Genomic DNA, 113,052 nt, shown 5'->3' with positions numbered 1-113,052 from the left:
CCCCTTTTCTGCTATAACAGTCTCTACTCTTCTGGGAAGGCTTTCCACTAGATGTTGGAACATTTCTGTGGGGACTTCATCCATTAATTCATCCACAAGAGCATTAGTGAGGTTGGGCACTGACGTTGGGCGATTAGGCCTGGCTCGCAGTCGGCATTCCAAATCATCCCAAAGGTTTTCGATGTGTTTGAGGTCAGGGCTCTGTGCAGGTAAGCCAAGTTCTTCCCCACCGATCCTGGCAAACCATTTCTGTATGGATCTTGCTTTGTGCACAGGGGCATTGTCATGCTGAAATAGGAAAGGGCCTTCCCCAAACTGTTGCCACAAAGTTGGAAGCACAGAATCGTCTAGAAAATCATTGCAAGGGGCCTAGCCCGAACCATAAACTGCCCCAGATCATTATTCCTCCTCCACCAAACTTTACAGTTGGCACTATGCATTCGGGCAGGTAGTGTTCTCCTGGCATCCGCCAAACCCAGATTAGTCTGTAGGACTGCCAGATTGTGAAGAGTGATTCATCACTCCAGAGAACATGTTTCCACTGCTCCAGAGTCCAATGGCGGTGAGCTTTACACCACTCCAGCCAACGCTTCATATTGTGCATGGTGATCTTGGGTTTTTTGTGTGCAGCTGCTCGGCCATGGAAACCCACTTCATGAAGTTCCCCATGAACAGTTATTGTGCTGACGTTGCTTCCAGAGGCAGTTTGTAACTCAATAGTGAGTGTTGCAAACGAGGACTGACAATTTTTACACGCTACGTGCTTGTCACGCCCTGACCTTAGAGATCCTTTTAAATCTCTATTTGGTTAGGTCAGGGTGTGACTAGGGTGGGAAATCTATGTTTTCTATTTCTTTGTTGGCCTGGTATGGTTCCCAATCCTAGGCAGGTGTCCATCGTTGTCTCTGATTGGGGATCATATTTAGGCAGCCATTTTTGTGGGATCTTGTTTTTGTGTAGCTGCCTGTGAGAAGGCCAGAACGTCATGTTTCGTTTCCTTCTGTATTGTTTTTGGTGAGTTGCATATTTATTAAACATGTGGAACTCTAAGTACACTGCGCCTTGGTCCATTCATTCCAACGATCGTGACAGTGCTTCAGCACTCGGCGGTCCCGTTCTGTAAGATTGTGTGGCCTACAACTTCGCATCTGAGGAGTTGTTTCTCCTAGATGTTTCCACTTCACAACAACAGCACTTACAGTTGACCGGGGCAGCTCTAGCAGGGCAGAAATGTTATGAACGGACTAGTTGGAAAGGTGGCATCCTATGACGTAGCCATGTTGAAAGTCACTGACCGCTTCAGTAAGGCCATTCTACTGCCGATATTTGTCTGTGGAGATTGCATGGCTTTGTGTTCGATTTAAAACACCCGTCAGCAACAGGTGTGGCTGAAATAGCCACACCTGTTGAAAAAATGAAAAAGCCCACTAATTTGAAGGGGTGTCCAGATACATTTGGCCAAAAGTATCTAATGGTAATATGTAACAATAAATTGAGACTTTATTAACACAAGCTGATCTTAATTTTATCACAAATAACTAATTGCACTATTTTATATAAGGAAAATAATATAATTTTTTTGTGCCATGAAGGTGTAGGCTATGTAGATGTTCCAAAGGTCTGCATCAGTGGCTTGTAGGCTATATGTGGAAGGAAGGAGCTGCTAAATGTTTTTATGTTAATTAACGTTCAATTACCGTGAGACCTACAGTTGTTTGCTTGCTGATGAAATTTCGTGACCACCACAGCCCTAGGTGTGTGCCTTTCCAAATCATGCCCAATCAATTGCATTTACCACAGGTGGAATTACAATCAAGTTGTGGAAACATCTCAAGGATGATCAATGGAAACAGGATGCACCTGAGCTCAATTTCGAGTCTCATAGCAAAGGGTCTGAATACTGTTATATTTCTATGTGTTTGGCCTAGTATGTTTCTCAATCAGAGGCAGGTGTCAGTCGTTGACTCTGGTTGGGAGCCATATTTAGGTAGCCAGTTTTCTGTTGTGTTTTGTGGGTGGTTATACCCTGTCTTAGTGTTTTCACCATACGGGACTGTTTCGGTTGTTTGTTTGTACTTTTTGTTATTTTGTTCAGTGTTCTGTTGATTTATTAAATATATAATTATGGACACTTATCACGCTACACATTGGTCTGATCCTTGCTACTCCTCCTCTGAAGAAGAGGAATTTCATTACAGCTACCCAAGAACAGTAAAGCCCCCTTTACTGGCTCAAATAGCCAACCAATCAGCCTGTTACCAACCCTTATTAAACATTTGGAAAAATTGTGTATGACCAGACACAATGCTATTTTGCAGTAAACAAATCGACAACAGACTTTCAGCACGCTTATATGGAAGGACATTCAACAAGCACAACACTTAAACAAATGACTGATGATTGGTTGAGAGAAATTGATGATAAAAAGATTGTGGGAGCTGTCTTGTTAGTCTTCAGTGTGGCTTTTAACATTATCGATCATCGATCATAAAACGTATGTGTTATGGCTTTACACCCCCTACTATAATGTGGATAAAGACTTACCTGTTTAACAGAACGGAGGGTTTCTTTAATGAAAGCCTCTCCAACATAATCCAGGTAGAATCAGGAATTCCCCAGGGAAGCTGTCTTTGAGCAAAGCCAATGTGTCTATGTATGCGGATGACTGAACACTATACACGTCAGCTACTACAGCGACTGAAATAACTGCAAAACGTAACAGCTGCAGAGCTGCAGTTAGTTTCAGAATGGGTGGCAAAGAATAAGATAGTCCTAAATATTTCCAAAACTAAAAGCATTGTGTTTGGGACAAATCATTCACTAAACCCTAAACCTCAACTAAATCAAATCAAATCAAATCAAATCTTATTTGTCACATACACATGGTTAGCAGATGTTAATGCGAGTGTAGCGAAATGCTTGTGCTTCTAGTTCCGAATCTTGTAATGAATAATGTGGAAATTGAGCAAGCTGAGGTGACTAACCCTGGATTGTGAGCTGTCATGGTCCAAACGTGTTGATACAACAGTAGCAAAGGTGGGGAGAAGTCTGCCCATAATAAAGTGCTGTTCTATATTCTTAACAACACTATCAACAAGGCAGGTCCTACAGGCCCTAGTTTTGTCGCACCTGGACTACTGTTCAGTTGTGTGGTCAGGTGCCACAGAGAGACACTTAGGAAAATTACAATTGGTTCAGAACAGGGCAACATGGCTGGCCCTTAAATGTACACAGAGAGCTAACATTAATAATATGCATATCAATCTCTCATGGCTCAAAGTGTAGGAGAGATTGACTTCATCACTACTTGTTTTTGTAAGCAGTGTTGAAAAGCTGAATGCACTGAGCAGTCTGTTTAAACTACTAGCACACAGCTCAGACACCTATGCATACACCACAAGACATGTCACCGGTCTCTTCACAATCCCCAAGTCCAAAACAGATTAAGGGAGGCGCACAGTACTACATAGAGCCATGACTACTTGGAACTTTATTCCATATCAGGTACCCGATGCAGGAGTAGAATCAGATAAAAAAATACACCTCATGGAACAGCCGGTACTGTGAAGAGAAACACACACAGGTACAGACAAACGCAATACGCACACACGCTAGCACACTCACTCTAAACACGCTTACGCTGTGGTATGGTGGTATTATACATTTTGTATTGTAGATACACTACCGGTCAAAACTTTTAGAACACCTACTCATTCAAGGGTTTTTCTTTATTTTTTAAAACTATTTTCTAAATTGTAGAATAATAGTGAAAACATTAGAACTATGAAATAACATACATGGAAATATGTAGTAACCAAAAAAGTGTTAAACAAATCAAAATATATTTTACATTTAACATTCTTCAAATAGTTACACTTTGCCTTGATGACAGCTTTGCACACTCTTGGCATTATCTCAACCAACTTCACCTGGAATGCTTTTCCAACAGTCTTGGAGGAGTTCCCACATATGCTGAGCACTTGTTGGCTGCTTTTCCTTCACTCTGCAGTCCGACTCATCCCAAACCATCTCAATTTGGTTGAGGACAGGGGATTGTGGAGGCCAGTTCATCTGATGCAGCACTCCGTCACTGTCCTTCTTGGTAAAATAGCCCTTATACAGCCTGGAGGTAGGTTGGGTCATTGTCCTGTTGAAAAACAAATGATAGTCCCACTAAGCCCAAACCAGATGGGATGGCGTATCGCTGCAGAATGCTGTGGTAGCCATGCTGGTCAAGTGTGCCTTGAATTCAAAATAAATCACAGACAGTGTCACCAGCAAGCACCCCCACACCATAACACCTCCTCCTCCATGCTTTATGGTGGGAAATACACATGCGGAGATCATCCGTTCACCCACACAGCGTCTCACAAAGACACAGCGGTTGGAACCAGAAATCTCAAATTTGGACTCCAAACCAAAGGACAAATTTCCACCAGTCTAATGTCCATTGCTCGTGTTTCTTGGCCCAAGCAAGTCTCTTCTTCTTATTGGTGTCCTTTAGTTGTGATTTCTTTGCATCAAATCGACCATGAAGGCCTGAGTCTTCTCTGAACAGTTGATGTTGAGATGTGTCTGTTACTTGGTCCTCATGAGAGCCAGCTTCATCATTGCGCTTTATGGTTTTTGCAACTGCACTTGAAGAAACTTTCAATGTTCTTGATATGTTCCATATTGACTGACCTTCATGTCTTAAAGTAATGATGGACTGTTGTTTCTCTTTGATTATTTGCGCTGTTCTTGTCATAATGTAGACTTGTCGTTTTTTTACCAAATAGGGATATCTTCTGTATACCCCTTACATTGTCACAACACAACTGATTGGCTCAAAAGCATTAAGGAAATACATTCTACAAATGAACTTTTATGAAGGCACACCTGTTAATTGAAATGCACACCAGGTGACTACCTCGTGAAGCTGGTTGAGAGAATGCCAAGAATGTGCAAAGCTGTCATCAAGGCAAAGGGTGCCTATTTGAAGAATCTCAAATATAAAATATATTTGGATTTGTTTAACACTTTTTTGGTTACTACATGATTCCATATGTGTTATTTCATAGTTATCTTATTTCACAGTCAATCTTATTTTACAATGTAGAAAATAATAAAAATAAAGAAAACCCTTGAATGAGTAGGTGTTTCTAAAACTTTTGACTGGTAGTGTATGTAGTGGAATAATAATGTTATATGATGTACTGTTTTATCTTTTGTTTTATGTGTGATGTAATTGCCTTAATGTGTTTGGACCCCAGGAGGAGAGGGAGAGAAAACTAACAACAGTGTATTTTCTCTGGGAATGATGGGCTGCAAAGACTGTGACACATACTGTCTATATGATGATGGTTAGACGTTGTTGTGTAAGGATGCCCACAGGAAAAGCTGGTTTTCTGTGGAGTCACACCTGGAATGAAACTTTGAGAACTTTGAACCAGAGCTGATTCATCTCAATGCAGATTCCCTGTCTCCTGCCCTTGATTCAATGACCACTGTATCTGCTGTACCAGATATACAGATCAGAATGAGACAGACAATACATCTCAACCAAAAGCTTCCTGTTGCACTCCTACTGCCCCACCTACGCATCACATCGTTGATGGTAATGACAGCCATTTCCATAATTCATAAGGGTTGCCTATCTTTCAAACACAGAAGTAGCTGTGAAGTAGTGTGCAACATGGGCCTGGTTTCGTATGCTTAAATAGAAGAACAGAATGAATATATAATATAAAAGTCACAGTCACAAACAACACAGTTTTATGACGAGCAGAGGTAGTTAGTTAGGGTGTTCTCATATTGAGGAATGAATAAAACAGAAGGGCTGAAATGAGACAAGCATGCTGATTCATATCTTAGCCATGGGGAAGATTGGCACCTTTTTGGCACGTTTTGATGCTTTTTAAAAGGCTGATTAAGTGGTGGTGTAGGGTGTATTATTATCTTCCATGAGTGCACAGTTGCTTGATGAAGTGCAAGCTGTCATGCCACCCACCAACCTCTCTGTAACCAGTTGTGACCTGTCATTCAGGGCAGGTGGGCCCCACATTTTTTTGCATTTTTTTTTTTGGGGGGGGGGGTTGCCTGTTTTGCATGTTATTTTGGCATTAATACGTGTCACATATCAGTTTGAAAACAATGTCGACAAATATAATACTAATTGAATTTAAAAAGCTGCATACAAATTGCTTTCTTGAGTAAGGCAGCTCCAAAATGCAGATGTTTCAGCCTACCTAGCTCAGTGCTTTCTGTGGTGTTGAGGCAGCCAGCAGAATATACGGAGCGTAGGGGTTGGTTATGTTCTCTAGTTGCGCTGTGATTGTCTCAGTGTTCTGTCACTTGTGGGGACACTACGTCACAACCAAATCTAAGAATAGACATCGAAAAACCAAGCCCCTTGGGTGTTGCCATAAATTTACATTAGAACTTCCCATCCAAGACGTCTTAATGTCATTGGCTACAGATAGAATTACGTCAAATCTCGTAATATCTACAGTAGCTTTGATTGGACTGACATGGCAACATCATACTAAATCTTAGCTATCAGTCAACATGATGAAACAAGTCGACAATCTACTGGCAAATACTTTTAAAATCCTTGTCATATGAAGAGCAATAATGAAGAGAAATTATAGATAAAACATATCGGTGCTCATCGGCCATTGGACATAAACACTACACAACAAGTTAGAAATAGCAAGTTTAACAATGAGTGGTTTGGAAGGAATCAGTGGCTAATTGCAAGCATTGTAAAGCAATCACTAGCCTGGCATTCAATGAAGTGGGTGTGTGGTCCCAAGTCGGCGTTTAAGGGTCTCTTTTTAGGCTCCTGAGCGGCGCGGTGGTCTAAGACACTGCATTTTAGTGCAAGAGGTGTCACTGCAGTACCTGGTTCAAATTCAGGCTGCATCACATCTGGCCATGATTGGGAGTCCCATAGGGTGGCGCACAATTGGTCCAGCGTTGTCTTAACTTAACTGTTCTTAACTGACTTGCCTAGTAAAATTTAAAAAACATTAAACATTGGCCATGCTGTCAATCCAGCATAATTTCTGCCACGCTCAAAACATCTGTTAACTCAGAACTGGGAAATCTGACTTCAGTGAGTTCAAGGCAACTGGGAACTTGGGCAAAAACGAGCTCTGACTGGGAAAACACTTCTTGAAAGGTCATCCAACTCAGTATTGTAAGTTGGGAACTCGGGCCTTTTTCTAGAGCTCCGGCCTGAAGGTCACTGACGTCATCATGATTCGACCTTGTTATTTTCCAAGTTCCCAGTTGTCTTGAAAGCACCATAAATCCAGAGAGTGCCAGACTTTGATGACAAAATTTGCGCACAAAGGTCCGCCGCACCACCTTCCTGTTCAAGTGAGCTCAGCACAACAAGGTGAGTCCAAAAATGTATTGTATGCTGATGCATAAATTATGTAATATGCCAGGGCTCCTGGCTGTAGCTAAGAAAGTACTACTAAGTGTATGTTGTGTAGTAAGCTGTTAGTAGCCTATGTGCCTCAACCTAATAATTTGGTTTATTTTCCCCTCTTAATTTCACCTACTGTTCTGACTTGGTGGTGCACATGTAGCCTATAACCTGTTTTTGAGAAATGTAATCATTGAATATTGTAAGAGCTTTCATTGTCTGTTTATTATGCCTCCTTTATTTATACTACGATTCTGACTTGGTGTACAGGGAGAACACTGTAAGAACGGCCCATGTTCTGAATTCTGTTGCTGTACATTTCAAAAGTTCTGAATAAATAGTTATATTGACTTCGTCCGTCCTAGCTCGCTCATTAATGTCTTAATCGAAATTACGGATTGCCTCTTATCCTCTTGTCGTCCCCTTTTGCCATAGTTTGTACATCTCAATTGTCAGTAGAAACCATGTTTTTTAAACAAGTCAGCCATATCAGCTCAGTTTTTTTAAAGGCAGTAAACGAGGCTGAATGAACTGTTTTATTGCCAGGCAAGGCTCCGCTTATAGCCAGGTGTAGCAGTGGTAAGGTGTTGGGACTGCTGTTGGGACTCTGCTGTTAGGACAGCTATGTATCCCCCTAACAGTTTGTGGACACCGTCTGTCACCGTTATAGTGAAATTAATGTATTGTTCAGTGATGTGTTCTGTGGTGGACTTGCCAGCATTTTTTGGTTTGCCCCACAAAGATTGACATGCTAAAATCGCCACTGCCTGTAACGTACACCAAAGGAGATCACATCAATCCACCTCATCCGCCGATGTCGCAATTCCACTCAATGGAAGGGAACACGATGGTGGTCTCCGTTTTGCTCTACAACCCCCGCTAGTATCACAGGACTCGTCTGAACGTAACCCATACAAACAAATGGAGGAAAGGAGGTACTGTAATTTTGTGCCCAAAGAAAGAAGTTACATTTGTGAAATATATATATATATATATATATATATATATATATATATATATATATATATATATATATATAATTCCTGAGCTTTTTACATCTCCTAGATATAGGACAGACGCTTCAAAACCTTGTTTCTTATGATCTATTTTTTGACCGTCCTTTTTTTGTGTTATTTAATGCGTTTCTATGGGCTTTAGTAGTAAAGGCCAAAAACGTAATATCTTTTTCAAATTCTTTCTTGAAATGTTTTTTTTTTTTTTATATACCTAAGGGGGTACTAAAATTCTAAACCAAATGGCTAAATGATGCATGGTATGAGCATCTTAAAACAATTCCATGTCAGTTTACTTATTTATTAACGTTTCGACCCTTAGGTCTTCACCGGGCATCCATAGACCTAAGGGTCAAAACGTTGTTAATAAATATCATCTGGGAGCAGCAGTGTGCAGCTTTTTCCTTTCTGTTTTCCATGAGTTTGCATACAACTCCAGCACCTACGGAAAGTACCTGGATGTGTGTATGTTCTTCAGCCTTTGTACACAGGTTACTTATTTAGCCATACTTTGTAACTATTTGAAGCTATAAATAAATAGATAAACAGTGTCAAAGTGAATAAATAAATAGATCAACAGTGTTGATGCGATGGGTCAAGCTTAGCCTCCACATAGCCTATATTATAATATATAAACCACCTACGTCTATAAAGTGATAAACACTGTTAAATCGCCTCTAAACTTACCTTTAACTTAATGTATATGAGGGGTCGTGTTTACCTTGACTTTGCCCAACAATCCACTGGAACATCCGTCACCTGTTTGTTCATTGATCTACCCGGTCCCTCAGCATCATCTCAAAGGTTTTTGTTCCTGCCTTCCAGGTCCGCTCTGCACCCAGGTAAGTCCGATGACACGCCCCAATTACCACCCGCTCATCCAATTGGTGGCTGACTTCGACCTTACTCCCTGACGAGTGGTGTCTCATTTTATTGTCTCTAGTCCTTCCTCCGCAATCACGCCCCCTTGAACAGCCGCTCTCTCGATGCTCTGAAAACAGCCCGGGTACCTGTGCTTGGCATCAGCCGCTGTTCTGTGTTCTTCTCCTTTTGCCCATGCAGTGTGTGTTACTGTAATTTAATTATACCAATATGTATTCATTAATTGAATTCCCTTAATCTATTTTATGAGAATTTGTAAGATTCTTGTTTGCATAAAATAGACGGAGACCAGTCTTTTCAATAATAGGTAACAGAATTTATTCTCAGAGCGCGCTGCCACGTTACCACGAGCAACAGTTTATATACAATAACATGATGTCATTTCATTGCTTAACAGAATCCCCTCCTCTCGACCGGGACAAAGGGAACTTTAAAAGTTCATTCTGACCCCCCTAGCACATACACAGGACACACAACACAACTGAATTAACTTTTGAACCCTCAACATTATCGATCACCACTTAGCTGACAGTTCTTTAAAAGTTAATTCTGACCCCCCTAGCACATACACAGGACACACAACACAACTGAATTAACTTTTGAACCCTCAACATTATCGATCACCACTTAGCTGACAGTTCTAATTAACAGAAAACCTAGGAATGCACTCACTGTCTTATCTAAAACACCCCAGAGCTAAGTTTCGTCGGTTCAACCATAGGTTAACTACCTTATCTGTTTACTTAATCCACAACCCATTTCTTTCTTCCTAGTTGGAATGGTGTTCATGAACTTTAATTACTCCTTGTCCGTGTCACACAATCCCTTCTTATGAACTCATATTGTTAATCAGATATAATAAAACAGAGTATAAGTTTACTTAGTTACAGTTCCATTTAAAATGATTTGTTCAGTCATTTAATCATAATTTTCCTCACAGTGTGTAAATCAAATTAATAGGCTGCCAAGCGTAGGCTATTAGCAGTGGTGGAAAAAGTACCCAATTGCCATACTTGAGTAAAAGTAAAGATTCCTCAATAGAAAATTACTCAAATAAAAGTGAAAGTCACCCAGTAAAATACCTCGAGTAAAAGTCTAAAAGTATTTGGTTTTAGATATACTTAAGTATGAAAAGTATAAAATTAAAATCATTTCAAATTGCTTATATTAGGCAAACCAGACGTTTGTTTTTGTTATTTATGGATAGCCAGCGGCACACTCCAACACGCAGATATAATTTACAAACAAAGTGTTTTTGTTTAGGGAGTCCACCAGATCAGAGACAGTAGGGATGACCAGGAATGTTCTCTTGATAAGTGCGTGAATTGGACCATTTTCCTGTCCTGCTAGCCATGCAAAATGTAATGAGTACTTTTGGGTGTCAGGGAAAATGTATGGAGTAAAGAGTACATTATTTTCATTAGGAATGTAGTGAAGAAAAAGTAAGTTGCCAAAATTATAAATAGTAAAATACAGATACCCCCAAAATCGACTTAAGTAGTACTTTAAAGTATTTTTTACTTCAGTACTTTCCACCACTGGCTATTAGTCAGCAGAGGTGGATGTTAAAAGAGGTGCTGATGAATAACTGAATAACAATCAACTTTATTAATGAATTGGTTTGTAAAAGTCTGTGAAATTTCTACAGTAACACAAAAATATTAGTTATTTACAAACACATGAGAGAACATTTCTTAAATGAGCAAAAGCAGAACATAGAAACTGTAATAAATGAGATAGCTGCAAGTATTAGGTAATATTGCCCTCTTTATTGAGCACTAGAATGTATATATTACATTACATAGCAGTGTGGAATGTGTGACCAAAGGTGTGTTGCCAGATAAAAGGAAAACAAAAAACGTTCAAATATTTGGACTGTAGAAAGGTAGTAAAGTAAATGTGTGCTTTCCTGGTGTTTCTGCAATGCTGCTATCTAGTGATAAATTGAATGAACATTCATGACAATGATGTATGAACATCTGTCAAACAATAATAACAATGGTAATATAAAATAAAAATCTTAAAATGGAGAGAGATTAATGAAGGCTTTTTGTAGGCTTTCCTTGATGTTTTATGAGTACATGGTCAACTGAAGCCACTGTGGAGAAAGCAGAACACAGAAAGATGTGTGGTTATTTAGGTCTAATTTCAGTTCCTATATCCAGTCATTCATCTTAAAAATGGTCCCTAACCCTAAACACATTGTTCAAATGCAAAGAGAAAATAGTGAAACCTAATTTACCTCCTGGATGTTGACTTTGATAGTTCCATTATCATCTTTGTCCAGAGTCTTGAAAGCTCCTGAAAATGCACAAAACACTATTACTGAAGGGTAATGAAAAGGAAATAGTCTGAAATCAAGAACATAATCGGACTGAACAGGAGAGCATTGAGGATCAGTCACTTACGACACATAGCGTCCAGTCTGACCAGGCACCCAATGAAGTTGTCAAAGTCCATGTTGCCCTGTTCATCACTGTACCTGCGTACCATCAACTGGAAGAGCTGGTCGTTGAGAGGGAAGCCTGCACACGGACATAACAGGAGAGAGACACCAATGAGAACAAACACCTTAATGCAGGGACAAGCTGGCTTTCATCAGTTGTCATGGCTGTTTGTTGTCACTGTTATAAAGGGCCTTATAGTATGATGTCAAAGATATGCAATTCCATGTTCCGTTTCTCCTGGTCTCTGAGCTCACCTGCAGCTTTGAAGGTAGCAGGAAGCTCTTGTGAGGAGATGAGCCCGGAGCGGTCCGCGTCATTTGATATGTAGATGCACTGAATCATAGCGGAAATAAAGATACACCGAGAGGTCAAAGTTCATCAAATCAAACTTTATTTGTCACCTGCGCCGAATGCAACAGGTGTAGACCTTACCGTGAAATGCTTACTTACAAGCCCGTAACCAACAGTGCAGTTCAAGAAGAGTTAAGAAAATATTTACAAAAAATAAAGTTAATTATAAAAAGTAACAACGAGGCTATATACAGGGGATATCGGTACCAAGGCAGTGTGCGGGTGGTTCAGGTTAGTCAAGGTCATTTGTACATGTAGGTAGGGGTGAAGTGACTATGCATAGATAATAAACAGTGAGTAACAGTAGTGTACAAAACAAATGGAAGGGGGGGGTCAATGTAATAGTCCGGTGGCCACAGCACCTTTTATAAAGAGTGTATTAACATGACATTTATAAAACAACAATTCTTACATTAATGGAGTAAGAGGACTGTTGGAAGTTGTATGGGGTGTTATAGGAATTTCTTGCAAATACATGTAAATCATTTCTAGTTCAAGGCAAACGTTTCACAGAAATGTCCATCATTTCACACAATTGTTCATACAGTGCCGATTGTCAAAAATGTAACAAGAGGACTGAACTCACCTGCCATTTCTTGATGTTGTTCCATAAAAACTTGAACTCATGGAAACCTAGCTTTCCTGTGCTGTCACTCTGTGTGCTCAGGGTTAAGGTAAAACTTAATATCAACTACTCTGATAGTATAGTATGGAATAGAATAGTGTAGTATAGTCCTCCATCCTAATACAGACACTGATGTGGAAGGATACATCCATGACAGCCACCATGCTCCTGCATGACTCGATGCTAAAGCCATCAGTCTTCAGGTCACTACCTGAAATGAAAACAGACAGACCACTCCTTCACTACAATACAGAAAACCATTCCTTGGAACCAGTCTTGCGCTTCGACTCCATTATGTGTGCAAGAGGTGTACAAAGACAAATATAGACACAAGCATGGTGTTTGTGCAAGAATAGGACTCACGTTTGCCAATGATCCTGTTGAGGATGTTCATCAATTCCGTGGGGCTCACCTCCATGTCCTATAATGCACAGAGAGATACAGTAAATCCTCATACGCTCTATATGCCTACATGTACTTGGGTCACAAGTCAGCTCACAAAAGGATAAGGACACCGAGACTACTTTAATGAACATATGTTTTAGGAGTACAATCATGGACCCAATGCATCTCTCTCTCTGGATTTGTGCGTGACATATTAGAACAACCTAAGTCATTGTATCAACTTTCAGCAGACACATTTGCGGCAGGTATATCTTCAGGTTTCATTCCATATGAATCTTGTGTTCCCCCCCTTATGAGTAAGGCCTCAATGAGTTCGGGCTAGTCATCAGTTTAAAGTCGATCGTTGCCAACTGAGCCTACCAGTAGAACATGTATCCACCCCTATCTATGACTCACACAATCTACAACCCCACCCCCACAAAACTTAACCAGGCAAGAGAGCCGCCCTGTCAGACAATGGTAGGAAGCACATAGAGGAGGAACCAGTCCCTCTTCTTGTCAGTGGAATAAACCAGGGTTGGGTTCTCAGCAAACCACATCCCCGGTCTCTTACTCCACCACTGCCTGATCCAACATCAGGGAATCATTGTGAGCAACCAGGCGCCCAATGAAGTTGTCAAAGTCCATGATGCAGTGTTCGTCACAGGAAGGAAATGTCTGTGGAGCCCTGGGCATTAGTGACTATAACCAATCAATGATTTAAGCCAACCGGAGCTCTTCACGGTACTCTTCCAAAAGGCTTCTATTAGTTGGCAGCAGTGCATGACAGACAGCACATTTGAAGCTTCAAATTCACCATGTCTGTGTAGATAGTTGAACCACATTCTGAAGACTGGCTCCAGATTAAGCAGGGTGAATGGCTGGAGGGGAGGGGTTTGGAATGCAAACAAGACTTAACTGGGATACAAGAGGCAACAACAGGGTTACACTGATTGTGCCAGTGTATCATCAGCCCAAAAATGAAATACCATCCATGCCATGGATAGTTGGCTGCACCTACAAAAGATAATACACCACAAACAATACTGGAACTTAATTAACACACTGGTCATTGGTCTGCACTATATTACAATAAACCACTAACAGTGGGTTAATGTAAATAATTTTACCAACTGTGTGTTGTCCTTGTGGAAACCCACATAACGAAACAGCCTCTTTAAAACATTCAACAACAGACCTGATTATACAATGGCACACTTATGGAAACTGAATTTGATAGCCGAAAGCCTTAGGTGAACGTCTCTCAATGACTCATAGCTGGAATCCCTCGGAGGTGAGGGCCCTCGGAGTGTGGTGTCAGGAAAATAACCTCACACTCAACGTCAACAAAACTAAGGAGATGATTGTGGACTTCAGGAAACAGCAGAGGGAACACCCCCATCCACATCGATGGAACAGTAGTGGAGAGGGTAGCAAGTTTTAAGTTCCTCGGCATACACATCACAGACAAACTGAATTGGTCCACTCTCACAGACAGCATCGTGAGGAAGGCGCAGCAGCGCCTCTTCAACCTCAGGAGGCTGAAGAAATTCTTGTCACCAAAACCACTCACAAACTTCTACAGATGCACAATCGAGAGCATCCTGGCGGGCTGTATCACCGCCTGGTATGGCAACTGCACCGCCCTCAACCGTAAGGCTCTCCAGAGGGTAGTGAGGTCTGCACAACGCATCACCGGGGGCAAACTACCTGCCCTCCAGGACACCTACACCACCCGATGCTACAGGAAGGCCATAAAGATCATCAAGGACATCAACCACCCGAGCCACTGCCTGTTCACCCCGCTGCCATCCAGAAGGCGAGGTCAGTACAGGTGCATCAAAGCTGGGACCGAGAGACTGAAAAACAGCTTCTATCTCAAGGCCATCAGACTGTTAAACAGCCACCACTAACATTGAGTGGCTACTGCCAACACACTGTCAATGTCACTGACTCTACTCCAGCCACTTTAATCATGGGAATCGATGGGAAATGATGTAAATATATCACTAGCCACTTTAAACAATGCTACCTTATATAATGTTACTTACCCTACATTGTTCATCTCATATGCATACGTTGATACTGTACTCTATATCATCGACTGCATCCTTATGTAATACATGTATCACTAGCCACTTTAACTATGCCACTTGGTTTACATACTTATCTCATATGTATATACTGTACCCGATATCATCTACTGTATCTTGCCTATGCTGCTCTGTACCATCACTCATTCATATATCCTTATGTACATATTCTTTATCCCCTTACACTGTGTATGACAGTAGTTTTTTTTTTGAATTGTTAGTTAGATTACTTGCTCGTTATTACTGCATTGTCGGAACTAGAAGCACAAGCATTTCGCTACACTCGCATTAACATCTGCTAACCATGTGTATGTGACAAATAAAATTTGATTTGATTTGATTTGATTTGATTTGAATCAAGAGAATCAAGAGGCACTCTTGACTTATCTGGGCTCTTTACTTCTCTGAATAGGATAGGAAAGGACAGTAGGTTTGGAGGTGAATAGGATCAGATATGATAGTAGTAGGAGTGCATAAGTTGAAAAACAATAACTACTTACATCCCCAGCAAGTTGCTGGAACACCTTGCGGAACTGTCTCTCCTCGTCGTTCTCATTCTGCTCCGCGTAGGCCAGAGGTCTGCGTGGTGGGGGCTAGGACACAAACACAGACCAGGTTCTGTTAACACTAACACTCACAGCCCTCTTCACTACGATCTAGCATGCAGGACAGCAATAGTTGTGGCTCCTTTGCTCAAAAGAGTAGTGTTAACTTCTAAAACTTTCCAGTCGGCAGTGAGTGCACTATCATAAGACAACCCCTTGGGTTGTGCCGTGGCGGAGATCTTTGTGGGCTATACTCGGCCTTGTCTCAGGGTGGTAATTTGGTGGTTGAAGATATCTCTCTAGTGGTGTGGGGGCTGTGCTTCGGCAAAGTGGGTGGGGTTTATCCTGCCTGTTTGGCCCTGTCCGGGTGTATCGTCAGATGGGGCCACAGTATCTCCCGACCCCTCCTGTCTCAGCCTCCAGTATTTATGCTGCAGTAGTTTGTGTCGGGGGGCTAGGGTCAGTCTGTTATATCTGGAGTATTTATCCTGTCTTATCCGGTGTCCTGTGTGAATTTAAGTATGCTCTCTATAATTCGCTCTCTCTTTCTCTCTTTTTTAAAAATCTTTCTTTCTTTCTCAGAGGACCTGACCTGAGCCTCAGGACTACCTGGCCTGATGACTCCTTGCTGTCCCCAGTCCACCTGGCCGTGCTGCTGCTCCAGTTTGAACTGTTCTGCCTGCAGCTATGGAACCCTGACCTGTTCACCGGACGTGCTACCTGTCCCAGACCTGCTGTTTTCAACTCTCTAGAGACAGCAGGAGCAGTAGAGATACTCTGAATGATCGGCTATGAAAAGCCAACTGACATTTACTCCTGAGGTGCTGACCTGTTGCACCCTCGACAACTACTGTGATTATTATTATTTGACCCTGCTGGTCATCTATGAACATTTGAACATCTTGGCCATGTTTTGTTATAATCTCCACCCGGCACAGCCAGAAGAGAACTGGCCACCCCTCATAACCTGGTTCCTCTCTAGGTTTCTTCCTAGGTTCTGGCCTTTTTAGGGAGTTTTTCCTAGCCACCGTGCTTCTACACCTGCATTGCTTGCTGTTTGGGGTTTTAGGCTGGGTGTCTGTACAGCACTTTGTGACATCAGCTGATGTAAGAAGGGCTATATAAATACATTTGATTGATTGATTGATGATGTTCTGAAGGAAAATTGGTGCTAAAGGGTTTACTCACAGGATCTGATGGCACAAATTGACCAGGGTCGATGTTGCTGTTGGAGAAAACAAGAAAGACCTATTACTATTTAATAAATGTTAGAAATGTCATGAATGAAGTCAGTATACTGATGTAACCTTATAACTTTAGACCATCCCCTCCCCTCGCCCATACCCGGACACGAACCAGGGACCCTCTGCACACATCAACAACAGTCACCCCTCGAAGGATCGTTACCCATCGCTCCACAAAAGCCACGGCCCTTGCTGAGCAAGGGGAACTACTACTTCAAGGTCTCAGAGCAAGTGACGTCACCGATTGAAGCGCTATTTAGCGCGCACCGCTAACTAAACTAGCCGTTTCACATCCGTTTCACTGACAGTGTTTGTGCGTGTGCGTGTGCGTGTGTGTGTGTGTGTGTGTGTGTGTGTGTGTGTGTATGTGTGTGTAAAGGAGCCAGGCCTACCTCACAACATCCAGGATGCCACCAATGAGTCTTTTGGCCAGAAACATCTTGTGAAGGGACAGAGGCGAAAATCTACAAAAGGAGTCAAGAGAGAAACATCTGACATCAAACATCTGATCGATTAAACAAAAAGGCGACAACAGAGAGAGAAAACGAGCCATAATACAGTATGTCCGGCTGTAATAAATGTGTTATTGGTGTTGGGGCTCCCTCTGAAAACTTTTTCTCCCTGGCCTGTATTGGTAAGTATCACAAACAGTATAACCTCTGCAGCAGATGTCAAAAGTGACGAAGAAGACAAAACAAATCAACGTTAAACAGTCTGATAAACTTGTGAAGGCAATCTGATTCCCTTAAATTGATAATAATACTTACAGGGAACAAATGCGTTGCTGAATTCGGCAGATACTGACGTGACGGCACTCCTTCTTGGTACAAACCCAATTCCGCAAGGAGTTATTTTTCAATGCATCAGAGCTCCACACCCCTGCCCAATAGAGAAGTGCGCACCATAGGGAGAGACAGGTCGAAATGACTCTGGGTCCTACAACCCGTAAGGTTATGTCAAGAATAACTAGCATTTCCCTATTGATGATATTAGGGATGATGAGACTAATTCAGACGACACTTTTACAACACTTGTATTATGTTTGAGTCACATAGATTTAAAATAATGATCAATTGAGGGTACAAGGCCTAATGTTCATTGCATTAACTGATGCTGTTTTACAAAACAATGGCATAAGATTTCATGTCGTAATAAAAACATTTTTAGAATGGCATTTTTCCTTTCGAAATATAGACCTATTTGCATAACCTACATCTTGCATGCAATGTAGATGTCTGAAACGGGGGGAAACATTTGAAAACGAAGAAGCTACGCTGTGTGAACTTGTCCAATAAGAAAGTACATTCTCCTTCCCAAGTTGAAAACGTTTTCTCCGGTTTGTTGTCCACGGAAGACCGCCTACATTGTGATGTCAGACAAAGGACCCAGGCAGGATGCAGGAGCGCTCGGGAAGTTGTCGCTGTGGATTCGTCCTGGTACAAATGGCGAGCGACATGAAAACAGTGTTATTGACCACGCACAAGACAAGACAACGTACACTGTTCACGTGTACGGTCCGTTTACCCGGCTCTGACACTGCATTTAACGGGCGTGTAAAGTGAATACAAGTTAATAAAAATGTCACTTTTATTACGCTATCAAAACATCATAGGTAGCATAGATAGGCTATGATATCTTGTTAAGAACATTGTTTAGTTCATCCAGATTAATCTATTTCAACAGTTGATATACTGTCGCAATCTACAGAAGGAGGCATTGAGACAACACTTGCCTTCGTTTTACGCACCGTGCACGATTCTGGCGACAATGTAACATTGTAACCGCTTCAAATCAAATCAAAATCAAATCAAATTTTATTTGTCACATACACATGGTTAGCAGATGTTAATGCGAGTGTAGCGAAATGCTTGTGCTTCTAGTTCCGACAATGCAGTAATAACGAACAAGTAATCTAACTAACAATTCCAAAAAACTACTGTCTTATACACAGTGTAAGGGGATAAAGAATATGTACACAAGGATATATGAATGAGTGATGGTACAGAGCAGCATAGGCAAGATACAGTAGATGATATCGAGTACAGTATATACATATGAGATGAGTATGTAAACCAAGTGGCATAGTTAAAGTGGCTAGTGATACATGTATTACATAAGGATGCAGTCGATGATATAGAGTACAGTATATACGTATGCATATGAGATGAATAATGTAGGGTAAGTAACATTATATAAGGTAGCATTGTTTAAAGTGGCTAGTGATATATTTACATCATTTCCCATCAATTCCCATTATTAAAGTGGCTGGAGTTGAGTCAGTGTCAGTGTCAGTGTGTTGGCAGCAGCCACTCAATGTTAGTGGTGGCTGTTTAACAGTCTGATGGCCTTGAGATAGAAGCTGTTTTTCAGTCTCTCGGTCCCAGCTTTGATGCACCTGTACTGACCTCGCCTTCTGGATGACAGCGGGGTGAACAGGCAGTGGCTCGGGTGGTTGATGTCCTTGATGATCTTTATGGCCTTCCTGTAGCATCGGGTGGTGTAGGTGTCCTGGAGGGCAGGTAGTTTGCCCCTGGTGATGCGTTGTGCAGACCTCACTACCCTCTGGAGAGCCTTACGGTTGAGGGCGGTGCAGTTGCCGTACCAGGCGGTGATACAGCCCGCCAGGATGCTCTCGATTGTGCATCTGTAGAAGTTTGTGAGTGCTTTTGGTGACAAGCCGAATTTCTTCAGCCTCCTGAGGTTGAAGAGGCGCTGCTGCGCCCTCTTCACGATGCTGTCTGTGTGAGTGGACCAATTCAGTTTGTCTGTGATGTGTATGCCGAGGAACTTAAAACTTGCTACCCTCTCCACTACTGTTCCATCGATGTGGATGGGGGGTGTTCCCTCTGCTGTTTCCTGAAGTCCACAATCATCTCCTTAGTTTTGTTGACGTTGAGTGTGAGGTTATTTTCCTGACACCACACTCCGAGGGCCCTCACCTCCTCCCTGTAGGCCGTCTCGTCGTTGTTGGTAATCAAGCCTACCACTGTTGTGTCGTCCGCAAACTTGATGATTGAGTTGGAGGCGTGCGTGGCCACGCAGTCGTGGGTGAACAGGGAGTACAGGAGAGGGCTCAGAACGCACCCTTGTGGGGCCCCAGTGTTGAGGATCAGCGGGGAGGAGATGTTGTTGCCTACCCTCACCACCAGGGGGCGGCCCGTCAGGAAGTCCAGTACCCAGTTGCACAGGGCAGGGTCGAGACCCAGGGTCTCGAGCTTGATGACGAGCTTGGAGGGTACTATGGTGTTGAATGCCGTGCTGTAGTCGATGAACAGCATTCTCACATAGGTATTCCTCTTGTCCAGATGGGTTAGGGCACTGCTTCCACTGTATTATACGCAATGTAACACTATCATTCTCCCTTGATTAGGCCGGCCAAATGATCCTTTATTTTACTCTATCAGTGTTAGTCAATATGGGTTTGTTTCACGACTAGTCAATCAATACAAGTAATAAATAGTAAGTGATCCGATCCATTCATTCATAGACATCCTGCCCCTGGGCAAATATTGAATCTTGGCTCACCATCATGCCTACCTACGTTCCAACTATTCAGCTATTTTGTTCAGATCATTTAAAACCCAACAGGTTTTTAATCTAAATGTTGTCCAAATCTATTTGCAGTACTCATATGTTTGACATTTTTTCACAGCTTGTGTTACAGGAAACTTTGAAAAAGCAGAGCTTTTTCTTCACCAAGACAATGTTTAACAATACAGTTCAGCTGAAATGTAAGTAGGCGATAACCTTGCTTATGTTCCTGAAAGTTAGGATAAAACTCAGTTATTTACTGAACCTTGTAGAATATCATATAGCAAGAACATGATTGCCCCTTCTTCTAACTAGTATTGTAGGATGGTGTACTGTCAATGCAGGATATTTGTATGATATCATTACTGTACACAATACGCTACTTTATTGTGTCTACAGTAAGAGCATGGGGAGGTTGGGGGAGGAAGTTGTTGGGGGAGGAAGTAGTAGCCTCTAGCCCTGACTCTGGCCCTCAGACAGGAACAGATCTGGAGAGAGCTCTGTGACTAAGTTGTTTTCATAAGATGTCTGCTGTTTCAGGGTTGACGGAACACTGTGAACCTCCGGTAAAACTCAACATCTCCTGGTGCCTAAGGAGCTCCCGCTGCTTCGAAGAGGTATTCGGTCTCCACGTAAGTTCCTCTCTCTCATTTAGAAACTCACTGCACTCTGAATGGGCTCATTCAGGCTGTTGTATTCCATAAACTCTCCAGCTTTTCCTTTTTTTCAGCTAGTTCCAATTGTTCTCAATTTAACAACAGGCAATGCAAGATTTAGGGTCTCGATATGGAGAGCAGTGTCATTCATGTTTTATGACTGTATAGACACTGTGGTTTGTGCAAATACTTATTAACCTACTTATTAACTTCATCATACCTGTTTGATTTGCAGCCTCTGAAGGCAGGGAGCTACTTCAGAACGACAACTGTGAAGCAGGAAGGATGCAGTGGGTTCTATGTGTTTTATCAGTACCCTGCCATTGAGTGCAAACAGCACATGACACACAGTGAGGTACAGTATATGGCAATGGAGGGTCTCATAAGAAAGTATGGTGGCACTTTATTTTATGGTACCTCAGAAATATCCCTGCATTTACATGATCAAATATTAATTACACAGTAATGTTGTGTGCCAGACTCTACAGCTATGCCATATAATGCAATATTCAGAGATACACATCTGTCACGCCCTAACCTTAGAGATCCTTATTTATTATATATGTTTGGTTAGGTCAGGGTTTGACTCGGGTGGGAGAATCTATGTTTTCTATTTCTTTTTTGTTTTTGCCTAGTGATGTTCCCAATCAGAGGCAGCTGTCTATCGTTGTCTCTGATTTGGGATCATATATAAGTTGTGATTTTCCATTTGGGCTTTGTGGGAGGGGGGGGGGTTATTTTCTGTTTAGCTGTTTTGTTGCATGACAGAGCTGTGCGCGTTTGTTTTTTCTACTTTGTTATTTTGTTGCGGTGTTCAGTTAATTAAAAATCATGAACGCTTGCCACGCTGCACCTTGGTCTCCTTCCTCAACCCACGAGAGCCGTTACAACATCTGGTTTTGTGAGATTAATAACACAGCAATGACCTTCTTTGGTTCTAAATAAGATAGCTACTAGCGAAGTTAACTTCCTATTAAATGGCAAGTAGAACTAGTGGGATCAGTATAGTGAAATAAAGTGAGGGAAAAAGCATACTACAAACAGCACAACGGTGAAACAAATACCACAACCTCATATGTTCCACCTCGCTCTTTCATGTCGTCTTCCTGAGTTTGTTTGTTCACAAAAGTGTGACCTAAATATAGCAGCTCGTAACTGATCATTAGGAATTGCTTGTAATTCTGAATAAGTGTTTTCATACATTACAGCTCATGGCGAGGCTATGTTATGGAGTTCACAGCGTATCCTTGTCTAATGGTTGCTACTCTGCTTTGTTTTCAGTAACAGGTCTTTCTCAACAGATTTGAGGAGCCGACTAGGCTTACTGTAAACTAAAGCTTTTTTTTCTAATTCTGTAAACTAAAGCTTTGGTTGTTTTCCTCTCAGGCTGCCATGTCTTCTCCCTTGACCTCCTCAATGTCCACCTCTGGAACATCAGACTCTTAGGCCTCATCTTCACTGTCACTTTCCAACCTTGTTGAGGATGGCTTGTTGTCAGGATCAAAAAGCCTCAAATTGGTGGCCATCTGGGCAAATTTTTCTTCCCTTGTATTGGTCAGCCTGTTGCGTGCTTTGGAGTGTGTGTTCCCAAACAAGGACCAGTTTCGCTCTGAGGTGGCTGATGTTGGTGGGATTTGGAGTATGATGGAGGCAACAGGGGAAAGAGCCTCTGATCCACAAAGTCCCTTCCACCAGGTGGTGGATGAGATGTTGGATGAGACTGCCATATTGCATCTCCATCCCAAAGCCCTTGCTTGGAAGTGCACTTCGCCAGACTGCAAAGAACCTTGCCCTCATCCAGGCCAAGGTGGCGAGACACGGTAGTGATGACACCATAGGCCTTGTTGATCTCTGCGCCAGACAGGATGCTCTTGCCGGCATACTTGGGGTCCAACATGTACGCTGCGCTATGTATGGGCTTCAGAGCTGACGTTTTCACGCTTTCTGATGTATTTCAGAACTGCAGTTTTCTCTGCTTGGAACAACAGTGAAGTGGGCAGGGCAGTACGGATTTCTTCTCTTACATCTGCAAGCAGAGTTTGAACATCAGACAGGATGGCATTGTCTCCCTCAATCCGTGCAATGTCTAGTTTTGAGTTTCAGGCTGCTTACCACTCTCTCCCAAAATACATCATCCAGGAGGATCCTCTTGATGGGGCTGTCCATATCGGCAGACTGTGATATGGGGATTTCATGGAGAGACACCTTCCCCTCCAGGAGACTGTAAAACATGATGACAACACCACCCCAATGGGTGTGGGTGGGCAGCTTCAATGTAATGCTCTTATTCTTCTCACTTTGCTTTATGAGGTAGATTGCAGCTATAACTTGATGACCCTTCACATACCTAACCATTTCCTTGGCTCTCTTGTAGAGTGTATCCACTGTTTTCAGTGCCATGACGTCCTTGGGGAGCAGATTCAATGCATGAGCAGCACAGCCAATGGGTATGATGTGAGGGTAGGACTCCACTTTACACAAAGCAGCCTTCATGTTTGCAGCATTGCCTGTCACCAATACCTTCTGTGGTCCAAGGTCATTGATGACTGCCTTCAGCTCATCTGCAATGTAGAGACCGGTGTGTCTGTTGTCCCTTGTGTCTGTGCTCTTGTAAAATACTGGTTGAGGGGTGGAGATGATGTAGTTAATAATTCCTTGCACGCGAACATTTGACCGCCCATCAGAGAGGATTTCAATACAGTCTGCTTTCTCTATGATTTACTTGAACTCTGTTGAACTCTGCATCTAGCAAATGAGTAGATAAAGCATATCTGGTTGGAAGGGTGTATGCTGGGCGACGAACATTCAGAAATCTCTTCCAATACACATTGCCTGTGAATATCAGAGGTGAACCAGTTGCATACCCAGCTCGAGCAAGACATTCATCAGCATTTCTCTGACCACGTTCCTCCATTGAGTAAAAAAAACAACGTATAATTCCAGGAGGAACATGAGCTGTTGCTATCAATAAAGGTGTCTGATTCATCATTTTTACCTCGAATATAAGTAGAGGGACTTTTGTCAGAGGTTGCTTGTGAGCGCTGAGGGAACTTTATGCACTTGGCCAGATTGTTGCATTCTTCACATATGATTTGGCACAGTATTTTCAAATATACACAGCTTTTCCTTCTACATTAGCTGCGTGAATTTCTCCTCACATCAGATAGTGCCCGTGGCATTTTCCTGTAAAGATTAGAAACAAATTAGTAAAAAAAACACAAATGCAATTCCATGTACAGATAAATAGTTAAGCAGTTAGATTAAACAACTCCTTTGTAAGATAAATGTTTTAAAATAAAACATATGGAAACAGGCAAATTAACACTCCTCAGTTACCAGGCTCAAGTAAGCTAAAACCCACATGCTAGCAAAAACTAACTACCAGAAATTGTAAACAAGTTAGAAATGATAGAAACACTTTGCAGTAGGCTACTATTTGCTAGTTAACAAAAAATAAAGTATGTCATATGAAATATATTCACCCCACCCAGTATTGTAATCAAAACTTTCCAGAATGCATGTAGCCCTTGGGCCAGACAGTGTGGGCTCAATAGCATCTCATAAGTGTGTAAGATCTTGAGAATCAGCTGTACATGTGATGGAAGAATGCACTGTGCATGCAGAGGATTGAGATTCCATTGAATTGGGGATAGTTTAACCAAAATATGCCACAATACCTATCATTGCCTTGTGTATCCCACTGTTATAAGCTAACTTGTTTGAAAAATTTAAGCAAAGTACTCCAAATTCCCGGGCTTGACTTCCCATGGAAAATCTTCTGAAAAATTCCTGAAATTCACCGGAAAGTTTCCGACCCTTTGCAACCCTAATAGTAACACAGTAATTCACCTAGGTGTCATTGGAATGACTGTCTTTATCCCCCTGTTTTAGCCTGTCACTGTCAAGCACAAAGAGATGAGGAAAAGGAGCGCTGAGAATCCAAAGGAGGTAAATCAACTCAAACACCCTCTGATATCATAATCAAATATATGCTAAGTGGATGTAGATGTATGTGAATAAGGCGATTTGGGTCCTGTGATTCCCAGCCTAGCAACAGGCCTCCATATCAGGGAAATCAGCTTAATCATATTTTCTCTCTTTTAGACGGTTGCTGTCAAAGCAGAGGCAGCTGTGGCCACAGGCAAAGCCCCAGCCCCCTCTGCAAAGAAACAAGTGGTGAGTGTTTACATGCCAGAATGAAGACACAGTTGAAGTCAGAAGTTTGCATACACCTTAGCCAAATACATTTAAACTCAATTTTTCACAATTCCTGACATTTAATCCTAGTAAAAAAAATCCCTGTTTTAGGTCAGTTAGGATCACCACTTTGTGATGGCCACTCCAATACCTTGACTTTGTTGTCCTTAAGCCATTTTGCCACAACTTTGGAAGTATGTTTGGGGTCATTGTCCATTTGGAAGACCCATTTGCGACCGAGCTTTAACTTCCTGACTAATCTCTTGAGACGTTACTTCAATATATCCACCTGCTTTCCTTTCCTTGTGATGCCATCTATTTTGTGAAGTGCACCAGTCCCTCCTGCGGCAAAGCACCCCCACAACATGATGCTGCCACGGGTTTTAATGACTCCAACCTGAGTGTATGTAAACCTCCGACTTCAACTGTATGTATGGTGTACATACACATTGGCTAAACAAACAGTGTGATTTAGATACACCAGCACACTATTTCTTTAATTGCCGTTCTTCATTTCTTGTACCGCAGGGAAAACATTTGTTCAGCTAGCTATTTCCTAATGCCTGGCTGTCTTAGACGTAGAGATCCTATAATGTAGCTCTATGCTCCTAGACTCCCCAGCATCACTTTGATGCAATGGCTCAGACCTGGGAGGATGGCCTTACATGTTCATCATCCCACATCAAAGAGATCAAGGAGAAGAGCAGCGCCGCCACTGACTCTGTCCCACCACAGAACTGGGACATCCAACATAACGAGGTCCACCGATCACATGAAACCTGTGTCCAATACATTAAAACTGCATTAACGAATAGGCTAATATTATTATGTCCTTCACCCCCTGCAGTGGAAGTCAGTAGGAACGGGAACCCTTTGACTACATCTGTTTCAGAATGACTTATGATCGTATGTCAATTCTGCCGTGGTAAGTTGTCTACATGGAAAACACTCTACGCTACAGCTTCATTACATGTAGTATAATGAACACAAGTAGCTTCTAAGGTGTGGTCCTATAGGACATACTCTCTATCTTACCGGACAATACAGACTCTCTAGTTCCTTGCCAGCTCACCTAACTGTCCCTTTTGCAGTTCTACATGGTGATGTGTGTCATCTATGTGTTGCTGGGCCTGCGCTGTGGCCTTGGCTGTCAGCCTGCTACTGGAGAGAGCTGCTCGGGATCCAGTTCTGGATCGGCGGGGTTATCTTCCTGGGCATGCTGGGGAAGGCCGTGTACTATGCCGAGTTCCAGAGCATCCGCTATAACGGCCTCTCCGGTCAGGAGGGGGAGAGACAAGAACCTTACAGAAAAGCCACTTGATTTCACTTATGAAATTTCACTTGAAATTCACGTGATCACTTGAGAAACACGTTTTTGTCGGTAATTGGTCTTTTAAGAAAATCAACATGGGGTTTAAGTGGTCATTTTTGGTGGACACCCCTAAACACACATTTTCAGCCAATTTTGTTTTTCTACCGAAATCTTCCTGGTGGGCAAGGTTGGAATTGGGTAAAATATAGTTGCTCCTAGTGTGGTGCTAAATGTGCTGTTGTACTCCATTTCAATAAGCTTTATTTGTGTGCTGTGTCCTCCAACAGTCCACGGGGCAGTAGTGTTTGTGGAGATCCTTTCAGCAGTGCGGACCCTGGCCCGTCTGCTCGTCATCATCGCTAGTCTTGGTTATGGAATTGTCAAGGGAGTCAGTCCCTTCATAAGAGGTCACATTGTTAAGACAGTGGAGAGTGTTAAACTCTATTTCCAATTCTGTCTCTCTCTGTCTCTGTCTCTCTCACTCTGTCTGTCGCTCTCTCTCACTCTGTCTGTCGCTCTCTCTCACTCTGTCTCTCTCTCTCTCTCTCTCTCTCTCTCTCTCTCTCTCTCTCTCTCTCTCTCTCTCTCTCTCTCTCTCTCTCTGTGTGTAGGCCAAGGCTCAGTGCATTGATACACAGGGTGGTTGGGGTGGGACTGCTCATTTCATTTTTACCTTATATTCTCCGTTGTCGAGGGAATCCTGAGGGTCAATTCGGGTAAGTCTGGTCTCTGTCCTCTCCTTTCTGATCAATATACTACCTCGCTATTCCCCCCAAATATATTGTCCACCTAACTAGACTATTAAAACATGTTGATGCGTTTTTGATACGGAACTAAACTAAACAATGCCATGATGCTCTTTGTTGAATATCTTCATCTTTGGCCAAAGGATGCCAGGAATCTTGTGTGTGTAGTAGTACCGTCATTCCACTGTCAGTGTTTGCCTGTCTTTCTCACAGGGTCAGGGGGGCAGTAGCAGACTACTGTGTGACATTATTCTGGCGTTCACTGACTCGTGCGTTGTGTGGTGGATATCCTTTTGGAGCGGTCAGACATTAGAGGCCATCGGTCTGCCTGTCTGTCAGTCAGCGTGTTAATCTAGTTGTCACTGTATGCAGTTAGTCTGTCAGTATTAAGACTTCTTTTATTTGTCTCCCTCCTGGGCATGTTTGTCTTGAGCTGTGTTTCCAAAGCTTACTCAGATCTCCTCATCCCTTTTACCAGTGTCTCTCATAACTTCTCCAACAAGTTTGAGTCCAACCCTCTTTGAGTGGCAGTTTGGTTCTACACGGGTCCTCTTGGTGTGTATCTGTCTATCTGCATGGCTGCCTGAAGAGTATGTGATAATGTCCCCTCGCTCCCTCTGTCGATCCCTCCCTTTCACCTGCCCCTCTGTGCTTGTATCCGTTCCCCTCTCTGTCCCTTTCAGGCTGAAGCTGATCTGGTGCCGCTTGCTGCCATTCCGTTGGCTGTGCTCGACTCTACCCTCTGCTGGTGGATATCGTGTACTGTACTTCCCTTCACCTTTCACTTTCCCTCCCTCTCACCCCCCCACCCCTTCCCCCCTCCCCTCCGACTTCATCTTCCAACGCTCTCACTTCCTGAAATCCCTGTGTGCGACAGTACCTTGGTGGTGGTTGGTGTTGGCAGTTCTCCCTCTATTTCCGCTTGCCTTTGTCTCAGAGAAGGGAATAACCCAGAAGGGAATATTTCCAGAAAATATTCTCCGTAGACATCAGCCATAGTCACATGGATTAATGACATGTTTAATTACAGGGCCACTTATAGCAAGGCTATCAATAACTTTATTTAGAAGAGCTCGTAGGAACTGCTGACTTTTGACAAATGCATTATTTTATTCTCACGGATGGCCACATTCTTTTTCTCCTGCAGTTTGACAGGACAGTATTTTAGTGGATTCAGTTAGTTAACCAATTAGCCAGAAAACCAGTTAGTATAGCGATGACTAAAACCATACCAGGTTTTCCAGCCGTGCTTAACCTGGCCATGGGGGGCAGAAGGGAGCTCAACTCCTCCTGAGTGATGAGAAAATGGCTGAAAACCTACAGACACTTACACCCTGATTAGCTTGGGTTTACGTTCAGGTATATCAGCTCAGTTGACAAGGTGGGCAAACTCTTCGGTGTTGGTTATGTTGAAAGTCAATGGAAGAAGACTGGTATTATAGGGTTAACTGTTTTTGTTGAGAATTGTATTTCAAAGGTTGGCTGTTTGTTATCTGGGTGTGTCCTGGGATTATGTTGGGAGTCCTTGACAGCCAATCACATCTTTATCAGCCTGGCCCAGACCATGAAGCTCCTTCGCCTCCAAAGAAACGTGGTCAAGCTCTCCCTGTATCGCCACTTTACCAACACCCTCATATTCACCGTTATTGGTGAGGAGCTGTCTGCGGCTGTGCTACTGCAACCACTTAACAGAGACATTTCATACATAGTGTACTATACACCTTGGTGTGCCCATGATTACAAGCATTCACTAATCTAATATATTTGGCCTGTCACTGTTCTACTCTGCAGCCTCAGCAATTTTCATTATCTGGATGATGAAGACCTTCAAGGTTTCAAAGTGCCAGTCGGTGAATAGTGTTTGTTTACTACGTTACGTAACTTTTTAAGCCACGGGTGTCCAAACACGTGCGTGTGGTTTGAGTAAAAATAATAATAATCGAACTCAATATACTTTAAAATGTCTAAAACCAAATCGAAACTGTAGAAATGATAATGAACCCACATTCATAGTTTCTTGACTGTTTCCAGCGTGCTAACAAATGAAAAGCTAGACAGTCAGAGAGCATCGGAAATAACATTTTCTTGACAATTTTGACGTCACAGTTGACCTCTAGTGAACTGGTATTTAGCATTATATATATTATCTTTCACATTCTCTTCCATCTCTCTTATTCACTCTCTTTGTATCTCTCCAGGACTGGAGGGAACTGTGGATAGACTGCTTCCTGGCGGTTCCTCTTCTCCACCATCCTTCTGGTCATCATGTTTCTGTGGAGGCCGTCTGCCAACAACCAGAGGTAAGAGGTCACGGCTAAACAGTTCAACACAAGGCCAAAACCCTCTCAACCAAAGTCATGTTTGTTTTTTAATCTAGGGATTGGGTTACTGGCTAGGATCTTTCAGTATGTCAACAGAGACATCTGTGGCAAAGTTAGGGTCAATTCAGGACATAAAATTGCACTTGTATGGAGAAATCCCATGTCCAAGTCAACTCAAATTGAATTGAGATGGCACTGAGATGGCTCAGAGAAGTTGTCTTGGTGATAGGATTATTATTTTTTTTTTCCAGGATGAGGATCTGAAATGGGTGGAAGAGAATATCCCATCTTCAATGGCAGATGTGTAAGTGCGAACAAATTGAAGTTGTGGAAACGTTAGAAACATTAACCATGATTGACAGTGATAATATAATCACTTTGACTAAAAGTGTATTACAGGGTGGTTATTACATAGTAAGACCATTGAAACTCTCAACTTAATTAAATCAGTTTACAGTCTGTGATGATGTGTGAAACAAGCACAGAAAGGATAGTTGATTTTTTCTGACTAAAACAACCATAATCCAGTTCAGCTGTAAATCAAGCCAACATGTTTTCCTTTCTGTCCCAGTGCACTGCCCCCTCTACTGGACTGACGAGTTAAGACAAGGTGTTATTCCTGGTGTGAACAGCAGGCGGTGCCAGCTCCATGCTTATTAAAGAGCAGTAGCTCGTCGGGTTTACATCAGCTTGTTTATCCCTCCCTGTTTTCTTGCTGGCTTGAACAATGAGAGGGTGTGGAAGGGTGGTGTAGCTTTTTCATTTTAACCCCCCCGCATATCAAATAAAGCCATTAGGATTGTCCCAAGGGATATCTTTAAGATATATTTTTTACTTCAAAATGTGAATATACTTGTATGGAAAGGGTCGTCGGTAGATCAGATCGCATGTATCTTTTCTATTAAAGCTTTTGTGAAGATCGATTGACTTCAATGTCCATCTTTGTTTTTCAGTCCACCATGTCGCCTTTGGAAAGTCATTCCAACTATGCTTTTATTTACCCACAGGAGACCATGACAACCAATTTTGAGATGTCTAAAATGGAATAGATCGAGGGAGACGATGTGCACTGCAGACAGAGACCGTGCGTTGGACAACCCTATGTCTGTATATGAAGGATATTATCCCGTATGAGCTTTGTAAGCAGCAGTTGTAAATACGATGGGATAAACTATGACGTAATGAGCTCACTATTTTAATTTTATTTTTGAATGCCTGCTTATTTATATTTTTGTGGATATCTGGTTTATTTATTTTTTAGATTCTTTACTACAAATTGTATCTTGCCTTTCACTGTTTACACAGGTAAATTGCGGGAATGTGATTAAATGTGTTTTTTTGTCCAGTATGCAGTCTTGCACTTGGCCCAGCACAATCATACACACTCCCCTACAAATCTCCCCACACACAGAATCGTTATTTTTCTTCTGATCACTGACTGTCCCTCTATCGCTTTCTCTCACTCACTGTTACACACACACACACACACACACACACTGCACTACAGTCCCAGGTTCACCCTTTTCTTTAATTTTTCTACATTAGTGACATTCCACTGATCTGTGTATCATACAATAGCCTTTTTAAAGAGTGACTGTTTATCTAAGCGGGTGAAATGCTCCAGACATTATAGTCAATACACAGTGATCTGCCTGAGGGCAGAGCACCATCACTGCGTGGGTCAGAATTGATTTATTGTGTCTGTTCCCACTGATAACCACCAACTATCTGGTCAACACATCCAACAACGAGACCCCTGGGGGGTGTTTAGCTTACAGCTTCCACTTAGTATTTCCAACAATATTGTATTACAGTTGTGCGATATTGCAAAAAAACAAATACCTTTTAAGTCCGATTGTGAGCTTCTGTTTGTTCCTAAAAATGAACTGCTGACACACATACGAAAACAACGCCGCCTTTATTTGTCCTAATTGATTTGTCATTTGGCAGAACAACAGGAATGTAATGACTATGTAATGATCGTGTCATGAACACCTTTAGATGGTTGAAGTCCACATTCCTGGGATGGCTGTGGCTTGTGGGTAACATCCCATTTCAGTGATGCCAACCCTGTATTTGCCTGTCACTGCAGGTTATCACTTCATGCCCATTTTGTGTCCTATTTTTTAGCTAGCCTATAACGTTACATAACACGTATCTATTATGTTGGGTTAATATCTGTTATAATATGCTCTTACTGTCTGTCATCTCTATAATAACTTAATCCCAGAGATTTAGTTTTAACAGACAACAGTATGGTGGTGATTTCATGTATCGTGCTGTATCAAGCGTATTTACCAGAACGGTAACAGACATGTCCCTCAACTGCCAGGGCAGTGACACTGACTATAGCAGACATGTTTATCTGCAACAGGATGTCATTTACTCTGAAGGAGCTCACCTGTTGACGCAATTCATTGTGAAATGGAAGTACTCCAGCTAATGCATACTGCACAAATCTGCCATTATGTAAAAGGATGTAGGATTATCAAAATAGAGATTAATGACCAATAGCATTTCCATAATGCCTTCCTACACACAGTACGTCAACATTTTATGCATAAATAGCCTCCACAATTACGTTTTTTTTTAGTTGTTCGATTTGAATCTTTATTGTTCTAGTTTTTGACAATTTCCTAGCGAACACGTGACACCATTGATCAACAAAACATATCAATGGCAGATCAATCTGCGTTACAGTGAGAAGATGTGTTTAGAAAAAAAAACACATTTTGACTTCATATTTTATGGTGGTTTATTCATGTACACAACAGTCTAAAAACAACACAGAAAGAGATTAAAACACATTACTTCATTAAGGAATCCACATTGGGGGTGGGGGGGGGGCAGTCTTTAGGGCAATCATTTCAAATGTGCACTTTGAAATATCTATTGACAAAACTACAAACAAAAAATGGCAATTGATATAAAACTAAGTATTTTTGATCCTGGAATGAGAGATCATAGAGATTAACATTTGACAAGGATGGGATGTCTTCCCTTCTGCTGACAATATAAAATCTCACTAGTAGAGGACAAGCAAAACATTTACATTGATCATGGAATGGTAAGCAAGAACTGCGCTGATTGATGACTGATTTATTGCTTTTGAGTATTTTTTTCATCTATATGGATTGCATCGCTCTCACCATGAAGAATCGTGGCGAAAAACATGTGATTACTCCGTTGGGGGGGGTCAAAGCTCCTCGCTGAACGAATCCCATGCAGATCTAATCCTCTTTGTGTGTCGTCACACGTTTCCCGCCTTTTTCTCTGGTGAATGATAACAGAAAAAAATGAAATGTATTAAAATATACATTTAAATCAGAACATTCATAGAAAACATTTTAATTAGTCTTTGTGAAGCGTTAGTATTACTCAAAGACTATTGGACAGATTCACAGCACATTCGACTTCCTCCTTAGGGTGAATCACAATGTTGTAGACATGGCCCCTGACTGAAAACTGAATCGAACATGCAGGAAAAACTACTTTCATCGATAAACTGGTACCCCAGGGAGAAAGGTGCTTAATCTTGTTCCTAGACAGCCCAAGTGACACTTTGATTTAACTACTAATCCTTTGACTAAATGTTATTGATGTTCTTTGACCCTCTTTCCCTACAATAATGAAGTGGCCCTGTTATACACAGTGACCTGTCTATTGTGTGCTGTGACATGGATATCTATGAGTAACCGTTTGGTTCAGTGGTTCTTTCCCTGACTATTTACATGCTTCATGTTACCTACTGCAGCGTTGAGTGTCCTTAAAGGGATTTCAAAGTGTTGCATCAAAGTAGGTGAACGGCTTCCAGTATCACATAACTACACTACGCTTCCACTTAAAGCTTCACCCAGCACCATATTTGTAAACGCTCAATGACGAAAACTGAGGTCAATATCACATTAACTTTTCTTGAACAGTTAGAAAATGAGAAGAACTTTCTGGACAACGGTCAAAAGTGTTCCCACTATTGACACAATGAGAACACTTTTGACCGTTGTCCAGAAGGTTCTTCTCATTTTCTAACTGTCCAGTGGCCGCTGACATAATTGTCTGTACGGTGGATGCAGAAGCCTCATAGAACATCCTCTTCCGCGCTTCCTCTTGGTCACGTGGCTCAGCGTTGGCCTCCCCTGACTCAGAATGGGACCCTCCATTTTGAGGAATCCCCACCCCCTCTCAAAGCTAGTCCCTAGTTCTAATTTGGCCTGTGTCATCATGTTAGCTCTATTTTGCTGGAGGTCACCATCACCACAGTCTATTTCTACTGCAAACTCACCAATTTGGGCAACTGCATTTCCTGTAACGAGGTTCAGCGTCTTCGCGTCCTTCATGGAGTTTGTGTTTTCTTGTTTGGCCTCGTCTGTTGGTCCGTCTTTCTTCGGGGTCGTTTCATGATTGTGTATGGCGTCTTCTTCGGGCGTGCCATTCGAGCACCCATTCTCACCGTTGATTTTCACCTCTGCCACGGGCTCTGCTGGTGCTGCGGGCTTAGCTGAGTTGGCCTTCTCTGGCTCAGGACCAGACAGTGTGTTCGTTGTGGGCTCCTTTGCCTCTCCGTCGGCGGCTGTGTGCTCATTGACCACCTGAACCTCTCCTTTGTCGTTGCTCTCGCCCTGGGCAGCATCTGCTTCTCCCTGCCGGCTGTCAGACGTGCCAGCTGGGGCAGCCGCGCCCTCTGTGTTCTTCGCCTCCCCGTCTTCTGCCTCCTCACCCTCTTTCGGAGCTCCGTCTCCCTGGTCCACGCTGGTGCTCTTCCCCTTTCTCATGATGAAGTTTTTCAGCGAAACGGCACGGTTGAAGTGCGTTCGCTTGGTCTTGGCCGACTTGGCCTGCTCTTTGCCTGCCTCTTCCGTCTGCTCGGCCAGTTCAGATGCGGCAGCACCTTCCTCCTCCCCGCTGGCAGCCACCGTGTCTGCTGACCGCTTGGACTTGGGGATCACGCGTTTCTTGAAGGAGGTCCAGATCTCATCTGCATGTTGGTTCATTGATTTGTGTGGGGCGGCGGTGGCTCCTTTTTCCTCCTCTCCGTCTGTGTTGGTCTTCTCCTGTGTTTCACCGTCTACCTGTGCCTTGGCTTCGTCTGTTTCAGGCGCAGCCGCTTCATCGTTCTCTGTGGGGTTTTCCTCCCCTTCCGCCTTCTCGCTCTTATCGGCTTTGCTGATGCCTACGACTGACGGGTCTCTCTTCAGCCCCTGGAATGTCCATGACCTTTTCAGTTTCCACCGTTTCTGGCCACTGGATTCTGAAGCCTTGGAGTCCAGTGTACTTGTGTCACCAGGTGTGCCCCCAGATGCACCCTCGCTGCCCTCAGCGTCCTTAGACTCTTCTGTGCTCTTCTTGTGACTCTTCTGGGCCATAAGCTTCTTGAAGGAATGCCAGCGTTTCATGTGTTTGGTCGCTGCACTAGAGGCAGGCTTCTCTGACTCTTCTGCTGCCGGGGCATCTTCCAATGTGTCCACTGTGGCATTGAGGGCCTCAGGGTCCTCTAACCTGTCCAAGGATTTGGATCGGACCTTCACCTGGTTCTCCGGCACTTTCTCATTGGCCTGGTCCTCTGCCGCTGCCTCTGTGCCATTGGCTGCCGGCTCTTCTGCTTGGGCAGAGGCCTTTTTCTGCTCTGTGTTGCCCTCTCCATTAGCCTCCACAGCCTCAGTGCTCTGCTCCTTCTTCTTCTTCCCTCCCATGACTTTTCCCAGTCCACTCTTATTCAGGAAGGAAGAGAAAATATTCTCAGAGGCCTGTTTAGCTTTGCCATCGGCCGGCTGCTCTGTGCTCTCTGTGGTCTCTCCGGCAGGTTGTACCTCTTCGGGTGGAGATGTGACAGCCTCTGTGACAGTGTCTGAGTTTGTGGGCTCCACCTCTGTTTTGGTCTCGGTGGTGGTGGTACCATCTTCCTGTACAGGTGCTGCACATGCATCTGTCGCCGCCATATCCGCAAAAAGTTGTCTGTGTCGTTATATCCCCTCTTTTTCTTCAGTAGTTCAGGTTAGTTCCGTTTGTGCTTGAATGGACTGAGTTCATTGATCACGAGCTGACACGTATGGCAGTATTCCCATCCAACTTCCCTTCGGAGAGGAGGACCTCTGCATCATATTCCGTGGTGAGAATGGGGGCCACGAACCTGGTGGAAATGAAATGAGAAAGGATTCAATGTATAAATCAACAACACAGATAGTCCATTACTTAGTCTAGGGTACTCCAGACAGAGCAGATGCAAAACACACTGCATCTCTAAAACAGAAAAGCTCTGCTCAAAAGGATTTAAAGTCAATGCATCCAACCACAAACCAACATAATGTAACGTGACAAATTCTACGTGAGAGGTGATGGGTAATTTGAAGAATGTGGAAATGACATGTATGGCCCAGAGCAGTCAGAGGGGAATAAACACAGGGCATAACATGCCCCAGATAATCTCATGTTGCCACAAGGGTTTGACTCCTGTCATCTAGAGGCTAGAGAGCATTGCTGTTTAGAAAGTGGATCAGTGGTTTTGTTTAGTATTCAGCACCATTTGACGGGTTTATGTCTGGGCTTTAGTATCCAGGAAAAACAAGCTGACATTCTAGATAGTACGCTTACACAATAACATGCAATGACAGCAGAGGCGAGTGAAAATCTAAAATCTTCAGCAAATCTCCATAATGGAAAATGACAAAGAAAAAGGCGTAGCTAATTTTAAAATGTCTATTGCTTGAAGACATAAAATGTCTGCTTCCAAAGTAAAAGCCACCTTGATAAATGTCTTTATCTGGGAAAGTGTTTATAAATGTATCATAACATCATTACAAGGTTATAGGCAAAACAGAAACAAACAAATGCCCTATTTTCTCTGGCCATGATTTTCTATAGACTCGAACCCCCTTATAATAGACATCTATTCACCCACAGACAACCCCTTTATCACATATTGTGTTTCGGAGCACTGCCCTTGTTTTCCAGTCTGCATTGGGTTATTTTGCAGCGTAGCAATGTCATCCATGGTTAAGCTATCTTTATAGATTAATACCGATTTCACGTTCTCTCCGAATCATCCATCTGAGTATTTGAAATAGATTCTCTCTCCAATCTAAAACACCAGAGGTGCACCTTATGATGTCGGCTAGTCATACTTTGGCATATTCGATGATTCAAACGGTCCCTGTGACTGCATGTGACGTAAAATGAATACAGCAACATACATTGTAATACAATGTTCTTGTATTTCGAGGAAGGAGCACGATACCAATAACACATTTTAATCTGATTTCCCAGTTAGGTTACTACTGCGTGCAAATGTGCGTCTGTGGAGGGAGTGGAGACCACGCTTGCATGTCCTGCCACAAGGACAATCGCGCGCTTTAGCCTTTTTGTCCAGTTTTCATCCGAGTACTCTATTCCCCCTTTGTTATGTTAAACCGGCAGTGAGAGCGAGGGGGTTTAAGATGCCCCTGCGATTGCGTTTAGCTGTGAGCTCCAATCATGCGCTGCAGAAATAGAACATAATTTTAATGAGGGAGAGACCGAGAGAAATGGGGGGGTGTCGTGAACAACAGTGTGAGCAACAATAGGGGCCTCGGCAGTTCGCATTCAAAATAAAGGTACCCCATTGAAACTAATGCAAATAGATAACAAAATAGTGGAATCATGCCACAATTGGACTAGATTTTTCTGGGCGAATGTTGTTATATAAAGTCAACAAAGGACAATTATTAGTTTACCCCCCAAAAAAAAAAAAAAAAAAATAATATATATATATCTTGTAATTGCACTGCATAGCCTACTCAATGTTGTAAAGTACTTAGGTTACAAAAAAAAATAATGAAGTACTACTTAGTGGCAGAATTTATCTTTTTGGGCGACCCGACCAAATTCACATAGAAATGTGAGTTATAGATCTATCATTCTACTTGAAGGCAAGTTTAAGAAGCGGTAGATTTGTTCTATGTGCCCTATTTCTATGCTTCCCGTTTTCAAGTTTTGTTTTTGCATATTTTACTTTCAGTTTTGTACACCAACTTCAAATGGCTCAAACAAAAATGTTTTTTGTTATGGAAAAAATATTTCACAGATGGTACAATGATTCTCTACACTACATATACTTGCTCAAACAAAAATAGCTTAGGTTATGGAAAAAAATATTTCACAGATGGTACAATGATTCTCTACATTTTGTCACGTAAACTCAAATTAGGTGAACTGTTAAGAGTTTTAGCAACCAGGAAATGGCAGTGGGATTTCTTTATAGTGTAACTAACTAAGTAGGGAAAGAGGGATACCTAGTCAGTTGTACAACTAAATGCATTCAACTGAAATGTGTCTTCCGCATTTAACCCAACCCCTCTGAATCAGAGAGGTGCAGGGGCTGCCTTAAATCGATATCCACGGAGCTTGGGGAACAGTGGGTTAACTGCCCTGTTCAAGAGCAGAACAACATAATGTTTTTTAATTTGACCTTATCAGCTCGGGGATTCGATCCAGCAACCTTTCGGTTACTGGCCAAACACTCCTACCCTCCAGGCCACCTGCCGCCCCATGTAGGCTTTGGGGTATTTGTACTTTACTATTTACTAGGGATGCACCAATATTACATTTTTGGCCGATACCAATATCCAATATAGTTTTTTTTGGCAAGTAGCTCACAGATGTGCATTTCAACTAGAGGTCGACCAATTAATCAGAATGGCCGATTAATTAGGGCCGATTTCAAGTTTTCATAACAATCGGTAATAAGCATTTTTGGACACCGATTATATTGCACTCCACGAGGAGACTGCATGGCAGGCTGACTACATTTTACACGAGTGCAGCAAGAGCCAAGGTAAGTTGCTAGCTAGCATTAAACTTAACTTATAAAAAACAATCAATCAATCTTAACATAATCACTAGTTAACTACACATGGTTGATGATATTACTAGTTTACCTAGCTTGTCCTGCATTGCATATAATCGATGCGGTACCTGTTAATTTATCATCGAATCACAGCCTATTTCGTCAAACAGGTAATGATTTAATGAGCGCATTCGCAAAAAAAAGCACTGTCGTTGCACCAATGTGTACGTAAACATAAACATCAATGCCTTTCTTAAAATCAATACACATGTATATATTTTAAAACCTCCATATTTAGTTAATATTGCCTGCTAACATGAATTTCTTTTAGCTAGGGAAATTGTGTCACTTCTCTTGCGTTCTGTGAAAGTAGAGTCAGGGTATATGCAGCAGTTTGGGCCGCCTGGCTCGTTGCGAACTGTGTGAAGACCATTTCTTCCTAACAAAGACCGTAATTAATTTGCCGGAATTGTACATAATTATGACATAACGTTGAAGATTGTACAATGTAACAGCAATATTTAGACTTAGGGATGCCACCCGTTAGATAAAATACGGAACGGTTCCGTATATCACTGAAAGAATAAAAGTTTTCTTTTTGAAATGATAGCTTCCGGATTTTACCATATTAATGACCTAAGGCTCGTATTTCTGTGTGTTATATTATAATTAGGTCTATGATTGGATATAACAGTATGACTGAGCGGTGGTAGGCAGCAGCAGGCTCGTAAGCTTTCATTCAAACACCACTTTGCTGCATTTACCAGTAGCTCTTCGCTGTGCTTCAAGCATTGCGCTGTTTATGACTTCAAGCCTATAAACTCCCAGGACTAGGCTGGCAATACTATAGTGCCTATAAGAACATCCAATAGTCAAAGGTATATGAAATACAAATGGTATAGAGAGAAATAGTCCTATAATTCCTATAATAACTACAACCTAGAACCTCTTACCTGGGAATATTGAAGACTCGTGTTAAAAGGAACCACCAGCTTTCATACGTTCTCATGTTCTGAGCAAGGAACTTAAACATGAGCTTTTTTACATGGCACATATTGCACTTTTACTTCCTTCTCCAACACACTTTTGCATTATTTAAACCAAATTGAACATGTTTCATTATTTATTTGCGACTAAATACATTTTATTGATGTATTAAGTTAAAATAAAAGTGTTCATTCAGTATTGTTGTAATTGTCATTATTACAAATATATGTATATATATTGGCCAATACATTTTTTGGTCCTCCAATAATCGGTATCGGTGTAGAAAAATCATAATCGTCGACCTCTAATTTCAACAATACTGTGTAACTCCGGTAGGGCAACATCTGAAAAATAGCGCCTACTTGGTTAGTGTGTACTGGGGCTCGAGGTGCTCGACCAGTCAGCGAAAGCCAACATCATCCACGACAGAGAACAGTTGATTGTCAAGGGCAATGAAAATCCATCATCTTGACAATGGATTTCGCCTTTGAGTTGTCTCGCTGAATTGTTTTACTCTTTCAAATGACTGCTCGGCTTGAACTTGTTTAGTTGTTGGAAGTGTCCGCTTAGTAATTTTCTGCTTTTGTTCTGTGGAGCGCTGTATTTTCCGTGGCGTCATTACGTCATCTACCTACGTTATATAGGTGCGCACGTCAGCATTGACATTGGTTTTGCACATCGGTGTTAACCTAGACAATCGGCCAATGTCGATGTTGGCAGTTTTTGCTAATATCGGCCCGATTCCGATATGCTCACCGATATATCGTGCATCCCTACTATTTACTTTTAGTCATTTTATATATACTTTTTTATATTCCTAAAGAAAACATGTACTTTGTACTCCCATGTATTTACCCTGACACCAAATAGTGTGTTTGTAAATGATGTCTGAGTGTTGGAGTGTGCCCTTGTACGTCCGTAAAAAAACAACAACAAAAAACAAGCCATTTGTGCCGGGTGGTTTGCTTAATATACTGAACAAAAATATAAACACACATGTAAAGTGGTGGTCCCATGTTCCTTGAGCTGAAATAAGATAGCATACATTTTCCAAAAAAGCTTATTTCTCTCACATTTTGAGAATACATTCGTTTACATCCCTGTTAGTGAGCAATTCTCATTTGCCAAGATAATCCATCCACCTGACAGGTGTGGTATATCAAGAAGCTGATTAAACAGCATGATCATTACACAACTGCAGCTTGTGCTGGGGGACAATAAAAGGCCACTCTAAAATGTGAAGTTTTGTCACACAACACAATGCCACAAGTTGAGGGAGCGTGCAATTGGCATGCTGACTGCAGTAATGTCCTCAAGAGCTGTTGCCAGATAATTTAACGTGCATTCCTCTACCAAAGGTTGTTTTTGAGAATTTGGCAGTACGTCCAACCGGCCTCACAACCGCAGACCAAGTGTAACCATGCCAGCCCAGGACCTCCACATTCGGCTTCTTCATCTGCTGGATCGTCTGAGACCAGCCACCCGGACAGCTGATGAAACTGTGGGTTTGCACAACCGAAGAATTTCTGCACAATCTGTCAGAAACCGTCTCAGGGAAGCTCAATGGGCCGACTTCTACAAAGGTGAGCATTTGCCCATTGAAGTGTGCTCTTCATGGATTACTCCCATTTCCAACTGTACTGGGCAGATGGCAGACAGAGTGTATGCACTCGTGTGGACGAGCAGTTTGCTGATGACAACATTTTGAACAGAGTGACCCATGGTGGTGGTGGGGTTATGGTATGGGCAGGCATAAGCTAAGGACAACGAACACAATTGCATTTTATCGATGGCAATTTGAATGCACAGAGATACCGTGACGAGATCCTGAGGCTCATTGTCATGCCATTCATCCGCCTCCATCACCTCATGTTCCAGCATGATAATGCATGGCCCCATGTCGCAAAAATCTGTACACAATTCCTGGAAGCAGAAAATGTCCCAGTTCCTCCACGGCCTGCATACTCACCAGACATGTCACCCATTGAGCATGTTTGGGATGCTCTGGATCAACGTGTACGACAGCGTGTTCCAGTTCCCGCCAATATCCAGCAACTTTGCACAGCCAAATGTGTCACGCTGCATGAAGCAAATGGGGGTCACACAATTTTTATCCACACCCCCTACCTTTTTTTAAGGCATCGTCCAACAGATGCATATCTGTATTCCCAGTCATGTGAAAACCTTACGATAAGGCCTAATGAATTTATTTAAATTGACTGACTTGCATAAACAATGCAAAAAAAGCTAAAAGTAACCCAAGCATAAACAATGCAAAAAAGCTCAATGTAACCCAAGGTTACTCATTAAGTACAAAACTAAGAAACAAAACAAGCAACCCTGCTCCTAAATCCATGGCACACCGTCCCGTAACTCAGTAAAACACTTGAAATTGTTGCATGTTGTGTTTACATTTTTGTTCAGGATATAAGTAATTTTACTCAAGTATGAAAATGTGGTAGTTTTTCCACCACCGATATTTATATATGCACTACACAACCTAAGGATTCTGAACCCATTAAATTGGGTATCGGCCTACCCAGTGACACACACAGAACACAACTTGTGTAGAGTTTACACAAATATTAGCGTCTTAGCTCTTATTGCAGGGCTTTGACTGGGGAAAATCACCTCCCCAGTTAGTCTATCATGCATATTGAAACTCATATTGCACAGCCTAACCCAGCGTTTCTCAAACTCGGTAACCCAAAGGTTGCACATCTTGGTTTTGGCCCTAACACTAGACAGCTGATTCAAATTATCAAAGCTTCGTGATTAGTTGAATCAGCTGTGTTGTACTAGGGCAAAAACCAAAACGTGCACCCATTGGGATCCTGAGGAACGAGTTTGGGAAACCCTGGCCTAACCTATGGATTGTGCACCCATAAAATGTATCAGCCTACTCAGTGACACCCACAGAACAAAAATCTGTAGAGTTTACACACATATTAGCGTCTTTTGCGCAATACCAAGCCAAGTTGGGAGTTGATTTTCTACAGTCAAAGTCCCGCAATAAGAGCTAAGATGATAATATTTGTGTAAAATCTACAGAGTTATGTTCTGTGGGTGTCACTGGGCATGCTGTTACCCCATTTCATGGGTTCACAATCCATAGATTAAGCTGTATAGTGCATATTAGTTGAATGTAGTCCAATTGTGGCAGGATTCCACTATTTGTATACATTTCAATTAGGGGACTTTTATTTTGAAAGCAAACCGCCGATTCCACTGTTGTTGCTCACGCTAATGTTTTTCACGACACACTGGTGAAAAAGCCAATGCGATATGCTTGAGACAGCAGGTGCCCGTGCTTTTCAAACGCTCATTTGCATTGCTAATGTGACAAAGCCACAAGCCCAGTTTTGTGTAGGCTAGCCTAAAATAAACGTCTACCGAATTATTTTAAACTTATGTTTTCCTCTAGAAATGTTTGGGCTATTGCCTATGTAAGGGAATTCAACCCGTTAATTTAACCAAAACAACATAAATGATTTCCAAGTTGTAGCCAAGACGCATTCCGAACAATAGATGGGCTGGCCTATTGAGAAAGCTGTCCCGCGTTATAACGCGTAAATGCATCATCACCTTCAAAAGTCATGTCGAGGGAAAAAAATGATTTGTAGCCATCTTCGATGAATGAGTCAATATTACATTCATATAATCCTGGAATCAACACATGCGTGATTAGTAATATGAAATCCTCACTGATAAAAAAAAACAGCGCCACAAATCCAGCGCTTGTCTATTGTGAAGCTCATAGACTAGGCTACACATTCTCTTATAATGTTTTCCCTCTCGTGAGAGATCACATTTGTAAAACGGAATTAAGGTCCTACTTGGCCCCGTTAAAATTCACACTTGAATGCCCTTAAATTATAACGTGTAAGGAGGCAGTCTGGCGAATGGGAGTGGACGTTGATTTAATGAGGAGCCTCAGGTCCTCAGGCACCAAAGTACGTTTTGGAGCGCACAATTGTCTTCCCAAACAAGTGTCTATCGAACCAGAGCAATGCCAGAAAAACACAAACATTTAATGTATGTAGGCTATCCAGAGTTGCGATGCACCGAGCGCGCACGTATCACCCATCAACAGCCTGTTCATAGTCCCTCAACGTTGAGATCCTCCAACAAAAACCAAGCTTTGCTGCCCATCCAAGATCTTCATCATCAATAGCCATATTGTATGACTATAAAGGTTAATTAAACGGTAAATGTAAATCACATAAATTAATCATCATATGCATTTAATAGCTTATTTAACAAACAGGCTACAAGAAAAAAAACGAATAATCTCTGCAAACCTTGTTTCGTGTGGCTAAATCCGTTTCTGTGTGCGGGAGAAAGGTAATAAACTGCTCCAGACAGGAAAAGACACAAACTAAATCCTTGCTCGCATCCTCATGCCTTGAAGCAGCCAACCCAGTGTGGAGAATTGCGCGGGGACGTGAGGGTCGCGTTGGTATTAACAGACGCGCAGCTGCGGCTCCGCAAATACAGACCATCTATCTCACCCGTTGCCCTTAGCAACCATGGAGATCACCCACCCCACCCCCACTACTAAGCGGGTTAATTTTAGTAATTTAACCTTTATTTAACTAGGCAAGAGGGTTAGAGTACGGTTCGGATTTGTTTCCCCTCAGTAATTTGCCCAGTTAGAGCGAAGAACCACTTGCATTTGATATGCGTAAAATTGTGCGATTTAAAGCGCAAAATCGTGTAATCTTAGGACAGGTTATCCTCCCATGTGCTCCCATTCCCATAATTTTGGTGTGCAGCCAAACGTTGCTTTGTATCTTAGTCTTGAACTCATGTGATTTGGGAACAATGGCCCTTCAAGCACATGAAGAACAATTGACACCTCGAGTGGATGAACTGTCCATTGAAAAGTCAATTCATTTAATCAATCACAATGTCCACCACCAATTAAATACACAGAGGAAAATCCCTTTTATTACATGATTTTTCTTCTTCTGGAAACCATCTCTTGATTCCACACGATGTATCCGCCTTCGCCTCACCAATCAGCATTGTTCAGCCATGTTGGAGAGCCAAGTGGCCATTTGCTTGCCACACAGTGAGACAACAACACAGAAGACAAATGAAGGTGTATGGAGAGAAATAGCCAATCACAAAAATTCCATCAGTGGGCCTGGGGCGCCAGAGCAGAGGGAGGATGCAGTGGAACATTGTGCCGTGGGCTCAGGCAGTCTGTATGGATGCCATCATATCTGTCTGTGCCTATCCGTTTTCATATTGGACAACATTTGTCCCCTGGATAGAGTAAATTGTGCGCTGCACTGGAAAAGCATTGGTGCGTGATTCATATTTTATAAGACAGTACATCTGCGAGGACTTGGTCTCTTTCGTTCCCTGAGCCTTCATTTCCTTGTGGAGGATGCCAGCGTGTCTATCTGTGCAGGCTAGGCTACACTGCTGGCTTTGAGTCAGCAAGGCATCCATTTAATGGTTAAGGGCACAGGGGGCATGGTGCAGCCGAGCTAGCCCCGTGTCATGCATGGCTCCATGTGAAATCCTCTCCTTATATGGGATGTTGCATGGTGCATCAAAGGGTTTAAGAAAGGTGCAGACATTAGCTGAAGCGGGAATTCAGAATGTTACCAAAGTTTGGCACAATAAATCATTTGGTGGGCATGGCTTGGTAGGGTGGAGGATGGCGCCTCTGTTACAGTAGATGGAGTTTCTACCATCTATGCTTCCTCAACAACAATACACAGTGGCTCTTCCCAGTAGCCCTCAGTTAGCTGTTCTTTTTGGGGTGGTCATTTATCTCCAGAGTGGGGTGTTTGTCTTTTGTGTGGGATCACCTGCTAGAACTGCTGGCTCTCCTATGCCTCTGACCAGCTTAGGCAGGCTGGAGCCAACGTGCCTGAAATATTTCATCATTCCTTCCCCTCCATCACTGGCTGATCCAATCAGAGAATACATTATTTTCAGCCGCTATCCGAGTGAGCAAATCCCAATGTCATTTGGATGTCGCAGACAGGCAGAGGGAAAGCTGTCTGTGCCTGGAGAGGCTCTTGCCGCCTCTGGTGACGTGTGTGTAGGGTAATGACATATTTTCCATTCAAGGGCTTGATCATAAATAACACCCATTCAGATGCACCACTACATTTCAGTCATTTAGCAGACACTCTTATCCAGAGTGATTTACAGGAGTAATTAGGGTTAAGTGCCTCACTCAATGTCATACCAACAGATTTTTCACCTAGTCAGCTCAGAGATTCGAACCATCAACCTTTCGGTTACTGGCCTAAAGCTCTTAACCGCTAGGCAACCTGTCACCATAACAGTCAGTACAAATTAAGTTCCAACCTACAAGGGATGGGAGCTTTGAACAGTGTCAAAGTAATGGCTTTAGTTTTTGGCATTCTGTATCGGATGTCTGTCTGCTCTCAGACCCAGACATCCCACAGCCAGCAGACAGCAGAGTCCCTACAGGGACTGAAACATAAAAACAAATGTCCCCCAAGCGGAGGGATTTCAGTGTGAACACATTTAAGTGAAGCCTCACTAATGCCAGGCGACAGCGTGTGCATGTATGTCAGGCTCACACTTCCTGTCAACTCCATTTCCCGGTCTCTTGTCCAGGGCGACAAGGACTTATTTTAAGAAGCCGGTTTCTGCAGCCTGATGACCAGCACGTGCTCTGACACCCAGCCGTAAACACACTGGCTCGGAGGCGCTGGCAACCAATCTAATTGCATCTGCAGCCCCTTCATTTACTGCAAATAGATTTACAATAGGCCGACATCACTATCTATAAAAGTATGGTGTTAGAAGGATTAAGCTTTCCATTTAATCAATGTGGACTGCAGAAACAATGATGAACAATAGGAAGACCATGGAGGAGGAGTCAGGGTTAAAAAGAGGAGGGGGGGGGGTACTTTTCAATGCCTGTGCTATGATGCATGCTTCGGTCAGCCTCCGAATATTTCTCACAAGACATCCATTCAGACGAATTACAACAGAGTGGAGGCGATAGGGAAGGGGGAATTTATCTGGGCTAACAGTCATTGTCAACTGAAGTAGCCTAGGCACTGGAATGAAAGAGTGCTCAAAATCGTATCCATCTTAGGAGAGAGCAAGGCAGTGCAAAGATAGGTTTTTTCATCTGGCCGATTTGAGGCATCCATTAGCATTTAGACCGAAAATGTTTGGGTTTTGATGTGCGCAGTCCTCCACTCTCTTTTTGTGTCCATTTAGGTAATGGCACTTTCCACGGTACATTAATCTGTGTAATTAGGTTTGAGCCACACTCTCCTCTGAAACAGATCGTGACGGGCCAGGGTACCTTTTTTTTTTTTTTTTTTTTTTTGCAGTTTCTGCCCTGGAGGAAAATATGTGGAATGCTTTATTCTTTTTTATCATCTGAATTCAGTGCTCATCGAGAGCAGGGAGGAAGCAATGGAGTACATGACTGTTTGACAATGTTGACTGATGGACCCGCTGATGTACTGTGATTCAATGATGAGGCAAATATGGAACACACCTCTGGTTATCTATCCAAATGAGGGAGGCGGTTTGCTTCCTCTGCGTTGTCAGACCATCCCAATCAACCTTCCCATAACCAGACAAACCAATGATTGGTTAAACCATAGACTATCATCCCATACCTCAACCAACGGCCACTTCAGAGTTCATCCGTACAAAAATGGATGCCATGAGTGTCTTCACACGTCCATCCACCACCACCTGTAGGTGTCTTATGGGCACGTCTCCCCTCATCGGTGTTCACAATGCATTTAGATACTTCATCTGGATGTCCAGGGAACGGTCCACATGCACAGACACAGCACAGAAAGCTGACCTTTCTAGATGTGCCGACTGGTTGTGTCGTTCACAGCGGCGGCCACGTTGACGCCACTGCTCATGCATGGGAGACTTTGGCGTTGCAGCTGTCATAGCCACCCAATACAACAACAATCCTGTCCTGAAGTGATGCCTTCCCAGGGATTTCCCTATAATCTCTTTATGTGTGCACAACCTGTCAATCTCAATCATGGCTGTTGTTGTGCCAGCCTCCCGCTGAGGGTTGGATGGGAGGGGTGTGATGTGGGGCCCTGGCCAATGGTGATCCATTCTGTCGATTAGCATACTATCTCCCCCCACCAGTGCTAGGCTGAGGGCAGAGATACGATGGGGACCAACCATGGATTTAGCCATTGTGACATAGGGTAGGGGACCTGTCACAGAATACCTATGGAACAACAGAGCTACACAACTGTGAAACACCATTTTGTTAGTCAATCCCTCTGCCAACCCTAGTGGATGTGAAAAACCTCTTTTCACAGGTGGGGAACATGTAAACCCTGTGCCCCAAATCTCAGGAGGTCAACATGTGTGTATTCCTCCAACACTTGACATTTTCATTAGCTTAGTTGTAACCAGTAGTGTAAAGTACTTAAATAAAAATACTTTAGTAGTTTAAAGTATTTTTTGGGGGCATCTATACTTTCCTATTTATATTTTTGACAACTTTTACTTCACTACATTCCTAAAGAAAATGTACTTTTTACTCCATACATTTTCCCTGACACCCAAAACTACTCGTTACATTTTGATTTTATTTTGATTTTTTTAACCTTTATTTAACTAGGAAAGTCAGTTAAGAACAAATTCTTATTTTTAATGACAGTCTAGGAACAGTGGAAGGAACTGCCTGTTCAGGGGCAAAACGACAGATTTGTACCTTGTCAGCTCAGGGGTTTGAACTTGCAACCTTCCGGTTACTAGTCCAACACTCTAACCACTAGGCTACCCTGCCGCCATTCTGTCTCCGCTTTGCAGGACAGAAAATGGTCCAATTCGCACACTTACCAAGAGAAAATCCCTGGTCATCCATACTGCCTCCGATCTGGCAGACTCACTAAACACAAATGCTTTGTTTGTAAATTATGTCTGAGTGTTGGAGTGTGACCCTGGCTATCCATAAATTAAAAAGAAAATTGTGCCATCTGGTTTGCTTAAAGGAATTTTAAATTTGTACTTTTACTTTTGATACTTAAGTATATATATATATAAAACCACATACTTTTAGACTTACTCAAGTAGTTTTACTTGATGACTTTAACTTTTGAGTCTTTTTCTATTAAGGAATCTTTACTTTTACACAAGTATGACAATTGAGTACTTTTTTTCCACCATTGTGTGTAGTGCAGAAAGCAGCATGAAGGAGTTACTCTCACTAAATATCCTGACAACTAGCCAAGTGAGCCAGCATGACAACACTCCCTCTCCTCCATATTGTTTTTTACATGTAGACGTACTCTGACAAATATGCAAATATTAAATATGTGATATGAGAAAGTTGATACTTTTATAGCTGACAACTTAATCAGACATAAAATTCAAGGCAAAGGATGGAGTAAAGTAAAGGATTACAACTCAGGAAGCCCAATGGCTTGTGCAGTTTGGTTTGTGTTGTGATTCAATTAACTTGTTTTTCTTATTTACAGTGCTAACAATGCCTCCTTGTTAGAGCTCTGTTGGAATTTTGGCCAGCTTATTCACAAGAGCACCTTCACAATAACATACATTTTTTGCTTCTCTTAAGTTTAGGTAAGATACTGTAAAACCTGTGATATATAGTGGGAACACTTCAGGCAAGGCTTCTATTGAGCGTAGAGACTTGTAGTACTGTCTGTCTATGCACTTTCTTTCTGCAAGGTCAGTTGCTCCTTCTGGAGTCCAAACTTCAATAGTTAGCCTGATCATAGCAGTCCTTCTCAGGAGCCGTCTCAAAACTCAGTTGGCGGTGGTAACTAACGTGAGTCATGCTAGCTCATACATATACAGTGCCTTGCGAAAGTATTCGGCCCCCTTGAACTTTGCGACCTTTTGCCACATTTCAGGCTTCAAACAAAGATATAAAACTATTTTTTTGTGAAGAATCAACAAGTGGGACACAATCATGAAGTGGAACGACATTTATTGGATATTTCAAACTTTTTTAACAAATCAAAAACTGAAAAATTGGGCGTGCAAAATTATTCAGCCCCCTTAAGTTAATACTTTGTAGCGCCACCTTTTGCTGCGATTACAGCTGTAAGTCGCTTGGGGTATGTCTCTATCAGTTTTGCACATCGAGAGACTGACATTTTTTCCCATTCCTTCTTGCAAAACAGCTCGAGCTCAGTGAGGTTGGATGGAGAGCATTTGTGAACAGCAGTTTTCAGTTCTTTCCACAGATTCTCGATTGGATTCAGGTCTGGACTTTGACTTGGCCATTCTAACACCTGGATATGTTTATTTTTGAACCATTCCATTGTAGATTTTGCTTTATGTTTTGGATCATTGTCTTGTTGGAAGACAAATCTCCGTCCCAGTCTCAGGTCTTTTGCAGACTCCATCAGGTTTTCTTCCAGAATGGTCCTGTATTTGGCTCCATCCATCTTCCCATCAATTTTAACCATCTTCCCTGTCCCTGCTGAAGAAAAGCAGGCCCAAACCATGATGCTGCCACCACCATGTTTGACAGTGGGGATGGTGTGTTCAGGGTGATGAGCTGTGTTGCTTTTACACCAAACATAACATTTTGCATTGTTGCCAAAAAGTTCAATTTTGGTTTCATCTGACCAGAGCACCTTCTTCCACATGTTTGGTGTGTCCCCCAGGTGGCTTGTGGCGAACTGTAAACGATCTTTAAGAAATGGCTTTCTTCTTGCCACTCTTCCATAAAGGCCAGATTTGTGCAATATACGACTGATTGTTGTCCTATGGACAGAGTCTCCCACCTCAGCTGTAGATCTCTGCAGTTCATCCAGAGTGATCATGGGCCTCTTGGCTGCATCTCTGGTCAGTCTTCTCCTTGTATGAGCTGAAAGTTTAGAGGGACGGCCAGGTCTTGGTAGATTTGCAGTGGTCTGATACTCCTTCCATTTCAATATTATCGCTTGCACAGTGCTCCTTGGGATGTTTAAAGCTTGGGAAATCTTTTTGTATCCAAACCCGGCTTTAAACTTCTTCACGACAGTATCTCGGACCTGCCTGGTGTGTTCCTTGTTCTTCATGATGCTCTCTGCGCTTTTAACGGACCTCTGAGACTATCACAGTGCAGGTGCATTTATACGGAGACTTGATTACACACAGGTGGATTGTATTTATCATCATTAGTCATTTAGGTCAACATTGAATGATCCAGAGATCCTCACTGAACTTCTGGAGAGAGTTTGCTGCACTGAAAGTAAAGGGGCTGAATAATTTTGCACGCCCAATTTTTCAGTTTTTGATTTAATAAAGTTTGAAATATCCAATAAATGTCATTCCACTTCATGATTGTGTCCCACTTGTTGATTCTTAAAAAAAATACAGTTTTATATCTTTGTGTTTGAAGCCTGAAATGTGGCCAAAGGTCGCAAAGTTCAAGGGGGCCGAATACTTTCGCAAGGCACTGTATATATATACACATATATTTATTTTATAGGCTCTGAGGCTGTGAAATATACTGCTGGTGCTTTAGCAGGAATATAGCAAAACAAATCACTTTGCTGCAGAGAACCATATCCACAGAGAAAAAAAAATAAGTTCCTTTCATCTCAGCTTCTACTAGATTGGCCTAAAAACATTGGCCAGTACTGTACAGTTAGATAAGGATTCAGGGACAAATCCAGGGGTATAAAGCAGACATTCTTCACACTGGCTTTTACAGTACGCACACTTGCTGTGCAAACGGTACATCAGTGTCAGTGCCTTAGAAGTCAGCTGGAAAGGTCTGTTTACTCAGAATGTCTCAGGGGACAAGTCTCATTTACTCAGCAGACACCCGTTTCTCCACTGGGCCCGCAATGCTTGTCCTTCAAGGGATAATAGCAGCATTTACTTGTTCCGTTTTTACAGTCATATGGCCGGTGGCACCAGATCCCCGGCAGTATATCTCGGTCCAGAGTCCAATCTAGCGTACCGTGCCCTTCCATCTTTACACAGGTCCTAAATTATGTTGTAACAGTTGTGCCAAACACACAAACCAGCAATTTGCTCTCTATAATCAACTCCCCCTCTACTAGTCATTGGGAAAACAGGACAAAACAACCAGAAAGCATAGATTGAAAACATCACAATTTCCCTGATTAGCATGGGTGAACTGAGTGGCCCTGTTAATCAAGACTATGTCTCCTCTTTAGCCACACAATCCTGATTCCCTGACCCTATGCATCAGAATTCACTTTCACTGGCCAGCCATGGACAGGTCATCTGCAAATTCTTCCGACATTCTCTCATTTGCGTACTAATTGAATTTATAAACATTCTTGGGTGCATTTTTTGCATGCACCAGCACAAAACCCCCTTTCAGTTCACCCACTAGCCCAGATACTTGCAGGCCGTCGCACAATGGCACAAATCAGAATCACACGACATACCATTCCACACACACATTCCATAGTAGAAGAAAAATAGATCTATACTCCTCTGTTCACACTGTTCTTTAATTTCATGACGCATGTACAGATCTTGAACTCCACATATATAAAAAAAACAAAAAACAAAAACAGGAATCCTTTACTGTATAAAGGGGAAGTTTAAAAATCATCCATGAAAATGCAAGAAGCTGAGGAATCTGATTTGAAGAAATCTGATTAGTTATACTTCGCTACATTTCCACACTGATACACACTGGATGGACAAGAATCAAAACTCTGTGCAAATACTCCCCCACAAACACACCTACAAGTATAAGGCAGACATATTCTAACATTTTCAGATGAGCTGCATGTACCTCACATAATATTATGGAGTTTTGATCCATTCACTTCTTAAGACTGACATTACATTTGTGACATACGGATGAGATCCAGGATTGCATCCACTATGTCAAAAACATAGCCATTGACCATAAACCATTACATAACAGATACAGTATGTTTAGAGGCTTACACGGTCTTCACTGGCCTCAGATGAGTTGGCTTTTGCCTGATTGTTTTCCAGCTGGACCCCGTTGGCATCGCAGCAGATATAAAAGAAATTCATTGAGTATATACGAACGACCCACGCACATGCAAACAAGGTCTCACCCACAGCGGCAGCACAAAAGGAGTGCTAATTTATCCTAAGTGCATTAACCAGGTCACCTATCCCATTGACCTACAAATGGGTTCTCTGCAAGTCGCCCTAGTAAATCCGAACTCGGGCATTCAGTATTATTCATTTGAGGAAACCCCATGTGAAATGGAGAGCTTGGGACTAACGATTACCTGCAAAAAGATGATTCTGAGATAATTGGCTTCAAAGTTCCAAACCCTCAATGGTTTGAAAGGTGTCAGCAAGGTTTGTCTGATATTCTTTTGAATTTAACAAGATTTGGGTGTTGAGTACTATATGGGTAGAGAACATTGAACAGAACAAGGCTTGATCAATAACTCAATTTGGACAAAAATGCAGATCGAACCAATAGTCCCAAGCTCTTGCAATATAGAGTGCAGAATAAATCGAAAGCTCTCTCTAGCTTTGACATAATAAATATTGATATACAGATCATTTCAAAAGCCCAAAAGAGAATTGCTCAAAGTATTTGCTGTCATTAAGTCGTCCATATAGATTATAATCACCACATAAATAAGTTACAAATCCATCATGACAGACCAATCAACAAAAGTGCTAGCCTGGCATAGTAAGACATTATGAATGCCATTAGAGAGCGTTATAAAATGAGGCCTATTAAGTCATGAGCTACTTCTGCCAGCAGGCTGGTGGAGGGATTCAGATAATAAATACCAAGGCCACATTTTTATTGGGCCTAATAGTTCTTAATTTCTCCCTTTTCTCATATGGCCTCCTTGTTAATGCCTTACTCATGGTTTTGAAATGGAAAGGCTTTCTGGGACTGTCCCCCCTGAATAAGGTGTGTTCAGGGCTCACCACGGATTTAATGTGACGACCTTCTGGGACACTTTTGTCCCTCAGGTTGGCGGGGGCCCGTTGACGTAGCTCAGGGCCAGTTGGAAGGTGCGGGCAAGGGAGTTGGAGCGGTGGCACTCTGGGTCCATGAAGAGTGTTGTGGGCCAGACCAGCAGGGCTAGGAACACAGCCAGCAGGATGACCAGGAACACTGGGCTCCTCAGAGTCTTTAGTGCCCCCAGGGGCCACGAGCTGCACTGGGTTTGTCTGTCAGGGCACTCATTTGGCCTAGAGGAGGGAAATGGATAGAAGGAGCATGATAGAATTACAAAGTCTCAGCATCGTTGAAGTCAGGGGTTGTTATTGACCTTGGGGACTGGGAGTGTGTGCTGTTTTTAATGTCTATAAATCACATGGAGGAGTGAGATTTGCTATCATCTTCTAATTGGTATTGAGTGGAATATCAAATGTCACGACGGGTACTTAGTGTTGTAGTTATGAAAGTTAAGCCTAATTGAGTGTATCTACGTATAATAAGTAAAAACTATGATAGTACAGTAATAGAAGTTGAACCAAAGCATTGAATATTAAAACATATAGGCTACATTTACACAGGAAGACCAATGCTGATCTTTTGCACAATTATTGGCAAAAGACCTAATTGGTCAAAAGATCAGAATTGGTCTTCCTGTTTAAAGGCAGCCAAAGTTTACACGTGAATACGACTTCACTCACAGTTGCTCACTATGGACCACCTCCCATGAGGCATTGCAGTGCAGCTCTTCCTCTGGAGACTGGCAGATTAACAGGGGAATCAACAGAGAGGGACTGTGTGTGCGCGCACACACACCCCGACAGGGGATGCATTCATTTTGGCCTCTGCTCTGTAGGCCTATACAACATTTTACAAGGCAGCTGGCAAAGGTTTTTACTTTTAGTGTGATCTGCATGCATACAACCTGCCATCTTCATAAATAATGTGATACTGTTACCTGTGGGTTTGATTGAAGTCTACAAGTCATCGTATCAGACTGGAGCTGGAGGTCACATGACTGTGAGTTGCAGGTGGCCAAGCACAGCTCCTGGGCGTGTGTCTGAACAGCTATGTCCCCAAGACTGTGGCTTCCCTCAGAGCAACAAGCACACTGACACACAGCAACAGCAGTTTGGGTTACAGCACAGGCTAGACTCATTCTACATGCAGTGTTTCTATGCAACAAAGGCCAATTGTAAATGAAAAGAGACGTCGAGATGTGGTCCAATGAGGTTCCCGTGCACCCCCCTCTCATGGGACCAAACCACCAGCGCCTCTATCCACTCACTGGGTTCTGACGACCGCTCGTGGCCTATGGTGTGTCTTTATTCGCTCGTCTGCAATTACAACAGACAGAAAAAAAATCCAGTTAACGCTAGAGCGTTCCGCTGTCCCTGTAAAGCGGAACAATTAAGCCACGAGCGCAAAGAAATTACAAGAACCCCTTTGAATTGGAAAAGTTTCCTCTGCAAGGCTTTGCAGTGAAATCAGGCTTTCCATCAGCACAGCGATTCACTTTCTTATGGACGTGTCCCCCTCTGGCGAACAGAATGCTTTAGTCAGGCTGGGCTTCAGACAGCTTAATTAGAAAGTAAGAAGCACCCTCCACAAAAAAAAAACAGAAGGGAAATGTTCCTGGGCTGTTTCTGTTCTTGTGACACTTAAAACGTGGCCTCTGCTACACCGATATATTTATAAATCTCAATTTTATTGTTTACGAGTGAGACGAGGTATAAGATACTCTTTGTAGGCGGTGACACTTCCAAAATAGTGGGCAATGAATTTAAAGCTGCACGCAATGACACAAAACAAGTGTGGATGAGTCCATGGATATTCACTTTGTTCGTGACGCCACTGAATTCTCCATGCATTTTTGCAAATATTGAAAAGGAAAGTCGACTCCTAGAGCTCGTCACAGTATAATTTGTATTTTTTTTTTATTGAGCCTTTTCCACAAAGCAGGTCTGCATAGAACCAAACACCTTTGTGTGGATGTCTCACTATACATGCCCCTCTCTGGACCAATGCTAGTAAAGAGGAACATAAGCAGAATCTAATCAGTGCGGAAGGTCAGGAGTCTTGGAGGCTCCAAGGCACATCTTCTCAGCCGTTCCAGAAAGCTACACACACACGAAGATTCTCATGTGATGCAGTACGCCGCTCAATGAAGGCTACTGTTGCTCGTAGCTCATTCCTCCAACTTTACTCGTTTGACTGCAGAGGCTATAATTTTTTGGGTGTGGGCAAAGTCAATGTCCTCAAAGGATCAGAGGGTTTCTGTCTAAGTCATTATTTCCACCAATTAACTGAGACGACATTGAATTCTAATTTGGAGGAGATATGGGTCAGAGGGGACACTAGATCAGTCTTAAAAAGGCAGAGGAGTTTTACTGGGTTTAAGGCATACCTTCCCAGTACTGTTGGTCTGGACAGCCTTGGAGTAGGCTCTGTGCTGTTGGACCGAAAGGACCCTAGAGGGGACGGTGTGGACACGCGTCTGTCCCAGCCAAGCGCTGATGCGAGCAGGGTCAAAGGTCACAGGCTCCGGGGAGGGTCCGTCGGGCGTGGAGGTCGTCCAGCGGCCAGAGAGTAGAGGTCTGTCATCTCTGACACTCTGGGTTGTGGGAGGTGAGAACACCTCTGGACCTGCATACTCAAACCTCCTCTCCAGACTCTGGAAACACCAGCCACAAGTGAGGATAGATTGTGTAATTTTACCTGGAATGAACTAACACATTTCATTGAGGTTTTCTGCTTTAATATGCAAAATCCTCAGAGGCTTTGATGTCTTTATATTGCTGGCTTAATCAGATGCTAAAAATCAGTCTTACACTAATGTATCTTCCACTATTAATTCCAATGGGTTTTGGTTGGAGTTCAACAGCAGTGCAACACAATCAGCATTATATTAGTCTCACCAGCAAAACAAAACTTCTCCCTACTGACACCGATGATAATGGAAGTATTGCCTTTAGGGTTAACTAGAAACAGAGCACTAAGATTGCTTTCGCTCTAACACACACACATTTTCCACCTCTCGCACACACACACACACAATAACTCCTTGTTAATCAAATTGAACAACAACATTGTGCCTCATAATTTCAATGGATCATTTGTTTCACCCTGACACGCGGCTGCACATACTTCAGTATACACCAAATTCCTTTGCCGGTTGAACATAAGTTTACATTCCTGATAATATTGCAAAAACATGTTGACCTGCCTCTGAGCCTAAGGGAACAGTGGCCGAGCGAAGCGCCAGAATACAGATCAGTAGGAGGAGCTACTCACCATGTCCTCTGCTGCGCTGTTATTTAGATCAGACTGAGAGCCTATGGAGCTGAGGTAACTCCGCCTCTTCACACCATCTCTGGCCAATGGCTTCTCTCGATCTGTTTGAACGACACAAGCACACCTCAAATCTGGTGCCAAGTCTCACCGACGCACATCAAAAACAATGACAGCGTCAATCATTTAAAAATGTTCTAATGGTATCCCAATGTTTGAGGATAGAACACGTGGATTATTCTAGAAGCGTCATTAACTTTTAATCCATTGTAAATTGTTTCATTGCCTACCTGTGTGGGCGCTGAAATATGACAAGTCAGCGTCGTATTGGGAGACGGGGCCCCCGATGTCGACGGAGGGGTCCCACTCCAGCACCATGTGGTCCAGGTTGGGGGGGTTACGCTGGTCTGGGGCGCTGCTCTTCTCAAACACACCATCCTGCTCCAACAGGATCTCAGATGGACAGCCGGAGTCAGAGGCTTGAGTCAGTACCCAGTCATCCTCATACACCTGACATAGGGAGGAGGGAGGAGGGAGCAAAGGAGGAGGTATAAGCGGAAGGTAATAACGATAAGGATGCTATAAAAAAATACACTAATGGTAGAGTTGTTCTCGGTGTTTGGCCTGCAACAGCTGATCAGAGCAAAGAGAGAAATTGACATTTCACAACCCAAAAACCACCTCGCTTTTCTTCACTAGCTTCCTGTAAACCATATATGCCTTTCAGAACAGCGGACAGAAGCTTAGAAGAGCAGGGTCTTAGAGTGGCAGGTGCAGTTAAAGATACAGGTTAAGCAGACCATACCAGTCTCATGCTGAGCAGGCGTGTGTGCAGACGGCCCACTCCCTCAAATACTTGGGCACAGTAGAGCAGCAGCTCCTGCAGCCCCGCCTCGATGTCTTGGGCGTCCTCTGGCTCGCTCCTCTGGATTAGCGCCTCACCCCGCTCCAGGAGACAGTTCAGACGCCCCGCATTCTCCCCCACTGCCTCCTGGAAGGTCTGAGGCCATACACACACACAGCACAGTCAAATCAGAGAGGAGACATTTACCAGGGGAAAGGCCTGGTACTGGCATCTGGTAGCAGCAAGTCAGGGACAGTTCATGGGAATTACAGACAAATTACCAGGTAAAGCAGACGCAAAATTATGTTAGGCACAAGTGAGGACCGCTGATTACGTGGTCAGATTACTTAGCTGGTCAGTCCTGTCCAGTACAGTCCCAGGCCATGTCCTTTACCTGCAGCTCCCGCATCTTGTCACAGGTGTCCCTTCCAGAGAAGTGTTCCACCTCGGTCAGCCTAAGGTCCATGTCAGCAAGCCACACAGCCATCTCCTCCCTCTGGCCCTCAAACTCCTCCCGCTGGGACACACGGTGCTGGGGGAGGTGCAGGAGAAGACAGGGTAGGAAAGAGAGCATGTGAAGTGGGGGGGAATTGGATGTAGCGCAAAAAATAAATGTCCCCTATATACACTGCCTTAGACATCTTTTGCCTTCTACCTTGAGTCTGCGGCAGACACTCTCAACGGTTCCGTGTAGGCGGTCCCAGCGCTGACCACAGTCCTTGGCCATGCCCAGCAGGCGTGACCGCATGGCCCCATCAAAGAGCCTGGTCAGGGTCCTGTTCCTAAGGGTCAGACTGTCCAGCTGCACTAACCGAGCCCCAGCCTGGGTCCTCAGGCTCTGGGAGAGGAGAGCACAACAACTGGGGGTTTAGATAGAGACTTGTTGTTCTGTCTGTTCTATTATACAGGTGAACAAAACAGTGCCGTAATAACACCACCAACATGGGGCTTTAGACGGCCATTAGACAGCCTGATCTGGTCTCTTTTACCTCAAATTTCTTGAGCTCCTCCTTGGCAGTGACAAAGAGCACATTGGCAGATCTCGGGGAGTCTGCAGACTTCTCAGCCAATTGGAGCCAGTCGCCGAGAGAGGAGCACTCCTTCATGAACTCATGCCATAGCACCCATTTTCTTTCCAGCCTTTGTGAGATAAAAACAAAGGCCAGACTGGTAAACAGAAAAGCACATTGATTAGGGTAGTATGGTTCACTGCTAGGAGACTGCAGAATCGCCCCGTTGATCAATATAATCTACTATCAATTAATTAACTGTCCACGTTAATTAGGTCTTAATCCTTCAAGTCAGCAAATACACATGAGAAAACCCCATAGGGGAATAGAAAACAAATGTGTTGAGGAGTTGAGAAAGGGGACTTTTCTGATACACACTTACTGGACACATCCATCCAGAGACAGGCTTCCATCTTGGATCAAGCAGCTTCCCAGTGGCAGACAGTCTTGGGGCTCCTCACTGATATCTAGAAGAGGAAGGAAATGGGACTCAGAAAGTAGGGGCTCAGTGTGCTCTAGGATCAGGTCCAATCCCAAGGGGCTGTTCACAGACTGGGTAGCGACTTGACTTTCATCCTCCTCCGACATTATGTCACTTCCAATGCTGCAGGGACAATGGTGTCCATGACTACCGGCTGGGAGTTGCACCTCCACAGGCATCTTGGGCTCCACCTGTCACCTGGGCAGCTCCACCTGTTTGGGGTGGGAAAGTGTCGCTGCATTACAACACTCTGAAATGAGGGAACAATCACAACGCATATACCCAATGCAATTCATTTGAAAGCATTTTTCACACGAACGTGTAACAATGTCTATAGTATGTTATCAGATGGAACGTACATGCTTTCAATGCACTCCGTAAAAAGGTGCGATCTTTGAAGAAACTATAAATCACGGGTTGGATGTCTTGGAGCACTGTGTTGGGTGAGCACCTGAGTTAACCCATCCGGGTTATTCATAGAAGTAATTACAAAACAGAGTTCTGAATGACTGCCCAGGAATTGAGAGAGACAGCGCAGATGGTGCGTAGCTGAATGCCTCTCCCAAAGTGTGGCAACTACCCGAATGGTCAAGAGGTAATTTTCTGGGCCATCTAATCGTTTTGTAGTAGCAATCCCTCTTATGAATTATGACTCAGCAGTCCCACTCTTCAGACCATTCTAAAAAAAAAAGGGGTTAGGAGCTGAAAACAGAGGACGTTTTCACATTACAGACTGTTGGATAGGAAATTAAAACAGTAAAGAGTAGTCTTTCAGTCCCGTCGATGTTGACATTAACCATTTCTGCCTGCCTCTAGAAAATCATACAACAAAAGCTGAGGGTGTGTAATTAAACCAGTCTGAAACATGCATTGGTCTGGTCAGTGCATAGGAGATGTTGTACCCACCGTGACTATTAAAACCTACCCAGAAACCGTGAGCCACCGCATTTAACCATGGAAATGTGACTGGGATTATGGCAGAATACAAACAGTGTAGTTATTCTCTCCGCAAGGCAATCAAACAAGTGAAATGTCAGCAGAAATAGTGGAGTCGCAATTCAACGGCTCAGACACGAGACGTATGTGGCAGGGTTTACAAACAATCACGGACTACAAAAAGAAAACCATTCACGTCACGGACACCGACGTCTTGCTTACAGAAAAACTAAACACCTTTGGCAGCTTTGAGGATAATACAGTGCCACCGACGCAGCCCGCTACCAAGGACTATGGGCTCTCCTTCTCCCTGGCTGACGTGAGTAAGACATTTAAGAGTGTTAAGCCTCGCAAGGCTGCCGGCGCAGACCAGCTAGCTGGTGTGCTGACGGACATGCTTCAATATGGCCGCCACTGTTCCGCAACCCAAAAAGGCAAGAGAACTAAAGGACTATCGCCCCATATCATGCACTTCTGTCATCATGAAGTGCTGAGTCTAGTTAAGGATCATATCACCTCTATCTTACCTGACACCCGAGACCCGCTTACCACCCCAATAGATCCAGACAATGCAATCGCCATCGCACTGCACACTCCTCTACCCCATCTGGACAAGAGGAATACCTATGTAAGAATGCTGTTCATTGACTATAGCTCAGAATTTAACACCATAGTAACCTCCAAGCTCATCATTAAGCTAGAGGCCCTGGGTCTCAACCCTGCCCTGTGCAATTGGGTCTTGGACTTCCTGACAGGCCGCCCCCAAGTGGTGAATGTAGGAAACACATCCACTTCACTGATCCTTAACACTGGGGCCCCACAAGGGTGCGTGCTCAGCCCGTTCCTGTACTCCCTGTTCACCCATGACAGCGTAGCCATACACTCCTCCAACTCAAACATCAAGTTTGCAGACGACAACAGTTGTAGGCCTGATTACCAACAACGAGAGCCTACAGGGAGGTGGTGAGGGCACTGAGTATACTGTCTGCAAACCAACCTCTCAATCGCAACAAAACATTGGAGATGATCGTGGACCTCATGAAACAGCAGAGGGAGCACCCACCTATCCACATTGACAGGACAGCAGTGGAGAAGGTGGAGAGTTAAGTTCCTGGACAAACTGAAACTGACATATCCCGGACAAACTGAAATGGTCCACCCACAGACAGTGTGGTGAAGAAGGCGCAACAGCGCCTCTTCAACCTCAGGAGGCTGAAGAAATGTTGCTTGTCAACCTAAAACTTTTACAGATGCACAATTGAGAGCATCCTGTCGGGCTGCATCACCGCCTGGTACAGCAACTGCACCGCCCACAACCGCAAGGCTGTTCAGAGGGTGGTGCGGTCTACACAACGCATCACAGGGGGCAAACTACCTGCCCTCCAGGACACCTACAACACCCAATGTCACAGGTAGGCCAAAAAGATCAAAGACAACAACCACCCGAGCCACTGCCTGTTCACCCCTCTATCATCCAGAAGTTGAGGTCAGTACAGATGCATCAAAGCTGGGACCGAGAGCCTGAAAAACAGCTTTTATCTCAAGGCCATCAGACTGTTAAACACCCATCACTAACACAGAAAGGCTGCTGCCAACATACAGACTTGAAATCATTGGCCACTTTAATAAATGGATCACTAGTCATTTTAATAATGTTTACATAACTTGCATTACTCATCTCATATGTATATACACTAAATTTTAGATAATCTTGCCTATCCTTTACTTAGATGTGTGTGTATTAGGTAGTTGTGTGATTGTTAGATTACATGTTAGAGATTGCTGCACTGTCAGAACTAGAAGCACAAGCATTTCACTACACTCGCAATAACATCTACATGTGACCAATAACATTTGATTAGATTCATGCAGGCCGGTCTGTTTAATCCTGGTTGTAGGCCCGGTCTGTTTAATCCTGGTCTTGTCTGTCATCTTACAGTATAGTAAAGTATAATAGTTTCGCTTTCCTTCTTCCTCTCGCTTTTATTCAGTGATTGATGGCACATTGGGCAGCAGCCTGTGAGATAACGTTTCAGAGTGGGCACAGGTTTCTGAGGCTGTCAGATCTTTGATCGTGAATTATAAACAGAAAAGATAGTCTTTTTGCCAAACATTTATCCAAATACCATTTAGAGCAGTGATATTCAAAGTCGGGGTCGTGACCCCTAGTAGCATCACGGGGGAACTTCAGTGGCGTTACCAAAAACAAAACAAAAGTACAGATCATTGTATGGGACAACAAAATGTTTTTGAGAAAGATAATTGTATTTATTGGTTTCTTTCATTTTGAAATAATGAATTGATGGTTATTTGTTGATGTAAAAAAAATTAATTTGTCATTCAATTTTGGGTGGGGTCGCAAATAATTATTGGGTGAAAAATATGGGGTCCCTGTGAAAAAAACAAACATTTGAATACCACAGATTAAAAATGGATTTTTTTGCATTCATTAGCTACGGAGGATACTTTTTGATGCAGTCTTCTCATTGTCATTCATTACTAATTTCCATGTTGCCATGCTTCAGGGCAGAAGGCATGTTGCCATGTGAAAGGAATGACTTCTACTTCCCCTGGAAGGAGCTCAGTGTGGAGGATGTTTCCAACACACATCACTGGCAATCTGCAATCCCACTTGTGAGAGTCAATCGACCCAACTGTCTAAACTTAGTATTCCTTTCAGATCCTCTTGAGGAACAATCAGGATTGCAGAAGTTCTTTAGTCAGTGCAGAGATTTCACTATCAAGTTTGAACTCTTGGCAAACTTCTTACGTGGTTCTCAGTTTGTTCATTTGTGTGGCACAAAGACATGAGAAACTCTCCATTTGAGCCAACCTCTCAGACAGTGACATGCACACAACTAATGACTAAACTGAAGTCCACAGGTCATAGAGACTGCCAGGAAAAACTTTATGTAGGGCAGATGTGAGACCAGGCTGTCGGTGGAGTCTGAACTACTATCATGTGCGATACAGTTATGGACAACATCAATAAAAATGGAAGGGGATGATTATATGACCCAAAAGTAAATATTGCTTATCTTACGGTGACATGAAAATAGGGAACACAAGGTTCACATGGTTACCACTGCGTTATGCCAACCCAATCTGCTCACATTACTAGTGTTGTCAATCAAAATGTCCTGTAAACAACTTGATTGAGATGCCCTGGAGACTTAACACTTCACAACAAATCACCACAGGACTGTTCTTTTCCATGGCAGTCATTTTTTCATGCAGTTAAATAGAAATCCAGATTGTGGAAGTAGCCTGTAGGCTCTAAGAATTCCATCAGCCTTGGAGGCCGATAAACCACTTCTTCACACTTGTGTCCGGAAGAGTTAAGTGGGCACCACTGTTTCCCTGGTATAAAAAGAAATGCCAAATAGATTTCCCCCAGTCCCTTATCTAATGAATACGCCATGGAAGGTTGGCTACTCTGGTACCAGGGGCTTATTGTTATCATCGGCAAGTCAACGGCCCTCTCCGGACTAATGTCACACTTGATAATCTGGCACAGCAGACTGCTGCCGCACCGACCGGCCTGAGGTTGACCTCTGCCCTTAGACTAATCATCCAGAGTGAGACTGGGAATAACACTACCAATCAGACAGATTTCTAAATGGTCATCTTCTCTTCATATTCAGATAGAAGAAAACGCAGGGCTCTCAAAATGGCTGCCAGCCATTGGTTAAATATGAATATGAACACCATGAAACGTCCTTTTCTTTTTACTCGAGAGAGCAGCGTCAGTCAGTCGCATCTGAACATTCATACGCGTGTGGCTGACTGCTCCATTGAAAGAGGGCAAGGAGTCACTGGATTGGGCCTTGAGGCGATGGGAGTTGAAAGCAGTTTTATTACTTTCGTACCTGTTAGAGGAGCTCAGTCCATTCTGGAGTATAATGGAACACGCAGAGGTCACAGCTTCTGAAGGGCACTCGTAATTTCTGCAAGCTGGGAGGGAGAGAGGGCTGGGCGGCAATGAGGCTCCAGATCTATGGTGAGAGGTTAATCAATTCTCCAGTGTTGAGTAGTGTGTTTGTGTGTGTGTGAGGGGGTTAGGGTTGCAGTATATGATGGAAGCCGACAGCCAGTAGTTGAGTAACATGTAATTCCATGGGGACTCGGGCCAGAAGCTCAGGTTTCTACACATACATGCCTGTATCATATACACCCTCCATAAAAAAAAAAAGTGTCATGTTAGGTTTCAGTCCACCTCTAGACAGCACAAAGGGCAGGGGGCTTCTCTGTCTGCAGGTGATGATACATTCTCTATAGGCTACTTCTCAATGACATTACATTTACTCTGTTAAAACCTTCCTCTTTACAGTATGGCAAAGGCCAACCGTGTATATAGTACAGTCCCAAGACACTGGATGTTAAGTCACCATTTCTGCACAGATTAGAGTAACTACCTGCCCATGAATAAATGAATAGGGATATGACAAGTAAACTAATGTCAGCTTACGCCCACAACATGCATGAATCATATTACTGTTGGGTAGGGGTGGAGGGGGGCAAAGCAGGTGCATATTGGTAGTTTTCCATAACAATACCCGCATTTGAATAACTGAACCCAAACAGTGAAACTGCTGTCTGCTATGGAAGGAAAAAAACTATACCTCTCCGGCTCAGACAAAAGGTGAGCTGCTGACATCATCAGCCAACAATTGCCCAGACGAGCCCTGCTGTGCGAGAGACACATGAAAAATAATGACAGCGTCAACACAGCCATTAAAGCATGATTGGCCGCTGACATTTCCTTGATGGATGCCTCATCAGCTGACACCGGTAGCATCCTGGACCACCTGACGGACAGGCTGGGAGCGAGAAGCAGGAACATTACGAGGGAAAAGAGGTTAATCCGCAGAGTCAGTCTGCTATTCAGTCTTTGACAGAAAGTATCAACTGTCATTTGCCTAAACATTGACTCAACCTCCAGGTCACGTACTGCTGGCTACATGCTCTTATTGGGACAGTGTTCGGGGACAATAATTAATTGGCAATTGCATCCCTTTAGCCGTCTGACTTGTGGTGGACACAAAGTTCATAAGCAACTGGGACAGGTCGTTCTTTGTCTGGGTGTGTGAAGGCAGCTCCTCTCCTCTTCTGATGGTGAAAAAAAACAAACAAAAAAAACAGCTATTGGTATGCAGGTCCTATGCCTGGAGAAGAGGCTCAGGGCTGAACAGACCGAGGCACCACACCGCTGCATGAATCACATTTATCTGCCTGGATACTATTAGATGGGCTCTACAGCACCACCAGTGACTACGTAGTTAGTCTTGCTCAACAAAAATTAACTTTGACTTCAGCACTTTTTAGTCCATGCCAACTAGTTCAGTACTTCAACAACACTCGGAGGGCGAATGCAGTTCAGTCGAAAGGACTAGGCACAACAGGCAAAATTAAACATAACAAGTACAGAGCCATTGGAAACATTACATACTATTTGTGAAAAGTGACAACTGTGCACATCACCATAGCTGAAATAATGACATCTTAACAGAACACCTTGATCTGTTCTCATCCCAACAGTTAGCATGCCTATCGACACGTTTACAGTGCCCGTCTCTTTTGCAGCATGTCTCCCTTCTGTGCCATACCGCGGACAGAGTGAGGAGCAGCCGTGGGGGACATCCGGTGGGACAGCCAGTGAGTAGCAGAGAAAATGGAGCGCAGCGTCACGTCGTCAACTGCTCCCAACCCATCCCCCTCAAACTTGCTCCCCTCACCCCAATGGCCCAGAGACTGCGGCCATTGTCTCGGTAGCACAAAAGACTCAAAGTGAACAAATGTGCCTTTCTGCTGTCCGGATGGAGTGCGGAAGACAGGCCTGGGACACCTGATCTATCCCTCCATCTGCACAGAGAAAGAGGCCAGGGACCAGGGAGAGAAACTCAGCGTTAGTCACCCCCGAAACTGATCCAAGATCGGAACACTTAACACAGTCAGTTGCGGGAGAGGAAAGGAGCAGGTCCAGAGGAGAGATCTGGTGACCATCAATGGAAACTTTTTCACCCTACAACTAAGTCTCTGCATTAATTGGAGTGAGAACGAGAAAGAAAATGGCAGAGACAAAATGGAGGGCGAAGCAGAATAAGAGAGAAAGGAGAGAAACAGCGATTGAAAGACAGAGGGACAGATAGGAGAAAGGATGATAGAGTGAGTGAGTTGTGTACTGTAGTACCGTATTCAGCCCGAAGTGACTGAAAGACAAATATTAGTTTGTACCACTACTGCACTCTATTCAGCCCTCAGTGACTGAAAGACAAATATTAGTTTGTAACTACTGCACTCTAATAAAAAACAAAAAAGTGGTTAAACATCAAATAGACTACAAAAGCTCTCATATTTCATAGGCTGCTAGAATTACTAAGCCTTCCCTACTAATATTTACTAAAAAGGTGCGTTTGGAAGCAATGCTACGTTGGTTAAACCCGACCCCATGTTTCAAACAGCAATACCTCAGTCTTTAGATTTCAAGTCTCTGTATAAAAATGCCTAAAGTATGTGATGAGTACAACAACAACAAAGACAGAAAACAAAGAAATTACATGAACACAATGGAACAAGAGGCCTGGCTGGGAACAGGAAGCGATTGTGTGGTCAAGTACACTTTAGGTTACACAGATTATGTTTGGTGTCAGATAAAATATATTTTAATGAGGGCTGTATCTAATGTTGTGCTTGATCAGGCATGGGAAACTGGTGCTCTGGATATCATAGCTATACTATCGCTAAGAGGAGAGAGAGGGAATAACCCCAGTCACACAAGAGCCCAGGACTGAAGAGAACAATATTATTATTTAATTTGGGGGGGGGTCATCTTTCTCCAAATGCAGAGCACATTCCTCCGTCATTGACTGCACCTCTCGTTAGGGTGACCATCATGCAGCCACACACAATGCCAAATAGGATAAGGGAATGTAACTCAATTCTTAGAGGGCTAGAGCACTAAATTAGATGTTTCTTGTGTCCTACAATTCATTTATTAGACTTCAGGGGAAATTAACAGAATGAAATGTGTTTTGCTAAATAATTAAAAGAGCAAGCTAATGAATGCAACGGAAATTGACTGGAATGAAAGCCAAAAAAACCCCAACCTTTCTGGAAACAATTTAGAGGCCTGCGATGGATGTCTGCAAGAGGGGCATAGACAGACAGAGACTTAATCAAAATGGATGTCTGGACGGAAACCAAAATAAATCACAACACTTTAGAGTCCCTGTTAAACAATACAGTTGTGGTTATAGGAGAGCAGCAGGTAAATGAAACAGACCCTGAATCCAGTTCAGAAATCTTTTATCTGTTTATTTTCCCTCTCAGCTCCATGTAGGGAGCTTGGAGAGACACACTACTGCCAGATGCTATTCTTGAGCAGCTGAGCCCCTGAGGGGACATTTTGTGACCACGATTAAGAGATCTGTAACCTTCAATGATGAGAGGGTATCATATCAATACCGAAATGAGAAAGGCCTGCAATTCTCCTTCTGATTAATGTCCTTACACCCTTTATCTCTATGTCAGGGATAGTAAATTAAATAGCTATCTAAGATACCCTGACATCTGCTCACAAAATCATGAGTTGGGTTTCACAGACAGCACCGTTGTCAGCTTTCTGGTCCAGGGCCTGGCACTTGTCTGAGGGATGTTGCTGACTGATTCAGTAGTTAATTAGCCGACACCAATTTCTTCAGGTCAAGCACTGCTCAAAGGAGCAGACTCCTTTTTATCTAATTGCTGGTCACTAATGAAAAAAGGACTGTCAAAGGGCTGTGAAGATACAGTCATTCCCATTAGGCCTATACAAACTTGCTTTATTCACTGGCATTACAAGGTTTAGACATCAGCCCGCAAGCGATGTGCAATTTGTTGTGTAAAAGTACTCTACTTTTTTTTATTTCACCTTTATTTATTTAACCTTTAACAAGTTCTCATTTTCAACTGCGACCTGGCCAAGATAAAGCTAAGCAGTGCGACACAAACAAAGTTACACATGGAATAAACAAACGTACAGTCAATAAGACAATAGAAAAAACAATCTACATACAGTGAGGAAATTAGGTAAGATTAGGGAGGTAAGGCAATAACTAGACCATAGTGGCAAAATTACAATTTAGCAACTAAACACTGGAGTGATAGACCTTGTGAAAAAGAGCACAATTTTCAGTGAAAAGTAGATGGCTTAGGAGTATTTGGTTCCACTAAGAGTTGTAGGTCCAGCAGTAAGGCTATTGATGCCACATCCGCAAAAAAAGTAATAACCTCAAGGCATGACAGGGAATTCACTTGTAAAAATGAGTCATGCATACTGTAGTTTCATAGTACAGCAGCCAGACATTAACAGGTTCCTTGTGAAAACAATTTAAGTGGAAATGACACTTTAGGCCTACATGTTAGTATTACCTGAGATAAACACCATTCCTGCCTGCTCTTGGAATTGTAATAACATTGACGAAACTCGAATGTTGTTAATGACCCACTTTGTCTCTCGCCAAACAAAACGTGAATGAAATAACATGTTATAATTGTACATTTTAATAGACCTACCCGAACGTTTAAACTATGCTGACGTCAACAACAAACAAAAAAAATCACCAATAGCATTGAGACAGTGAAACAAACGGGCAACTTACGATTCTACTTCGTCTGGATTCACAGGTGGAATTCATACAGCTGGGAGGTCTTGACACTTGGAAGCCCCATTTCGCTTGACGCCTAAATATGACAAATACCTATTCGAAAATGCGGAGGGACGTTTGTGCACGCTTAAAGAAACAACCATAGGATGTCATTTGTGAAGCTGATCTGCTTTCTCTTGTAGATGTAACCACTATCGAATGAGCACACCGGCGTTATGAATGTAGCAGGTAACTTGACCTGTCACAGGTAGTTTGAAACCACACCCCTCGCGTTCTACTCACCTGCATTAAACTTCCGCCTACCTGCATGTGTCCCAAACAAAAATAGGATCTATCAAAAAATGTTGCCTTATCCATTCTTTCATCACTGAAAAATACAGTGGACAATTCAATTGAAGTTTCTCTTATAGATTTTTTTTTAAACTCAAAAGGTCATTTCCAGACTGTGATACAAAAAATATATAATTCAAAGACAGACGTCTGGATCATTTTAAATAAATGCAAACGTTTACATGTATTATACAGGCCATGTGCACAGCTCTTCTAGCCCTTATATGTAATTATTCAAATGAAGGCATATTGTAGGCCAGTTACATAAGGATGGTATAAAAAGAGGTTGAAGTGGCTTGCATAAGATTTTAATTCTAAATTGCAGTCATTTTATACTCATATGAGTATAACTTAACTTACTTGCCTAGTTAAATAAAGGTTCAATACAAAAATGAGTATATTATAATTTTCACCCCAGTTGTCTTGAACACAGAGAATATCTTGGTAAATCTATTTGGCTCAGGCCTCCAGAAATAGTGGAGTGACTAGTATAAATATGTGACTCATAACCCCCATGATTTACAGTAGATCCTGTGGTTTTAGGGGACAGTGAAATAAGATAGAATTTATACACATTCAGGGTGCATTGTAATTGTATTTGTGTCATTAGAGAAGGCACAGCTGATTAACTCACACTGTACTAATAGGTAGCCAACCCCCCCACCCAAGGAGTCCCTTTGTTGTTGATTACAGTGAAACAAAGGAGGGGCGTCAGCAAAGCAAACATTCCCCTCACTGTAGTCACATATACAGGCTACAGAGGCTCAGTGTGGGGCATGAACCCAGCATGCCAGAGAGAGCGATTGTAATGTCTTTATTCTTTTGAAACTTCTGCAAGTGTAATGTTTACTGTTAATTGTCATTGTTTATTTCACTTTTGTATATTATCTACCTCACTTGCTTTGGCAATGTTAACATGTTTCCCATGCCAATAAAGCCCCTTGAATTGAATTGAGAGAGAGACAGATTCAGGCTTTTACATTGATGGCTTCACTCTCTCAGCTCATGTCTTAGAGGAGGGCTCAGTCAGACGATGTTCGTTGGTGCTTCAGCAGAAACAGGGGGAGTGAGTGAGAGAGATAGAGATTATATGCTTACCGTGTTCCCACTCTCCAACCGAAGCTAACGCCAAATCTCTTTTTAACAAGGGGAGAGGGGAGATGGGGGAGGGGCAAGGCATGCGAGATAACTCACTGAGCATGTCTGAATGGATGACCCAATCGGCTAATTATGACAAAAAACACTGTAAATATACATCAGTGGTTTTACTCTCCATACTCTCTCTCTCTCTGTTTTAATTATGCTATGGAGTGGGAAGGGGGCTTACCAATTGGCCTTTCCGGAGAAACAAAAGAGAAGAGCCACTGGTGAGGAGGCCACAGGCTTCCTTTGGACAGAGTGCAGGGAGGAAGTTCATCATCAGAGCTCCACAGAGAGAATGAGATGGCATCTCAGTAATCAATACAGAAGACGATGACAGCCCTCACTGGACGGTGTGCGTTAACTCTTTTTTTTCTACCTGATTTGAGACACAAGGAAGAAACCTAGTTTGAATGGTCTTCTGTGGCCAACTGAATTCATTCCATTGAGATATGTAATATACAGTTAGTGCTATAAAGTGGACACGGTTGTGAGCAAGGTAGGCAGTCAATGGCAGAGTAGGTTGGATAGTCGTTTAGCGAGGCATGCCGAGTGCAGAGGTCTGACAGGGTTCACAGCAGCATCAGCAGGAAGGCAACTCAAACAGCGGATCCCTTCCATTTATGGAGAGCCCTTCCAGGAGACACAGCCTTTAATAAAAGCCACATCTAATGGACAAAATGTCCGTCCCTGGTTTGGCCTATTAACCTAGAATGAAATGGTGCCCCTATTCTGTTGATGTTTATGCTGATTGGTCCCTCCAATGTAATTCACAGCCTTCGCTTTGTGACTGACTTGTCTACTGCCTTTGTTAGACTTAGCACATCTATAGGAGTTCACTAAAGCATGGAATGTTATGTAATGGCTGTGGATGGTATTATCATTTTGGGGCATGTGTATTGCCTACTACTGCCCATAGCCTGAACTACACTAGACAGGCAGTAGGTAGGTAGGCACATTGAATCTTTGATAAGCAGAATCATTATGTAAGTGGGCTGGCAAATTGAGCTACTTTTCCATGCATACTTGATGTGATACTCACATAAAATTCACATTCCCTGTATGGTGACGAATTGAAGATAAATTATGATTAAGTCATTGGCATTGATTTGTAGAGCTAAAACACGAGAAGAATACTATCATTTCGTTACATATCTATTACTGTTACATATCTATTACTGGTGTGAGACACAATTTACAGTATGTAAGCGATTCTTCAGGCATTAAGATTGTTTTTAAGATGCCAGTTTATCAAGTCACATCATCTCGATAACCCCAAGAGGATATCATTTCCACAAATTAAACCTAGTAATAAACACTGAGAAAAAAAACATCTCTTTAACATGAACCCTCCCTCCCTATTTTAGAGTTTCTTACTCCCATTGGAAAAAGCTGCAGTTGTCAGCTCAGGTCTTCATCTCAACCAAGAGTAAATATTTTAGCGTTACACTTAGCGGGAGCAAGGCAAGTAGAAGCCTTGGTTAGCATCCTAGCTGAGTGAATCTTAGAGGAGTCAATGATTTAAAAAAAAAAAAAACATTCCAATGCTGTGCTTTGTCAGGGAGGAATGCTTATGCTGACCAAAGATGTCTCTTAATTTGCCACGCAAACAGACATTATGTATGACTGAATGATTGATGCAGAGGACATAATATCTCATCGGGAAAGAAGACTCCCTGTATTTTGATTATTCAGTTTAACGAGATTGGCCCTGATGGTAACATATTGTACAATATGCACAATTTATTTCTGTATTTCACGTAGGTTAACTGTATGAGAATTAGGTCATTTCTGGGTTAAAGCCCAAAACTCTAGAATAGTCAACTCTCAGTGTGTGCAGACAGGGAAGCTGAGTGATGACGTGAGTCTTGTTAAGTGAATGCTTGTCCAAATCATTCACAGCAGGCAGAGGAAGTCAGGTGAAGTAAATTGACATTGAAGGGTAATATTTTGTCAGAGGTTGTACCTTCAAACTAGGGTACTCGGTAGTAATAATGAATCCTTGTAGCAAAGGCCCGGCATGCTTTCTCCTGTCTGATTGTGTTTGTGCAATGATGTCTGGTTTCACATGCAAGGATGTCATATGCTTTTCTTTGGCAGCATATACAATGTTACATACTGCAATTGTCAAGACAATGTAACCACATAAATTCCTACGTTAACCATAGAATCCCATTCATTAAACATTAAACTGCCACTGGGAGACAGATCACTCCATTCAAAATGTTGTTTTTTATACATACGCTCCCATTTAGAGTTCATTGTTACATATAGTTTAACATCAAAGAGCCAGCTATGGTCTGGTTTCTTATCTCCTTCATTGATGACCATATGAGTTTCTTTACATTGACGATCAGTACTGTCAACATTTGCAAGTCTAACATGCCTGAGATGACACCTCTTTTATCTAAAACATGGATGTACATATAACCTACACAGATCATATGCCATCTAAATATCATATGGATACTTGTGTCATAACTGAGTTCTAACAGACACATCTTTCTTTGAACATAAACAACCCTTTGGTCAAAGGTCTGAATGGTCATACATAATGTATTCCTAACGATACAGTATGATTTTAAAACAAATTTCCCAAATATTATTGATATTCCTATATAGTATCCCCTCGTGATTGAGGATGCACTGCCTCCTATGTACAAAAAAAAAAAAAAACGGATCGTATGATAGTCTATTGGACAGGTATGAATAGCGTACATAAAAACTAATAGAAACGTTAACATATCCTCGGTTATTTACGTAGGGATTTACAAAGCATCTCTGATTGGCTCCAGTAATTGACTGGAATGGAGTAGGCTAGGCGTATTACTCTTGATCAGTTCAGTGCATAAACAGTGACATGTGCCGTCTCACACCACCGATCAAAAGAAGGTTTCAAACACGACAATTTGGGGATTAAATATTTTACAAACGTTGTTCGTGGATAGGATTCGGGTGCTAGCATCGGGTAGTTGATTATTTCCTTGTCTCGTGAAGTGTTTTCGCTTTGCTCAATTGATTGTGCTCGTGCCCTACTTACGCTTCTAATCAACAAAGTAAACAAACACATTTTTAGTCTTTAGGAAAGGGCACCACCAGCTGGTTACAAAGATAATTGCAGCATATTTCAGACAAAGGCCACACATAACTGGGTTATGAATAACTATGCCAACAAAAGGCTACTGTGAATGCTCACAAAATAATTTTGACGTTGAAAATGGAAGTCTGGGTAGCCCACATATACGAAAGATCATAAGGCTCACTCATGCGACTGTCTTTTCTAGGCTACAGGTGTAGGATCTTAATTTGAGCCAGTTTGCTACCGCGGGAAAATAATAAGGGTACTACAGGAAATTTGAATTATTATGTGCACTATAATTAGACATTTTTGTAGGGGTTGATGCAATTTTAGTAAGGGAAAATCAAATATGACATTTCAAAGTGTAAATGAGAAACTTCAGAAGCCTTTGAAACCTCAAATACACTACAATTTATCCAGCAAAGGGTGATCAAATTAAGATCCTACACCTGTATTTATATTCCAGAGCGTGTAAAACCTGTCTATGCGTAAAACAAACAGTAGGCCTTTCTTTCCTTGAAGTCTCTGTAGTGTGCAGTGACACCTAAATGCACTGTACATAACTGTACATAACCTAGCCTATTATTTAATTTGATAGCACATCTGACATTATAGTTTGACACCATTTTAACATAAATGATTGACATGTTAATCCACTTAAAAAAATATATTAAAAAAACGTACAAACCAAGAAGCACCTTAAGGCATCATACAGTTAGTATCATCTGTTTCGACCGTACTATCTAATCAGTCAGTAGACAAATTCCAAGCAATCACGTGTATTACTTTGATTCAAGGACATCAAAGTCATTATCCTTTGAACCAAAGATGTATATGTTATTTTATGATGAACCAGGACAGTTTGAGATGGACATCTTCAAGAAAGGTGAATCCATGATGCGCCATTAGGCATTTCATTTGACAGCTACTCTTATTTTTGAAGTGTCAACAGAGGAGTATATAATCTGGGGTTCATCATAAGAGTGCACATTTGAAGGACAGTTACCTTGGTTGGAGAGGTGAGACAAAAAGTAGCCCTGAGCACCAACCTAACTATTTTTAGGGACTTTTAACTCTGAGCATGGATGCGACAAAAATCCCAAACTTAAGTATCGATCACATTTTAGGCACTGAATAAGGACCTTCTTTTCCAACTTGGACCGAATCTTTACAACATTTTGGATGTTTGTCTGGCATCTTTCTGCACGGACACTCAAAAGGACATAATGGAAACTGGAAATATGGTATGCCGAGGGATCAACCGCCCACATGCTGCAGGTTTCGACCACACACGTTTGATTATAGTAGCAGTTACCTTAGCTATGGGTCATTTAATTGTCATCATGCAGATATAAAGCTGTATTCTAGTGCAACTCAAAACAGAGTTTTCAAACGATGGAAGAGGTGAGATTGTGTTACATTTGATTATTTCACAACATAGACTGTCGAGGCCACAAAGTATTGAACTGTAGAGCTACATTGTTACAAAGTACAAGGCCTATTTTTCAGACCTACCGTTTTTTTCTCTCTCTCTGCTTGATTTCGACTACTTAATCATGTTTATTTTATTTGTATCTCAGGGTCTCAGTCTCTGTGCACTTACTTGCACCAAGATGGAAACCAGACCAAACTAGACCAAGATGGACAGCCAGACCAAACAACTGGAACAGCTGTTCGAATAAACGGATTACACTGTCGACGGACGGACGGGCCTAACTAGCCAGGAACACGGGCCTCACGGATGAAACCGTTAGGGCAAGAGAAGGATACGTTTGCTCCTAGCTTAAAATTTGTTTAGAAAGTGGTTGTGAAACTGTGTAAGTCACACGTTATTTTCTGGACTTCTCTAGGTATGGTTAAAAAACCGTCGTGCGCTCCGAAAGAGGCAGAAGAACGGCACCAAGGCAAAATCCCCAGATTTGGCTATGACGAAAAGAGATTTGCAAACAGTCTATAACAACCGCAGCTTCCAGGGAAACAGCTTCTCGCGATTCTTCAGACGATAACAAGCACATTTGCTTTCTTTACTCTAATTTATGTTCACTTGAGTTCATAGGCCATTAGGCCTACTCACCATGTGCAAATATCCCCAAATAGCAATTCATTGGTGGACATTTAATGTAAAAACTAAATTCAATTGTTAGACCTGCAATAAATGCACATTTGAGCAATTACAATAAATGTCGGAGTGATTTACCTCTAGTTGTTTGAACAAAAGCAAGCAACAGAAAATGTAGAAAACAACAAACTTTTATTAGATTCATAGTCAGAGTTGTAATTATAAGCATTTTCATGCTGCGATACACTGTTGGAAAAAGAAACTTTCAGAAAATAAAGAGCATGCAATAAATATTATTCCTGACACTATAATAAACTATAAACTATAATAAATAAACAGTATAATAAATCCAACATTACCAACATCCCCTTTACCTGTTTTGGGACACAGACACCAACACACTATAAAACTAAATAAAAGTACACTTAGTGAAATTATCAAAATATATTTTTAACAAACTGCTATGACATGTCTATGAAGAAAATTAACCATTGTTGCGATCAAGTTTTAGAATAACATCATGTGTTTAAAAAATAATAATGACAGTACACCACTTAATAAGATTATATCAATGCTCATAATGTTGAATAAACAAAACATTTGAAGAGTGGAGGACTCATCAATGTAGATTCTTGTCATGTTGTTAGTTGTAAAGATGATAAAAGTGACACATTAGTGACATCTACTGGCATATTGTGGGACTTATTATGCTACTAGAGCGTAAAGGTCAGGCAATAACTACACCATTTTGGTCACTTTACTTGAGCATTAAATATGCCAGTCAACCAACTACTCAACTCGACCATTTAGTAAATATGAACAATGTTGCTATACTTATTTCTAATGACATTTTTCTAAAATAAGTAGTAAAGACAAGACATGGTGATGTATTCTTACTCATTATCAAGCACTTCAGCATGAGGCGAGGATGGTTTTCTTATCTACTAAACAATGCTCACAATAGTAAAGAAACTCAGTCCTTCTTGACACAATATCATTTGAGTATATTTGGCTAACAGAAGATTTGAACAAAGTGAGCTGTCCTGACAAAGTTTACAACACTTTGTGTTGACATAGTCAATTCAATTACATAAAAAAAGGAGAAAAGTTCCAATTGCCACAAGTTCCTAAGTATCCCATTACATGACTTTGAGGTGTAATGAATGAGTTCCTCTCAAACTAGATATACTAATGTCCCTTATTCAGATCAAATGAAGCTGAAGCCGACTCCCTCATAGCATCCTCGTTGTTCTGCGACTCTCTTACAGACCTAGTCATAACCGTACGCTAGCAATATCAAAAACAACCACACATCGTTGCCTTCAGTTCCACATTGTTCAGTACCACATTGGATAAGTGGCGATTTCGGAATATGACATGGTGCACGAGTCTTTAGACCCTTCCTGATAATGAGTATTTCTTGCCGTTTCACGGTGCTGTTATTAACACAGGATGTTCACAACGGTGTTCAAAGAGTGCAGGAGCAAGTTCAGGTGTTTTTTTCTCCTCCTCGTGATGTGCTTACAAAGTGTTCAGTAGACAAATACACTATCCCTATCCACATAGCTAAGTACACAGGTTAAATATTTTTGTTTTTATGCACACTCGTAGGTTTTGACATTAAGCACACACAAGTTTAGAAGGTCAGATTTTTATCTAATGCTCACACTCACAAACCTACCAAAGTCTAACGTTGAGAGAGAAGGAGAGAGAAGCATGGGAGGATAGCCAACAGGGGGTGTAAACTGTGGTAGCACTGAGCTAGCAGGTGTTCCGTCTGTGCAGATTTAGCCTGAGATTAACACCATTGCTGCAACAACAAACCTAGAGATGGGGAGGAGGGCACTGGTTTATCAAGAAATGTACCTTTAACAAGTATATTGTGGTACCCTTGTAGATTTCATATTTCTATAAACAAAATGTAACTGGGCAAATAAAGCTTTTTGCTAACAGTACGTTTAAGTTAAAGTTAAGCAAAAGTTATGTTATTGGTACTTCATGCTACACAATAAAGTCAACAGCTTAAACAATATTAATCTAGGTGGTTTTCCCTTACATTACCTGCCATTACATTTTGGGGTTAGCAGACATTTTGGTTAGCTTAACTTGGATTTGAGACCAACTGGCTCAAAGTGCAATAAACACCTTAGACCAAGTTATGAAAGTCTTATTTGACCCAGTTATTGACAAATGGCGCTGTCTATATTAACAAGATTTAAACCATTGCTTGAAAATTGTCTTTCAAGGGTACAGAAGATATCTGCGCAGATAAAGTTCTCCTTCTGAAATTAAGTTGGGACATTATGATGAACATATATGTACGTGGTAGCATTACCTTACCTAAAACAGGTAACTAGTATTTAACAGGGCTCTGTCAACAAATTTAGTAGGCTACCAGAGACCATGAACCTTGTTTTTGTATCACCTGTGAGCATACTATAATTTACACAAGCCCATTAACAAGCAAATCAATATTATATACATCATTCCAATTGCATATTTGGGAAAATGCTCAGAGTGCAAGTGGAGAAATAGCAGATGTCGGAATCCTGAATAATATTAAACCCTGTTTACTTTTGAACATACAGCATCAGAAGAACATGACCATATGTTCATATCACATCTTTTCACAACAAAAGGCATGTTGATGTGCACATTTATTTGGAACACAATTTGACTCACACATCCACATTTTGGATAAATCCCTTTAGCGCAACATGGCCATCTACAGTCGGTTCACACTGACAGACCATGTATTACTTTGAGGCCCTTGGTCTCCTCTGAAATACAGGGAATTAGGATGAAGCAGCAGAAAAACAACAAAGTACAGCATCATGTACTTAGTCATTTGAAAGGTTCCCTAGTAGAAGCTCCATGGCATAAGAAGTTGGCTGACTGGACAATGGGTGTTGGCAACTTCTGACGTTTTGGCAACTTCTGAAATAGAGTAACTTACAAAAACTAAGTGATTATATCTATTAGATAATTGCTTTTGTAGGGTTTGTATCCCAGATTTTGGGTTACAATGATTTAGTCTCATTATTAGTGTTACAAACGGAATGCGGGATGTTAGTTAACATACAAGGCACTAGGTTTTGCTATAGGACTGACTGAGATCATGGGGGCGGTGGTTCACTACTGTAATTCTGACAGCAACAGCCAGAGGAAAGCACAAATGAAAGATGGACATTAAGAGGAGGAGAGCAGTAGATCCTTTGAGGAGGAGGAAGAGGAGGAGGAAGGAGAGTGTTGTTAGGACTGCATCTCGGCTCGCAGCATCCAGGGGAACCAGCAGCAGAACAGCAATCTGAGGAAGAGGATGAGCAGGAGGAAGAGGAGAGGGATTCGAATCAGTGGACACATTCATAAACAGGAGCTTATTTCTAATCTGCTATTTGTTGACTCAGAGACAACAGAGGCAGGAAAAGTAGAGGCTGTACCTTGATATTGAATTCTCAGAGGTGATGTCCTTGGGTGACCTCACCGTGTTGAATTTACGCCTTGGCTGGTTCACTAGAATAAACAAAGAACATCTTTGGATAGAATGCAGACGTGGGAGTAGAAGGTACATCATGACATGGGGTGGCGTGGCACGCTGGCTAACATGGCCGGACGGATTTGACCTTAGATACTTACTAGACACCTGGTGGACTTTCTTCACCATCGTGCCGTCGCCGCTATGACCATCCTTTGGTCCGCAGATTCTGAGAGATTATTAACAGCATTAGCTAGTATTGTTCCAGACGGTCAGTCTGTTCAGAATGAACCTTTACAAATCACAACAGAGCATGTTGTATATTGTCTAGCTCTCCGTCTGAGAATGACCGATAAGCATGGTTACACAAGGTAACTGTAAAATGCTTTCTTATCAATAAAGTTGTTACGTTATTTTATTTCCGGGTCCTTTTTTGAACCAGGCGTTAAAGTAGGTGTTATGTTACCTCTGCACGCGAGATGGGGGTGCAAAGACCCCGTACTTGGGCATGCAGTTGAAGTAGCGGACACCAAAAACAGACCCATCATGCTTTCCTGTGGGATTCTCCAGCTCCACACCAAACCAGTAACCTGGACACACACACACCATCAATCATTAAACTTGACTAAACATCTATAATCATTTGTCAAACATTTCATAAAAACATTGTTGCAGTGACTTGATTTCACAACAGACCCACCTGGGGCAAAGTCTGTCTTTCCGTAATAGCGTATGATTCCCTGCTTCACACCAGCAACCAGCACCTGATCTCCAAGTTCCACCTTCACCCCATCCGGGTCCAGACTGGCTACGGACATAGACTTCTTCCTCAGAGCTGACGGAGAAAATCAATCAAATGTTTGTTAACATAATATATAATAGTGTGTTATAACGTCTATGAGTCATGTGTTATTTATGTGCTGTGCTCCTATCAGAATGAATGCAATGGCCCTTGATGGGAAGACTCTTGTACCTCTCAATTCAATTCAATTCAATATATAGGCTTTATATTGGCATGGGAAACATATGTTAACATTGTCAAAGCAAACCTTTCTCTCTCTCCATTATTTCCTTCTTTTCTTTCTTGTTCTTTCCTGTGACGCGGGAGAAGTCCATGCGGGGTGTCTTGGGTGTGGAGGTGACAGAGGAGGGGGCCAGCTCAACAGCTTTAGCGATTTTTGACACTGGAGCAAAGATACCTTCAGGACAATAGAAGTGATTAGAGAAAACACTGAAAAAAGCTGCAAGCTCAAATCAGGTTTACCACAGCTGTTTTTCTGAAAACTAGCTGTACACAAAAGTCATGAAATCAAGTCTTCTCTTTGCTCTTTTCTCAAGGGGAATCTTGACACACTTAAACAATAGATTCAATAAAAAAAATCCAAAAATGGTCATGTGAAATAAGAAATCCAAATCAAATCAAATGTATTTATAGAGCCCTTCTTACATCAGCTGATATATCAAAGTGCTGTACAGAAACCCAGCCTAAAACCCCAAACAGCAAGCAATGCAGGTGTAGAAGCAATAACAGGTGGTTACCCAGTTTGGGGGGGCAGATGAAGTAACGCACCCCTCCCACACTTCCGTCGTTCTTGCCCTCTGGCTCGTCCAGCTCCACCCCCACCCACTGGCCACTGGCGAACTCCGTGGTCCCACAGAAGCGCAGGGTGCCTGTCTGTGGAGGAGAGACTGTGTGAGGGCCAGGATTCAACATCAGCTCTGACATTTACCTCTGTTGTTTATGTTGGATTTTTACTAGCAAATTGAAATAACCTTGTTGCTCTCCACAGGGGCCCATTGGAGAAAAAAAAACACATGATTTGTATTCTTGAAGGTGATACCAGGCAAGATTAAATAGTTAACAACACTTCTCAACAGCACTCAGACTTCTCTAGACCAGGGCAGCATACTGATCTGCTGTTTTTCTGTCATACTTGACTACTGACATACTAGGCTATGGTTAGTAGAGTAGTCTACACATCTCAACACAATACCATGTTTTAAGTGGTTATATTGTGGTCAGTAGGACATACACTATATATGCAAAAGTGTGTGGGCACCTCTTCAGGTTGTTATAGCAGCAAAGGGGAGACCCTCCCAATATTAATGCCCATGATTTTGAAACGAGATGTTCGACGCGCAGGTGTCCACATACGTTTGGTCACGTAGTGTATGTTTGAACACAGTGAAAGGTGCAATACAGCTGCACATTATAGACAGAAAAAAACCCACATAGTTGAACTGCAGTGAGTGATGCATAGTTAATGTCAAATGAATGCATCAAGTGAGACTACGTCATTTAGTGCAGTCAGTAATGCAGTTAGTCATGGAAATACACCTGAAAACACAATTAAATGTGTTCAGTTACGCAAGTAGACACACAGGTCGAAGGGCTACCCACCTGCTTCAGGTGATGCAGAGCTGAGATGTCAATTTCATCACTGCTCGATTTTTTGGGGAGCTATACGTGTTAACACAAGTTGGAATAAATGTTTGCTAGAATTCACATGTTCTCTTCTCACACAGTACAACAAGCAGCAGGGCTCCACCATATAGGATGAATGCCTCACACTGGCCACTTAAAAAAAATAAAAAAAATAATTGAAAGCCATTTAAATGGTCTCATGCACATAAACGTGCTCACAAAATTCTGCAGTTCGTTTTAATTGACGGTTTCAAATCTTTGAGGCTCCCATTTCTCACCCTTTGCTTCCCAATCCCGACAAAACACACAGACCTTCATGTCGTCCAGCACCACACGGTCGCCCAGTTTCAGGCCGATGGAGGTGAGCATGAGGTTGCCAGGGATGTTGTCGTAGTTGAGCAGGGTGGCACGGGGCAGGTTGCAGCTGAGTGGCACAGAGTCCAGCAGCAGCTGCTTCAGCTCCTTGGCCACCATGGCCGCCTCCGCTTTGTCCAGAGTCATGTCCATGGGGTCAGGGACCACCTCGGCTGGCCCCTGCCCTTTATCATTCTGTCAGAGAGAGAGAGACAGAGAGACAGAGAGACAGAGAGACAGACAGACAGACAGACAGACAGACAGACAGACAGACAGACAGACAGACAGACAGACAGACAGACAGACAGACAGACAGACAGACAGACAGACAGACATAGGAGCATGGAGGGAGAGAGAGAGATGGAGAGAGATGAAGAGACATGAGGAATAAATTGGCATATTTTTACTGTTTTGTGTAGAAGTCATCCCTACATATAACAGACAGAATCTGTTTTTATCTGAACAGTGTTTTCAAAGAGCGACTGCACCTAAAAATCAACTTCCCATTTTGAAAATGGCCTATGTGGCTTCGATATGAGCCATAAACATTTATTCTAGTGTCAAAATTGACTACAAAGTGTAAATGGGATAATTTGTCTCGTCCAAAACTGAGAGTTAAAAGATAGGAAAATATTGTATGTTACGGAATGAAGGCAACTGTAACAGTTTTCCTTGGATTGGGTTTACTTCAATCCTGCCCACATGCCTACAGCCGGCAGCCCCCAAGTAATCATCAATTTGGTTGCGCGGCTGCACGAGACCTGATCATAATGTCCATGGTCAATTTGGTTTGACATTCGATAGCTCTATGGGGCTAGTTAGGGACCATCCGTAAATTACACAATGTGCACAGAACAATATTTGAAAATGCCAATAGCTCCAAATCGCTATGTCTTAACCAACTATAAATTGTAGAAATCCATATACAAATATTTAAATAATTTAATGAGACAACTAAAATATGTGCAACATGAAAATATTGTGCCATTTACATTGTGTAATTTATTGATGGTCCCTAACTAGCCCCAGCGGTATCTAATGTCAAACAAATTTTGCCACGGTCGCACACCAGCCAGCTGAAACTAAGTGGTGAAAGAAGTTGGCTAGCAATAGCTTTCCTAGGTGACTTCAAGACATAAGACCTGGTTAGACTGTTTCATGTTATCTAGAAGGGTGAGTGGCTGTAAATGTGTACAGTTTCGGGAGAGTGAATGTACAAACCTTACACTGCTTGCCATGTGAGAAAACACACAAAAGAGACACATATTAACCCCCTCCCCCAAGACAACTCTCATTTCTCAACCTCGGCCAACAGCTCCGCCCCCCGCCCCCCCCCCGCAGCTACTCGCCCAAGCCTCCCCAGCTTCTCCTTTACCAAAATCCAGATAGCAGATGTTCTGAAAGAGCTGCAAAACCTGGACCCGTACAAATCAGCCGGGCTTGACAATCTGGACCCTCTATTTCTGAAACTATCCGCCGCCATTGCCAGCCTGTTCAACCTCTCTTTCATATCGTCTGAGATCCCCAAGGATTGGAAAGCTGCCGCAGTCATCCCCCTCTTCAAAGGGGGAGACACCCTGTACCCAAACTGTTACAGACCTATATCCATCCTGCTCTGCCTATCTAAGGTCTTCGAAAGCCAAGTCAACAAACAGATCACTGACCATCTCGAATCTCACCGTACCTTCTCCGCTGTGCAATCTGGTTTCCGAGCCGGTCACGGGTGCACCTCAACCACACTCAAGGTACTAAACGATATCATAACCGCCATCGATAAAATACAGTACTGTGAAGCCATCTTCATCGACCTGGCCAAGGCTTTCGACTCTGTCAATCACCATATTCTTATCGGCAGACTCAGTAGCCTCGGTTTTTCTAATGACTGCCTTGCTTGGTTCACCAACTACTTTGCAGACAGAATTCAGTGTGTCAAATCGGAGGGCATGTTGTCCGGTCCTCTGGCAGTCTCTATGGGGGTGCCACAGGGTTCAATTCTCGGGCCGACTCTTTTCTCTGTATATATCAATGATGTTGCTCTTGCTGCGGGCGATTCCCTGATCCACCTCTATGCAGACGACACCATTCTGTATACTTCTGGCCCTTCCTTGGACACTGTGCTATCTAACCTCCAAACGAGCTTCAATGCCATACAACACTCCTTCCGTGGCCTCCAACTGCTCTTAAACGCTAGTAAAACCAAATGCATGCTTTTCAACCGTTCGCTCCCTGCACCCGCACGCCCGACTAGCATCACCACCCTGGATGGTTCCGACCTAGAACATGTGGACATCTATAAGTACCTAGGTGTCTGGCTAGACTGTAAACTCTCCTTCCAGACTCATATCAAACATCTCCAATCTAAAATCAAATCTAGAGTCGGCTTTCTATTCCGCAACAAAGCCTCCTTCACTCACGCCGCCAAACTTACCCTAGTAAAACTGACTATCCTACCGATCCTCGACTTCAGCGATGTCATCTACAAAATAGCTTTCAATATTCTACTCAGTAAACTGGATGCAGTTTATCACAGTGCCATCCGTTTTGTTACTAAAGCACCTTATACCACCCACCACTGCGACCTGTATGCTCTAGTCGGCTGGCCCTCGCTACATATTCGTCGCAACACCCACTGGCTCCAGGTCATCTACAAGTCCATGCTAGGTAAAGCTCCGCCTTATCTCAGTTCACTGATCACGATGGCAACACCCACCCGTAGCAGGCGCTCCAGCAGGTGTATCTCACTGATCATCCCTAAAGCCAACACCTCATTTGGCCGCCTTTCCTTCCAGTTCTCTGCTGCCTGTGACTGGAACGAATTGCAAAAATCGCTGAAGTTGGAGACTTTTATCTCCCTCACCAACTTTAAACATCTGCTATATGAGCAGCTAACTGATCGCTGCAGCTGTACATAGTCCATCGGTAAATAGCCCACCCAATTTACCTATCTCATCCCCATACTGTTTTTATTTATTTACTTTTCTGCTCTTTTGCACACCAGTATCTCTATCTGCACATGACCATCTGATCATTTATCACTCCAGTGTTAATCTGCAAAATTGTAATTATTCGCCTACCTCCTCATGCCTTTTGCACACAATGTATATTGACTCTTTTTTTCTTTTTTCTACTGTGTTATTGACTTGTTTATTGTTTACTCCATGTGTAACTCTGTGTTGTTGCCTGTTCACACTGCTATGCTTTATCTTGGCCAGGTCACAGTTGTAAATGAGAACTTGTTCTCAACTAGCCTACCTGGTTAAATAAAGGTGAAATAAATAAAATTAAAATAAAAATAAAAGTTCAGCCCCCATTTAAGTTACCATGAAATCATATCAAAGAGGACATGAAACCTCAACATGTGCACCCATTTTATTAGGTATACCCATCTAGTACTGGGTTGGGCCCCCCTTTAACCCCAGAACAACCTGAATTATTCTGAGCATTCTACAAGATGTCGGAAACGTTCCATAGGGATGTCGGTACATGCTGACGCTATGGCATCACACAGTTTCTGCAGATTGGACGGTGGTAGATTCATGCTACAAACAGCGCATTCCATCTCATCCCTAAGATGCTCTATTGGGTTGAGGTCTGGGGACTGCTCAGGCCACTCAAGTAAACTGAATTCGCTATCATTTTCTAGGTGATGTTTTTCCACTCCTCAACTGTCCAGTGTTGGTGATCACGTGCCCACTGGAGCTGCTTCTTGTTTTTAGCTGATGGAGTGGAAAATGGTGTGCTCGTCTGCTGCAATAGCCCATCCATGACAAGGATGGACGAGTTGTGCATTCGGAGATGCTGCTCTGCACACCACTGTTGTACTGCAGCGTTATTTCTCAGTTTGCTGCCCGCCTGTTACACTCTTAGAAAAAAAGGTGCTATCTCGAACCGTAAAGGGTTATTCGGCAGTCCCCATAGGAGAACCCTTTGAACAACCCTTTTTGGTTGCAGGTAGAACCCATTGTGTTTCTACAGAGGGTTCAACATGGAACCAAAAAGGGTTCAACATGGAACCCAAAAGGATTCTACCTGGCACCATAAAGGGTTCTCCTATTGGGACAGTCAAAGGACCCTTTTGGAAGCCTTTTTTCGAAGAGTGTAGCTTGCACGATTGTTACTATTCTCTATCGACCTCTCTCATCCTTTTGCTCCTCCCTTCCTAATCAGCAGAAACTCAAAGGGCAGTACCCGTGCTAAGGTCTATTTCAATGCTGGTCAGACCAAACGGAATCCATGCTTCCAGATTGTTTTGATCACTCGGACTGGGATATGTTCTGGGTAGTCTCTGAGAATAACATTGGGCAAATACACGGATACGGTCACTGAGTTCATCAGGAAGTGTATATTAGATGTTGTACCCACTGTGACTATTAAAACCTACCCAAACCAGAAACTGTGGATAGAAAGCGAGAACCACATTTAACCATGGCAAGGTGACTGGGAATATGGCTGAATACAAACAGTGTACTTATTCCCTCCGTAGTTCATTGACTACAGCTCAGCATTCAACACCATAGTACCCTCCAAGCTCATCATTAAGCTAGAGGCCCTGGGTCTGAACCCCGCCCTGTGCAACTGGGTCCTGGACTTCCTGACGAGGCGCCCCCAGGTGGTGAATGTAGGAAACAACACCTCCACTTCGCTGATCCTCAACACAGGGGCCCCACAGGGGTGCGTGCCTAGGCCCCTCCTGTACTCCCTGTTCAGTCATGACTGTGTGGCCATAAACGCCGCCAACTCAATCATCAAGTTTGCAGACAACACAACAGTAGTAGGCCTGATTACCAACAATGACGAGACAGACTACAGGGAGGAGGTGAGGGCCCTGGGAGAGTGGTTCCAGGAAAATAACCTCTCCCTCAACGTCAACAAAACAAAGGAGCTGATCGGGACTTCAGGAAACAGCAGAGGGAGCAAGCCCCTATCCACATCGACGGGACCAGCTTCCACCCGGGTATGCAACCCTGCACCTTAGAGGCTGCTGCCCTATATACATAGACTTGGAATCACTGGTCACTTTAATAATGGTACATTAGTCACTTTAACCTCTTGAGCTTATGGCTGAATACTGCCCCCTTTGGAGGAAGTGCGTGCCCATAGTAAACTGAAAATATTTTTTTCCAAAATTGCTAATATATGCATATAATAATAATTATTGAATAGAAAACACTCTAAAGTTTCTAAAACCGTTTAAATTATGTCTGTATGTAAAGCAGAACTCTCAGGGCAGCCTTTCTCCCAAACTCTCTCTTGTCAAGAGAAAAGTTGGGTCAACTTTGACGTCATCGCCCCCACCCTTCCCAGGCAGCTACCGATCTGGGAACAGTATGTATTTGTTCAGCGCGATGTCTGCTTTCAATTGGCACGTTCATTGTTTGAATTTCGCGCTCCCTCATCCTTTGGCGGGCGAAAATGCCCGGTTCACTCTCACATACATGCACTCTATTGCGCGCGGCCGATTTGGAGAACGTTCTTTTCCAATAGACACCAGTTGAAGCCGGTTCGTTTGTTTGCGATTATCATTGTTTTACATGATAAAAACATCATTTTGCTCGATTCTGCACTTAGTTTGACCAGTTTAGTCGACATATAATATGTAATTTTGAAGTTTGATGCGCAAGAGTGCGGGACCAGAAGGAGCAGAAGTTATTTTGGGTGCATTTCAGCTGAAGCTGTTAGCATATGCTAATACAAAGACGCACAACTTGAAACCAAACGATGTATTGGGTAAGTATGACTCCTTCTACGTCTTCTGATCGAAGAACATCAAAGGTAAGGGAATATTTATGTGGTTATTTTGGGTTTCTGTGGACTCCAAACGTAGAGGAGACACTGCTAATATCTGAGCGCCGACTCATAGCATAGACTAGTGAACGAATTCTGTAACGTTAAAAATAAATGTAACACAGCGGTTGTATTAAGAAGAAGTGTATCTTTGTAACTATATGTAGAACATGTATATTTAGTCATGTTTATTGCTTGTTATCTGACGTTATCTGTCGGAGCTATCATAATTTCTCCAGACATTTTGAGTAGCATTTTTGAAATGTCGTCATTGTAAACAGAGATTTATGGATATTAATGGCATATTATTGAAAAAAAAAAAAGTACTGTGTAACATGTAATATTACTGTCATCTGATGAAGATTTTCAAAAGGTTAGTGAATTATTTATTTTTTAATCCTACTTTTAAATTTTATATTTTCTGGGACAAAATGGCCGCCGCTTGCCTTTTGTTTCGGTGGTGGTCTAATATAAATGTGTGCTATGTTTTCGCCGTAAAACATTTTAGAAATCTGACTTGCTGGGTAGATGAACAAGGTGTTTATCTTTCATTTGAGCTATTGGACTTGTGTAGGTGTGGAGGTTAAATATGTCTAAGAATATTTTTCGCATTTTGCGTTATGCTAATGAGCTTGAGCCGTAGTCACGATCCCGGATCCGGGATGGGTAGCATCAAGAGGTTAATAATGTTTACATACTGCTTTACTCATCTCATATGTATATACTGTATTCTATTCTACTGTATTTTAGTCAATGCCACTCTGACATTCCTCTATCAATGCCACTCCGACATTCCTCTATCAAAGGTTAGTCATTAAAACTCGTTTTTCAACCACTCCACAAATTTATTGTTAACAAACTATAGTTTTGGCAAGTCGGTTAGGACATCTACTTTGTGCATGACACAAGTAATTTTTCCAACAATTGTTTACAGACAGATTGTTTCACTTATAATTCACTGTATCACAATTCCAGTGGGTGAAAAGTTTACATATACTGTTTACGTACCCCAGTTTCTGTGTTCTTTCTGCTTCCTGAAATTCCCCCAAGCAGCTGATTGGTCGGCCCCATTGCTAATTGGAGCTAACCCCGCCCTCTCATCAGAGGATACAGCTGTATCCCCTTTACAGCTGTATATGAGCCAGTGTTCCTTTGTTAGGAGAGAGCTGAGGGTGATAGCCTGTGTAGGTTGTTTCTTAGAAAGAGCTGAGTGTTAAAGCATATGTTGATTGTTTCTTAGAAAGAGATTTGGTATGTACTATGTTAGTTGTTGCTGAGAGAGACGATTAGTGTGTCCTGTGTTGGTTGTTGCTAAGTGAGAGCTGATTAGTATGTCCTGTGTTGGGTTTTGCTGAGAGACAGGTTTTTGTACATTGTAGCCACTGCTTTTAAGGTATGTGGGTAACCCTAACCCTAACCCTGGGTGAACCATCCCCTGTATTTTGGTTAGCGCACCAGGTGGTGCTAAATTAGGTGGGTAGGCAGGTAAGGTAGAGGGGGCTTTGACATTTACTTGCTGGTTCCGTTCAGCCCCTTTTCCTGAATTACAGTTTGACGGAATAAATTCCCAGTAAACAGTAAATTCTCTGTCTTCGTCATTCTTACTCGCACCTAAAGTCTCATAACTCTTTTGCTCCACGGGGAGTTGAGTTGTAGCAGGGTGTTGCGTTCCCTCTTCCTAGAGGCGTACGTAACAACACTAAGTTGACTGTGCATTTAAACAACTTGGAAAATTCCAGAAAATTATGTGATGGCTTAAATTGCTTCTGATTGACTAATTGACATCATTTGAGTCAATTGGAGGTGTACATGTGTATGTATTTAAAGGCCTACCTTCAAACTCAGTGCCTCTTTGATTTTCCCATGATGTCATGCAATCAGCCAATACCCCAGAAAAACATTTGTAGACCTCCACAAGTCTGGTTCATCCTTGGGAGAAATTTCCAAACGCCTGAAGGTACTACGTTCATCTGAACAAGCAATAGTACGCAAGTATAAACACCATGGGACCACACAGCCGTCATACCGCTCAGCAAGCAGATGCGTTCTGTCTCCTAGAGATGAACGTACTTTGGTGCAAAAAGTGCAAATCAATCCCAGAACAACAGCAAAGGACCTTGTGAAGATGCTGGAGGAAATGGGTACAGAAGTATCTACATCCACTGTAAAACGAGTCCTATATCGACATAACCTGAAAGGCCACTCAGCAAGGAAGAAGCCGCTGCTCCAAAACCGCCATAAAAAGCCAGACTACGGTTTGCAACTGCACATGGGGACAAAGATTGTACTTTTGGAGAAATGTCCTCTGGTCTGCTGAAACAAAAATAGAACTGTTTGGCCATAATGACCATCGTTATGTTTGGAGGAAAAAGGGGTACGCTTGCAAACCGAAGAACACCATCCCAACCGTGAAGCTCAAGGGTGGCAGCATCATGAAGTGGGGGTTCTTTGCTGCAGGAGGGACTGGTGCATTTCACAAAATAGATAGCATCATGAGGGAGGAAAATTGTGGATATTGTATATTGAAGCAACATCTCAAGACATCAGTCAGGAAGTTAAAGCTTGGTCACAAATGGGTCTTCTAAATGTACAATGACGCCTAGCATACTTCCAAAGTTGTAGCAAAATGGCTTAAGGACAACAACTTCAGTGTATTGGTGTGCCCATCGCAAAGCCCTGACCTCAGTCCTATAGAAAATTTGTGGGCAGAACTGAAAAAGCGTGTGCGAGCAAGTGTAACAGTATAACTTTTGACCGTCCCCTCGCCCATATCCGGGCGCAAACCAGGGACCCTCTGCACACATCAACAACAGTCACCCACGAACCATCGTTACCCATCGCTCCACAAAAGCCGAGGCCCTTGCAGAGCAAGGGGAACTACTACTTCAAGGTCTCAGAGCAAGTGATGACACCGATTGAAACGCTATTTAGCGCGCACCGCTAACTAAGCTAGGCGTTTCACATCCGTTACACAAGGAGGCCTACAAACCTAACTCAGTTACACCTGCTTTGTCAGGAGGAATGGGCCAAAATTCACCCAACTTATTGTGGAAAGCTTGTGGAAGGCAACCTAAACGTTTGATCCAAGTTTAAACAATTTAAAGGCAATGCTACCAAATACTAATTGAGTGTATATAAACTTCTGACCCACTGGGAATGTGATTAAAGAAATAAAAGCTGAAATAAATCATTCTCTCTACTATTATTCTGACATTTCACATTCTTAAAATAGTGGTTATCCTAACTGACCTAAGACAGGGAATTTTTACTAGGATTAAATGTCAGGAATTGTGAAAAACTGAGGTTAACTGTATTTGACTAAGGTGTATGTAAACTTCCGAATTCAACTGTATGTCTGTAGTTAGTTACCATGAGAAAGAAACCTACTAAACAGAGGTCTAGACAGTCAATCGTGCTCTTACCCTGACAGTGGGGTTGGCTCCATGCTCTAGCAGACACTGGACTGATCCCAGACACAGATTGGAGGCAGCAATGTGCAGGGCTGTGCCATGGTGGAAGTCACTGCAGGTGGAATTCAGTACTACAGAGACAGTACAACCAGATTCAGATCAAATCAATCTGAATTTGATTTCCAAAGACATCTATTATCTTCATTTTTTTCTGAAAGCGTAACCAATTTCTTCTCTTAGGAGTCTCGTGTGGTGTTTGAGCCACATGGTCCGGAGACAGGAGAATAACAATGAGACGAAATGGCCCCAATTAATGGTCAGTGTGGAGGAGCAATGAGAATCAATGTAGGAGTTAATGAAATGGCCTTGGGTCAAGGCTGGTATAGGCTTGATGGAGTGTTAGTTCTGATTGGAAGTCTAGGGAGGGTTAGGAGGAACACAGACATACAGGAGCATGCCAGAACTGACAAGACTGACTATGTTGTTAGTTGGCTAGGTAGACTACATGGGTTGTGTTGATGCTACTCACCTCTAGGTTTGGAGGCCTTGAGGAGAATGCGAATCAGCTCTGGCACGTCGAAGTATGCAGCATAGTGCACGGCGTTCATGTTGGTCCAGCGGCTGCGGAGACTGACGTCTGCCCCCAGGGAAATGAGCTGATTGGACAGCCTGAGGGCAGCGGCAGGGTCACCTGGATGGGGTCACAAGATGGACAAAACTGGTAGGAAACTACATTGAATCTTAAGCTGAAAACACTTTATTTTATGAAAGCTTTATTGAGAAATCAGACACTTGAAATGAACAATCAGTTCAAGGTTTGAGAGTCTCACCAACACCATGGGCTCCGGCTTTGCAACTGTAGTGGAGCAAGGTCATGTCTGTCAGTCCATCACGGTCATTGACATGGCAACCACGCTTCAAGATCTGTAAAAGGAGACAAGAACTGTTCAGTGAACTGAGAGAGGGAGAGAGATGCTAGGGGAAAGGCAGAGAGAACAGTAGTATCATATGCCTTTTTAAACACTATGAAACACTGAAAACACCACACATACAGACTATAGGGCTATAGCCTCTCATCTCTCTGAGAGATGCTTCCTCTGCTTATCGTAGCCACATTAGCAGGATGAGCCATTCACACCCAATTCGCACAGACGACACATGTCTGTGAAGTCTAATGATGGGGAGTCATGAGATTCTGCTGAGTCATGAATTAAGCACTACATTTATTTTCACTGCATTGCAATTTCATCAGAGGCTATCATTGCTGAGTAGCATACATCAACATGAGGAACTGGCATCCATTTTGGATAGGTAAAACATTTGAGGGACACAAATATTGAAACGATGGCAGTCGTTACCGGAAGTGACATTCATTTACTACGCTGTTTCAGCTGAATATCTAAGCTTGTGCTTGGTACACTGAAAATAGTACAAATAGGAGTTAATAGAAAACTATTCATAGCAGCCTTTACAATGTCGAATAACCTCCATCAATGTCTTGCTGAGTGTAATGCAAAGCCATATTCCCAATGGTGTAGATTGAAGAAGCAGTGAAACTCCAGTTAATTAGCTCTTTCCTCTGGTGCCAGCAGACAGCAGTGACGGGTGCCGAGTGACAAGTGAAAAAGGACCCATCCGGATTCCCGAACAAGACTAGCAACTATCTCGGGACAGTTCATTATCCACCAGTGTCAATCAAGAGAGACGAAATGAGCACACTCTCCTCAAGCCCTGACATTATGCCTTTTCATACAGAGACATGTACAGTGCCTTGCGAAAGTATTCGGCCCCCTTGAACTTTGCGACCTTTTGCCACATTTCAGGCTTCAAACATAAAGATATAAAACTGTATTTTTTTGTGAAGAATCAACAACAAGTGGGACACAATCATGAAGTGGAACGACATTTATTGGATATTTCAAACTTTTTTAAATCAAAAACTGAAAAATTGGGCGTGCAAAATTATTCAGCCCCTTTACTTTCAGTGCAGCAAACTCTCTCCAGAAGTTCAGTGAGGATCTCTGAATGATCCAATGTTGACCTAAATGACTAATGATGATAAATACAATCCACCTGTGTGTAATCAAGTCTCCGTATAAATGCACCTGCATAGTCTCAGAGGTCCGTTAAAAGCGCAGAGAGCATCATGAAGAACAAGGAACACACCAGGCAGGTCCGAGATACTGTTGTGAAGAAGCCGGATTTGGATACAAAAAGATTTCCCAAGCTTTAAACATCCCAAGGAGCACTGTGCAAGCGATAATATTGAAATGGAAGGAGTATCAGACCACTGCAAATCTACCAAGACCTGGCCGTCCCTCTAAACTTTCAGCTCATACAAGGAGAAGACTGATCAGACATGCAGCCAAGAGGCCCATGATCACTCTGGATGAACTGCAGAGATCTACAGCTGAGGTGGGAGACTCTGTCCATAGGACAACAATCAGTCGTATATTGCACAAATCTGGCCTTTATGGAAGAGTGGCAAGAAGAAAGCCATTTCTTAAAGATTGTTTAAAGTTTGCCACAAGCCACCTGGGAGACACACCAAACATGTGGAAGAAGGTGCTCTGGTCAGATGAAACCAAAATTGAACTTTTTGGCAACAATGCAAAACGTTATGTTTGGCGTAAAAGCAACACAGCTCATCACCCTGACCACACCATCCCCACTGTCAAACATGGTGGTGGCAGCATCATGGTTTGGGCCTGCTTTTCTCAGCAGGGACAGGGAAGATGGTTAAAATTGATGGGAAGATGGATGGAGCCAAATACAGGACCATTCTGGAAGAAAACCTGATGGAGTCTGCAAAAGACCTGAGACTGGGACGGAGATTTGTCTTCCAACAAGACAATGATCCAGAACATAAAGCAAAATCTACAATGGAATGGTTCAAAAATAAACATATCCAGGTGTTAGAATGGCCAAGTCAAAGTCCAGACCTGAATCCAATCGAGAATCTGTGGAAAGAACTGAAAACTGCTGTTCACAAATGCTCTCCATCCAACCTCACTGAGCTCGAGCTGTTTTGCAAGGAGGAATGGGAAAAAAATTCAGTCTCTCGATGTGCAAAACTGATAGAGACATACCCCAAGCGACTTACAGCTGTAATCACAGCAAAAGGTGGCGCTACAAAGTATTAACTTAAGGGGGCTGAATAATTTTGCACGCCCAATTTTTCAGTTTTTGATTTGTTAAAAAAGTTTGAAATATCCAATAAATGTCGTTCCACTTCATGATTGTGTCCCACTTGTTGTTGATTCTTCACAAAAAAATACAGTTTTATATCTTTATGTTTGAAGCCTGAAATGTGGCAAAAGGTCGCAAAGTTCAAGGGGGCCGAATACTTTCGCAAGGCACTGTAGTCCAACTGAATGAACATGATATTATCAGACAGGTCCTCTCCTGAGGCTTAACGATGACACCACCATGCACCCTTTCATGATTCAACATGGATTCTATAAGATGAATCTCCGTAGCTGCAGTGCTAACACGAAGCTAGCCTTACACATCTAATTCAACTTAATTTAGGACTTTGTTAGGTTGAATCAGGTGCGTTAAAACTTTGATTGGAGCAAAAGCCTACACCCACACAGCCTTTTGTAGATAAGTCAATGCATCTCTGTTCATAAAAATACTGTAAAATTTGCCAGAGGGCTGAGGTTGTTTACTGACAGTGCAGCGACGTGGTTCTTTGCCCATATCTGACAGCCTGGTCCGATTTAGAGTCTGTCTTAGTGCAGAGCCTGTATGGGTAATGGAAAGGACCTATTATCTCAGCCATCAATCACAGCCATCACGGCGTCCTGGGGGACACCCAGGAACTGAGGCTGACTTTACGATCAGTCCTAACATACCGTCCTAACACTAAAACTGCATCAATAAGAGGAAACCGAGTTAACTAAGAGTGTGTATTTGTATGTGTGGATATGTGTGTGTGTGTGTACATGTGTTTTTATGGGGCATATCTTCCCTCTCTCCAAGACAGTAGAGCGGGATTAAGAAATTAATCTGAAACTTGAAGTATGCATACTTTATGTTGATTCACAACCCACCCTCATCACTCTTCCTCTTCAGGGTTATGAGAGTTCCCGCTCCCACGGTCACATTACCACTACTCACACTGCAGTAATGGTTGGTCCTGAGCTAAAGATGTGCACTTTCATCTAAGCAACAGCAAAATAAAGGGAATCAACTGAAACATAAATTACACCTTATATGACCTTATAGTAAGGTGTTTTTTTTAAAGCACACTAGTAGAGCCTCAATTTTGCTAAGGTAACGCAACGGGTTGTAAGTCATGCCTCCAACTGAACCCAAAGCCTCCCGTTCCATGTTCTCTTCAACTAATGACTGTATCACTGTATTTTGTTTCCTGTGTGTATTGTATTTTGGTTGAAGACCTGTATCTTTGGTGCACTATGCAGTAATATACTGTATCTGACTGTTATATACACAGTAGAAATAAAGAAGAAAAGTATTTGGTTCCAAGCACTGAGCCTTGTGGGATGCCAAATTCAACTTTGGAACATTCAGAAGATTTGATACCAATACTGATACGTTTAGGCCAGGGATGGGCAACTTGTGTCCTGCCACTTTTGTAGGCTCGCGGATCAATTTCCACAAAAAAACTCAGAACATTTAGGAACCCAGTCAGGATCTCATCTTGTTGTTGAGAGTTAGAATATTACAATACACAAGGTGCAAATTTGGTTGTGCATCAGAAGTCTTTCTCCTGAGATATCAGTCGGACAGTCACTCAATTATCCCATGTCAGCTAACATTTTTTAGATTGGTAAATTTGTCTAAACAGCTATGCAAACTTGTAGTAATCATAGCCGAATTACCGACTGTGAGGCCCCCACTGATTCTCTTAGTCACTCTCACTCAGATATCATACTAAAAACTGCAAACATTTCTCTCTACCTTATGGCACAATGTGTAGAATTGCAGGACATTTGCTGTAAAACTGCGCATTTTTCTATCCGCCCCATGGCAAAATGTGTAGAATTGCAGCAAACTTGCTTTGTAACTGCAATATTTTCTCTACGCCCCATGGTAAAATGTATAGAATTGCAAGAAATGTACTGAAAAGGTTCCTTTCTGCTGTCGAGAAGCAAAATGTTTCGCTCAGGAGGTAGGCCCCAACTACAGATTTTTGCTTAAGGCCCCCAAAAGGCTAGGGCCGGCATGTGTGGGTATGAACGCGGGAACGCAGACCTGTGAGCCACTGCGCCCCACATGAAGAGTTCAGATTTCTTGTTGCCCCCACCCAATCAAAGTTGCTCATCCCTATTCTAGGCCTACAGATTTCTACATATATCTGTATGTTTCTGCCAGTGTTGTGTGAGCTGTAGTCAGGCCTGTAGTCTGCTGAAAGTCCTTACTGGCAGTAACTCACCTCGTTTCCGATGAGGTCGATCTTGTGCTGGACCTGTGGGACCCACTGACGGATGATGGCGAAAAGCTCTGGGATGGTGGTGCGCGGATCCAGCAGGATCTCCAGACACGCAGGATCATTTGGGTCAAAGAATGTGAAGACTGGAATGGTAAGGAAAATGCCAACAAGATTATTACCCTGCTCATGAAATCAGTATGAAATGTGCCTCTCTTGCTATTCTTCGTTCTTGTCCAGACAGCATATTGACTCATTCACTCTCTGAATGTGTGACATTAAATATCATACATATTTTTATCTTGTAAAAATGTCATTTGTATTTTGGGTTGCATTTTTCAGTAGGCCTCTTAGTGCGCTCTATTTAATTACTTATGGAGTTCTCTCTGTTGAACATCCAATCGTTCTGTCCTGTCTGAAAGCACTGTTTCTATAAGCAGCACGAGGTAGTTTAAAACCCTATCAAAGTGGAAAGGTTGCACTGAAATAACACAATCATTCTTACTTTGTTTTTATAACACACCATCATAATAGATGCATTGAAGCTTGTGGGCAAACTGAAATGAAAAGCTTTTTACATCACACTAGCCTGCAGAAAACACTTACATTCATTGGCATAGAGTGGAATAAGTCCGGCAGTATCATACTGTTTGCATATAACAGCCCCAAAGCCAAGATCCATCTACTAAAATAATCAATAACATGCTATAAAAGTCCTTGTTCACTTATTTATGATAATATACATTTCATTAAATATGTTAATTATGTTTCTATGAATCTGCAGAGGTTGTTTTGACCAGGCAGTGGTCTGTGCTTGGTGAAAGGCTCTTTGTGGATCGAGGCTACAGTAGCACATGTCCCAGAGCCCAAAATCCACTGTTACATATAAAGCAGTGTTGGGTACGGTGCATTAAACAAAGGGCCTGGGCCTGTATTCACAAAACATCCCAAGGTGCTGATCTAGGATCAGGTCACCCCTGTCAATATAATCGTAGACAAGATAGTAGCTACTAACAATTAGATACCACGAAATTCGGGAGAAAAAGGGGGTAGAATTCAAATAAAATAATAAAATAATAAATAAATAAAAATAAATGAAATAAAAAGCACTCCTACTATGAGACACTTCCTGTGAATACGGGCCCTGGAGCCTGAGACCTAGGACCCACCATAGTCTTTGGGGAGGGGGGCCTGTGCAGATGGGTGGACCATGGGCCTCTTCCGGGGCTCATGAACTGGGCTCTGGTACTCAGAGGCAGGCTGGGCCTCCTCCTCCACCTCGGCAGTCTGCTCTTTAGTCATTCTGCTAGATGTTGCCAGGCCTGGAAAAGATGACAAACATTTCTTGAGTGGCGCTTCAAAACAAACAGCTCTATCGCAGGTTTCTCTGAACAGTTGTCATACGTCTGTGACTCAGCCAAGAGTCACATGAAGTAGTTGCTCATAAGAGTCTTGTTCCCATGACAGTCTCTCTACTCTGGCAAGTCTATGCCTTGCAGATGCCCCTCCCAGAGCAGACAGGCTCTATGTTTGGCTCTAGGGCCTGTGAGAGACGGTCACTAGTGACTCACTGATAACTGCACTTACTGACAAGAGATGAGGAGATTCAGGGAGCAGGCAGACTAACAGGCAGGCTAATTTATTGTACCATTTCAGTGCATGCTTATGCTAACTCTTAATGTCCATCATTGAACTGGAAATAGCTAATGGGCTGAGCTATATTTTCCAAATAGTATATGCAGCAGCATATCTCGCACATCCGTCCTATAAGAAATCAGGGATGCGTGTACTGTACAGTATGTGTTGGACATTGCAGCACTAATGTCTAAAGTGCTGCTGAACAAACTGTAAAACATCTATGTAAAATCCCTATAGTATCAGTATACCAACGCTAAAGCAATTGTGTATACAACACAATGGACCCTTTGACCTATAACATTCATAGACCTGACTAGATTTCCATCCTAAAATAAATGTTCACACTCTCATCTAGGGTCAGAAAATAAGTTATGTGTAGGTGTTAATAAACACCCATTTAGAACAGAACCAATAACCACTATTTATCCCGACATTGAAATGGGAACAAAGTCTATGATAGTGGAATTTATTCACTGGGTCTTTTTAGTCAAGTCCAAGGGTTTCTTCCTCCAAAGTCTGACTGCACAGTGAGCACACCCCATGTAAAATGATTCATCTGCCAAGTAATCTAATACACGGACTAAATTGTCCACCCATACCTCTGCTAAGCCTTTTGGATTTTGAAAAAAGTCCAGAGAGAGGGGAGAAAGAGAGAGAGAGAGAGGGCTAATCACACAATCAGTAAAAGCCTTATCCTATTGCGCAACTGTGCTACTGTATCAGTCTACCAACTCATTGTCCCAAGCACTATGGGGTCAAACAGTGAGGCAAAACAGAGGCCATATATTGGTCTGTGCTGTATTCATTAAGCTTAGAGAAACTACATTAACAGAGACCGATTCTTCTGTTATACAGACATGTACTCAAAGCCAAATGAACAACCCGCACTCAGGCAGATACCACCCTCCTGATACTCACTCTACGAGTTGCCTGTTGCCTTCAGTTGCATCATATTGAGGGGGATTCCTAGTCGTGTTTGGATATGGATACATAAGATGGATACACAGCCTGTAAAGGTTTTCCTCCTCTTCGTCTGAAGAGGAGGTGTAGCAAGGATCGGACCAAGATGCGGCGTGGTAAGTGTCCATGGTTGTTTATTTAAAAAACATAAACTGAACACTATGAATACAAAAACAATAAACGTGAACAAACCGAAAACAGTACCGTGTGGCAACAAACACAGGCACGGAAACAAAGAACACTAAGGTCAGGGTGTGACAGACTCCCAGCTATGGACAGACGAGGCGCACTGTAGGCCTGGTGGGTGGTGCCGGCACTGGTGGTACTGGGCCGAGGACACGCACCTCAGGGTGAGTGCGGGGAGGAGGAACAGGGAGTACTGGGCTCTGGACACGCACAGGAAGCCTGGTGCGGGGGGCTGCCACCGAAGGGCTGGTGCGTGTAGGTGGCACTGGATAGACTGGACCGTGCAGGTGCACTGGAGCTCGTGAAGCACCGAGCCTGGCCAACCTTACCTGGCTCGATGCCGACTCTAGCCCGGCCGATACGAGGAGCTGGAATGTACCGCACCGGGCTATGCACCCGCACTGGAGACACTGTGCGCTCCACAGCATAACACAGTGCCTGCCCGATCCCGCTCGCTCTCCGGTAAGCACAGGAAGTTGGCACAGGTCTCCTACCTGGCTTAGCCACACTCTCTGTGTGCCACCCCCCAATACATTTTTGGGGCTGCCTCTCGGGCTTCCTTGCCAGTTGCGTTCCCTCGTATCGTTGGCTCCTCTCTCCGGCTGCCTCTGCTCTCCTCGCTGCCTCCATCTGGTTCCCATGGTAGGCGATCCCTACCAGCCAGGATCTCCTCCCATGTGTAGCAACCCTTGCCATCCAAAACGTCATCCCATGTCCAGGAATCCTGACATTGCTGCTGCTGCTGCCTCTCCTGCTGCTGCCTGTTACCACGCCGCTTGGTCCTTGGTTGGTGGGTGATCCTGTAAAGGTTTTCCTCCTCGCAAGGATCGGACCAAGATGCGGCGTGGTAAGTGTCCATGGTTGTTTATTTAAAAAACATAAACACTATGAATACAAAAACAATAAACGTGAACAAACCGAAACAGTACCGTGTGGCGACAAACACAGACACGGAAACAAAAAACACTAAGGTCAGGGTGTGACACAGCCAAGATAGATCCCGGCCTGGGTGATTTGGGAGCAACTGTCCCCGTGCAGTTTGTCACCTTACCTACAAGCTCCTACATGTCTTTTTATTTCTTCCTTTAATTATAGACTTTCTTTACCGCTTCCCACCATTTGCTGCTGAATCAATAGCCACTGCAGAATGGGTGATAAAACACATTGCCTGACATCCCAAAAGGATTATGTTGAAATAAAGGGTATCCATGATATAGCGTCCAATGACTAGCAGATAACTATACCTGTGCAGTGCAGTACCTGTCACCTATTATGACTATACTGCTAACAGAGTCCAGTAAAGGCAGCCATCATTGTCTCCCCCGAGTTGACCGGCTCCTCCTAGTTCCTATCCCTGATCTGACAGTAGTGTGTTTCATGAATGAAGTCTCAGTCACAGACAGCATTTTCCCTGGTATAGACGTGATGTATAATTAGCATGAGCACATTATTTGTTTAATTAAATGAGTAATGTATACAACTAAGTCTCATGCAATAGTGCTCATATGAGTCAACCAGATGTATACATTTTTTGGAGGCAAATACATTCAGATAGCAAAATAGGAGAAAAAGAAAATGGTGCGACAAACTTGACAGATTTTGATATTCTACTCAATCCCTACTGTAATGGAATGAATAGCATTTGATCATTTGGCTGGGTCACACTAATGACAAAAACAATAGGCCAGAGCTGTATTTTTGAGTTATTAACGATAAATAAAAACAACATATTAGTGTTGCAATGAGCAATAATGCAAATGTGCATATCACATCGCCCAAACAACGTGTATGATAACAGAGCTCTTGACAAGCCTATATGAGCAAATGTGTATATTCGTGACTTGTGCGTAGCAGAGGGCGTGTACTCAGCCAACGAGGAAAAAAACGCCCCGTTGACAAACAATGAGAAAGATGCTGGAGGAGGAATATACACATGGCATGTGCAACTATTAATTTGATCTAATAACAATGCGCTGACGTCTTATGTTTGCGCTTATATTATAAAATGGGCGCAAAAAAAACATCTGCCCGTGAGAGTTCATGGAACAGTGTTTCAGAGCATCTCCATCTTTCTAGGCTCCGTATCAAGACAAACACACCGGCTGTGAAAAACACAGACGCAAATAAATCTAATCAAACTAAATATATCCAATAATTTGAATCTTATATGCATGAATGGTATTCATCTTACCTCAAAACAAGCCTTGTCGATTATCTCAAGCTTTTCCTCGCGGTTCAGCTAGATGAGAACTGCAATGGTGCTGAAGATGCTGCTGTACTGCTGCGAAGGTCTTTCTCTGTGCCTGCGTCACGGGCGCGAGCGCCCATGGACCACAACGTTGGCTACCATTGTGTGTGTCCTTCCTAGGCACACGAATTCGCCTAGATACCACAGTCAGAAAATGTGCTATATCTTAATAATTCATGAAAAAAACGTATTTTTGATCTTAATTTAAGGTTAGGGCTAGATATAAGGTTACACACGGTGTGGTTAAATTAAAAAAACTTTTTTTCTATATAGAAATATGCGGGGTTCAGACTTTGTGGCTGTGGTAACTAGTTACGATCATCTTCAAAATGCCAAACAAAGCCATCATTAGAAACACCCCCTACACACATAAAACGAGTAGGCCTATATAGACAAACATAAACGTATGAAAAGTAGAATCAACACGAAATAGCCTGTCTGCACCTTGTTATATCACTCTTCAGCCCACTTTTAATCTGATAATAATTCTAGGCATAGTTTTTTAGCCCCATATTATTTCACTGGATAGTGCATTTAATGGCTCTATGTTTATAAATAGTAATGGTTTAATAATGGTAAATTAAATAAACGACTAAGCCCATTACAATAGACACAAAGTTTGTCTGCAAAATATGAAGTAAATCCATCTTTAGTCGAGGACAATGATAGCCTACACTTTATGTGAGGAAAATGATAGCCTACACTTTGATATGTGAGGATGCTGTTCATCGACTACAGCTTGGCCTTCAATGAGCTCATCACAAAGCTCACTGTCTCGTCGGCTCCCTCTCCGGCCTCTAGGTCACCAGGCAGCTCGTTATGGAGCACATATCACCTCCCTGATTTCCTTCTCTATGTATGACACTCCCTTTGGTTCCTTCCCCAGGTGTTATTGTTTCTATTCCAGCGTTAAGTCTGTGCGTTGTTTGTGTTTCTTGTTTTGTTTTATTTTGCGTTTATTTATTAAAAACACTCACTCCCTGAACTCGCTTCCAGACTCACAGCTCACATCGTTACACTCACGATCCTGGGACTGAACTCCTCCCTATGCAACTGGGTCCTGGACTTCCTGATGGGCCACCCCCAGGTGGTGAAGGTAGGCAACACTACCTCCTCCACACTGATCCTCAACACGGGTTCCCATAAGGGTGCGTACTCAGTCTCCTCCTGTACTCCCTGTATACCCCAGACTGCGTGGCCTCACACAGTTCCAACTCCATTATTAAGATCGCTGACGACCAGACAGTAGTAAGCCTGATTACCAATAACGACGAGACGGCCTACAGAGAGGAGGTAGGCACTCTGATGGTGCAGTGCCAGGTAAACAACATCTCCCTCAATGCCAGAAAAGAAAGGAGAGGATTGTGGACTTCAGGAGGAACCAGGTTGGGCACGTCCCCACCCTCATCAACAGGGCCACCATAGAGAGAGTCAAAAAATGTCAAGTTCCTCGGCGTACACATATCTGATGAGCTGAAATGGTCAAAGCACACGAACACTGTTGTGAAGAAGGCACGGCAGCGACTCTTCCACCTCAGGAGGCTGAAGAAATTTGACCAGTCCCCAAGGGCCCTCACAGTGTTCTACAGGAGCACTATCGACAGCATACTGTCGGGCTGCATCACGGCCTGGTACGGCAACTCCACTGCCTCTGACCGCAAGGCTCTACAGAGGGTGGTACGCTCAGCCGAACATTGGGTGCTCACTGCCTGCCCTCCAGGACACGTACAACACCAGGTGTAGCAAGAAGGCCAAGAAGATCATCAAGGACCTCAGCAACCTGAGCCATGGCCTGTTCTCCCCGCTTCAGTCACTCAGACGTGAGCAGTATACGAGTATCATGGCAAAAACTGTCACATTGGCCAATAGCTTCTACCCCCAGACTATCAGGCTGCTGAATAGCCACTAGGCAGCAACCTGCTCTCCGTGTCCCCCTCCTGCCCCCCGGACTTCCTTTCCCCTCCCCACAAACATTTACCCTGCCCACACCTCCCAATGGACATATATCATTGTTACAGCTGTGAATATGTATATATTTATATATAAAAAATATATATACTACCTTTCAAAAGTTTGAGGTCACTGAGAAATGTCCTTGTTTTTGAAAGAAAAGCATAATTTTTGTACATTTATATAACACAAATTGATAAGAAATACAGTGTAGACATTGTTAATGTTGTAAATGACTACTGTAGATGGAAACGGCAGATTTATTTTTATTTTTATGGAATATCTACATAGGCGTACAGAGGCCTATCCGCAACCATCACTCCTGTGATCCAATGGCACGTTGTGTTAACTAATCCAAGTTTATAATTTTAAAAGGCTAATTGATCATTAGAAAACCCTTTTGCAATTATGTTAGCACAGCTGAAAACTGTTGTTCTGATTAAAGAGGCAATAAAAAATGGCCTTCTTTAGACTTGTTGAGTATCTGGAGCATCAACATTTGTGGGTTCGATTACAGGCTCAAAACAGCTAGAAACAAAGACCTTTCTTCTGAAACTCATCAGTCTATTCTGGTTCTGAGACATGAACGCTATTCCATGCGAGAAATTGCCAAGAAACTGAAGATCTTGTACAACGCTGTGTACTACTCCCTTCACAGAACAGCACACACTGGCGCTAACCAGAATAGAAAGATGAGTGGGAGGCCCCGGTGCACAACTGAGCAAGAGGACAAGTACATTAGAGTGTCTAGTGTGAGAAACAGATGCCCCACAAGTCCTCAACTGACAGCTTCATTAAATAGTACCCACAAAACACCAGTCTCAACTTCAACAGTGAAGAGGCAACTCCGGCATGCTGGCCTTCGAGGCAGTTGCAAAGAAAAAAGCCATATCTCAGACTGGCCAATAAAAATAAAAGATATAGATGGGAAAAAGAACACAGACATTGGACAGAGGAACTCTGCCTAGAAGGCCAGCATCCTGGAGTCGCCTCTTCACTGTTGACGTTGAGACTGGTGTATTGTGGGTACTATTGAATTGTCTACACTGTATTTCTGATCAATTTTATGTTATTTTAAAGGACATTTCTAAGTGACCCCAAACTTTTGAACGGTTCTTCCATGGCCTGCATACTCACTAGACATCACCCATTGAGCAAGTTTGGGATGCTCTGAACTGATGTGTACAACAGCGTGTTCCAGTTCCCGCCAATATCCAACTTCGCACAGCCATTGAAGAGTGGGACAACATTCCACAGGTCACAATCAACAGCCTGATCAACTCTATGGGAAGGAAATGTGCTGTGCAGCATGAGGCAAATGGTGGTCACGCCAGATACTGATTGGTTTTCTGATCCACGCTCCTACCTTTTAAAAAAAAGTACAGTAACTGAATTTTTCCAGTATAATATAGGTTCAGCAAATCCCCTTATTCTTTGGGATACCTTTAAATGTACCTTCAGGGGTCATTCAATTCAATATTCATCAATAAAAAAAGCAGTTTCTGGCTACAGAGACAAGACTAAGAAGGGAAATCCATTAACTAATAATACAGGTAGATAGCAATAAAAAACAAAAAGAACTTGAGGAACTTATTCTAATATAATCTATTACAAAAATGAAGCAAACTGGATGGAATATGGAGAAAAATGCACAAAATTCTTCCTCAATCTCCAATACAGGAACGCTAACAAAAAGAATTTGCAGAAACTCGTTACTGAAGACAGTCATCTATGATTCTCCAAATTATGTTTTAAAAAGAGGAAGCAAATTATTTTAGGCAGATGTTCTCTTTACCGTCTCATCCTTTCCCACTGAATAAAGATTATGGTAATGAATTCTTTCCAAATATGATAAAACATGGAAAATTAACAAATGTACATAAAGAGTATTTTTTTATATACTAAAATTAATTAAAAACTAACACTAAAAAAAAAACTAATTGTTTTAACTACTCCTATAGAAATGGTAGTTGGTCAGGTACTCAGCAGGAAGGTCTGATTTCTCTATTATTAAAACAAGACCCAGATGACAAATATAAAGACCCAGTCTATCTAAAAAACTGGAGGCCCCTTACACTTCAATGTTGTGATGCAAAACTACTAGCAAAATGCAGAGCATTCAGAATTAAAAGGGTTTTACCAAGTATTGTTCATCCTGATCAGACGTTTTTTTTACATGGACTATACATTGGAGATAATATACGACAACTACTAGAAATAATAGAACATCATGAAACATATAAGAAGCCAGAAATGGTTATTAATAGCAGATTTTGAAAAGGCATTTGATAAAGACTGGATTTTATTTATAAATGCCTGGATTTTTTCAATTTCTGTAATTCTCTTATAAAATTGGTAAAAATTCTGTATAGCAACCCCAGGTGTAAAATAGTAAATAACGGCTACTTCTCAGAGTTTTAAATTGTCAAGAGGAGTTAAACACGGGTGTCCGCTGTCACCATATCTATTTGCTACGGCCATCGAAATGCTAGCTATTAAAATCAGATCCAATGACAACATTAGAGGATTAGAAATCCAAGGCTTAAAAACAAAGGTGTCCATGTATGCCGATGACTCAAGTTTTATATTAAGTCCGCAAGCTAGATCCCTGCAATGTCTCATTGAAGATCTAGATAACTTTTCGGTACTCTCTGGACTAAAACCTAATTATGATAAGTGTACAATATTACGTATTGGATTCATATCATAAAATATATAAATAAGCTCTCCACAATGAATTTCAATAGAAAACGTGTAAAAAATAGATAAGATCCTGCAACCATGGAGAGGTAGATACCTGTCTATTTATGGAAAAATTGCCCTGATTAACTCCTTAGTCATATCTCAGTTTACTCACTTACTTATGGCACTGCCTACTCCTGATGATTTGTTTTTCAAATCATGAGCAAAAATATTTTGCTTTATCTGGGATGCTAAACCAGACAAATTAAAACATGCCTATCTATATAATGAATTAGTAATTGGGTGGGTTGAGATGATTAAAAATAAAAGCACTAAACCTCTCTCTAAAAGCTTCACTCATTCAAAAGTTTTATTTGAACTTTGGTTCTCAAGGAGATTACTAAGAAACGCTCATCAATTGTTTAAAAATGGCCTTTTTGCCTTTGCCATGTCTCATTTTCGATTCATTGAAAATTATACTTTTTTCAAAGTATCTCTCTTTTTCAAACAAGCATTGCAGAGCTGGCTACAATTTAAATTTCATCCCCCTGAAAAGATAGAACAAATATTACAACAAATGTTATGGCTGAACTCAAATGTGCTGGTTGATAAAATACCTGTATTTATGGGAAAGATGTTTGAAAAGGGTATTTTGTTCTTAAATTATATTGTAAATTGTAATGGTAGAGTTATGTCCTTCATGGAGTTATCAGAATTGTACAGAAAGGTCTGCTCAATCCAAGAGTACAACCAATTGATTACAGCATTACCCCAAAAACGGAGGAGGTAGGTGGCAGCAGGAGGAGGTAGGGAACTGGAGATAAAGTTCCTCCACCCAAGAATGAACAGATGCGCTTGTAGACATGTAGGTGCTTGTAGGAGTTATATAAAAGGCTATGGGCATTATATGATTTTTAGAGCTCTCATGAATAAACTACAATGAACCTTTTGCAGAATCTGAGTCTTTGCCTAATTCTTATTAACCCTAGCTTTACAACCTAGGGGGAATTGGTCAAAGCTATAGTGATTGTTATCATTATTGGGATTGAAAATTCTCGTGACAGTGTACGAGTTGATAAATAAAACAACGAGAGATTCAAGACTTTGTGCTTTTCAGCTAAAATTATTATAAGGAATTCTTGCCACCAACAAAATGTTGAATATTTGGGGTATAAAATCATTGATGCTCTGCAGATTTTGAGGATACAGAATCAATAGACCATTTATTTTGGTATATCCCTCAGGTAGCCTGTTTCTGGTCTCAGTGGGTGGCCAGCAGAGATAGATGGGATGGGCTGAGGGAAGCTGAAGGTTGGTATGTGGAATTGGAGACAAGTGGGAGTGGAGTTGCTGTGTGGGAGATAGAATGATGGTCAAAGATAAAAGTTTTAAAAAAGTTTTTAAAAAAGGTCAAAATAAAGCCTAATAAAAAGTACATTTGCATGACACTAAGTGGCTGTGTTTTTTATAACTAATGCCGGTTTGCCTGAGGCTGATGTCATGCAGGTGTTTGTACATATGCATATACACACACTCTCATTCAAATAAGCACATACAAGAACACACACATACATGTAATAGTGCAAGACATGCACACAAACATATACAGTTGGTATTGCTGTCATGATTTTAGTTGTCCTTGATTTCCTTTGTCTAAGATGTATTATTTAAAAAAGAAAATGTTGCTTTGTAGTTTGCTGTTTTCTTCTGTCTTTCCTTTGTTCTCTTTAGTTCATTCTCTTGGTTGTTGGTGCATTGGGTGGGTTCTTGGGAGTGGGGAATGGAATTAATTGTATTTTTAATTTGTATTTTTATTCCTGGGGGAATGTGGGAGAGGACTCGAATGGTTGATGGACAGCTATTGGGGAACTGTGGGGGTGGATCTTGAAGGGTTCGGGTTCACTTTTTTTTGGCCTGGTGGTAGATCGGTCAACATGCCCTTGAGCAGGGCATTGACCCTGGGTGCTTCTGTGGCTCGCTCTGAATGGGAATCTGTTGAATGACTGGTATGATGTAGTTGTTGAGCGGCTTCACTGCAAGTATATTGTATGTTTCGAATATTCAATAAAAAATAAATACAAATGTTTATAATAGAGTTGTTGGTGGCACAATATAACCATGATTTTAATGAGAAATCCACAGAGGAAGAACTGAAGAAATCAAGAGGACCTGAAGTTTAAGGAAATAATGGATTGTTCAGTTCACTTCAAGAGGACCATTACTGTATGGTCCTGCTGTTCAAGAGTGACATCACCATGCCTAACAGTCACTGTATTGTTGAGCAGTGTGTGCCGAGTTTGAAGAGAAAGTTGAGAAGTATCATGAAGAATATACAGCTTCTCTAACTGATGTTATTGACAAAGGGTATGCTGAGGTCGTGCCAGATCATCAGTTTAACCACAACGATGGTAAGAATTCCACATCATGGTGTGTACCACCCAAAAAGAAAAGCTTGAGAGTGGTGTTTGACTTTGGGTCAGTTTTTCAGCAGAACATCCATGAACAGCCAACTGCTACAAGGTTCAGACCGCCACAAAGAGAGGAACCTGTCGCTTTAATAGCAGACATACAAGCCATGTTCCACCAAGTGAAAGTGTCGGAGACTTTCTACGTTTTTTGTGGTGGCCTGATGGAAATGTTACACAGGACCCAGTGGAGAACAGGATGCTGGTGCATCAGTGGAGGATAGCAGGACTCTCTTTGCGACTGATGTGTTTGATACTGTGCTTTATAATTTATTTGTGGATGATTGTCTGAAATCCCTACCTTCAGAAGAAGCCATGCAGATGGTAAAGGATCTTACTGCTATCTATTCCCGAGGAAAGAAGATCCAAAGCGACCAGAGAGCTGTGTTTGGATAAAGATGACTTACTAGTGGAAAGGGCTCTGGGATTGCACTGGTGTGTTGAGACTGACACGTTCCAATTCAAGACCTCTTGTTTAAACGCCCATATACAAGATGTGGAGTCTTGTCGGTGGTCAGCTCAATATATGACAGCTTGGGCTTTCTATCTCAGTTTACTCTTTCTCCAACTGTTGATATAGGAGTTGTGTAGCAGGAACATCAGCTGGGATAACAACATACACCAATCTATCTCACAGCAATGGCAAGAATGGATGTCGCATTTAGGGAAAGTGGCAGAACTCAAGGTGAAAAGGTGCTTCAAGTCCAAAGACTTTGGAAAGCCAGAGCATGCAGAATTGCATCACTTTTCAGATGCCAGTAAGTATGGTTATGGAACTGTATCTTAATGCTGGTAAACAAGAAACAAGTACATATTTTATTCATGCTGGGAAAAGTGAGAGTTGCTCCCTTGAAGCAGACTACCATTCCTAGGCTTGAGCTCATGGCCGCTGTGTTGGCAGTTAGAGTTGATAGAATGTTGAGGAAAGGGTTGTCACTTCAACTGGGACAGTCAAGTTTTTGGGCAAACGGCAAGACAATATTGAAGTACAATGAAAGTGAGAAGAGACAATTTCACACCTTTCGTGGCAAACCAAGTAGCAGCCATAAGAGAAGCCACAGAAGTCTCTCAGTGGAGATATATCAGCATCAAGGAGAATCCTGCTGATGAGGCCTCTAGAGGTTTGTTGGCTGACAGCTTTTTGGCTTGTAAAAGATGAATAGAGGGCCCAGACTTTCTCTTGAAGTCAAAGGAAGAATGGCCAAAGCTGTTCTTGGATCCCACTCCAATCTCACCAGGTGATCCAGAGAAAAACGTGACCTGACGGTGAACTTTGTTGTTGTGAAGGACTCTGAGAGTGCATCTACTTTTCTGATTGGAGTCATTGCAAAGCCTTTTAAACTCAGAGATGCTCTTCTAGAGCTCAGAAGAGTAAAGAAATACTGGCCTCTGCGGATGACTCCCAAGTACAGTCAGTGGAAGTAGGAACTGAGAAGGAGGTCAGAGCTGCATTCGGTGGTTAACTTTTGACTACAGATTTCTCAAGGGCTGAAACCTCAATCATTTGTTTCAGTCAGAGGGAACGATTCCCTGCTGAAATATCTGCATTGGAAAACTGAACATGTGGTATAAAAGGAAACGGACATCTTCAAACTATGCTGGAAGATGGCTTGTTAAGGGTAGGAGGCAGACTCAGTAAGAGGGCCATGCCTGAAGAGGTGAAGCACCCAGTTATATTGTCAAAACATCAACATGTACCAAAACTTATCTTACAGCACATTCACAAGCTGCTGGGAGATTCTGGAAGGAACCACATGTTACGCTATCTACACTTCTAAAGATGTATTGGATCACAAGTTCCAACTCTACCTCCAGAAAAGTTATTTCTGATTGTGTGGTCTGTCAATGTCATCAAGGGAAGTGTCATGTCGTTGGCCTGTGGGTAAGATTTATGAACCTCCCATGAATACCTTTCTCCCTTCCCTCTCTCTTTGACTCAACTGAAGGACTCTTGAATAGCCTTTGTTAAACATAGAGAGTCTGGGAACATCAAACAAGTGGGGGGAACGGAACCATATTTCGGTAATAGAACCAGTTGAAAATATGCGTTGGTACTTAATGAATAAGTTGTCAGTTCGGTTGTCATCTGAGACATTATGACTGATGACAGGATGACATAAACTGTATCTGGGAAAGTCTACACTTTGTAGTTATCAGATTCACATAGAATTGTTGTGCAATTTAAATGTTTGAATATGAAACTATTTGTGTAAATATTAAATGTAATTTTAGCTTCCAAATGAGAGAATTGGGTTTTCATAAAGGTTAGAGCTGTAACGACTCTCGTGGGTTGAAGAAGGAGACCAAGGTGCAGCGTGGTAGCCGTTCATGATTTTTAATAAAACTGAACACCGCAACAAAATAACAAAGTAGAAAAATGAAAGCGCACAGTTCTGTCAGGCAAACAAAACAGCTAAACAGAAAATAACTCTCCACAAAACCCAAATGGAAAATCACAACTTATATATGAACCCCAATCAGAGACAACAATAGGCAGCTGCATCTGATTGAGAACCACACTATGCAAAAACCACAAAGAATTAGAAAACATAGATTCTCCCACCCGAGTCACACCCTGACCTAACCAAACATAGAGAATATATAAGGATCTCTAAGGTCAGGGCATGACAAGAGCTCTGCTCAATCAGTAGCCCGCCCCTGTGAAGAGACATGGGTTATAAACTATGAAACACACCCTTCTCTCCCTCCACTATATAAGCCCTTGACGAAAATGTAACCTTCTGTTCCGAGGACTATAGGACGACGGTCCATACGTTAAAAAGGACTAACATGTCAACTTAGACAACCTCAGCGTGAGCTTTGGTTGTGAATGCTATGAACTTTGAACTCTTATTCCCTAAAGAAGTGAGACATCCTAGCCGTTGAGTTAGCAACAGCAGCTATGGGCTAGGAAAGGACGGACGACGTATCCAGTCTAACACACAACAAAGATACTACAACGTATTCAATTTAGCACCAGAGACATTCTTCCGAGGACAGGAATATCTCTGTTGGCCAACACCGCCAGCATCTTCGACCAACCTACCGAAGCGCAGCTCAGAGTAAATATTTATTGCATTTTCCTTTTCCAAATGGGTGCTAATTTAGAATGCATAAGATACTGTATTTACAATAGCACAGCATCTCCCTTTTTTCCTCAGTCTTCCCGCTCCTTCACTCAAACCCAACCCCCTTTCCTTTGTGTAACCAGCCGTCAGGTCGGCTCTGTCTACCAGGAACATTTTCTGTTTGACATAATTTGCATTCTGTGTATATGTAATTCTGTGTGATTAGTTAGGTATTTAGTAAATAAATAATTAAACCCAATTTTGTATTGCTGATTCAACTTGTTAGCCAGGGTGAAGACAACTTTCAGATGAGACTGAAGTGGAACTCTTTCAGAGTTTATTTGGAAGACAACAGCTCTATAAACACTCTTTCGTGGTGCCCCGACTTTCTAGTTAATTACATTTACACGATTAGCTCAATCAGGTAATATTAATTACAGAGAAAGGATTTTATAGAATAGCATATCTTATCACTTAATCCGGCATAGCCAAAGACAAGACAGAAGGTTGAAGGTGAACAGAAGATGACAGATTTGCTGGTTCGCATCATGTGGAATGTGGGAGCATCTTATTCATCTTGTGAGGAAAGTGCTATACTAAATTCATACCATTTTGTGTGAAGCAGCGGCAATTCTAATTGGGCGTCGGAGCCTCTGTAATATGATTCCACTTTATTCCTATATTGTCCTTTAGCTAGTTTGGTGACTCTGCAGAGGTCATAGCGGGACTTATTTTACTTGTTCCTAGCTGCCTTGTTGACAACATGACCGAGCGGCGCATATAACTATTTGGTGTCAGGAAAATAACCTCACACTCAACGTCAACAAAACTAAGGAGATGATTGTGGACTTCAGGAAACAGCAGAGGGAACACCCCCCCATCCACATCGATGGAACAGTAGTGGAGAGGGTAGCAAGTTTTAAGTTCCTCGGCATACACATCACAGACAAACTGAATTGGTCCACTCACACAGACAGCATCGTGAGGAAGGCGCAGCAGCGCCTCTTCAACCTCAGGAGGCTGAAGAAATTCGGCTTGTCACCAAAAGCACTCACAAACTTCTACAGATGCACAATCGAGAGCATCCTGGCGGGCTGTATCACCGCCTGGTATGGCAACTGCACCGCCCTCAACCGTAAGGCTCTCCAGAGGGTAGTGAGGTCTGCACAACGCATCACCGGGGGCAAACTACCTGCCCTCCAGGACACCTACACCACCCGATGCTACAGGAAGGCCATAAAGATCATGAAGGACATCAACCACCCGAGCCACTGCCTGTTCACCCCGCTGTCATCCAGAAGGCGAGGTCAGTACAGGTGCATCAAAGCTGGGACCGAGAGACTGAAAAACAGCTTCTATCTCAAGGCCATCAGACTGTTAAACAGCCACCACTAACATTGAGTGGCTACTGCCAACACACTGTCAATGACACTGACTCTACTCCAGCCACTTTAATAATGGGAATTGATGGGAAATGATGTAAATATATCACTAGCCACTTTAAACAATGCTACCTTATATAATGTTACTTACCCTACATTATTCATCTCATATGCATACGTAGATACTGTACTCTATATCATCGACTGCATCCTTATGTAATACATGTATCACTAGCCACTTTAACTATGCCACTTGGTTTACATACTCATCTCATATGTATATACTGTACTCGATATCATCTACTGTATCTTGCCTATGCTGCTCTGTACCATCACTCATTCATATATCCTTATGTACATATTC

General features: G+C 42.5%; 5 protein-coding genes across 16 annotated transcripts; 1 reads left to right on the top strand and 4 right to left on the bottom strand.

The window, feature by feature from the left end:
- Positions 1-11,058: 11,058 nt before the first annotated feature.
- LOC112265141 (calpain small subunit 1) lies at positions 11,059-17,896 on the bottom strand. The gene is made up of 11 exons (XM_024442212.2): positions 17,766-17,896; positions 17,391-17,462; positions 16,943-16,979; positions 15,710-15,802; positions 13,096-13,153; positions 12,879-12,943; positions 12,694-12,762; positions 12,011-12,089; positions 11,718-11,834; positions 11,552-11,610; positions 11,059-11,407 (listed from the first exon to the last, which is right to left on the bottom strand). The coding sequence occupies exons 2-11, from the start codon at positions 17,435-17,437 to the stop codon at positions 11,381-11,383; spliced, it is 651 nt and encodes a 216-aa protein (XP_024297980.1). The 5' UTR covers positions 17,438-17,462; positions 17,766-17,896; the 3' UTR covers positions 11,059-11,380.
- Positions 17,897-20,242: 2,346 nt separating this feature from the next.
- Positions 20,243-31,440, top strand: LOC112265140 (transmembrane protein 87A). Of its 9 annotated transcripts, XM_024442208.2 has the most exons (8): positions 20,243-20,729; positions 21,070-21,161; positions 21,421-21,540; positions 25,077-25,133; positions 25,290-25,361; positions 25,995-26,141; positions 26,230-26,307; positions 26,474-27,224. In XM_024442208.2, exons 1-7 carry the CDS (start codon positions 20,600-20,602, stop codon positions 26,257-26,259), a joined length of 648 nt encoding a protein of 215 aa, XP_024297976.1. In that variant the 5' UTR covers positions 20,243-20,599; the 3' UTR covers positions 26,260-26,307; positions 26,474-27,224. The 9 variants fall into 9 exon arrangements, 8 of the variants coding, with proteins under 8 accessions (XP_024297976.1, XP_024297978.1, XP_024297977.1 ...); XR_006078661.1 differs by lacking the exons at positions 25,995-26,141; positions 26,230-26,307; positions 26,474-27,224 and adding exons at positions 27,306-29,740; positions 30,013-30,058; XM_024442210.2 differs by lacking the exons at positions 25,290-25,361; positions 25,995-26,141; positions 26,230-26,307; positions 26,474-27,224 and adding exons at positions 29,639-29,740; positions 30,013-30,065; positions 30,769-31,440.
- A 1,058-nt stretch (positions 31,441-32,498) lies between these two features.
- Positions 32,499-44,040, bottom strand: si:ch211-137a8.4 (retinitis pigmentosa 1-like 1 protein). Its single transcript, XM_042295922.1, has 3 exons — positions 43,868-44,040; positions 34,044-35,888; positions 32,499-33,034 (listed from the first exon to the last, which is right to left on the bottom strand). The coding sequence occupies exons 2-3, from the start codon at positions 35,695-35,697 to the stop codon at positions 33,012-33,014; spliced, it is 1,677 nt and encodes a 558-aa protein (XP_042151856.1). The 5' UTR covers positions 35,698-35,888; positions 43,868-44,040; the 3' UTR covers positions 32,499-33,011.
- Positions 44,041-51,993: 7,953 nt separating this feature from the next.
- On the bottom strand, positions 51,994-68,909 carry si:ch211-137a8.2 (uncharacterized protein LOC777613 homolog). Of its 3 annotated transcripts, XM_024442201.2 has the most exons (13): positions 68,653-68,909; positions 63,883-64,008; positions 58,979-59,289; positions 58,576-58,726; positions 58,242-58,424; positions 57,981-58,118; positions 57,548-57,742; positions 57,033-57,252; positions 56,746-56,846; positions 55,859-56,125; positions 54,410-54,562; positions 54,153-54,211; positions 51,994-53,705 (listed from the first exon to the last, which is right to left on the bottom strand). In XM_024442201.2, the coding sequence occupies exons 3-13, from the start codon at positions 59,254-59,256 to the stop codon at positions 53,480-53,482; spliced, it is 1,971 nt and encodes a 656-aa protein (XP_024297969.1). In that variant the 5' UTR covers positions 59,257-59,289; positions 63,883-64,008; positions 68,653-68,909; the 3' UTR covers positions 51,994-53,479. The 3 variants fall into 3 exon arrangements, with proteins under 3 accessions (XP_024297969.1, XP_024297968.1, XP_024297970.1); XM_024442200.2 differs by lacking the exon at positions 63,883-64,008; XM_024442202.2 differs by lacking the exons at positions 51,994-53,705; positions 54,153-54,211; positions 63,883-64,008 and adding an exon at positions 54,740-54,788 and having other exon boundaries at positions 54,424-54,562.
- Positions 68,910-78,390: 9,481 nt separating this feature from the next.
- Positions 78,391-101,228, bottom strand: LOC112265135 (CAP-Gly domain-containing linker protein 3). 2 transcript variants are annotated; one of them, XM_024442198.2, is made up of 15 exons: positions 101,085-101,228; positions 97,279-97,431; positions 96,116-96,255; positions 91,545-91,638; positions 91,244-91,405; positions 90,727-90,845; positions 81,479-81,715; positions 81,143-81,202; positions 80,281-80,416; positions 79,791-79,940; positions 79,442-79,576; positions 79,208-79,331; positions 78,903-78,970; positions 78,707-78,779; positions 78,391-78,573 (listed from the first exon to the last, which is right to left on the bottom strand). In XM_024442198.2, the coding sequence occupies exons 2-15, from the start codon at positions 97,409-97,411 to the stop codon at positions 78,519-78,521; spliced, it is 1,686 nt and encodes a 561-aa protein (XP_024297966.1). In that variant the 5' UTR covers positions 97,412-97,431; positions 101,085-101,228; the 3' UTR covers positions 78,391-78,518. The 2 variants fall into 2 exon arrangements, with proteins under 2 accessions (XP_024297966.1, XP_024297967.1); XM_024442199.2 differs by lacking the exon at positions 81,143-81,202.
- Positions 101,229-113,052: the final 11,824 nt, after the last annotated feature.

The sequence above is a fragment of the Oncorhynchus tshawytscha genome, linkage group LG13 (genome assembly GCF_018296145.1).
Source record: "Oncorhynchus tshawytscha isolate Ot180627B linkage group LG13, Otsh_v2.0, whole genome shotgun sequence".
Lineage (NCBI taxonomy): Eukaryota > Metazoa > Chordata > Actinopteri > Salmoniformes > Salmonidae > Oncorhynchus > Oncorhynchus tshawytscha.
Note: the sequence above shows the minus strand (reverse complement) of the source record. Positions and strands in the feature narration are given on the sequence as shown.

What these genes read in the sequence shown, in the direction of transcription:
- LOC112265141 (XM_024442212.2), bottom strand. Translation starts at nt 17,437, where the DNA reads ATGTTTCTGGCCAAAAGACTCATTGGTGGCATCCTGGATGTTGTGAG. An exon ending in TCCAGCAACTTGCTGGGGAT is followed by an intron (nt 13,154 to 15,709) that starts GTAAGTAGTTAT and finishes TGTGCATTATAG; the next exon opens with GACATGGAGGTGAGCCCCAC. An exon ending in TGCTACCTTCAAAGCTGCAG is followed by an intron (nt 11,835 to 12,010) that starts GTGAGCTCAGAG and finishes GTCCGTGTGCAG; the next exon opens with GCTTCCCTCTCAACGACCAG.
- si:ch211-137a8.4 (XM_042295922.1), bottom strand. Translation starts at nt 35,697, where the DNA reads ATGGCGGCGACAGATGCATGTGCAGCACCTGTACAGGAAGATGGTACC. An exon ending in AAATGCAGTTGCCCAAATTG is followed by an intron (nt 33,035 to 34,043) that starts GTGAGTTTGCAG and finishes ATCATTCACCAG; the next exon opens with AGAAAAAGGCGGGAAACGTG.
- si:ch211-137a8.2 (XM_024442201.2), bottom strand. Translation starts at nt 59,256, where the DNA reads ATGCCTGTGGAGGTGCAACTCCCAGCCGGTAGTCATGGACACCATTGT. An exon ending in GTGTCTGCCGCAGACTCAAG is followed by an intron (nt 58,119 to 58,241) that starts GTAGAAGGCAAA and finishes CACCTCCCCCAG; the next exon opens with CACCGTGTGTCCCAGCGGGA. An exon ending in AGACCAACAGTACTGGGAAG is followed by an intron (nt 54,563 to 55,858) that starts GTATGCCTTAAA and finishes GCTGTGTGTCAG; the next exon opens with TGTGCTTGTTGCTCTGAGGG.
- LOC112265140 (XM_024442204.2), top strand. Translation starts at nt 20,600, where the DNA reads ATGTTGTCCAAATCTATTTGCAGTACTCATATGTTTGACATTTTTTCA. An exon ending in AGCACATGACACACAGTGAG is followed by an intron (nt 21,541 to 25,076) that starts GTACAGTATATG and finishes CCCCTGTTTTAG; the next exon opens with CCTGTCACTGTCAAGCACAA. An exon ending in CCTCTGCAAAGAAACAAGTG is followed by an intron (nt 25,362 to 25,994) that starts GTGAGTGTTTAC and finishes CTATGCTCCTAG; the next exon opens with ACTCCCCAGCATCACTTTGA.
- LOC112265135 (XM_024442198.2), bottom strand. Translation starts at nt 97,411, where the DNA reads ATGACTAAAGAGCAGACTGCCGAGGTGGAGGAGGAGGCCCAGCCTGCC. An exon ending in TGGTGCTGGACGACATGAAG is followed by an intron (nt 81,203 to 81,478) that starts GTCTGTGTGTTT and finishes TAACACGTATAG; the next exon opens with CTCCCCAAAAAATCGAGCAG. An exon ending in AATAATGGAGAGAGAGAAAG is followed by an intron (nt 79,577 to 79,790) that starts GTTTGCTTTGAC and finishes TTTCTCCGTCAG; the next exon opens with CTCTGAGGAAGAAGTCTATG.